The sequence below is a fragment of the Pezoporus occidentalis genome, unplaced genomic scaffold (assembly GCF_034315485.1).
Source record: "Pezoporus occidentalis ecotype Australia unplaced genomic scaffold, CSIRO_AGI_Poc_V1 ctg214, whole genome shotgun sequence".
Taxonomy (NCBI): domain Eukaryota; kingdom Metazoa; phylum Chordata; class Aves; order Psittaciformes; family Psittacidae; genus Pezoporus; species Pezoporus occidentalis.
In genome coordinates, this window is record NW_026914007.1 from 840,001 (window position 1) to 946,888 (window position 106,888).

The 106,888-nt window shown below is 43.1% G+C and overlaps 1 protein-coding gene and 2 long non-coding RNA genes across 9 annotated transcripts in view; 2 read left to right on the top strand and 1 right to left on the bottom strand.

Annotated features, from left to right (window-relative positions):
• Nucleotides 1-3,371, top strand: part of LOC134164267 (uncharacterized) — a 15,649-nt gene extending 12,278 nt beyond the window's left edge. For both annotated transcript variants that reach the window (XR_009965081.1, XR_009965082.1), the window contains exon 5: nt 2,134-3,371. This is a non-coding gene — a long non-coding RNA (uncharacterized LOC134164267). The remainder of the gene's footprint in view (nt 1-2,133) is intronic.
• Nucleotides 3,372-6,454: 3,083 nt separating this feature from the next.
• On the bottom strand, nt 6,455-8,908 carry LOC134164270 (uncharacterized). The gene is made up of 2 exons (XR_009965083.1): nt 7,988-8,908; nt 6,455-6,810 (listed from the first exon to the last, which is right to left on the bottom strand). It is a non-coding gene; the product is annotated as an uncharacterized LOC134164270 (long non-coding RNA).
• A 2,881-nt stretch (nt 8,909-11,789) lies between these two features.
• LMO1 (LIM domain only 1) lies at nt 11,790-76,189 on the top strand. 6 transcript variants are annotated; one of them, XM_062619843.1, is made up of 5 exons: nt 17,095-17,380; nt 17,784-17,885; nt 58,123-58,336; nt 70,159-70,284; nt 75,770-76,189. In XM_062619843.1, exons 2-5 carry the CDS (start codon nt 17,861-17,863, stop codon nt 75,873-75,875), a joined length of 471 nt encoding a protein of 156 aa, XP_062475827.1. In that variant the 5' UTR covers nt 17,095-17,380; nt 17,784-17,860; the 3' UTR covers nt 75,876-76,189. The 6 variants fall into 6 exon arrangements, with proteins under 6 accessions (XP_062475829.1, XP_062475823.1, XP_062475827.1 ...); XM_062619845.1 differs by lacking the exons at nt 17,095-17,380; nt 17,784-17,885 and adding an exon at nt 11,790-12,460; XM_062619839.1 differs by lacking the exons at nt 17,095-17,380; nt 17,784-17,885 and adding an exon at nt 14,751-14,844.
• The last annotated feature ends 30,699 nt before the right edge of the window (nt 76,190-106,888 follow it).

Here is a 106,888-nt window from a genome sequence, read left to right on the forward strand (position 1 = left end):
GATTGAAACGTGCAGTTGCATCTTTTATACAAAGAATATGTAATGCAGCAGAGTGGAATAATTTATCCCCAGTAGCAAGAGTAAGGCCCTGTGATTCATGAAAGCTACAATAAGTATTCAGAGCTTAACCTTATGAGTAGACTGAGTGAAATGTTCTACTCCTTCCATTTGAGGAATTATACATATACCTTATGTATATAAATATATATTTCTGCATATTACATTTCTGCAGATATTTCTTGTTTGTAATTGACTATATTAAACAAAGGCAACATAAAAAATGAAGAGAGAATCAGCACTGTATATTGAAGAAAATGCTTGCTGATGTTAAGCAATTTAAAAATAAAAACAGTAGCATAGGTTTATGAGACAACTTAATGGTGTTCTCTAATGAGAAAACTAAGCAAGTGTTAGTGCATAAAAGTAAGGTGAAAGACAGACTTCTGTCAGAAAAGCAAAGGACTAAGAATCAAACTCTATGCTTGGCATTGGCACATATTTATGGTCCTGAGCAAGTCACTTTGTCTTCCTCGTGCCATGCATCAGTGGGCAGAGTACTTATGCAAGCAGGGTGGGACCTGTGGGCTAGTCCCTTCTTCTGAGCTACCCAAATCTACATCTCCAAGGAGAGACCCTCCTCCCTATTCTATTAAGCATCCTAGGAGGAAGGACTTTCTCCATTCTTCTGAATGGAGCTTTCCCGTTTCAAATGGCCATGGATGCAAACATAGAGAAGCGGAAAAAAGATCTTGTTTTCTAGTCATCTGAGGGTGACATGGGGCTGAATCCCTATGCCAGTGGTGACAGATTAGCCAAAGACTGTTTAATGTAAAACACAAAGAGAATCTGCAAAGCAGGGAGTGGAAACCAGGATGAGTAACCTATTCCATCACCTGGAGTAATGCTTTATCCTCCAGCCCAATGTTTTATTAATGATTACACATAAATTAAACAGGAGAATTTGCAGGAGCACACCCTAAGATAGAAGAGACTATTTGGTTAGTTAGTTGGTCCAGGTGACATCTCAAGCACATGAAAGAATTATACCAGCTCTCCCATCTCCTAGGGAATGATCTCAGGGGTCACGATGGTGTATTTTGTTATAAGAAGAGAAGTCAGGCTATTTGCCCATATTATGAAGAAAGATGTCACCACTGTACCATTTTGTGTCAAGTGTATGTCTGCTTGTAGCGTGGGGTACACAGACATGAGGACCTACACACAGGACACAGGTGTTCAGCAGAGCCAGCCCATTCGTTCTCTTTCCCTTCAATATTCTAAGTGCTGTCCTTGAAGTTGCGTTCTAGTTATTGGACCATTCCTTAGCCCCAGTCACTGACATAATCTATGTAAATAGATACATAAATAAATAATAATAGCAACAACAACAATCCTTCCAAAAGACAGCATGGGGATGGGTGGCCAGGGTTGGGTTAGCCTAGGATTATGCTCATAGGTCATCTATTTAGCCATCTAGCCACTAGTTTTCTAAATAAATCATAGAGTGCTTCTTTTGATGCAGCCCAGGATATGGTTAGCTTTCTGGGCTGTAAGTGCACACTGCTGGGTAGTGTTGAACTTCTCATCGACCAACACCCCCACAAATGCTTCTGCCAAGAGCACCTAAACATTTATGAAGAATTTCATCAGTCTGACTTTTGCTCTGGTGCCTAAGAGATTTTGTATGAAAGTTGCATGGAAAACATATACCAGACTGGAATAAATGCCAAGTCTCCCTAATTCCAGTCCAGTGTTTTAGCTGCAAGACCTCCTGCCTCATTCCCAAAAGCTTTATTATATCCCATTCTCCCTAGAATTTGTCAAAGTCATATATGCTTGAGAAAAGCATTCATCAAAGAAAGGGCATGTGAATCACTACATCATGTTATTACATGTGGCAAATTAACTTGTCGCATGTTGGAGAAAGAAAAATCTGGATTTTATTGCTTTTGCCTGAAAATGAACCAACTCACTTAATGTCCTTGTGCAGACTGAGACTTCTCTTGACTGAGACCCCCTCATGTGATGCCACCTGCATCATTTGGGGCTTAATTGCAACACTTTTGTTGTTGTTGTTTGCAACTATTTGCTCTTGAGTATGCCAAATTTCCCTTGTGTGCTTTCTTTTTTCAGACTTCTGCAGTGCTCCTGAAGCCATCTTAACAGAGACTGTTCCACTAAAAGTTTTCTCAAATCATTCTTAAATTACGATGCATAATCTCTTGAAATTAGTTAACAGCAAAATTAAGATGCAAGTTTAATTTGGCAACTTCCATTTACCTGATTCCTAGTGTATAAAACATGCCTCAGTTAAAGTACTTAAGATTACATTTAATTGGTCCTGAGCATCATACTACTCTGTGTAAAAATCTCTGTACTCTTTAAATACTTTAATCACTGTCTTTCAGGCAGAGTAGACTTCTTAGGTATATAAAAGCTCTAAAGTGGGACTGACCAAGAAATTTGTTCCAAACTACACAGCCGTCAGTGCTTCTTTGTACCTCTTGCTAAATCTTAGTTGGAAAGAATTTGAAAAAATATCAGGGATGGTTGTTGCAGATGTTTTTTTAGCTCTAATTACATGAGGGTAGGGAAGCTCCAGTAAATAAGCTGCTGGAGGAAATAAGGAATTATCCTTGCTTCTGAGGAGACCTTTTTTAAATGTGCAACTGTTTTAGCAGACTCTTTGCTGCTTTATGCTTATCCTGCACAGTTACAGCTCACTAGGCTGAAACTGGAGTACCAGACAAAGAAGTGGAAAGTTACCCAAAATTGCTTGCTTTTTTAAAAGTAATATATACATTATTGTTAGTCATTCCATGGCATTAGATCTTACAGCTACATTTCAGTTAAGTGTTCTTCTATGGGTGCGTTCTCTCTCTGTTTGTTGGCAGTAGTACTCTTTTCTAGCAGTATTTTAGTGCTTAGGATTGATGGCAAGCTATATTTTATCCATGTAATGTTTAATTTAATAAGGCAAAATGTGATTATTTAAATTAATTAGAGTGTGTAAGAACTCTGTGTGTAATGTACTTTTGATCCTCACTTTTAAATGTGTGCTTATATCTATTGATTTATAAATATTTGAGGTATATTTATGCAAATTTTATATACTAGCAATACAGGGTATTATAGATCATCTGCAAGACTGTTGTAGTGTGAATTCGCATTTAAGCAGTGAGTGCTGTTCATTAAATGCCTATGATTCAGCTGTGTGTTTGCATGGTGGTATTTTTTATTTTAAGGCTTAGCTATTAAATCCATTGTAAAATACTGCAAAGTTGTATCTCTGCCTTTTAAAGTGATCGCTTGACTCCAATGACTGTTTGGTATGGAAGATGTAGTTAAAGTATGTCTATTTAAAACAGATGTAGTTATTAGCAAGCCCTCTAAAGTGTGCTTCTCAGCTTCTTCTAAGTCAAACCATCTCCTAAGCAGGTTAGGAGACAGATGATTATCACTGCATGTCACACTGCCATCTGTGAAGTGTAGCCACACTGCTGCAGTGGCAAGGGGCTATCTAGTGCAGTAGAAATAGGACTCATTTAGTTAACAGACAACTTTGCTGCCACCCATGCTCCTCATTCTGCCTCCTTGATGCCATTTAAAATTGAAGCTAAAAATTAATATTGCTGCTTGCTTATCAATAGGCATGGTATGGAATTTTACTCCTCTGAATGCTACCCAGGGTTAGCTTTGGTTGGCTATTTGTTGCATCACGTTGCAACACTATGGACTGCTACAGGGAAGAAAGATCCTTTGGGTGACTGTGATCCTGGAGAAGCTGAATGTCAGTGCCTAGGGTGAAATTAACCATAGCATGATGAGCAGGAGGAGTAGGCTGAAATAATCTGCTGTGAGAGAGAGGAAAAGCAGAGCCTGGGCAAGGCCTTGCCAGTAACAGAAAACAAACAAGATTGTTTTCCAGACTGCCCTAACCGTGACCTTAGGATAGGGATTTCTGACTGACCCTGAGCCATGAAGCATTAAAACCACAACAAATGATCCACTGGGCTCTCACTTCTTGACCTCCCTGCAAGCAGAGCTTTTCTAGCTCTCACTCGGAGAATGAAACCATTTCAGTAGCTATCTTTATAGCTTTCAGACTGAGTTTCTCACCTGCTTAAGGAGAACTGTGGCAACCACTACCATTTCACTCCAGTTGCTTACTTGTCTTAGGATAGCAGGTCTTACACTTCTGTCATTTGCTGATGGACCAGAAGAATGTGAATCTGCCCATCTGATTTCAGTAGTGTTTTCCTAATTTTTTTAAGGTAATTTGTCATTTTTTTAAGATGTCCAACACAACTCCACTAGAGGAGTTGCCACCATTGCATCCAGGGAGTAGGCATAAAAAGGGATAATTTTTCATGGGGAATGGACAAGGGCAGAAGTCTTTCAGTCTCTCTGCTGTGGCTCTGTTATAGCAGTCACATGCACACCCTTCCTCAGTGGATAGTATCACAATAGAATAAAGGCAGTTGCGGTGGGTTTACATAGGTCTGGATAGAGGAGTTGGCTGCTCTTCCCAAAGCGTCTGTGTAGGTAATGCCCTGCATGATACTAACAGGTGTTGCCACCTACAAATGAGTGTATAGGTATGTTACAAGTTTGTTGCTGGTGTTACTGATTTGGGTCTGATATGCATCCTCCGTCACCAAGTTAAGCAGATGCTGAAACCAAACATACCACTGCAGCAGAGTTTCAGTGGTATTCTCTTTGGGTTGTACCCACGTATATGAAGCTAGAGTTTGTCAGTATCACTCTGCTGGGCTCCCTGCTGCCTGGTATATTATGATTATTCTGCTGTAGTATAGGCCATTGTAATTAGCCTCTGGATGCTCCTAAATTAAAGCAGATCATCTTTCACTCCTAAGAAACCTCCAGAACCCAGTTGCAGCCATAAAGGTGCTATCAAATGCAAGCTGGCTGCAGTTCAGAATTGGGGCAAATATTTTTAACAGCATGAAATTTTGTTGTGGGCCGTCTGGAAGGATTCTGTATATGAAACATTGACCTGGAGCAAAATCAAAACTGAAGTCCTCTGTGTGGAAAAACAGGTGAAGAAAATCTTGGCTATGTTTGAGAAGAGAGATGCATCCCTCGTAATACAGATAGTGTCTGATAACATTAATGTGGAATAAGTTGTATCTTTCTTTACTGTTGGCTTGACTTAACAATGGCATGACCTCTTGTCTGAGCTGGCATCTAGTAAAACATACTGGCCATATTAATCTTATCAACATAATCAGAAAATAACTTGATATTTTATGTTAGGAATTAAATCATAAACTCTACTCACTCTGTATAGGCCTGTCCTTCTACATGTACACCCATAGTGTCATTGGTGAATTTTTCTTGCATTACAGCAACCTGAGGGTAAACGCAAGGCAAGATCCAAGATAGGAAGGCAAATTGTTTTGCAAACACGGTAGAGAAAGTGTGTGAAATCAAATGCCAATATTAATGCATGACATCTGCTCCCTGTTCCAGTTCTGAGTAAAGTAATCCAGTCCTAATTACACACTGCTGTGTCCCCTACCAGCTAAGGAGAATGGTGCAGCCATTCTTAGTAACAGTATATACATTTCTTTCTGGATCTGATAGATACATTAGATGCAGGGCAGGCTTTTCATTTTTTGGCTGTCAGTTGCTTTGGGTAGCACAAAGAGAGGGGAGGAGAAAGGTTGCAGCAGGAAAAGATCAAAATCTTCCACAGAGAACTCTGCTCCTAGAATAAAATTTTTTCCTAGAGAACTTTCCCTGCAGACCTCAATCAATATTATTCTCATCTGAGTGCACATATTATTCATTAAGAAATGTTGGCAAGATGTGCACTGTAGTGTATGCGTTCATTAGAGCCTCCACCTTCCTGCTTTTATCAGAAGATCTTCAGTGACTTTCATCTTCATTGAACTTGTTTCTGTCTTTGGATTTGGAAAGAAACCTTGTAATTTCACAGCACGGGTTTACTTAAAAAATGTAAAATATTAATCTCTGGTTTGTGGATGTGTTTTCTCCTCTCACAAATTAATGGAAGAAGATTATCACTATTAGATTCAGACTGAACTGCATGCTGATGAAATCATGTGCAAAAGATAGTCCAGTGCAACAGACCCTCACTGGATGTGTGATATGGGAGTAGCTGAAATTCCTCCACTGTGGGTTCAGCAACCATGACATATCCCTTTCGTGCACCTACTGCTATTGTGTCAGCAGCCATTTTCCTACAGAATCAACATTTTTAGATGATATGTTGTTAGAATGATGTTATGAAGACCTGGCAAATGTCACCCATTCCAAGTAGAGTCAGCGGGAGCCACAAAACATGGGGAACACTGGCAGCATCCCAGCATATTGTCATCACAAAGCAGTATGAGCCTGATATTTCAGTTTATCTTTTCAGTTCATGTATCTCCACCTCAGACTATTAATTCTGCCTGGTCTCTTCAGCAGCAAGACAGTGAATAAAGTATCATGTTGAAGAAAGGCACTGAGATTTTTGGACAATATGCTATGGTCTAGTTCCATGATTGGGACCCCTGTGTGCTGCTGCAGTACAAAGAAGATCAATAGTAACAGATTATGAAGAGCCAGCTCCATGACTCTGCCTCTGTTCACCCATCTCACATTTGATTAGTCTCTGCTTGACATCAGGCTGGGAGCAATAATCTCTGATCGTAACAGTGGATGTGGCAACAAGCCCGAGAGCTCCATGTGTCACTCCAGAACCAGGCGCTGTCTCACTGGATTCCTCCATAAAACAACTGAAGCAGATGTCTGGATGCCAGATTTGTTTTTCAGGTGTACCTACTGCACCCACCAAGGTACGAAATAACAGGCAGGACTACCTGTAGGAAAACATTGCAGTAGCAATGAACTTTAGAGAAGGACGTACAGAAAAGTCACAACTAATAAAGTTTAGGGTGGGTTTGAAGGGTTTTGGAGGGTGGTGGAGGTGGTGGTGTAAGGCTTCTTTTCCGCTTACTTGAAAGGACTCTGGGAACTCTGCATGGATACTGCTGTGTGAAGAGGTGGCAGAGTCACAGTCCATGTGTTGACCTACTCAGAGAGGTTGGGCTAGAGGTGCAGTCCTGAACTTTTGCTCAACTTCAGTATGAACTGAAATTTTACATCACTGTTGAGAAAGATTGGCCATACAAGTGGAAGAACACATCTCACTTGATCCTGGGAAAGTTTTGAGAAGTAGAAAGGAGGCTTCTCCTAGAAAAGGTGTACACTTTCCCTGGAGGGTCATAGATTCCTCTGCCTTAGACCTGCCCTTCTCCCTAGCTGTATTGGTACTGGAAGATGCTGATGGATCTGCAGTGTGTCAGATCCAACCTGATCCTCCAGTAGTTTATACTTACTCAAAAGACCTTTCTCATGCCAGCTGAGCTGTTCTGGTGGGGCAGAGTCTGCCCATTAAACTTCTTATGAAACAAGAAGCAGACCAAGAATTTAGGTCTAAATACTTGTATTAAAAAAAAAAAATAATTCTTTTTAACTCTGTACTATGGAAAGCAGCAGCAAAACTTCTGAATAACTAACTTATCTGCTGTAAATTTCTCTAAAAGGTCATTACAGATTGTAAAGCCTAATGGCTTAAAGTGCCAGCCTTATATCACGGTGAAAAGGGACTCACTCTCTAGAGGTATTATTTTTGAAGTTTCACCATTTCTATTCTATTAAAAGAAATACTGTATTTTAACACACTATTTTCTTTTTTAAAAAACAGCCTGTATTTATGAAAATATTTAACATTCATTTCACGCAAAACACAGTAATAGAATTGAGTGATTTATTCTTACAATGTATAGGCAGAGAAGTTAAGTATATCAATCCGGAGTTTAGAAATAATTGAGGTCTGTAGATCTTGGGTATGTATTAAAGTGGTCTTTTGAACTGCAGCCCATGTTCTGTGTGAACATAACTTTTTACAGCACTTGTTATTTTCCTCCTTTACAAGACTGCCGAATTGCGGTACAAGATCAGGCCCATAGTCACTCTCTTCTAACACTAGCAAGGTAGGCGCAAGTGATTCTGAAATGGTTAATAACGTAGAGATCTTTTGTAGCTAATCTAGTATAGAGCTGTCTTGGTTATTTGTGTGAATTCAAGGAATAAAACCCATGTGTCTAAACTGGCAGACAAAAGTCTCATCTGCTCAGAAATCTGACTTTGGAAATAGCTGCTAAATCCACCATGTGCAGCAGTGGTCTTTGGTATGTCCTGATACTGCCTTCACTGTGGGATTCTGACTGGCACATGACTTAATCGCCTTCTCTTTTTTGTTTTGATTTTTTTTTTCTCCTGTCAGCTGAAAGATAAAATAAAAAACATATTAACCTCCCTGATGAAGCTTTATAATTCCCAGCACTGAAACATTAACCAAGTCCTTAATTAAGAGAGACTGAAAGTAGAAGAATGCTTTTATGTCATTAGCTGGTTTTTGCTCCAGTCATCTGCCTCATTCAAGCATAGGATAATATGAAACCTCACGGGTCTGCTAAAGGCTTGACTTAGGTATATTGCAGACTTCCTTTGCAATTTAATAAGAACAGCATATTGTTCTTAAGAAACTTCATTTTTTCATGCTTGTGCACAAGGCTAGCAAAAGAAAAATAAGAAGAGCTAGTGAACAAGCACCTCAAGTTAGACCCAGAGGCCTGAGCCCTAGCCCTTACAGCAGCACTTAGATGTTTTTATTCCTGTGTGCCTCTTCCCTCTTGCACGAGGAATATCAGGAATTAGTTTGAGACCAGAAGCTTTCCTGGGCAGAGCATAGCTGTTCTCTTTTATCTGTAGTTTCTGCAGTATTGAGCATGATCACTTATCAGAACTGCCTAGACAGGGTGAGTGTATGGTACCATAACTGAATGAATAACAGCACACATTAATGAATCACTGGGACAGGTTGCCCAGGGGGGTTGTGGACTCTCCTATGTTGGAGTTATTCAAGGCCCGCCTGGACAAGTTCCTGTGTGATGTACTCTAGGTTACCCTGCTCTTGCAGGGGGGTTGGACTAGATGATCTTTTGAGGTCCCTTCCAACCCTTAGGATTCTGTGATTCTGTGATAAACTGGCACCTCAGTGACCGTGCTGTCTCGTCCTCCTTTAAGCTCCTGCTTTAGAGCTTTGTTCCAGAGAACGGAAGGTCAGGGAACTGAGGCTTACTCCCAGTTCTGCCACTGATCTATGTCAAGTTTTCCCAGTCACTCATTATGGCGCCCACTACCTATGTAAGCGCTTTTTGAAGGAGTGATCTAGCTCTTCCTCTCGAGTGTCAAGGTACTAAAATATAAGCGTGGTAAAATCCTTTGTATGAGATTTCTAATCTACTGGGTGAAGGAGGCTCAAAAATTACTGAAACTTGCTCACTTCTCTGACATTACTCGCTGAGCAGATATAATTGAAAACCATGCAGAACAATGCTTCACCACACTGTAAAAAAGTCATTTACTTAAAGTGGGGACCTTTACATGGGGGTTCATTCCTTCATCTTATTAAAGCTGTAAACCTAAAAATCCCTACGACTGTAACTGTAGGATTAGAGCAGACTGTTCAAACTGCAGGATGTATGTTTGGGAGTGAAATAATTTGGGGCTTGTACTTTTTTGCATTATTTTCTCCCCTGTGTGACTCTCCCTCACGTGCATGCACATGTGCAAATTACTCTCTTGCCTTTTACTCTCCACCTCTTTCTTTTTCATCTGCAGTGGCCATATCTCTCTCAGCTCAAGTGTGAGCATCACTTCATAAGAACAATACCAAAGTCAACATCTGTTTCCTCAGTTTCTTCCTCTTCTACTCTTGGCATCCCAACAGTGACCTTGCATGGAGAGAAACACCTGTTACTTGGTGAGTGTATGTTGAGATGAAACTGCATCACCCCTGTAGCAAACTCAGAATTAAGGCTCAAGAGTTGTATACTAAGGTCCTGAGATTCTGGCTTTGCACCCAGAAGTCTCCATGGCCACAGTGAGAAAAGGAATGGGCTCAAGGACCAAAAGTACTCTCACAAATGAGTCGATGCATGATGTTCTCCAGGGTCAGTATCTTTCGAGTGCTGCTGTGTTCTTTCAGGAGAAGAAAAAAAAAGGCAGAACCGAAAAAAGATTCATTGAGTTAGATGGACCAAGTTCCTGTGGGTGCAGTATGTGCCATGCAGTGGAAATTAAAGACCAGAGAATTAACAGGGTTTGTTGTGTAACAAAGCTGAAGGCATTTTATCCTTATATACGTGTACTTGCAGGAAACCACACTGCACTAATGAAACACAAGTTTATGTTCCCTGTCGTATTTATGCTTGCAAAGAATGAACGTAGCCCAGTAAGTTTGTTGCCAAGCAAGCTTAGCTATAGGGTGTTGGTGAAGGAGCAAAGGAGGTGTTTGTTTTTCCTCCCCCTTGGCTTTAAGTGATGTGACAAGGTGTGCTTTAAGGTGTGGGTATTGTTGCCAAACAAGCAAGTTTAATCACGGTTGTCTTGACATGGGTGAATGTGAAGATGGGGAACTGGGGAGGGGACACTTCCCATGAGATGATCTGCAGCATTTTCTCCCTTGAAATCTATCGAAAACTATCAGTCTCCCCTCAAGGGGAACAAGCCTGAACAAAAGTCCAAAAAAAGGCTACATGGGGGGACCTAAATAAAAGCTAATAGATGAGCTGAGCTAATATTAGTTTCCTGATATATAAAGCCAAATGGATTAATGGATCAGCTCATGCATTGCCTAAGGAAACAAAAAGAAAATCTTCAATACTCCGTGCGCATTGAGGACATGAACAATAAAGGTCTTTAGAAAGTAAAAACCTAATTTGGGGGAATCAATTACTACTTCTTTTTTCTTACCCTTTTTCTATTTAAAGGAGGTTCACACAGAGGTAACATTTGGGTAACATGCAAGCCAGAAGTCATGCGTCTCAGATACTATAGTGATGGTCGATCTCAGTTTGCATCAGTCTTGCCTAGGCTCTTTTTAGCATTCCAGCTTCAGCTAATGGAAATCAAGCCCATTATGGTAAATGTAGGAAGCAAGTACATTAATAGTGGGCACTGACATTAATTCAAATGGTAAACAATTCAGAACTGTTCCCAGTACATACTAGATCATGTATCATCTTACTTGCTGCTTCAGAGGGCCGCTTCTTTCACAGGTTTTTAAAGTACAGGAGATTGTCTGAGGGAGTTTTCTGCTTTGGTAAACAAAAACTATTTTCAAATTCTGCTTCGCTCCCGTTCAGTCCTACATACTTTTTACTCTTTGGATTTGGTTGCAAGCACTTTCACTCCAGAACTGTCACCACTAGCAACTGCAATGCCCATCTGTTCTTTACTTAAAAGAAAAAAAAAAGGGGGGGGTGCAGCTGGGGCAAGTTTAGTGAAGGGGAGATGTGGGGAATAATCTGAAGCAAAGGTAGAAAGAAAATTGAGTTTATTTATACAGTAACACGTGTGTTAGAGTAATGCTCCCTTCCTCAGCTATACGCTCCCCCATTTTCTCTCTCACACACGTATATACACACACACTTTAACTGTGCTTTTGTGTTTTGTCAAAATTAATGAGAAAAGTTCCCTTGCCCTAGGGGTAATTAGTGTCCTTGGAGTTAAATAAGCTAATACTTAGACACCTCTGGCACAGGCAATTATGTTTGTGTATTGAATAATTGATTCAAAGAGGGGGGGAAGGGGCTGCTAATCAGATCTGAGCATAATGAATTGATTTAATTAACAGGGGAATCTGAGGGTCCCTGGGAAATGTGTGCATTTATTCAGCAGCAGGAGAGAGTGCAAAGCACATAAATTGAGAGAGAGAGCGAGTGAGCGAGGCAGGCGGCAAGTGCTTTTGCTTTCAGTGATAGGTTCACATCTTTCCTCCCTCCCACCCCCCCTTCCTTTGAATATAATTTTAGATTTAGAGTGAAATCAAGAGAAAAGCACTTTAGAAGCCTGGAAAGCTCTTGCAGTAGCAACAGCGAAGGGGGGGGAGAGGTTGTGAGCGATCACACGCGATTACATTAAGACAATTTTTGACAGCGCAGGTTGGGAAAGGACGGAGCTGGGGAGCCCGCCCTGGGTTTTGTTCCTCCCCCCCCCCCCCCCCCACCTTCCTCCTATTTTAATAACTAAACTGGCACCTCAGCTGCAGCGGCGGGGCCGGGGGCGAGTCGGCTGGTGCACCAGCCCCGCTCCAGCTCTCCGGCGCACAGCGCGACCGTAACCCGCCGCAGCCCCGCTCCGAACTCGCGTCCCGGGGCAGCGCCGGGGCGGCCGCGCTGCTGCCCTCCGCCTCGGCAGCGCCCCGCTCCCCGGCCCGGCCCGGCCCGGCCCGGCTCAGCGCGGCGCCTCGCCTCCCCGGGAGCCGCGCGGCGGCGGCTGGAGGGGGAGCGCCCCAAGGAGCCGGAGCGGCGGCGGCCGCCCTCGGCGCCCGGGACAATGGTGCTGGACAAGGAGGACGGTAGGTGGGAGCGCGGGCGCGCGGCCGGTTCCACCCGGGCGCCCTGGGCGCGGGAGGCGGCGGGCGGGGACGGAGGGACGGAGGGAGCTGCCCCGCGCAGGGGGCGCCCGAGCAGGGCGCTGCTGCCCGGCCTGTCCCGCACCTTCCCGCCGGTGCCGGGTGCAGCTCAGCCCCCCTACCCGTGTGCTGCCTCACAAAGGGGGGCTGGGGCCCGCGGGCGCTCTCGGGACGGCGCCTCCTCTCTGCCCGGGGGTGGCTCCCTCGAGGGCCGCCGCCGCTTTTCAAGGCCGGGTGGTGCGGAGTCTCTGAGCCCGGGCGTGCCTGGCAAGCGCCGTGCGGCGGTGACCGCGCTGGGGACACGGGCGGCGCCCGCGGCTTGCCCCGGCGAGCGGCGCGGCCAGCAAGGAAGTGCCTGACGCCGGCAGCTCTGTCACCGGGCCCTCCATCAGCTCTAGTGGCCTTAGCGGGTGTCGCCACCGGGCCAACTTCGGTTTCATCCGAGGCCGTGGAAATGCCGCCGCGCACTTTCGTTGCAGTCAGTGCTGCCTTGCGTGACTGCGTGAATTGCCATAAAATCTCCCTGTGTCGGACTGGTGTAGGCTTTAACTCGGAAAAGTGGATACCAGGTTAAAGAGACGAGGGGGAGATGCTTTCCTTGCCTGTTTTTTCCCCTCTCTGCCTCTTTTCCCTCCACCCTCCCCTTCTCTTTTGATCTGGAGTTTCTGCTTTAGAAAGGTGAGAGTCCACCTGCCACGACCCTGCCGAGTCAGTTGGGGCACGAAGAGAAAGCAAAGCTCGCTTGTGCGATCCAGCAGTGTGGGAGGGGGCCACAGCGCTGACAACTAGAAGGTTAAATGCTTACTGCCCCAGAGAGGTGCGTGGGGAGAGAGCTCACTGCAAGCTCTTCTCATGCCTCTGAGTCGAGAGCCCCTCTCCCGGCGTCTTGTCTTTCCTCCAGTTTCTTGAAGCTCTCTGAAGTAAACCGATGTAGTGTTATTAATGGGGTTTGCAATGCTGCAGTCGAAAGCCCGCGTGTTGGAGAAGAGGGAATAAACTTAGCTGACTGGTCAGCAAGACATAACAGTAGAAACTCATTCCTCGCCTCCTGTGTGCAAAGGTAAAAGGCTTAAGTAGTAACAGAAAATCTAAGTGAGGGTAATGTCTTACTGGCATGCAGAACAAGGCTTGTGTTTCTCTCTGACCTCATTTTCGGGGGTGACCTGTGTTGCAAGGGTCCCCTGAATTTTGCTTGACTACTGGACAATGAGGGAGGAAGAGCCTTTAGCACCTCCATTAATGCCCTTTAGTAGTAACAATAACTGGGTGATGTCTTAATCTCAGTGACTGTCAGAGGGTGCCTGCCAACCTATATCCGTATCAATCTGATTGACGAACTAACAGCAAGATGCTGCCTCAGTCACAGAAGTGAGAGGCACAGGTAAACTGAGAGGAAAAACTGAGATCTGAGGAGGGTTTCCTAATAGGGGTGTTTGTGTTCTTTTAAGTATCACAGACATACTCGTTAAACACAAGGAGCTCAGGGCCCGCATGATGGTGGTGTAAGGAAATGAAACTAGAACCATTGATTATTCAGACAGTTCCAAATAACCTCCTTCCAGGAGATCTCATGAGTGGCTGTATAAAAGGGAATGATGGTGATGATGGTAGAGGTAAAAAGGAAATTAGTGAGGGGTGCACTTTAAAAGGAGTAAAGCACGAAACAAACCCTTGATGAGAGGGGTGTGGAGATCAGAGGAACAAACTGCAGTAACACCTGGGAATCTCCTGTGCTGTTGATGGAATAGTTGTGCTTGACAAGAAATTATGCTCACTTTTAGAAGTGTGTTGGGGAAATTGTGGACAGTAGGTGCAATTGAGAGAAGAATTTATGAAGAGGTTGTTTTACCTTTGTATGTTTCTTTCTGTCTGGTTCAAATGGGTGCCACTTGCCTCCTCTGTGAATGTTAAAAGAGGATGCTGGACCTGCACAGACCTTACAAACAGACAGAAATGGAAACTTTTGCTAACTAAACCAATTCCTTTTGAAATCAAGCTTGAATGAACCTGCTAATAAAACTGGGTCTGCTTTACTCCCATAAATGGCTGTCTTTTTAGGTCGTGTCCCCCCCCCCCCCCCTTCCCTGAGACTGGTCTGATTTCGACCATCTGAAAGTCCTGGCATTGCGGCTAGTATCCAGTTCTCCCCTTGATTTCAAAGGGCTTTGCCATGCAGGGCGTGGGGGTTGAAGGTTTTTCTTCTTTTGATGTCTCAGGCTGCAGTGGGGGTATTCATAGCTATTACCGCATGGAGAAGGCAGGATTTCAGAAAGATGTCCCCCTGGCCAGTAGCCCTGCTGTATCACAAGGAGGACACTTGCTGCCTGGTAGGTAGAGGTTGCAATGTGCTCCTTGATTTTGCATCCCTGAAGGCTACTTGGCAAGCCAGACCATGGCCATGGCCTCAGAGGGAGCTGCCCACTCTTCTGGCCCAGGGCTGAGGCTGTGCTAGTGCCTTGGGGGTGCATGCTAGCCTTAGTATGATACCAGTATCACCCGTGAAGTCTGATACGGCTTTGCGAGTGAAAAGCTTCCTTGGCAAGCACGCTCTGTGGTGCCGAGAGTAGTACAGATGCGATAATACTTTTCTGTGGTTTTTATAGGTATCACTGAGGATGAAGGGGCAAACTGAGAAGTAACAATAATAATGTTTTTGACTTGATGTGTTGCGGCATCACGTCAAGTTATGGCAGGGAGGTAAAATCATTTTGTATGTTTGAAGTGATATGATATAACTTGACTGATGCAACATGATTTGATATTAGAAAATACCATTTAACAGTGGGGCTTTGGCAAATATTTTCCTAAAAAAAGTTTTAGGAGCTAAGAGATGGGGGTAGGGAAGAGAAAGGTTGAGAGTGAAAAACTTCAAGGCTTGCATTTTAGTCAATTCCACTGCGTAAATCACTGCTGAGTTTGCTGTGGGCAAGCCAACCTACGCACCGTGCAGCGCATTTATAAATTTCAAGATAATGAGAGTTAAGATATTTGTCAAACACATAAATGTTTTGATTGCAAAGACCAGACTTCTGCTTAAAAAAGTAAACTGCCATCAGGTACCATGATTAATTCCAACAGATTGTGTTAATTGTAGTTGACTTTAATTGCTGTACAAATGCGTTGGGGGTTAGAAAACTCTTTTTATTGTTGGTATGTGGAATAAGTAATCAGATAAAGTGTTTCAAAATATTCGTTTGCAAAGGGAGTAATCTGGCCTCTCTGACATGATGAAGAAGTAAAGGAATGAAACATACATTGATCTGGTACTTCATATATTTTTACAAGCACGTTATGTCTGCTAGTTTGCTCTGCTATGGAAGTCAGGTGCAATAGACAATGTCCAACTTCATTTTTATCAAAAACCTGCCTTTCTTGCAGTTACCAAGTAGCGTTAGTTTAAACGTACCATATATTTTGGGGTAAGGTTGTCCTTTTTGAGGGTAATAGGGTTGAAAAGTATACAAACAGAAAGACGGAACATTTTTTGAGTTCACTGTTTTCTAATGAAGGCCAGTAGTATATTAGAAGTATAAAAATACCTCCAATTTAGAAAAGCCTGTATTTCTGTTAGTTTTTTGCACTGATGATTTAACTATTAGACTTTAATCTTTAGGAGAAAGTCCTCTTCCTTTTTAGCTTGTGATACTTCTTAAAAGAAAATAATTATTTACGGTGGTTGCACTTTTCTGCTAAAATACGTATTCGACACTTGCAAACTAGTATCACTAGGAAACAGGAGTTGTTGGAAGTACTAGATGAAAACGGTTCAATGTAAAATGATACATCTAACATCAAATATGCTCAAGGACTGTTAGGATTAAGTATTCGGAATGAAAGGGGAAGGAAAAACCACTTCAGCTGGGGATAAGGAATCTAATTAAAAATAGGTATTAAGGATATATAACTTGAGCCTGTTATCGTGCTTTTTAGAGTACCATTGTATCAGTTGTAAAGGGAAGGAAGAAGTATCATTAAAGCAGGAAGGAAATGTTTTCTCGGATTAAAAGACAGAGATGAGTGAAATGGTGCTGTTGATCTTGGTAGCGAAGCGCCTGATCCTGCCATCCTTCAGAGACAACAGATGACATGTCTGAATAAAGGTTGTGAATTGCAAGAAGAAGGATAAAAGATGTGGGCCCCAAACTTGCCAATTTACATTTGGGAATCGATGGCATTTCTGAAAAGTGAGCAAACCTGTAAGGGTCTGTACTGCATTTGATAAATTCATTTTAGTATCAACTTAGTGAAAGTGGAGCTATATTCTCTAGAGCATTCCCTGAAACTAGTATGTAGGTGTAAAAACAAACCAAAAATGTTTGTACAGAAAATTAGTATCAAGTTTTAGGTCACAACAGAGGTGTGAAATCTAGCTCTGAGTAGCAGGGCTGGTGTAAGGCAGCATCAAGTCGCTGGCATCAGCTGCAGGGAGTTTTGAGTCTCTGACCTGCCAGAAGCTACTGGCTGGTTTCGAACAAAATCCCCGTTCTTACGGGAGCAAATCTGGAATAAACGCTCTGGACCGAGGCATTTATAAAGGGAGAGGGAGCAGGGCTGATTTCAGAAGCAGGCTGCGAGGCTCCGCTTTGGGGCTCTCCCCACCGCGCTGCAGCTCCGTCCCCAGGAGCAGGGTACCGGGCCCGCCGTTACCTGCGGGTGCGGTTGCAGATCCGGGTCCCGGTCCGGATGCGGGCGGCGACTCCGGGCTGCAGGTGGTGCTGCCGAGCTGGGAAGGCTGCTGCTTGCCAGGAAACCCTAACGGGAGAATGAGAGGAGAGGGGTCCCTGGGAAATACGTTCGTTTATTCAATAGCAAGTGTGCAAAGCTCGCAAATTGAGAGACGGAGGCAGCAGTAGTCGGGCTTAGGTATTCCACCCTCTCTGAATATAATTTTGGATTTAGATTCAGCTTAAATCCAACGGGAAAAACACTTTATAAGGTTGAAAGCTGTGTAGTTGCAACAGCCAGGGTTATGAGCTATCAAATGCAATTACCTTAAAATAGATTATACTGTGTAAATTGAGCCATTTAGAAGGTGAGAACCAAAGAAACAGCTCTGATCTCCCTTCTCTCTAAATTGCAGTTTTAGTTCCTTGCAATTTTGAGGCACAAAAGTAGGTGAGACTGCATTTGTATCTGCAAAGTGCTTTATTTCTGAGTGTAATTCTAACTGAGTGCAATCTAGGTTAAAAGCTGGACAACTGGGTAATTAGAGCTCACTTGCTGCTAAAGGACGATCAGCTGTACCGTAGCTCATTTGTGTTCCCAGAGACTTGTTCTCTTCTCCCCTGAGCGGAGGCTGCTGGAGAAGAAGCATCTGTCCCCGGACTTTTCTTGATTGCAGAGATGATGGTGCTGGACAAGGAGGACGGTAGGTGGGCTGAGATTGTATAAGCCTGTGCTCGGTGTCTTCTGTGTGCTGCTAACGTGGAAATAAATAGTTTTGAAACAGATGCGCACTGTGCAAATCAGCGTGCTCTGCTTTCAGCTTCTGATATTTTTCTCTTGTGTTGGTAAAAGCATGCTTGCTCTTTTTTTTTTCTTTAATGTCTTCTCTGGCATGACAGAACCAGTGAAGAAGGGTTTACCCCAGGCTCTGTCTGCTGAAGGACAGCAGAAACAACTTGATTTTGGGTTGTTTTCTGGTTTGTTGGGGTTTCTTTTTGTTGTTTTTTTGTATTTTTTAATATTTATTTAGATTTTGCTTTCTACAAGTTACCTCATACATCCATTTTGCCCTGTTTATTTTAATAGCTTTTATTGTAAATCTAATTTTGAGAATTTCCTTCCTTTCCATTGCATGTCATTTGGGTATCTTTAATGTGTGCCTTTAATATCTATTTCTCACAGCTTTTCTTCATAGCTATAAACATAATGACAATAAGGTAATAAGCTGCTCTGGCAAAAAAAGCATTGGCTTATTCTAAGAATTTGCTCCCTTCAATAAATGGAGGAAGTGGAGGTTCATTTGGGAGGTAATTTAAGGAATGAAGCTGAAGGAGAGCTTGACTTATTTTAGGACTTCACATATACTTATTTTTTTAAAGCTGCCTATTTCTTATCAAGGATGACTAAAGGGTACAAATTGATGTAAAGAATGATAGTGTTAGTTAGTTAGTAATTTGAATGAACTGATGCCTTCTTTTGCACGTTGCCTACCAGGGCACGCAGCTTAACTGCGCGGTCACCAGTAGTTTCTAGGACAAATGTGGTAAGTTTAATCACAACTTTTTAATAATGTTTTCTAAGCCTGCTTTTGGCTTAGGTCTTCCCTCATAGCTTGGGCGCTGAAAGCAGAGACTAAAACTGAGGCAGTGCAGAATGCTTCTGTAGCCATCCAGATGGACTTCCGTTGACAGCGCTGCCTGTTGCCAAGGACCTCCAACTTGGCGGCACTTTGTGCATTGAAGGCGGGAACCATATCTTAACTTTTAATGCACATTTGTAGCTATTTTCCCATTGTTTTATTTCACCTTTATACATGGATGAAGTGTGCAGTATAATGGGCATGTTTCTGGATTCTCTGATCTTTAAAATTTCTTTTTTTCTTTTTTTTTTTCCTGAAATCTCTCTGCATTAAGTCATAGGCAGTTGTCATTTGGAAGTAGCAGAAATTACTGAGTATTTGCAAGACTGTATACAAGAAATACCTTTTCACGGGGAGCCAAAGAGCTTGGAGAAATTGGAAGCTGAGCATTTTGGCAGTAGCATTGATTTTACTTGAATATATGTATTGCTTTTTAAAATATTTATGAGACAGATAACCTGTAATTCAAAGTTCCTGTGTCAGACTGGTGCTAATCTTGTATTGTGAATAGCACTGAAAGCTGCCCAATGCTAACAGGTTGGAGCAATGTGATTTTTTTTGTTCCCCAACCCGTATATGTCTTCTGGTATTTTAAAACTGAATTAAGGCTGTACTGAAGAATAATTAGGAAAGAAAGCTTCACTATTGAAAATAGCGGGTGGATGCTCACTTTTAACCAGAGGTTTTCTACTGAAGTTTCTATTATTTTTCTCCCCTCCTCGACTTCAAAAAAGGGTGATGAGGGAGTACTACCCAGTATTTTGCATCTGACATTTTGATGCCTTTATCTCATTATAAGTTTGATTTCTAAAATTGCCAATCTGGTGTATTCATGTACAAGGAGTTTGAATCTAGATTCTGGAATGGGTTCTGAGGATTTGTTTCATTCTGATGAGAAGCATTTGGCAGAATGAAAAAATGTGAATGGACTTTTCATAAAGATTTCACACCTTCAAAATATGAGACCAAACAGAAAGGCATCAGGGCCCTCTTGTATGCAGATTCAATCCAATTTTGACTAAGAGTTGACGCAGTGTGGGGTCAGTGGCCATGTATAAGTTGTCTTGCCCTTTTGAATTAGTTGGCATCCTAAAACTGTGAAATAATCTTATTCAAGGAAAAAAAAGATAAATAATTCCTGGGCTTTATTTTTGTTGAGATTTCATCATAAATTTCTTTGTTAACACAGTAGAACTTAAAAAAAAAAAAAAAAAGAGACATGAAGCATCTGTTACACATCTTCTGGATCAGCTTTGGAGTTGACTGGACTGTAGATAAAAGACATGCTAAGTGGCTGAGTATTGCTTAAGCTGGGAAAACAAATGAAGCTAACAGGGTTTCAAAGGCTTTGAAGCAGTGTCGCTGTCAAAGGTGTTCAGTTGTTTTCTTTGGCAATAGAAGTTGAAGCAGCTAGTTTACTTTATTAGAGGTAAAAGGCTATTCTCGTAACCTTCCTCTGCCTAAGATGAATTTGGCTGACTGACTGATTTCTTTCTGGACCACATATGTTGTGCTGGGTTTGAGGTTTTTTTTTGTTGTTTTTTTTCTCCTCTTTAGGACTCATCTTTTTTAAAGGACAGCAGCATTTTCTGTATTCTGTTAAATCTTACTTTTCAGTTTGTGTTTCCCTATAGGACTATGTTCTGCTATGATGGAGCAATGCAAATCAAGTAGAATAGCCCAAATTAATTCTTCACATTGCCGGCAGTATGACTGCCTGCATGGAATCAATAATGCATCATGGAGGGATCAAATTTTGGAGTATAATGTGTGAATAATGCTTGACACAAAACAAAAATTCAGTCATCATAATAGCAATTAGCAAAGAGCTGCAGCTTATCCCAGCTGTAATCTCTGCTAACAATGAAGCACAGCCTGGTAATCAGCATGTATGGTATGAAATGCACTAACAGAAATCACGGCTCTTTGTTATGTGTGTATGGGGTGAAAGTTTCCTTTTAGCTAACTTGTACTGTGTTAACTAGACATAGTATCCTTCAACCAAATTACCGAGTATGTGTGCACTTGTAAGAACACTGATCAGCTGTGTGTTTGTCCTGATGTTTGCATAGGCAGTAGCACCCCAAATCACAGATCCTTTGTGTTTTCAAGCAGAATTCTGATTAAAGACATCACAAGAGTAAGCCAAGTAAATAACATATCGGAGGATTCCATTAAACCTGTACCCGTATATGAACCATGGGTTTTATTTTAAAACATTTATATAGTTTATTTAAAAATGAAAAGAAGAATCCAGATATTCTGTGATTGTGTGCATTGGGGTTGGAGAGTGGGTCTTAGGTTGATGGGAGGTATTTAGGGCAATGAATATTAGGTAATTTGAAACTGGATTAGTAGCTGCAGTTGGGTTCCCTGTTATGTAAGAGCACATCTTACCCTGCACAGAAGGAAAGAAAAGCAGCATTCGGAATTAGAAAAGGAGTGAAATTGATTGTATAATGGCAGTTACAGGAATGGTGCCACAGGGCCCTAGCCAGGACAGCAGAGCTGTGTATTGGCTTCACTAATGAGTATGCCAGCTGCCATATGGAAATACCTATGGACAGGTAGATGGATAGGGAGAGAGATCTACCTCCAGCAAGATAGGTCTTGATGATCCTTTTCCATTGATAAAAATTTTACACACAAAAATAAGGCACATACATGTTGTACACAGGCCTAATATATATAGTACCTTATAGGAAGAAGAGCCTTGCTATGAGCTGCTGGTAACTTGTGTTTTCTTTATAACATACCTCTCTTGGGTATATCTATTGAGGAATCACACAAAAAGAAAGGAGGCGAAGTGGCAGGGTGGAATTTTCCTCACATGATGTGGACTTTATTATTTTTTGTTGCCTAATATTCCCAAAGCTGCCTCTTTTGGGTGTTTTTTTGTTGTTTGTTTTTTTTTCTTCTTTTTTCTTGCTTCGTGTGTTCCTCTACCTTGGACCTTCTCCATGTTCCATCATTGTTTAACTTTCCATGTAAAATGAACCACTGCACATCTTTCCAGACATCAGCTTATTCAAAGAATGTTTGTTTCAGGTCACCATAGATCCTGTGTTTACCTATTTAGCTGGGTTACCTGTTGATTTTTTGAGGGCTTGATCTTGATACACTTGGTCTTGCTGTAATTTCAGAGGTTTGGTCTGGCATTAGTTCATGACACGGTGTCGTTTTGTGACTCAAATGTACAACAATGGATTAATATATTTATGAAGAGGAGATGGAAGGTTGTAAAAGCAAGAATCTGAATAAGACCTGAGCACATTTGGCAACAAAATAAACCATGGGACTTTGGTTGCACCAAAAATGACTAAAGAGTAAAGCTAGAGGTAGTCTTCCTAGAGATGCCTCTGCCTCTGGAAATGGCAAATACAAAAGCATGAGAAAACCACCAGATAGTAAAGTAATTGCCTAAACCTTTTCAAGAAATAGAAAGTAATGTAGTTGGAGCACTGATAAGCTAGATCTCTATTTAATGAAATCTCATCCTATGGGAAGTATATGAGTGAAAGGAATTAGCAGGCCTAATAGGAGCAAGCTATTTTGCATAGGAGTATTCCTGCCACACAGTCATAATAGTTCTTCGTGTTTGGTCAGACTCAATAGCTGAAGGATCTGAGTAGGTATCTGTATAAGATGTCATTGTTCTTCATTCCCAGATACTGGTGAGACGTGATAGTTGTCTCATTGACATAAGAAGCATTAAAACAGTGTAGGAACACTTCTCAGCTTAGTTAATGTGGCAAAAGAAGAAGCTGGTTCCTGGAAATTAGTTTGCTCTAATTTTGGTTTAATACAGTAGAAAGTATGCTTGATACCCTGGCAGTGGAACTTAATTTGTCTTCTTTGGAGTTAGTGTTAAATTTTATTATCTTTAATAGATACAATGTGAACATGTCAGCCTGTTTGTCATAGCCATTCCAGAAATGCTCTCTTATGGTAGAATCTTCAGAAAAATTCCTTTTAAGAGCAGTGCATTATTAATAAAGTAATCCATTAAGTCTGGTGATAAAGGGTCACAGCAGAGTCTGAAATAGGTTTCTTAAATGGTTAAGAAATTTATCATGGTTGGAGGATTAATTGATTTCATTTGGAGGCTTTCTTAAGGTTTTTAGGCTTTATGTGTAGAGATGGTTTTACTGTCTTTGGAAATGTGCTTGCTGCTCAAAATTTTGTGTTGCTGTCATTAGCATGAGCTATTACACTTCTGTTCTTTTAGCATTATGACTGATTGCATCTGTGAGGAGTCTTACTTAGGTAAAGAATATGAAAGTTTATGGCAAATAAGGTGTTTTACTTGAAATCAGTTCAAAATCAGAATAATGGTATCAAGCATTAAGTGTTGTGGTGTAAGAATAAAAAAGGCACTGCAGATGCTGCTGAATGCTGAACTATAAAACTCTAATGGGTCTATATCTTTTAAAAATTGGACAGAACTGTCATCATTTGGAATACACAGACATTGTTTTAAACCGTATAGAAATCACTGCCCCCAACTTCAATAATGTGCGTAACTGTTGCCAGGGAATGATTTATTCAGTGAATGTAGCTCCTATTCACTGAAGACTTGGGGGTGGAGGGAAGGGCGACTTAAAATGAAAGTTGCTCACTATTAGATTAGCATAATTAAACCTATAGATGGTCTGAGAACAATTCAGTGTAGCCACCATTATTTAATTCTCAGTGTTATGTGTGTTTTCTCTGTCCTCCAGCAGGATGCCTCCCGAGCCCAAGTTTTCAAGCTCGATGTTGGGTGCTATCTGTGCAAACAGATGCTCAGTTCTCCAATGAATGTTCTTGCAAACTCATTTCTTCACATATTGCGCACCAAGCAGATAATGAATGCTGTTTTCCAAATTTAGAGGGTTTTTTAATTTCATTGAACATTTCTGAATTCTTTATACCAGTGTTCAGAGTTCCTTGCATGCTAATCAAACTCTGAAAGGGTGATTTGAGCAGTGAAAGTATTATTTGCCTTATTTTTAAACTATTGATTTCAACAGTTATAGTTTCTCTTCAAGAAAAAGTGGATGATTGTTGCATATTCATGACTGAACTGCAGGGAACTTGGACCAGAATTAAACAATTAACCCTCTCGCCAATGTAAACATCCATTTGAGTAGAAGCCAGGGATGTTCCTACTTGGTTTACTATGGATGTCAGAAATAGAAATGTATTCCAGAGGACTGTGTTTCTAATAAATAAAAAGGCATAATCAGAACGTAACTGGGAAGGAAGACAAAAGCAGCCATGCTTTAAATTGTTAATGATGGTGCCAGTGGCTGCAGCTTTACCACAGCTGTTTAAATTGATCAGCTAGTGAAAATGTTTTGTTTTGGCATTTTCCCTGCATGTGCAACTCTTTCGAAGGGACTTCTGGAAGCTTTTCAAAGGAATCATGATTTTCTTTTTTTCTTTTTTTTTTTTTCTTTTTTCCTTTTAACCAAGCTTAGAACACCAGAGTTTCCAGTATCTTGGAATCCTGTATTTAAGGATACAGTTCAGTTTGTTTTTTTTTGTAAAGTTTTTGTCTGATAAGCCATCGCTTCCCCTACATTTTTTTCTTTCTCCCCTCCAAAAGTATTGCAAATTACTCACTGCCCTTAAGAAATGAGGCAATAGCACAGTTCTTAGCTGTCCTTTTTTCCTCATCTCCTCTATTTTCCTGGTGCTACTGAGCTTGATCAGAAAAGCAGAAAGGTGTGATGTCAATTTGTTATGCATCTTTTGGTCAAGCATCCAGTGTGAAATTGTTCTGTAAAATGTACTTTTTCAGAGGGAACTTGCCACTAATTTGTTTCCTGGTTGGCTCTACCTTGCAGCTGATGTGGGTTAACCAATACCTCTTTAATTCTTCTATCATTTTCTTCCGTTCCAGAGAGGTTGCTATACATTTCAAAACAACGCAGTCCCTTTGAGTCAAGTAGGCAGGGGAAAGTCAAACTTTCTGTATATTGACAAGTGACATGGTAGAGATGTATGGGTGGGTGGATGGCTGGATTGAGCCAGTGTGCTTGCTGGTTGAGCTGGTGAGCTTTGGTGTGTTTTGCAGAACACCTCCTGCTGTGGGCTCCCATCTGAAAGAGCTCATGAGAAGACATACCTGGGACCTTGTGTGAAGCCTCTTCCTGGCACTCTTGGTGTCAGGTGTCTTGTGAATACTCCAAGCCTTAGATAATGTTGAACAACCTGGTTTATGCCTAATGTACTTGCAGTGAGGGTGGGTATTGAACATTATTCAGAATCCATTATATATTTATCTTTATACTCCTTTGTGGAAAATGATTTCTGTAAGTAGCCTGTTATGGTTATGAAAGCCCAAACAAGCATCAGTCTCAAACCCTTTGACCTGTCTGTACAGAATGGAGATCTGTTTTGAAAAGGACTCCTTTATATCTGTTTTTACTCCATGCCCTTCCATTCATTTGCCTATACAAAGCAATAAAGGGTAAAAGTAAAGTAACATAAATTGGTCTGTCTTCCTGAATCCATGTCTCGCTAATGTACCCAGATTAACTCAACTGTAAATTGTCTCCTTTGGATGTCGTGTCTTGCTAAAAGTTTCCTATATGATTCATGATTTGGATTGCTTTTAACAGCTATTGGCTAAGCAATATGGTAAATGTACAAGGTGATGCAATTGGCATTAGTGAGAGGATGCACAGGAGCATGTAATGCAGTCAATACTACATTAACTACTGATGCCCAATTACAGAAACTGGAAGAGTGGCTTTTAGGAGCATTAGGACTTGCAGAAGAGCTGAGATCACCTGCCGCTCCTTGCCTAAAAGCTTCACCCTTTATGCGCTGGGATCAAAGCAAACATTTAGTTGTTATTTTGTCATTTATAACAACGAAGGTATTTTTCCCCCTTTTTTTCCAAAAAGTGTCACATTGATGCTTTTAGCACATGTAAAATTCTATCTCCATATTTCAAGGTTCTACTACTATCTCCTGGGGCAAGACTTTATTTGAATAAAAACTCTTTAACCGCCCCTGCACTTACTGTTTCTCTGAAGCTTACTACTTTAGCCATTTTTCTTTTAAAGAAATACAAAGTGCAATTTAGAGTGTCCTATTTCAGTTCGTCAGACAAGGCTTCCCTTCGCTCCCCCCAGCTCCTTCCGTTTTCCAATCTGTGTATGATTGTTTGTGACCTCTGCTGGCTTGAAGTCTCTAGAAAGAGTGTTTTAAAATACAACCAGATACCCCATAAACCAGGATATTTGAGTGTGTGACCTATCTGCAGTCCGCGTTCAGATTAAGCACACATTCTTTCCACTGTTGCTTTTAAAACCCATTTGCAGTAGACAGCAAAGGACCACATTACACTAAAAGACAGTGCATACTTCTAGATTGAGCTGAGTGTGATCACTGCTACTAAATCTATTTGATAAACAATGAGCAATGTCACTCCTACATGGCAAAACTAACAACCGACAAAGTTCCTCTGGACTTGGAGCAAGATGAGAAATTAAGCAGCTCTAAGAACACGGAAATATTTTGATATAAAAGACAGCTGGCAGGTGGTTTATTGCTCTTGTGGCAGCATTTGCCTTTACTTCTAGCTATGATACTTGGCACATTGCTGCTGCTTTTAATCCTCAAGGCATTTTGACAGTATTAAGGAATTTGTGCACCCCAAGTTAGCATTCCCTAAAGCTAGGGCCTGGGTATCTGAGGGGATGTGCCTCACCTCCCTGAGGGGTGAGCAGGTGCCTGTTCAAGTTGTTCCAGATTTGTTCTGGTCTGCTTTCTCTCTGCGCAGTCCTTGCTGCCCTGCCCAGTCAAAGAGCAGGGTGAGGTCTGCACTGCTGTCTCTTGCTGTGGCACAGTTCTGGGCCTGGGTCCCACTTTGCCTGCTCCCCCATGCTGTGTTTGGAGGTCAGAGCTCCACTGAAGAAGAGGAAAATAACTTGTGGATCTCATGTGAAAGGATGGAGCTCTACTGCAACAGTTGCTCTCGGAGTGTTCTGACTGCTCTTAAGGCAGCTGTGTTGATCCCCTCTCAATAGGCTTTTTTCTTTTTTGTTCGTCCTAACATATGTCGCTGAGGTTTAGTCCAAGGAATTGCACGTTTTTGAGGAAAGACTTTTGCTAGCCTATCTTCTTGCCATAATTATGAGCATAGTCACATTCCCCTCTGATTCCTGCTATGATTGTGTTGGTTGTGTTCCCCTCTGCCATTTCATGTGTGCAACAGAAGACTGTACTATAAAACATCCTGACAGTCTACAGATGCTTATTTGGCAATGCTGTTTTGGTAGATGGTGCCTTAACTTCTTAGCTTCTTAGCCAGCTGGTGTGCTGGTACTCCATGAGATTGTCCCATGGAGCTCAGCCCTGTTATCTACTGATTGTCTGGGTATCCAGCTGGTTCAGGGCTGTTTGCTGTGGCTGGAGGAAGGAGGGACTGGAAGGGAAGGGGCAGAGGCGGAGCACTGCTGTTTTTAAAGAGGACTGTTGCTTTCAGTTCCTGATCGATGCTCTTTTGAATGTCCGGCGGGAGGGAGCAGAAGGTAACCTGCTGGTTTTCTCCTTGCACTAATGTGTTTAAAAGGTGGCACCAGCAGTGGAGGCGTGGGGGAACTTGACTGAGCTCTGCCTTTAACACAGCTTCAATGCAGACAAGTATCCTGTGCTTGATGCACTTTCCAAGCTGTACAAACAATGCTTGAAATGTCTGAAGTACCCAGCAGGGCAAGTCAAAACGTCCTTGAGCAACTTTGTATTTAGACATGTTTTCTCTTTTTCTTTGATCAGGAGGGAACAGATGTGTCTCTTCTGCGTGTGTTTGCGCACACCCCTGATGCGCATGCATTCCCTGGCCTTGTGCAGGGGGTGCAGTATTTAGGGTAGGCTGTTATTCCTCTTTGTTCTTTCTTATTGCTGTTTTTTTTTTCCAGGGAATCTAACTTGGAATTTAGAGAGGTCAGCCTAAACAGGGTTTTAACTTACTCTCGTTCATCTCTTATCTCTCTTTAATTCAAATAGCATAAAAAAAGAACAAAGATGTAATAAGGCTCCTGTTAAAAAAAAATGTATGCATATGTATAATCGATTCATTGACTAGTCTTTTTGGGGGGTTTTAAGCATTCAGTCTAAGTGGGCTGCTCAGTGAAATTTGTACATTCATAAAATAGCTGATTGAAAAGCAATATTTCAGATAAATACAAGCCAGCGATCTATCAGCAGTTGTAATAAAAGCTGGGCTTCAGGCTGTGATTTTATTTTGAAATAATAAGAATTGCTTTATTCTTTTTACTTGAGTTACCATGGTAATTCTGTCGTGTAGCAGTGTTATATTGATTTAGAAAGTGGACAGTAATATTTCTTTTGTGTTATTCTGTTTCTAGGGGTTGATTTCTAATTTCCACTTGGAGATTACTTTTATAAATTTCTTAAGTCCTTCCACTTTTTTCTCTAGCAGTGTAATTTTCCTCTCACACATTGCTATTTTCTGAGCTTATTGGTTTGCTCTTATTTTAAATTAAACTTGCTGGTTTCAAATATTGAAATGACATCTTTGTCTGTGTCTGTACTTTGGTTTAGCAAAATATTACAGTCTGCTGTTTTATGCTTAATAATTTAAGGGAAGCTTTATGTCTGCCATCAGTGGTTGTTGGTAACTCATGACTAAACCAACACAGAGCTTAAATCTCTGACATTTTAATATTGTGTAATGGTGCTTCCACCCTGCACACTGTCTCTTTTTTTTTAATTTGCTCTGTGTGTGTATGCTAAAGAAAACAGCAATTAAATTCTGCAGAGATCAGGAGGAGTTTTCAGGTGGAGCTGGCTCTTTATATTACTGTTGCACTTGAGAGCACCACTGGGTTTGTCCATCCCGCAGGTACCGTTCCTGGTTACCCGTCTTCCTCGTGCAGTTAAGAAGGCTCAAGTTTTCTGTAAGCAAAACTTTGCCTTGTAGAAGTGCATGTACATAACCCACGGCTGACAAAAAACACGCTGCTTTAGCTCTTACAGGATTGTTATACCTAAGCTGTGGAGCACTGCCCTTAGATTGCTGCTGCTCTAAGACATGAGAGCATATGCAGGATGTGACTGTTCCTTGTGGCATCTCTTTCTTTTTTTGTGAATGAGAAATAATGCTCCTGTTCCAAACATGTGAGATGAGGGGAAATGAACCTCAAGCACCAGTTTTTTTTCAGAAGTGGTAGTTTAGTTCCTGAAACCAAAGCCATGAATTCTGCTTTCAAACAGAAGAGGGTCAGTTTACCTTTTAGTATAGTGGGTGGGAGAGCTACTTTGCGAGCACTAAGTAGAGATTTTCTGATCTCATGAAAACACCACTGAAAGGTTTTGCAGTGCAGGTAACTGATGGGAGGGGAACCGAAGTCTTGTTCTGTTGCCCTTTGGTTTCTTTCCCATGTGAAGCTCACAACCATAAGAAAATGAATCCAGGAGCCCCAGCTGGTCTCTGCTGGGATCATTGCTACAAGCAGGAATTGCCATTGGCTGGAAATGGCCAAAGAAGAGGGAAAGGGTGGCATGGACAGGTGGTGGTTCACCTCAAAGGGACTGAGGTATGAGGTAGCTAGAAAAAAGCAAATGCAATCCTGGAATGGACTGAACAATAAACTGCTGATAATGGTCACTGTTAATAATGCTAGAGAGGCACTGCTAGACCTTGTCTATCATGGGTAAAACACAGATTGCTCTTTCTCAGGGACAGTAAATCCATGTGGAAACAGGGGCAGAGGATGCTCATGAAAACTGAAGGGTCGACACTTTGTGTACCTTTGCAAAACAAAGGCTGACTGGTCTGCCCTGTACGAGGACAGTGGGAGGGGAAACACCAGCCAGGAAGCAAAACAGGCTTTTTACCCCAAAAGATTTTACTGTCATTAGAACAACTAGTTGGAAATGGCCAAGAATATTTCTAGGCTAACAATTTGGAAGATTCTGGGCTTCAGAATAGTTGTCTCTGTATCAGCTTTCCCCAAAGAATAGTGGAAGAATAAAGCTGGATCATTTCTCTGGGTTAGAGAAAGAGATGGTATGATAGCCTCTGGCTGCAGGAGGTGGGACTTGCTAGTCCTCCTCAGACGTCAGTCCGTGCTGAGGCATTTATGTCACAGTGTATGAAGCTCTGTCAGTGTTTCCATATAAAACCTATATTTTCATGAACATTCATTTATGGTGAAAGTCTACACATAAGATCCTGCCTGAGGATACCTTTTTCTTTCCTATTAAAATTTTATAAACCCGTCACTTGGCTGGGATTTTTAGTTCCCTGTGAAAGTAAAATAGAAAGGGGGCCCTGATGGGGAAGCATGAAGGATATAGTGTCATTTTCTTCTTCAATGCTCCCTTAAAAAAAAAGAGGTACAAGCTTATGGATGAACGTCGAGATGGGAAGGGCAAAAGCCATGTCTGTGGGTTCCAAACTTCTTTTAAGTGATGTGATTTGGTTTGATCTGAGTGTGAAAATGTGTGAGCAGCTGCTGTTCCCAGAAGTTTCCCCTACCTTTTCTGCATGCAGGTGTTGCTTGTGCTGTTTGGCTTGAAAGCAGTGATCCACAAACTTAAAAACCTTCAAATAGGTCTTGACCTGCAAGGTTGTAATGGCCCTTGGACCCTTTATGGCCCACTGGGTGATGTCTGTTACACATTAGTCTGTAATAGCTCCAGAATAAATAACTTGATTTTTTTTAAAGTCAGTAATTATATCTCTCCACAATGGAGCGCAATGGCTCTGCATGCTAAACTACAGTTTGAAAGTAATGCAACAAGAGACTCTTTAATGTCTCTGGCAGTCTCGGTGCTAAGCGCAAGTCCTCTGCTCTCTTTCTCCAGCATTTTCTTTGTCATTGCTTACTCATATTACAGCATATCCATGCTACTGGGAGCTGATATCACAGAGAATGTGGGGTGAGGTATGGCAAACAAATACATGATGCTATGGGTTTCCGCAAAATAATGCTTTGGTTTTTCCCCATCACACCTGCTTTTTAGAAAGAGCTTCAGCTGATAATTTGCAGTCATCTTAGTAGGGCGCTGTGCTCAAGAGAGCAATCCTGCCCTGGTAGGAGAAAGGACTAGATGATTTAATAGACTTTTTTTTATAAGCATTTCTCTCTGTAGATTCACAGGATACAGTGCTGCTTGCATCCTAAGTTGGGATTTGGGTTTGCTACCCCCTACCTAAAATATATTTTCTTTCCCTATGGTTCATTCAATTATAACTCTAGGATATATCTTCTGGGACTGAGTAATTGGCTAGGTCAGAAGTAATCTTTATTTTCACTAGAGAGATGTTTACAAACTGATGCTGTAGTATCTCTTTAAAACCCACTGAGAATCTGATTAAAGGCCTGAGGATCTTCTGCAAAGATTGCCTGCTCCCAGTTGACTTGAAAGGGTCAGCATGCTGTCACAGTTTCGACGACTAAGAATTAACTTAAGGCTGATTCAAATGCTACTCTCTGTGTACAGCATTGATTGGACTGCTTTCAGATGGCAAGAGGTAACTTTATACTGTAGCATGTGTGAACTCCATTTAGTTAAATAGAAAAGCTGAATGAATATGGTTTCTTGTGGCACAGGAGCTCAAAGGTGAATGTGTTATACCCCTTCTGCCCTGAATTAAATACTTTGGGGAAGGTGGGAGAGAAACATAATTCTCTCCCATAGGTAACATACTTGGGATACTGACTGCTGCAGCTGTTCTTCACCAAGTACAGCTCCTAAGTTTCACATAATCTTTTCTTCTTATCTTCTGCTATACATGGTGCACCCTGTAGGCTTGACCATAATGACATGGGCTTGCTTGTAGCGGTAACAGCAACAGAGTGCTCTTCTGAATGGTGGAAAAAAACGCAGACCGAATAAAATTGGTTTGATGCAGTATTATCACTGCTCCTTTTTCAGGAATTGGTAGTAGCACTGAGGTTTTTAACCTGCTTTCATGAGAGCATCAATGCTCAAAGGCATGGTGCATTGACTGGGAAACAGCTGGTTCTGGCTCGCTCAAAGCTGTGGGGTTTGTGGTGCCACACTTCCAGTTGTGAGCCTTGGAGTAGCTTTTATAAAGGCCTTGCTGACATAATGATGTGCTCTGTGGGAAGCAATGCCAGGCTGCATACTGGCGTATTTCAGCACTGTCAGCATGTGGACCAAAGCAGGCAGCACTTCTGCTCCTGCTGCAGCTGAGTCCATCATGTGGAAGTTCTGCTGAGCACCTTATGGAAAGAAAATGGTCTGAGCTGAAGTGCACTCCTGAGGGCCTACTTCTGCCTTCTTCTTCTTCTTGCTCCATCAAGCCAGTGGGTGTCTCTAGCTGATGGAGCTACCAGGGAAGGTGCCCCACCAGCATCAAACCTTCAGGGAGGATGCAGGGGCCAGCTGGTCAATGATCATCTTGCTGCTTCAAAGCAAAGATGGAGATTCCTGGTTTCTTTCCTCATGTGATGTATGGTCAGCTAAAGGCTCTTTTGGTAGTACTGTCACAGCATCTAGGCTTTTCTTGGGGTTTCATAGGTGCATCACTGCTGTCCATGAGTGAACAATCTCAAGGGTTTGGTGTGTCTATGTTAAAAGGGTTCAGATTTCCCTGGGTAATTTCTTGGGGATTCTTCCTAGTCCTGCAGTGAGTGTGGTGTAGCTGTAGGCTGAGATCTTAGGCTAACCTAAAGCCTTCGTGTGGGTTTTTGCTCTTTCTTGCCTTTTTTTTCTTTTGTCTTACAACTGTGTAGTAAGTCCAGGAGGAAGCGGTGCTGGAAATGATGACAGGCTCTCAGTTAGAGTAGCCAGAGAGGCCATGCTGCAGTAACATACTGCTCAGCTTTAATTGTGCCCAGTGCAATTTCTGCATCCTTGTTACTGCAGTTACTGTGCAGTGCTCCTGCATGGTGGCCACGCTTGCATCCAGAGTTTTAATTTGCCACTAGTCTCTCTCAAAAGAAAAATACGTGCTGGCAGGATCCTGAGAGAGCTGAAGGCAATAGAAACTGTGCCAGCCAAGGTGGACGCTTTTGACATCTCCTATTGGTGACCAGCCATGAAGCCAGGCAGTTTCTATGTACAAGACTTGAAAAATGACACCAAAGGCTGACAGTCTCGTCCCTTCACCCTTCCTAGGCTGAAGAAGCCGCTGCCTCATGGTCAAGGTAGTTTAGTTGTGGCATGTTTCACTGTACACAACTGGATTCATTTTCTGTACAGTAAACAAAGCTCTGATTGCTTTGGGGGACAAATATTTTTGACTGTCTTTTGCCATTATAAGCTTTTTATCAAATTAAACAGTGCATTGAATTAAAGAGCTATGGATGTGTCATGGTGGTCTCTGTGCTACACTTGATGGATACTCTCTTCGCTTTTTCTTCTTTTCATCCTGTCTCCTTTCTGCTCAGAATGGTCGGCTCTTTCCTCATCAGTGATGAAGCTCCATGTGTTTAAGTCTGAAATGATGACTTGTTTCCCACCCGCCTCCCATCCCAAGGAACTAGAGAAAAAACTGAGCTCAACAAAACCTTTGCCAAACACTGATCTATGCTTAGGGTTTCTCAGTGTGAGCTGCTCTCATTTAGCTTGTAAGCTTACAGCAGTGACGCTCCAAAGAACACTGCTTGGTAATATGTAGTCAAAGAAAGCAAATGTTTCTTGGTCTTGGCTTAAGTTTCCATTAGATCTACAGAGCAAGCCAGTTGTGAAGATTATTATGCTGCTTCCTGCTACAGGAGTCATGTGAGTTGTTACTACAGTACCAGCTGTGAAAAGTGTAACAAGTCTCATTTTGTTTCAATTAAATGAATACTCTTCAAATGGTATTAAACTAGTTAAAATGCTTATCAAAGCAAGATCTGTAAAGCAAGCTGGGTAGGTGTCTATTACTGTTTGAAGTTGTATGAGAATGCAGGAGGAGGAGTTGATTTTGAACTTTCCTCACACTGCATATCATGATCAAGTGCTTGAGGCAACTTTAACATCTGAATGAGTTTGTCATTAAAGGAGTAGTGTTGATAGGAGGGCTGTGTTTACTTAGCATTTCCCTGCAAGCTCTCAGAGCTCTCCTTCCACTTAAGTGTTTACCCTTGAGTTTAGCAGAGATGCCTACCTGGTGAAGGATGGGTCTTACACATCCTGTGGGTGCTGACCGACAGTATTTCCATGAAATAAATGCTGAAGATGCTTTTTATGTCTTGGAAGAAACCACTAAGAAATCACGTAGGAAAAAAAGCAACAGACCCACAGGACTTGACCCTGCATGTGTTTGTATTTGTTTGATACTGTGGTATGTAAGATAGAGTACACATGCAGAATAGCAATACATAATCTCTTTAAGTTTAAATGTTTGAATTAAGCATCCAAAAAAAGGTTGAAAATGGTAATATAAGTGAAGTAGCTTTACCAAAATAGCATTTTGGAATCTGTGGTGGGATGAAATTCTGGTCTCCACATCTCAGCCCTTAACACTATGTGCTGAATTGCAAAATAACATGTAAGTTCATGCCATTCTTGCTTCAGTACCATACCCAAGGGCAGATTAGTGTGGGTGCTGGCTGCCAGTCTGTTTCCAGTTTACTTTGAGAGTAAGATTTCATGTCAAATGCTAATCTGGCCAAGGATTTCTGTATCACTTATGCAATTTAATATGTCATCCTCACCTTTCCCCTTGCTGGATTTACGCTACTGTATAATACGTGTTATGGCGAAGTGGTTTTCCCCTGAAATAGAGAGAAACAATTTGGGAACAATGTGCAAACCAAATGAAACATGCTTTACTGGAAGGCTGGTTGACAGAGCTGTTTCAAAAATGTTAGCAAGGAGATACACTATAAGTATCTTTGGAAATGTTAAAGTAAACTCAGTCTTCATGTATGGGAGAAGTGTAGTCCCTTCATAAGGGAAGAGGAAGAGGAGGCCTGCATGATTTGGAAGCAGGACATATACTAGGGGTTTATTTGTGGGTATTACTGGCTCCAAGTCAGAAGAACTGATATAAAACAGTTCTATAAACAGAATTTGTGTGGAACCTGCCATTTTTTAAATGCACACAGAAAAATATTTCAAACTAGTTAAGGGTTTCTTAACCTTTAGTCTTTATTCTGCATGATGACTGATCAACCTGTCTTCTTGTGGGTCTTGGGTGGTTTTGTCCAGTTTTCCATAGGTTACCCCATAGGCACCGGATCCAAAGAGAGAAATGGGAGGTGGCAACTGATCCTCTTTGTGCTGCAGTCTTGTGGAGAAGGCTCAAAAGGGTGATTTCATGGCCAGCTCTGCTGTGGGGCAGCAGGGTGCTTGCAAGCACTCAGTGTCTTAGGCCCGTGGTAGCTGTTCTGTAGGACGCAACAGAAGGGAGCTGGTAGTACTTTCTAGCACAGAGCTGGAGATAGGACCTGTGTCTGCAAGCCATGGGCAACTGAAGAGCCACCATGGGCAGCCCCCAGCCAGCATTTCTTATACTCTGACCAGATCTATCTCACCTGAGGTGCTTGGCACAGAGGCTGTGTCTTCTTTAGGTGTGAGAATACATGGCTGAAAGGCATGGTTTGATGTGTGGTATGAAGAAAGGAAGAACAGAGACCTTCCGAAGTGCTGTGTCAGAGCCCTCCTCCTGTTTGCCCCTGTGCTGGTTGTGGTGCAAAGCTACCATCTGTGCTTCACCTGGAGGTGTAGCTGTATGCCTTCTTCATCTGCAGAGTGCATCCTGCTTTATGCCTCCATCTTCCTGATTTCTTTCAGGCATCCATGTGGCTCTGTACTCATCCTGCCTCTTAAAAAGATAGAAATCTTCATTTCTCCCTCCATTTCTGAAGAACTGAGATTCTTGAGTCCTTGAATCGTTTGACTTTCCCTCTGCTATGCTGCCTTTGCAGCATCCCTTTTATATAATCACCACTGCTCACAGTATTCTGTAATGCAGCCCCACTCTGCTCTCTAATAGACTGCAGTGATGTCCATGACTTACATCCCTGAATTTTCATTACTGCTACAAAGACTTTTATGCACTTTAAAGGGGAACAGATGGATTCTTCCCTATTTTGGAAGAGATCATTCGTGCCTGTCCACCTTCTCAAGTTCACCTATTTTCATTACATTAACTTAAAATGATTTGTGGAGCCTTCTGAGCTCTCAGAATTAACCTGGAGCCTGAATAAGATTTGAACCTAGGTTTTCCTCATCTAACCTGAAGTAGATGATCGCTTCAAGGGAAGACCTAGAGAACAGCTCATTTTGGGTATAGTTCAAAACAGTAGTCAGTCTGTTCTATCCCACTGTGCTCTTTCAGAGTTGCTCCAAGGAAGCTTACAAAGAGCCCTTCTGAGATTGAAGTGGGAACAAAGTGCTAATTGTTAAATTATCTTTTGTCCCCCCAAACCTAAGGAAAATCATCTGAAGGATGTTAGTTGCATACAGAGTATTTCTGTCTCCATCCAGTGTTAAGTAGTCTGTTTTAGAAAACCTTTATGTTTTGTCCTTTGCAGTTCTCAATAGGCTTTTGCACTCAAACAATATGGACTCTAGCAGGTGGCATTTTTGGCAAATGACCTCTTCTCAATACCAGGATGTTCAGAAGTTGGCCTTTCTCATCTCTTTCAGAGCTATTCAAATAGGAGGTGAAGGGCAAATGTACTACTAATAGGGTGAAGATGCACTAAGATCTTAGACCGGAAGAAAATCAAAATACCGGTTTCCAAAGAACTCAGTAACTGGTGAAGAGCATGGTCTAATAGCTGGGTACAGTAACCAGCAGCACTTCTCTCCAGAAATAAATGACGCAAGCTCACAGGAGCGGGTCTTCTGCTGTGCCAGAGGTTAATTATACAAGTGGTTCTGCAACTTGAAGGCTTTTTCTTCTGTGCTCTGCTTGCATTTGCCTTTCTGACGTGAACTGCAGTAATATGCACAATTTATATGTCTCTGTCTGATTTTGGTTAATTGTAGTAGTAATTACTAATTTTCAACCCTTGACCTGCTTTTTTAATCGCATTTTTTAAACGATCTTTTTGTGCCATTTTAAAATTTGGTGTTTGGTTTTTAATTTAGATGAATTACGCTAAAATGTTCTTGAGAGAGCTGCGCGCTAAGGTCAAAAGCTTTATCTGCACAGTGCCCATTTTCTTTAACCTATTTTAATAATCGTAGCTGCTTTCTTTAATGGGTTGCTTTTGTCTGAACTATGCTAAATCTGTCCTGTTTAGACCAGTCTGCTGATGTAGCAGTAAAACAAAGTGCTGCAGAGCAGCCCTGAGGCTCTGGGTTCACCGCCTGGGTCTGGGAGATTGGAGGCTGGGTTTCCCTCCCTTCCCCTGTCTCTCCAGCATAACCCCCCAGCCCCACAGCTCCCCTAACCTGCACCTCTACAAGGTGCCCAGAGATGGGCCATGGGCCTGTGGTGCTTGGCAGCCACCCCAGACTGTATCTTCAGTATCCCACCATCAGTTCAGCTGCACTTGCGCCTTGCCAACCTTGCTTGCAAGCCTTTCTCTCCCCTTTTGCCCGTAAGCTGTAGTCAAATGCCTGTTGCTGCCAGCATCAGCCAGGGTCCCTTTCTATGCCAACTGCACCATGAGGACATGTGAGCTGTGGGAGAGCTGTCTGGGATGGCCAGTAACATCAGCAGGCTGAACACCTGCCTGCCCCACAGACTGCTGCATCCTCTGAGCTGGGGGGGGGGTTAAGGGAAAGTGGTACTTCACCCCATAGTAGAGCCATGGCAGGATCTCATCATGGACAGCATTTGGCAGCCTTCTTGTGGGAGAGCTGTCAGTGTCTTTAGGAAGGACACCCTTTTAATCCCTCTGATGTACAAAAGGGTCTATGTGTTCACAAGTAGAGAGGCAGTTTGCTTTGGCTGTTTGTGGTAAAATAAACTCTGCTAGATTTTGCACAGACCAGTTTTCCTACCTTTCTTTCCTCCTCCTTTTGCTTTCAATGGGAAAAGTTTAACAAGGTGTGAAGTTTTCAAATTTGGAAACAGGTATTAAAGAGCAATTAGCTGGCCAGCCTCCCTGGATAGAACAGAGAAAGCTTGCCAAAGATGATCTTGTCTTTAAACATTTGTACAAATCTTTTGTCAAACATAGAAGTAATTGCCTTTTCCCTCCTTTCTTTTTTTGCTCTCTCCTCAACCACTTTCAGTGCCGTATCTGGTTTAATATAATGGGTGTTTGCATGAATGGCTTAGTTAGCCAGGGTGGTAATAAAACACTTTAAATTTATTGTGACATTTGGATTTAATTAAAAAGTACACACTTAGAAGAGTAAAATATAATGTGTAGAGGGAGTCAGGAAGGTTTTTCTCCTTTTCTTCCAAAAAGCTAATTAGAGTTGTATTTTAAATTGTTTATGTGCTGCTAATCATTACAATAAATCATTTATACTGAGAAAGACACACTCTAATGTGCTTGTGTAACTGTTTATGCTCTCAAGTTTCTATCATGAACAAATTGATCTGGAAGTGAATTTATTAACCACTAGGGAAGGGATCATTAGTGCTTTCTCTAAATATTCCCCCGGTACGCTTTTATTATAGTAGTTTACCGTTTTAACTAAAAGTAACGTTACAAGGCCTTGGTTGTAATTATGATGCAAATTGACTTTCCATCATTTAAAGGGAGGGAAAACTGCTTTTTTGTGGTAATATATATCTATGTTGTGTATTCCAGAGCGCCTCACAGGTTCCAAAGGGGTTTTCCTGAAAAGAAAATGTAAACTCCTGTCTTCAGAGGAACTAATTGTGGGGACTTTATGGAAGTTTAAAAATAATCCAGTGGAAAGTTTAATCTCTTAAGTCTACCTATCTGCCTGGCCTTTGCTAAAGAATCTTAGCACAAGGTAAGCATAGCCTGTCACATTAAATCTTTTGCATCTGGCAGCACACTTAAACTTGTACAGCAACACGGTGCTTTCAGAGTGCTGGGAACCATAGAATCATAGAATAGTTAGGGTTGGAAAGGACCTTAAGATCATCTAGTTCCAACCACCCTGCCATGGGCAGGGACACCTCTCACTAAACCATGTCACTCAAGGCTCTGTCCAGCCTGGCCTTGAACACCACCAGGGATGGAGCATTCACAACTTCCTTGGGCAACCCGTTCCAGTGCCTCATCACCCTCACGGTAAAGAATTTCCTCCTTATATCTAACCTCTACTTCCCCTGTTTAAGTTTTAACCCATTACCCCTTGTCCTGTCACTACAGTCCCTCCCCAGCATCCTTGTAGGCCCCCTTCAGATATTGGAAGGCTGCTATGAGGTGTCCGCACAGCCACTTGAAACCTCTTAGAGATAACTGGCTTGTATGGTTCCCTGCCACCAGTGAAGACACCAATGCAGAGATTTTCACATGGAAAATCAATAGCAGAACTGCAGTTCTAATCTGAGATTTTCTAGTTCATGGTGAAGTTCTTCATCCAAACTAGGGAGCTGCTGGCATCAACCCTTGGGTTTTTGAGGTGAGCTTGTCCTGTGACTCTGGAGGTGGTCATGGAGCTGTGTGTGAGGGTGTAGGGAGCTGTGTGTGAGGGTGTAGGGAGTTGCAGTCCATGAGGATTTGCAGCCTGTCGGCTGAGGCTGCGGAATAGCTTTTATATCTGGAGGTGCTGCTGAACTAGTTTTCAACACGCATACTTCCCCCTTGGTAGTAAATTGCATTTCCCACCCTGCCCAAGAAACCCAGTCTGACCATTGAAACTCCAGTTAATGCTAGTAGGTTTTGTGGGTGCTTTTTAAATTTAGTTGCTATTATTTGAGTACTGAATTATTTATTTACAGGTCTAGCATCAGGCCACCAGGCAGGAATACCCACAACATGTAGATTTATGTAGCTCAATAGGTGGTTAGGCATTTTTATTTGAACTCCTTAAACTACAGTGTAACTTGACAGGGAGGTTTCATTGTCTATGGAATATTCTTAGTTAAACAAACAAGAAAAAAATCACCAACAACCAACCAACCCAACCAACAACCATCCCACAAAACTAACCAGTGTTTCAATTTCTGCTAAAGCAAACAGTCTGCAGCTCTTTCCAGCAAAGAAAAGAGAGAAATACGAGTAAAATTGTTCTTGTTAATACATATATTACTTGGAGGAGGTGACTTAAAAAGGAGAGCCAGGAAGATGCATTTGAAGTCCATGAGACGCAGCTGCAGAATGCAGTGGCACCAGGAGAGGAACAGAGAAGTGAGCTGGAACCAGAAACCAGAGCTGCTTCCATCTTCACACAAGAGCTTTCCAAAATCACTTGCTGTAGAAGCTGCAAACCACCATGCTGAATTGCATCTGGGATTTCAGCTTGGGCTACATGTGCGCTCCCACCCTTCTCATTTAAAGGTTTTGTTGGTCCAGGTGAGCTGTCTCTGTGCTAGGTGGAGATGTATTGACTTGCTTAACAGTTCACATCAGCATTTCCATGGATGAGAGTATTTAAAGGGTTTGATGACTATGTGTGAGTGCAGGTATGCGAGAAAGACTTCCTGTTGCCTTGGGGAGTTAGGCACTGGAATAGCTTTGGGCATTAAGTGTCTGCAATTTTATTTTTAATTACTTGTTTTTAAACATGGTCCTTAGCTTCTCACGTTTGGGTTAATGTCATTTTTCCACTTTAGCCTTAGGGGGGTTTAAAAGTGACAAACACGTAACAGTCATGGCCATATGCATGCAATGCCACCAGCAACCTGTGGGCATGGGTGTGTGTATGCATGAAGAATTTATTGGTGCTTCAATTACAAAAGCGTCACTGAAGTGGTTTCCATTTCTATATTTTCCCCCAGACAGTCTTCTTTCACGAGATCAAGATGTTCATTCTTTGTCTGCTTTCAGACAGTACTTCTGACGTGTTGGTTTAAAATCCAGAAACAATATGCATATTTTGTTTGCAAAGTGTGAATTTTTTTGAGACTTCTAGCTGTTCATTTTTTTCCAGAAGCCTACAATACAGTGTTCTGCTACATTAAGTTTCCCTAATAATCCATGGGAGGATGTGATGAAGATCTATTACTGCCTCTCGATGTGGAAGTCACTGAATTCTGTGAAGGAGCTGTAGTGGCAATTCACTTTGCTGTTTGCAGGCATTTAAATCTGTATTTGGAAAGCCTTGTTGTACTAACCAGGCTTCAGAACTGTAAAGAATATCAAAGGACGTCTTGTGTCTTCTGGAAAATGTAGGGTTTTTTTTATTTCGTAGTCTTTAGATCCTTTTATGGCGATTTTCAGAGGTCTTCAGTCATTTTGTATTCTGCTGAATCTGACACTTAGAAATGTAAACGTGTCTATCAGAATGCCATTAATTGAGAATAATAAATGTCCCTTTATATGCAAAGTCTTTATATAGAGGTGACTCCTGCTGCGATTCCTGAATGCATTTTTCCTTCAAAGCACAAATATATCAGCACTTAAAGCAGCATTTGATATCCTCTTGCCGTTGCTGTGGCTGCTGTGGCTTATTTTTCTTCTCTCGACACTTTACAAGGTGCGCCGGATCGAAATTTGGACCTTCCCTGAAGAAGTGTCCATGAATTAATGGAACACAAAAATAGCCAGTGGCAGTTTTACCGAGAGGCACAGAATTCAGAACTGGCTTGTTCTTTGGCAAAGAGAGGGAAAGGGGCCAGCACAGCCATGTAATGATTATAGTTAGAGGAACAAAGTTGGTGCCCATTTACCCCAATGGAGCTGATGAGGGCAAGTTGTTCTCTGCCACCACTTGCTGTGTAGGTACACCTTTTGTCTGCAATTTGTCTATGCAGCCTTGTGGGTTTGTGTAAAAGTGTTAAAGCATCTTGAATGAGACAAACTCTATCTTAAAGCTACTTAAATACATAGCCTTGGAGAACCAGGTGTGTAGGTTTTTAAGTAGAGCTCTGTTGCAATTTCAGACTTTCCTAATAGCCTTGGCACATAGTGGCCTTGTAAGATTTAATACCGCCTGTGTAAGCTTCCCTTTGTCTCCTTGTTAAAAATTCTTGAAGCTGGGCAAGAAATTACTGAGGTTGACCCTTCTACATGTAAGACTTTTAAGATGCTGGCATCCTGAAACAGGGGGACAGTGGCTCTTGTGTGACATGGCAGGAGCTTCTCCTGGGTGTGTAGGAGTGGTTCTGGATTGCAGAAGCACCAGGGGAAATTGGTACTTCACAGTTCAAGATGAAAATGAGTTAAACCCTGTTCATTATGAGTAAGAGAGTAATGATTTTGATAAATTAAGGCTGTGTAAAATGTGGGGGGATAGGGTTGCTCCAATTTTATCATGTGGAATGGGTCCATTGGTTTAACTGTTTGCCACCCTCAAAAGAGGGTAATGTGCAGGTATCTGCTGATCCAGACCTTAAAAGGGTGATATGTTGTGTTGCAATGTATTGGTTCAAGTAAACCCACCAAATTAAACTGTGATGAAGCCATCCGTGAACTGCATATCAAAGACAGATCGTTCTCTGGTGTTGATAATTCAGAGCATCTGTCTTAAATGCTAACTTCCAAAATATTTCTCTGTGTGCTGATAATGTGATGCTAACTGTGGGATGCAGCTTTACTATTTTTCATGCTCTGTAACAAAAATAATGAGCTCAGGAGTATATTAGTATGATCATACATTAACATAAAGTACAACTTCTTCCTGCAAAAATAGGCATTCTTCCACCACAACTGAAGAGCAGAGAGGATGTTGTCTGTGGAGGTTTGCATATTGTACTGCAAGTGTATTTTGACACTAGAAACTGAAGAAATGGGAAACTAGATATGTCTGGGGAGTAACTACTAATCTAAGTGTCAGGTTTGATACTGTCAGACTCTGTGGAACCAGTAGGTCAGATCCCCAGAGGGATGGCAGAGCCCTTGACCTTCGTAGCAGCAGATGAACTGTTGTTATTGCTGAGGGTTGATCTTGGAGAGAGGGATGGGCAAATCTTAAGCATGTAAGTGGTGCCGGTTTCGTGTACATACAGGATGTCTCAGAGCACTAATACATAGGAAGGGTTTTCCTTGATTTTCTTGGCTGCTTAAACAGAGCTGCCTGCATGCTCTCTGTTGGCTTCACTTCCCTCTGGAGATGGCTTTGTTTCACCCCTCTGGTTGTCCATGGTTGCAGGATGGAAGTCTCCAGGCAAAAGACATGAAGTGTCAGCACTGGAAGCATATTCTTAAAAAATCAAATTTTCTGATTGCCCATGCTGTAGAAATAGTTTGTGATGAAGCTCATTAAAAAAAAAAAAAAAAAGAAAAAAAAAAAAGAAAAAGTATTTTGGAGGTGTCTCATTTGTATCGGTGGTGATATGTACAAGTGACAAGCTTTTGCTTCCCAGAGGTGAGCGTGTCAATTGTGAAATCAGGTGTAGGCCTTTGAACACACAAAGGTAAGTGTTCATCGCTTGAAGTTGGGCAGCTGTTCTACTGGTAGACTAGAGAGAGCCTAGCAAGTCCAGTGTCAGCGCAGCACCATCTTAGTGGCAGTACATACAGGGAAAGGCTCAAGGAACTGAGTTTTCCAGCCTGGAGGGGAGAAGGCCACAGGGAATTGTTATCACCTGGGGTTTGAGAGATAACTGAGCCAAATTTTTCTCAGGGGGGAATAGAGGCTCTCACCTAGGAGACAAATTCACACCAGGCACTTCCATGGGAGAGTAATCCACTGGATACAGTGGTGGTCTTGCTACAATGCTGGGAGGAGAAACAAGCTGTCAGCTTCCTGGGCTGCACTGGCTTTCAGCACAGATCTGCCACTCTTGTGTTGCCTGATGGACCTGTTTGGGACTGGGGCCAGATTTCAGCTGTGGTAGGTTTGGGAATAAAGTGAAAATAAGGCTGAACCTACATAAAAAGTGAGAAGTCTCTGGAGAAGTCTTCTGCTGTTTAATTCTGCAGAAACAGAGTGGCAATTGCACACCTGGCAGTTGCTGTGAAAATGCTGCTACGGATAACTAAAAATGGGATAGTTTCTTTTGCTTGAACTTTGGGGTGCCTGAAATGTAGATATCTATTCTTTTTCACCCAGTTCTTGTTTGTGAGCAGGTCAGTTAAGGACTCAAGTGAATCTTGGGTTTTGCAAATACTCATTCGCACACTTCTATTACGTAGATCTGGAACAGATGTTGGTTTTCCTCATCAGATTTTCGTTCACTGTGAATTGGGAATAAGTACGATAGTGGTATATAAGGATGAAGCAGAATTAAATTAAGATTTCTATGTGCACGTTACCACTTCCAATACTGTTGGCACTCAAAAAAAGAAAAAGAAAAAAGACCTCCTAGCACTTGAAGTAACAAATTACTCATCTTACACTTTGCTGTGGCGGATCATGGGTTGCTTTAAAGTAACATTCTTTTTTCCTGAGCTTAGATAATTTAGACACTCCTCGGAAAAGAGGTACCACATGGAGTGCAGTACAGTTGAGGTAGATTGGAGAAAAGGATTGTATTTTGCATGTGTAAGCAATGAATGTAAGCTGTAGATAAACAACATGGGTTAGAGCAATCACTGCTGCTACAGCTTGTTATTTTTCTCAGGGACAGGTGCTGGCTCTCTCCTTCCTTTGAAGAGCTACTGTACTTGTGTCTACACCATATTTTATATAACGTTCATGCTGACTTCTGTTCTTCCACTTCCTGTCTGCTTCCCTTTCTCACCCAAAAATAGGATGCTGTGATCCTGTTTGAGTTTTCAGCAGTGGCAACAAGCTGCTACAGCAGGTTATGGCACCCTATAGCCTATGGAAATACCCATAGTATGTACTTCAAGCATATAAAAGCATCTGTTCCAGAGCTTTAAGTATTAGGGTTACAGGGAAACTGATGTGGTCTTGGGAGCAATCAGGGGTAGGAATGACATAGGGGTTGTTTAGATGTGCTTTAGGTTAATAGGGAAATGTTTGTACCTCTTTCTTCGCTGAAAGGTATGCTAAGAGTGAGCTGGAATTGTTCCCTTGACCTGTGCAGCAGAGGAGGTCATGGCAGATCTGGAGATGTGTACTGGGAAACCAGAGCTTGTTTTTTTTGTGTCCCAACTAGATGTCTAAACACATTTCTCAAATGCTGCATTCTAGGAAAAGGTGAGCCAGGGAAAGAAGTCATCTAACATGATTTGGAAGTAATAAGGTGGACTTTGTAGCAGCCCTGCCCTTAATGACTTTTATTCTCACAAACCTGGTTTACAGATATTTATAGTACGTGAACTTTTTCTTGAAATATCAAAATATTTGTAGCTATTTTCCTTTTTTCTTTTGAACGGAATAAATTACCTGGTGTCATTTGACATTGGTGGATATGTTTGTTTCTTTGATAAAGAACAAATTTTCTTTAGATTCAGTTTCTTGAGCTCATAGGAAAATTGTATAGGTTGAAATGTTAAGATTAATCTAAATAGCCAGTGTGAGGTGAAAACCCTGCCTCTGCTTTAATTGGTGTGGCCTGGTGAAAGCCAGCTCTTCGGCTTCCTCCCTCGTGAACTGCCCAGCGTGGTGGCAGATTGACATAATTCCCCCATCCCTGCAGAGCCATCATAGAGCACTCCCTGAAGTGCTCAAAATCCTGAAGGAATATAAGGACCTTTTTTTTTCTTTTTTTCATTTTTTCTTTTTTTTTTAATGGGGTCTCTGAAGTGCTTGTGTTCATCCAAAGCACTGTGGCTGTTAAATAGAGGGGGTTTTAAAGGTTTTTCTAATTGCCACACTTCCTCCCTCTCCCCCTTTTTAAGTGTCTTTGGACAGTTGCAGAACTTTGATTTAAATTTGTCTAATCTCTTGAGATATCTGGGTAGGGAAAACTATTGTAACTGAAAATGCCTCTGATTTTTTTTTTCCTTTCTTCTATTTTAATAGATATGTTTAGTCTACTTTAAAAGCTTTCTGGAGAACCTTTTATAAATGGCTAATTTAAGCTTGTCAGGTTTTAATTATAATCTCTCTACACACAAGTTAAAATGCTTAATGCTAGTGATGAAAAGTTCTGAATACAAAGCAAACCTGTGTCAAGTTGCAGAGCACTCTTACCCATCTTAATTGCTTCTGGTCTGAACTTTAACCTTAACTCTCCCATCTGTCTTACAGATTCCCTTCTCTCATCACAACCACTTTCTTTCTGTAGAGTGCTGAGGATCTGTCTTAATTCTGCAGGATTTTTAGTCCAGCAAAAAAGTGCCATCAGGCTGTGGGTGTTCAGTTCCTTCCTTATCGCACTGCAGCATGATACATGGTCCTGGAATGCAGCCCTACTGCCCTGGGTAGCTAAGAGCATGCTCTTACCCCTGCCACAGTGGTACTGTTTGTGGAAGATGGAGGACCTCAGCTATAGAAGTGCCTTGGATCCCAAATGTTGTGACAACTTCTGGTCTCATTTAAAAATCTCTTCCCAACAGCATCCCCAGATGCTGCTTTTTGTTTGCAGTTTTACAGGGATTTTTTTTTTTTAGGTAGTTTATTCCCTCTTAGGACTGTTGTCTGTCTAACTTTCTAGCTATGACCCATTCTTTGTGGCAAAGGTTAGTTGCATTTTTTTCTTAGACAAGAATGAGTTTCATTCAAGCTTAGAAAATTAGCCTTGAAAATACTCAGTCAGTGCAGATTTTTTCTGGAGAGTGCATTTAAAAGTTTGAATCCAAAATTGATTTGGAAGTACTCTAATCTAAAATAACCCTGATGTTAGCATTGCTGTCTGCAACTCCTGCTAGCCCTGGTGTTCCGGTTCAGTGCACTGGCACACAGTTCCCTGATGCTATGAAATTGAGACTCATCTGGAGATACAGACTTTTCTAAAAAGGATTGCAAGGCACTTAAGACACCTTATGTCATTAGTTCAGTAAAGGAGTTCTTTTCAGTGGTCAGGAATCTGATGATGAGGTGGACAAAACCTGAGCAAATCAAGCCATAGAGACTCCCATGGAAAAGCTGCTCGGTAAGTTTGTTGGCCGAGAAGTGTAGGATTTTTGGAACTGAAGGTTACTGGTTTAGAATTTCTTTTTAGTCTGAGGTTTCAGGCAAAGCATTAGTAGATACATATCCAGGCCAGGCTTCAGGAGGTGCATTTCAGGAGCCTTTCAGGTCTGCGCACTGGGGTAGGTCATATGATTATTTTTTTTCCCATTGTTTTTAACCAAGTGCAGCAGCCATCAGCATCTTCACGTATGTTGGTGAGAATTAAATGGAGCATGAATAACTGAGTTGAAGAGCAGACTTCCACTTTAAGGGGGTTGGTTGCTGCACAAAGCAGTGGTAATGATCCAGAGGTGCAGGACGCATCGAGGAAGAGAGTAAAGTGTGAGTACAATCCAAAGTGCAGGCAGCAGGTCATAAATTCTTGTAGTGGTAGTGGTCTGAAATTCAAGGAATAGGATTAGAGAGCTACTGTAGGTTAATGAAAACAGCTCCCTTAGGATCAGCTTGAATTCAACTCAGTGGTCAACCATAAGAAGAGGAATGTCGTGTGCAATTCCAACTTCTCATCCATATTCTGAATACTGCATTGCTCCTGAATGCTTAATAGAGTAGAATATGCTCTGTTACAGTATATTTCATATGACTTCCAAGACGCTTTAATGCAAACTAAATGTCATGGTAACTTGCCCCAGACCCTTAGTGCTCACTTTATTCTGGAATATATGGTGAATTGCAGCAGAGTTTTCAAAGCCTTCTGAGGCATTTCACAGAAAAAAAGAAATAAAAGGGAAAAAACAAAAGTGTTGCAATTTTACTGGGGTCTTTCCTGTTGTCCAGGGTAATAGTGCTCAAATCCTGCCTCTATACGTCACCTCAAAGGAAGTCATTATAGAATGACTATACAACAGCTAATGCCAAGAAACCACTTTTAAGTCTTATCAGCATAGTTTCTTGTAAAGAGGGGTAGCATTAATAGCCAGCTGTGGCTTGTGAGCCCTGATTTAATCAGTTGTGGATGGCGAAAATTAGTTTGAGGCATATAGTTCCTAGCCAACTGCAGCTATAACAAATGTTTAATGAACAGTGTTGTGCTGGGGCTGTATGCCTTTCCCTGTGAATGAAAGGGGAAATGGCCAAGAGCAGGACTTTCTCTGTTCTAATTGTGCTACTGAATTGTAGAGTAAAATCTGGCTGTGGAAGCAAACTGTGGCAAAGTAAGGCTTAAGCTAGAACCCAGTAAACAGAACAGAAACAATGAAAGTATTTAGTGTCTGTTTTCTCTGTCTTCTCTGACTTTGTGGTATTGAGAAAACAGCAACTTTGGTTGATATTATTTTCAAGATGCAGCAAGTTCTATCTGATAGACTTCACCCTATCCTTTTTCTAGTCTTGAAATACTAAGCTGCCTTTGCCAGAGTAGTTGAGTGAGAAGGGTGCTGTGCTTTCTAGGGTCAGCAGTGGTATGGGAAGGATTGTTCCAACTGTTAGTGGGCTATACCGTATATAAGCATCTAGGGTCTTTGTTAAACTGCACATCAAGCCAGGATAGCCAGAAACCTCCTATAGTCTGAGCATCCGCATTACAGAAGCCATGGGCTTTTGTCTGGTCATTCTCAGACAGGAGCAGAAACTGAGCAGAGCACACTCTTGTCCCCTTTCTGCTAGAAAAGGCAAAACAGTGGTGGCTTACTGTCAAGCTCAGACTGTCCTCTGCCTCCTAATCACCTCTGGGTGTGCAGGAGTTTGGAAGGGAACAAAGCAAAACCTTAGGAGCTGGTAGCAGAACTTTCAAGGTAATTTCAGACCCCTGAAACTTTGCTAAGCATTGCTGTGTTGACTGCACTTGTGGTCCAGATAAATCCAGTGAAGTTGCACTAGATGTGAACTATTTTTGACACCTCTTCTGCAAGTTGCTCATGTACAGTCAAAGCTTACCAAAGCAACTCCACAAATTGCATGGCTTATGTTGCCAGCTGTTCAGGAGGTTCCATGCTGTCATTCAAAACTTCGGGGCTTTCAAAAGGTTAGGTTATTATATATATCCACAATGATACAAATTCCGCTTCCTAAATCAGTAATTATTTATCGGTTACTTGTGCAGTGATCACCAGTACAAAACTGAAATTGAGAGTGTCCACACCCAGAGACTTAATGTAGACACTTGGAACTGTGACCACTTCAGGCCCCCTCTTATGCAACAGGAAAGACATACCACTTTGAAATACTGGGCAGGAGGGGTGATGGGATGCTCTCTTAACCTTGGTTTTTCTTCACTACTTTCATGAGACAAAATTCCAGTCTGCTTTATTTTTTAAGTTAGCAAACCGATTATATATTGTAAAAGATCAGTGTTTTCATGGGTGAGTAGTAATTACTGAGTAATGGCTTAAAACATTTCCTGAAGGAACATAAAGCTGTTTTTAAAAGTCAAGAGTACATTAAAAGGATTACCATGTAGATTTGATTTTTAGATAACACTAAAATGGATCCCAAATGGACTTATGAAAAGGGATGCTATCTCTTTAATGGAAAGTGCATGGTCTGACAGCTCAGCATGCAAATGGTCCTGCAAAAGGCTGTCTGTTGTGTTTTTTCCTTTCAATAGGAAGAGAAGGAAATAGCTCCCCTTGCCCTTCTTCTTTCAACTTTTAATAGCACATGGGTTAGTCTGGTTTTGCTAGGGAAGGGAAAAGAGGCTAGGTTTGGGGAATAACTGCATCTTTCTGAATCACTCAGGAGGTGTATTTCACGACTTCTAGAAGGTCAGCAGCAATTGTATCTCTTACATGGATTACATTAAGTAGATAGAGTGCTTCTGAATTCTCTCTAAAGGTGCATCTTTACTTGTCTCTTGGAAATGAAAAAATATGCAAATAAACTACAGTCCTTGTATATTTATTGTATTTATCTTGTGCAGGGCATAAGCATCAATGCTTGGCTTTGCAGCAAATTTGGAGGGCAGCAGGAGAGGCTGTTATTTTCATACTACAACAACTTGCAATCACTATAGTGTTTGCTATTTCAGAGTTGCCAGCACAACTTTCTGGTGATTGATGGTGTGAAATATGCTTTTGGCCTGAGTAGGATTTCTTCTAGAAACATTTAAAAGAGTATATTCATATTTCATTAAATACAGAGCACTAGGATTCCAAATTCTTTTGTGGTATTGCACCAATTATTATAGGCTCCAAAAGTCTTGAGAAATTTCTATAAGCCTGTGAAAGCTTTAGATTGGATAGTCATCATTGCCTGCATTAAGGCTTGTGACAGATTGCTTCATCAGTGTACACAGAGCAGAACATCAAATGGCCATTTGGCAGTGGGCACTGAAATTCTATTAAGGTTGCCGAAAGCTTAGGTTGACATTGTATATGTCTGCAAAGAGGCAGAAGAAAAGATGATGATTATGAGCGTGCAATGATATAGTTCTATTCTCCTTTAAATATTCACATATATAGCAGAACAAATCCGTCAGGGTGATGTTAATGTTTCACTGCTAAACCTGAGCTCTGCTACATCGCACATCTTTGGCTATGTCTTGAATACTCAGTAGTAATATGTTAAACAGTGCATTTTAACTGGAAGATGAGAATTGTGTAGTATTACAGGTGTACCTGGAAAGAATTTACTTGAGTTTTTACTTCCTAACACTCTTTGGCATTTTAAACTTGACACAGGGTCTTTCTGTTTTATTTTCTTTCCTTTTTGGAAAAGGGAGGGATGGAAAACTCCCTGTAATTTAAAATCAGAAAATAACTTATTCTTAAATGAGCTGAAAAGTAAGGGATGAGTTCTTACCTTTGTGATCATTTGACTCAGAGACTATTTTCCCATTGGTTTGCTTTGACACCCAAACCCCCTGAACATAAATCTTTTGAGCTTAGTGTCTTTTCAGTGGTCACCTGCAAGTTGGTGGAATATTGAGGAATATGGGGCTAATTCCAGGCTACTCATCCATAATAATGGTTTTCCTCATCTATGATGTTCTTATACTACTGGAAAGGTGGTTTGAGGGTAGTCTCTCCATTGTGAGATGTTTTTGTAGTACAGCCACTGGAGGAGAGAACTGGCCACCTAAATTCAGAACCTTTGCTAGGCTATAGGGTGCTAAATTGTGACTGGTTGAGAAAACTTGATCAGAATGTTCTCAGACTAGGTTGAAGGTGGAAGAAATACTGTGTCTTTTTACTGTTCCCAGGGCTTCAAACAGTAAAAATGGATTTTACTGAAACACTGCATGTGCTAAGAATAAGCTTTGGACATACGCCAATTATGAGCAATTAAAGCTCAAACAAGCATATTTTATGAGCACAGGGAAAATGCTGCTTACCAGAATGATTTGTAGAAACTGTTTTGCAGCAACAATTATTATGGTTTGTGTTTAGTCCTGCTGCCATGTGTTCCTTTATAGCTACAGGTTGTCCTCTGGTAAAAGCAACTCTGTAATAGAGAAAGTCTTAAAGCAGGTAATGGCAGACTCAAAACTTTTGGGAAATTAAAATCTAGATTCTAACTCTAAACCTTATGTGCTGAATCAGGACCTATGTTACTACAGATTCAAATGATGTGAATGATTATTTTTTGCTATCTTGGTTTATCTGAGCAAATGCCTCGAAAACAGTCTCTGCATGTGAGATTGGAGGGTGTTTTAAGCCACTCATTAAGCTTTGGGTCACTTTTAGGCAGCTGAAACTGCCAGGGGACACAAGACTCTAAAACGTGTTTCTCTAAAGCTTGTTCTGAACTGTAGGGTAAAAATATTGCTGTGTTACTGGGAGCAGGACTGTAGCATAGTTGAAATAGAAGTACTGATCAAAATGATGTTTCTCCTACTAACTGCCCTCTCCAACCACTTTTTTTGTCACGCTTGGGAAATCTGTTCAGTAATGATTCAGAAGAGAGAATACCACAAATAAATTACTAGAGCCACTGTAAAGATCACCTGCTGTATATTGCAGCATGAAACTGAAAAATGAGAAGATTGTTGTGACCCATTGAATAATTCTGATGAATGATCTAAGTCTTGTTCATAAGCTTTTAGCAGCAAGTACTCGGTGTTCTAAATGTAATGTTTTAATTGGATATACAGATGATACGATGAGTTTTCACCCTGCTGGCTGTAATTCTTCAGATGAAATTCTTGGTGAGGATGCCCGAGACAGTGTACTCTCAGTTCAGTGGAAGTGCATGGTTTAACTTGTTTCACAGGGTGTAATATTCATAGAAGGTGAGTAATAGAATACTGGGAAAGCAAAGTGAGTTTCTTTTTAAGGGAATAAAATTCACTGCATCTCTTTGGCAATGACTGTCTGCATTTACTTAAATGGGTGATGCAGGACTGTAATGCTTTTAAATGATATCAGATCCTCTGATGAAAGACATAAGACTGCAGCTTATTTATTGTGATGAGACAGGAGTTAATAAGATTACTCCTACTCTTCAGTTACTTTTTCATCTTTTACAGCCAAATGCTGGGGATTTTGTTAGCAGGCAAAAGGAGGTCAGCTCATTTTAAAGAGTGTTGATGCTAGAAATAAACATTTTTTTCCCTCAAGTGGAACTCTGAAACCTATGCTCACTTTCCCAACTGCCAAAAATCAGTCTTCACACCGGAACTGCTTCTAGCGCTGGAATGGTGCATCCCTACAATAATCACTTACATAAATTAAGAAAATGAAGTGTAATAATTGGGGTTTTTGGCAGAGAGGCTGTTCAAGACATAGGTAGGAAACAATTTGTGGTAGAGAATAAAAACATTATTCCAGTACTATGTTGTGAAAGGTGCCATACAACTGCACAGGGAGCACAGTACTGGAGTTGTTGTCACAAACCTTTCAGAGAGTAGATGCATTTTGTGTGTGTGCAGTTATTTGCTTTGTTGTTGAGCAAGCTTTTATGGTGAAAGTACCTAATCTGAGGAAAAAGTTTTTTTTTTTAAAACAACAAAAAAGCAATCCAGAAAACCCCATTGAAAAACTTGCAGAGGGAAAGAGTTAAAGCCATCTGCCTGAAAGCATTGTGTAAAACATACACACAATGTTGGGGAAATAAACCAATTATGTGTGCTTCACAGGAGGTGGGGGACTGACCTTTGTGTATAATTAGTTCTTTTATTTAAAGCAAAGATTTTGAATAGAATAACTAATTAGCTGTCATAAATGGCAAATTGAAGATTTTGGCCAGATTCCTTGGGGAGTGTGGGAGGACGTCCCTCCTCCCAGCCCATGCTGTATGCTCTGGCTCTCCTCCTCATTAGGGTTGTTTTTAGTCCTCTGCAGTGGTAATGAGGAGTGCAGTGGCGGCACTTCTCAGGGCCCCCTTAACAAGGCATGAAATGCAGGTGGAGGAGAACCACCTTCAGCTCCTTCCACTCGCACTCTGCACGTGTGGATATAAGCAGAGGGCTTGGGTGGGAGAAAGGGAGGCCAAGGGGGGCCTGAAAAATCCGGGTGATATCACCTGTGTTTTCTGCTCTGGACTTGACTGTATAAAACACAGGCAAGCTGCAAAGCCTCGAGGCATGTATCATTAGCTAGCAGTCCCCCATTACTCTTTCAGACCAATTAACCTTTAGAGTTGCATTAAAGAAATTACGTGGTGAACTTCTATGCTTTCAGAGGGGTCCAGTAGCTCTCTTGCAGACCAGAGCACTGTGAAGCTGTACGCCATAGGACCACTGCAGATAACTGTTATTTAAAAGGTCTACCATTTATAAAAAGTTCCCAGGCTCTCTTGGAAACGAGGCTTTATGAACAGAGCCCTTAGAGGAACTGCAGCTGATTGCCATGTGAATAGAAATATCAGTAAAATGGCTTGGAAAAATGGAGAGGTGTACTTAGTGGACACTTGTGTTACAAAGCCAGCTGAATAATTTTACAGAAAGACCCTGACTGAGAAGATACAGGCTGATTAAAGCTTGTTTGTCTGACTGTGAATAGAGGTAAAGTTTAGATTACTCACTACAATAACAGCCTCTTTAGACACAGCCATAAATTTCAGTATGTCCAGAGGTGGTGTCTATAATTTTTTAATGTGCATTGGAGCTCCGAGCACTCAGAACAGGTTTTGTTTTGTATTTACCAGCAGCAAGTCTATTAAGTTGTAAAGGGCAAAGAAGGAACTGTAGGTAGCCAAAAATAGCAAGGCTTCATCTACTGCTTCTAAGAAAAGCTAGCAATATGGATGGCTAGCAACAGAAGAGGAGAGAGCAACTTGATGGTACTTTCAAAATTTGGCAATCAAGTAGCATTGAGTACTGTGTTCAGCTCTGGGACCCCCAGCACAAGAAGTACATGGACCTGCTTTAGTGGATCCAGAGGAGGGCAACAAGGATGATCAGAGGACTGGAGCACCTCTGCTATGGAGACGGGCTTAGAGAGGTGGGCTTGTTCAGCCTGGAGAAGACAAGGTTCTGTGGAGACCTTAGAGCAGCTTCCAGTGCCTAAAGGGGGCCCGGAAGAAATCTGGAGAGGGACTTCTTACAAGGGCATATAGTGACAGATCAAGGGGTAATGGCTTTGAACTGAAAGAGGGGAGATTTATATAAGATATTAGGAAGAAAATCTTCCCTGTGAGAGTGGTGAGGTACTGGCACAGGTTTCCCAGGGAAGCTGTGTCCACCCCATCCCTGGAAGTGTTCAAGGCCAGGTTGGGCAAGGCTTTGCGCAACCTGGTCTAGTGGAAAGCATCCCTGCCCATGGCAGGGGGGCTGGGACTGGATGACCTTTAAGGTCCCTTCCAACCCAAACCATTCTGTGATTCTGTGATTCCCTTTGTGATCACATATTGAAACAGATGAGTGTTCAGATGTTACTTTTTCTACTTCTGCAACACTACTTCACATTTCCTAATCCTCACCCACGCAGCCCATACAGAATTTGCCAGTGGTGAGTCCTTTGTTTCTTGACAGCCTGCTTAGATATTATGTGCCTTTGATCAAATGGAACTAGGTACCTCAGCATTTTTTTGTAAGAACTGGGGAAAAATCTACATAGAGAAATGAAGCAGCATCCCAGTCTTATGGTCTTACAGTGTGGAAATTTCCCAACAGAAAGATCTTTCCAGGTGGTTGCTGCCTGCAAAGCCCAGGCAGAAACCACCTGGTTGGGGTTTGCTGGAAGCAAGGCAGGAGGAGGAAAGTAGGGTTTGGTGTTTGCTGTGTCCTCTTTGTGCAAGCCTCTCTCGATGGAAAGGGTTAAGCTTCTGTGATGCTGCTCTCTTGTTGCTTGGAAATGATGTGGCAGGCATTGGAGGAACCTTGCTGATCAAGTTTGGCAGTTTCTGAAATTTTGTTTCACGCCTTGCCTGCTGTGTCACCTCACCAGCTAATTGCAGCTGCAACTTTCTGTAGTGGCGTGTGTGCTCCGTGCAGACTGGTTGGTTGGGATGTCAGAGGGAAGCCTCACAGCCCAAAATGTAATTTCAAAACACTGAACCTGACCAGCAGAGGCTGACCTTGCTCGTTATTATCTGAGTGGGAATAGCAGCTTTGAACATTATATGATCTCTGAAATGGTACCTTTTTTTTCATTAGAAAGCCCCCTGCTGAACACTGACCAAATATATAGCTTTTTTCCTTGCTTAAGGTACTGTTTAAAAATATATGTATCTGTTCCTTTGCTAGTTATTAGAATAAAATCAAAGTGTTACATTCCCCTTATTCATGGAAGCCTCTCATAAAACAATGGTGTGCTTGCATTCATGAGGATCTGAGATGGCTGTGGTGAGCGAGGGCTTCCAGGGCCACAGATGGAACAAGAATCACTGCTACAGCCAGCCCACAGCTGTACAGGTCAGCTTGCCACCTCCACCTCAGCAGACCCTCCTGACCTGCCATCTTGCCCTTACTGATCACACCAACCTCTCCTAATGGTACTGCAAGGGTTTCATATCTAGGCAACTGCCCTTGTGCTTGACCATGCTGCTATTACAGTGGACCCCTCACTCCAGATGGGGGCAGCTGTAATTCTGGATGTGCACTGGTTTCAAAGGCACTCAAGGGTCTTGGGAAGTCCCATCCAGCTGAAGATCTTGTATTTCTGAATCACAGAGATAATCTCAAACCCCATCTATGCAGCAGTTCTCTTGAAAGGGGGTTTAAAGCGCTCTGGTTGTCTAGAATCTGCATTTTGAAATCCACAGCTGCTCCAGATGCAGGATCCTCAAGTTACCTAGCTGAACCTTGCAAAACCATTGTATGATGACCCTCCTAGTAAGAAATCCTCTTCTGCCTTTAAGGATACGCAGTTCACATTTAGAGAGGCTGTTTTGGGGGTGGGTAGTGATTCACTGGTGTCTAGTCCTATCTTAAAGTATAATTTGCACGTCAAGGTCTTAGTTTTCATAGGGGTGAACTATTTTCTTTCATCACTGATGCTGTATCTCACACAGTTTGCAAATGCAAATACATGCATTCACCCTTTCCTGCCTCAGAATAAGCCAGTATCTTCTCACGATGTGCTGTTTTCCTGGCATGGAGTTGGAGAGAGCACAGATTGAAGGCTTTAGGTTTTCTGAAAAAGATATCACTCAGAAAGTGAAGCTTCTCTTTGCTCCTGAAATGTACCTTAAATAAATAAATAAATAAATAGAGTGTTTCTGTGCCCAGAACCACAGAGTTACTTCCCTTGTTCTTATAAGAAACTGTCACGAGGATCACGGGACTTGTGCTGTCTGACCCCCAGCACCTTCAGTACATAACACTTGTGACACCTCCCTGTCTTTTCTCTCTTTGCAAATGTGTGGGTGTTTTTCTGTGGCCATGTATGTAGAATTTCTCTCAGAAGCGTTATGAGTTGCATATGTGACAGTCAAACAGAGATTTAAGTTTTCACTTAATTATCGCATATTTGTTGCTGGCATCAGAAGTTTGCTTGTATTGACTTTGCAAGTGGGTTTTGAGTGTGCCGCAGCAAAACGCAGGGGGCTCTTTAAGCCGCCAGAGTTTTTGAATGTTACTTGACCTGTCTCTGTGCTGCTGAGACCACTTTGATAAGAAATGGATCAATACCTCGCTGTTTGTGTAGAGGTGTCTTAAGTGCTATTGTCGTCTGCTTGAAGCTCTGACAAAGCAATTATTACTGTAGGAGTGGTGGGTTTTACATGTGCCACTGTCAGGTCACCCTGGCTTTTAAGAAAAGCAGCAAATGTCACTTATTACGGTGGCACTGACTCAGTCCTCTCTGGTTAAGGACTGTTAATAATTCCATTATCAAGCTGCTACTTTCCAGGACAACCAACGCTTCTTACAGAGATGGTGGCTTCACTTGTGCATAAGTATATAACCAGTAACACCTGCTACTATAGACAGTGTTCCCTCTCCTCTGTATTGGTTATGCCCACAGCATGCTTGTTACAGGCCCAGCATTGTCATTTTTAGTGATTGACACTAGTAAAATAAAAATCAAGGTTCTAGAGAAAATGGGATTCCGGCATTTCAGTGAGTTTGTGTATTCTTTCCTCATCTTCTGTCCCCTTCCTCCCTACAGTACATCCTTGTTAATTTTTCCACCTTCCCTGTTGATTCCATAAAATCCTTCCCTACCTCCCTCTTAAACTGATAAGGGCAAGAGTTCTCGCAGGCATGCAAGTGCTCACCATGGGAGGCACTACCTGCTTGGAGGAGAGGAAGTAGCTGGAGACAGCAGTGGACAGCAGGAAGGTGGGCACAGCAAGTCTGCTCCAGCCTGGTGACTTCAGCCCTGTCACCACCTCGCACCTAGCGCATGTTTGCTTTGCAGTCTTAGCAGGGGTTTCCAGGGAGGAAAAACCTGGCTTTTTACTACCTTCTCCAGTGGTACAAGAGAAGGTATTGTTTTGTTTAAGGAGCATGGCTTCACTAGTGGTAGTGGGGCACTAGCTGGGTTATTCTAAGCGATCCTCACGGGCTTTTGAATGCCATTTCTTTTAGAACAGCCTCTGGGCTGTTCTTGCTCTCACTGAGGCCTCTATGACCCTTAGATTTCACAAGAGAGGAAAAACAGTGGCATGCCACATCTTTTTATATCCACTCCTCTCCTTTCCCCATCAAGCTTGATCCATCCAAGATGCTGGACTGGGGGTACATACTGTGATAGCCCTTCTGATCTTCGTAATTGCCTGTGGCAGGTAATTAACCACACAAGGTACTGGTAATGAGGGAAAAAGCAAATGTTGAAATTGCACCTAGTTTATTCTCCTGCAAGATGCTAATTAAAAAAAAAAAAGTATGGTGCTTTGTGTCAGTCCTACCCTTAGGGGAAAAAAGGGCTGCGTTCCTGTTGTACTCCCACTTAACCTGCAACAGCATATGAAGTTTAAATTCCTTTGACTATCAGCTTCTTGTAGCGTGAACTCCTTGTAATGAAACCAACAGCAGTGTTTGCTCACAGATCTACCTATAGCTCACATAGCTACCTGAAATGCAGGCAACCTCTTCAACCTGTTTGGATATCTTCTAAAGAAATGCTTTGTTTGCATGCAGGTGTGCCAATGTTATCTGTACAACCCAAAGGGAAGCAGAAGGGCTGTGCTGGCTGCAACCGGAAGATCAAGGACCGGTACCTGCTGAAGGCTCTGGATAAGTATTGGCATGAAGATTGTCTAAAGTGCGCCTGCTGTGACTGTCGTCTTGGAGAGGTTGGATCAACTCTTTACACAAAAGCAAATCTCATTCTTTGCCGCAGAGATTACCTGAGGTAAACAGAGGAACGTACTGTGGGCTCTTCCCAAAGCCTCTGAGTGTGCTGCCAACTGTTTGTCTTTCTAAACCTCTACTATGAAAACACGTACTTGTGCATGGTCAGCCCTGTCCAGAAGTGGCTGGAGTTTCTTCCTCTGTCTAAGCAGGCTTCTTATTTGCACTTAATGTATTTTGTAGCCAGGGAGGTCGAATCCTATTTTTAGGATAAAGGTAAAAGGAAGAAGGCATGACTTAACTGTTTATTATTATTATGAACCAGAAAGAACAAACAATGCTTGCTGAAAAACTTAGGGAAAGACTGTTAATTCTTCTTGCATACCTTTGATGTTACACTTCTGTATATTGTCTGAGGCCTGACCAAACATTTACCTTTTCTATGATAGCTTTTAGATAGATTTCTAGTGCTTGTATTGAGTAAGGTTCCTCCCAAGGGGCTCTTGTCTCTTCACTAAGTAAGCAGAGCAAAAGACTCCAAAATTGCAGATCAACTTCAAAAATTTTTTTATACATGGGGAAGTCTGCAGAAACCATCACTTAACTTTGAGTTAGAACTGCCCTGTCAGTGTGTGTCTGCAATATGTAACAACACATGGCATTTTTTGCCTGGTGTGTGTGAGGTTTTGTACAAAATACTGCATATAAACGCAAATGGATTTTGATAATGGATTTTGGTTTTCCTTTGGAAGAATGTACTTAATTCCAGCTAATGTTCATATTTTCTTTTTTTTTTTTTTTTTTAACCTGAAGCACTGATAGCATTTCCTACGCAACCTCAGCCAGCAAACACACCTGAAGCAAAACAAAAAAAGCCCAGTTTAAAGACAGGGAGGTAAAATGTCATCTAACCTTGCAGTCCCAGTGATCAGATGCTTCAAGTGTTTCAATATAAAACACATCTCTGAATATATTTCATAAGTATTTTCTTAGTAAACTTGAACAAACAAGTTTATCCTTGTAAAGACGAGATATTCAGCACTGAGTCAAATAGAAGAAAAGTCTATTAGTGCCATGTGGGAGCTGCCACCTTGCCTTTCAGCCAGGCAGTGTACAAGAGCATCCTGCCCATGTGAGGGGTTTTGCTCCTGTTTGAGATGAAATTCTCCAGGGCAGACATGAAATGTCTCAGCTGAAATTCTGCCACACAGGCAGCAGTTGCCGTCCATACCTGCTTAGGTGGGATGCAAAACGTAAGTGAGGAGTAGCTTGGATAAGGGTGGAACAATTCTGAGGGCGAACAGAAAGGATAAGCAGTCTTTGGAAAGGTCGAAACAATGCAGTGAGGCGTTAACTATCTTCACTATCATGAAATAATTTTTGTACCTTGCTCAAGTCTGGGTATTTACTAATGCTACAGGTCACTTGCTGTAGAAGTATCCTTAACCCTGTCTGTGCTAAGCTGAAAACCCTGAGCTTCAGAAAGTTCTTCAACAACAGATTTCTAACCCTAAATTAGAATTTTGGTTCTTCACTGACCCTCCTTCAGTTCAGCTGTCCTCTTTTTGTGTTGTGGACATAATTCTGACGTGTCAATGAAGAATATAACAGTTCTTGATCTCTTGTGAAGGATTGCATAGTTTCTTTTCATCATAGTATCACAATTGGGCCATGCAAGGTTCTAATCACAAGGACCCCAAAATCTCTCAGATTTTCTTCCAGGAATAGTCTTTCTCCCAGAAAGCATAAGCTGCTTTAGTTTCTGGAGTGTTTCTTTATCTTGTTTGTACCTTTTTTTAATTTATCTTGTTTGCACCCAGCTTGCCAAGCAATCCAGGTCTCTCCATCAGTCATCGTCCTCTTCATTATTTATCACTTCTCTAAACTTGTCATTTGTGCACTTGATAAACAGTGTGGTGTTTGTTTGGGTTTGATGGTGTCCTGGGTTCAGCAGTAGCAGTCATTTTTCTCCTTCTTGGTAGCTGGTGCAGTGCAGTGTTTTGACTTTCGGCCTGGGAACAGAGCTGATAGCGATGTTTTGGTTTGGCCAAGGACATTGTGAGCCTCATGCTCTGCCAGGGAGGAGGGGCAGCCGGTAGGAAGCAGAGACAGGACACCTGACCCAAGCTAGCCAAAGAGGTATTCCATACCACAGCACGTCATGCCCAGGAGGTAACTGGGAGTTAGCCGGAAGGGCTGGGGGACTGCAGGGTTGGAGGAGGTATCGGTCAGAGCTTGGTCGGGCTGGGGTGGGGGGGGCGAGTTATCAATCGGCTGGTGCTGAGGTGTTGTATTCTCTTCCCTTGTTATTTCCTTTATCATTATTACTATTGGTAGTAGCAGTAGTGATTTGTGTTATACCTTAGTTACTAAACTGTTCTTATCTCAACCTGTGGGAGTTGCATTCTTTTTGATTCTCCTCTCTGTCCCTCTGGGAGTAGAGGGAGGGCAAGAAGGGGGGGAAGTGAGTGAACAAGCTGCCTGACTGGTTTTAAACCACGACAGATGGGATTTTGTTTAATCTGACCTGAAAGATAGATATTCAGTGTTATTCTGCATGTTACAGAGCCCTACTAGAAATACTAATCTGGGAAGTGATTCCCATTCACATTTGCTTTTTGGGACCTAAGAGCTACCCCTCATTTTGTCTGTTTAATAAGCACTGTATTGATTTTTGTTTGTTTTAGTTTCATAGCAAAAATAACGGGTGACATCAAATCAGACACTTTAAAGGGCCGAAGGAGAGCAGTATTGATGCTGTTAAACTTAGACAGAACTTTTTATTACTGCACTTGTAGAGCATTTCTTTCCTTGGTTTGTCCCGACAGTGCTGCTTTAAGGTAGGAAAGCTGAATCTGTGATCTTCTCACTGATCTCTAGGTGGCACGACTTTCTGGGCCACACCAGAACACCGTGCTAGAGATGGGAAAGAGGCCAGGAGTGATAGACCCCAGGAAACATTTGAGAAGAGAGAGCAACTCACAACATAAAACATGGAAGGCAATAGTTTGGGCTAGTGTTTGCCCATGTCCATACAGCTTCTGTCACAGCAAGCAGTTAAGCGTGGTCTCTGAAACAAACCTGTTCTAGCCCCTCTGCCTCCATTTGTTGGGTTAGAATAGTCCCTGGCTCACCAAGGGGGAAGTCTGTTGCTATTTGTGCAGCATGGTTAAATTGTGGAGGGAAGACTTATGTGGGCTTCAAATATTTGTTCTCTCTCTGAGTTTAGTCCATTATAGTAGCTTTGTCCACTAGAAATATTTCTTACTTGTTTTTGTTGGAAAGAACAATGTAACTTTACAGCTATGGCGTTTTGTGTTCTTGCTAATAAATAAATTTAGCTTTACAGTATGTTTGGGTGTGTTCTGCTAAACTCCTGGGTTCTGTTCTCCTGATGCTAAGGAACCCTTTCAGGTTAGGAGTAAGCGCATTGCTATGCAGTCCCATATTTTATGGAAGTATGGTTTTACTTTAAAGCATCTTCTGTTGCCTTCTACACATAATATTTCTTTCTCAATTTTAACTATTAATTCTATTAACAGAAGGAGTTAAAGTTGCCATTACCATTTCTCTACTTATTGTTCACTCCTGTTAATTTGAATTTTTCTTCTTGGAGACTTACACATTCTCATCATTATATAATCACTTAATACTTTTAGAGCCCCTATCCACATCTCTTTTTTTCCTTATTAAACAACTCATGGTATTTGTTCTAGTAGTCAAATTTTAGTAGAATTCATTCCTAAAAATAAGTTTTCATACTTCACACTTTACTTGCACCAGAAAGGGAGCACTTTACCTGGAGGATGGTCAAAGGAATTTATTGTTGGCCACTTCCTCTATAAGCATTTGAATAAGAACAGGGTTCATATCACACTAGTATTTAATAGGTCAGCCATTATGTGAAAATTGAAAAGCTAGACTGATTCTGCACCCATAACTGTAAATTTATGCATCTTTTATATCTGAAGCCCAAAAGGAATATTGCTGTGTAATGACCAGGAGAAAAAAAAATTGGTGTTTCATGATGTCTTTGTAAACTGATGTTTCTTTCAATTTGGCTGTGAGCTGATTGTGTCATTTGGGAATATGTGCTCCATTACCTGGTAAGATGTGCCTTCTCCCATCTAGCAGCCTATAGCAGGCCTGTTCCTGCCCACAGCTCCAAAGACCTAGCCATTACCACTCACCACCAGGCTCCACTTGCCTCATCATTGGGCAGGCAGCAATGTGTAGGTGCTTACCTATAGACAAAAAGGGCTCCTGGATTATTTTGGGCAGCTTAGAAATTCAGCTGAAGTTGTTGCCAATTTGCAGGTCTGGGATCCTCCTTGTGCCACCCCTCCTGCAGGTAGGTGCTGTTGGGCTGCAGCCACTGCAGGGACTGGGGACAGGGATGAACTTCTGGACTTCTATCATTGGCGTGGGGCAGAGTGCTGGGATGGGAGGGCGGCTGGCTCCTGCCCCGCTGTGCCGGTGTTGCTTTGGAGCCAGCTTTGTCTGCAGCACTGACAGCATGGTGGGCTGCTGGCCACATGCGCTGGTCCACGGTGGGTTTTTAGAAGAAGACTTTCAAGCGTGTTTCAGGAGCTGGTAGCAGACCATAGCCTGATCATTTGTTTCAAAAGATAAACTGTCGTCATTGCTTGTGAAGGAACATTTGTTAACCTTCACATTTCATAAAACACTTTCTTGCTCATTTTTTAATCATGAAAGATGAAATTGGATCTCGAGTTGTTATCCTTGCGGTATCACCTCAGTCTCCAGCTGTGTCTAGATGTATCTTTCGATACATTTCTTCTGAGCAAATAGATTTACCATTTGTTTCATAATCACAGTTCTAGCATTCCTACCTCTAATTATTTTTGATAAGCAAATGCTATTGAAGAAGCCGCTTCTGGGACTTAGCAGCTTAGCATGCAGCTTGGATGGCTCCTCGCAGCCCCCACGCAGCGCTATGTGTTTGTTCCTGGGCATAATTAAACATTCACCAAGCTCCGGTTCACAGGGACGGTTTGGGTGTTACATCAGGATTTCCCGTGAGGAGCTGACAACTTAAATTTCACTGCGGAGTGCTGATGACGAACATGATTTTTCCTTTTTACTCAGCATGGTGCCATAGCACAAGCAAAGGCAAGTCAGGATCTCTCTGACAGGAGCAGATCTGTCACTTCTGCATGCTTGATATGCTGGTGGTGTGAAGGTTTTTCATCATGTAAACTGATTAGGGCTTTAATTAGACTCCAAAGAAAACTCCAAACCTGTATTAAAAAATGATGGTGAATCAGTAAGAGAGAAGGGCTTCTTGGAGAGCCCTAATGCTGTTCACAATGGATTTCATGGAAATTCTTTTTATCCAACTTCCCACATTTTGATCAGTCCCATGACCTGAGTGCAGTGTTGGTGCCTCTGGTGGGTGGATTGATCAGCCCTGTGTACCTTGTCTGAGGGACAGAGAGGTCCCAGCAGGACTGCCATCCCCTGGCACCGGCACCCCTCAGTGCTGCTTGTATCACGAAGGCTTGAACTCCACCCGTAGCAGCTGCTATTCCAAATGAGTCACATGCCCGGTACTGAGCTTTCCAGTTGTTGGATACCTGTTGTTTTTTGCTCTGCCCCAGCAGGTTCATTCTGTTAGCCCTTCAGATGAAGTGTTCTGTGTCTGGCAGATGTGCAGGGTTTAGTTTTGGTGTGGGACATGAAAAGCAATCTTGCCCAAACACAGGCACCGTGCTCTCTGGCATATGAGGATGCAGGCAAATGCCCTCCTTCTGATGGGCTTCCCCAAGTCAGTAACAAAGGTCCTAAACCAAGGTATTAAATCACAGGTGGATGCGTAAGCACAAGTCTTCAGGAACTGAGAAGTGCATGCCACAGCTAGCAGAATTCAAGTTAATCTACCAGAGACATCACTAATACTCTTGAGTGTAGCTCTAGCTTGTGGAAGCTGGGATTCTTTTCCACCAGAGGAGAGTAGTGTGCGTGCATGCACCGAGAGCATGCCCTGCTTGCTTTTCAAGGGACATGTTTAGCATGGGCAGGAGAGGTATACATGCAGTGTAGCTGAACCAATGGTGTCTGCTCAGAGCCTAAAATGTTGCTAAATTGAAGTCCTGTTCTTGCATCACAACAGGGAGTGTCTTGCATGCTATGTAGGATACCCTCACTTCTACCTCACTTCTACATTTAGTATCTATACAGATTAAGGAGGATTAATTAGACTGAAAATACAGCGTGTCTTGGCAGAATTGCTGTGCTTTCTGATGTTAAAGTACAGATTATTTTTTCTTTTTGCATAGTAGCTGGTCCAGGAGTTTCTCATGGCGTATGCTTTTCAGGATAAACAAGCGATGTTTGGCTTGTTCATTTGCTTTTTCTAACCTCTTTTTCCTTCTCCACAACCTCCCAGTGAAGTAGAAAGCTTGTGGGGGGTAATTCAGCCTGGCTGTAGTATACTAGCATGCCTCTGGCACTTTCAAACTTTCAGTTTTATGACTGCTGCTTTTAAAGTACCCTAAGAGATTGTGGTTGTGTAGGTGTTCAGCAGGGCCAGAGACAGCCAAGTTGGGTTTTTAGGTCAGTGGCTTCAGTTGTACCTTAAGAAAGACTGGAACAGGGGAGGAAGACTTGGACTTCTCCCTCCTAAGAGTCCCAGCCCCACTGTACCTATCTACTGAAAATACGGAAGCAGAGACCAAACAAGTAAACCCAAGAGAACATTCACATGCATTCTTCAGCTGAAAACAGTTGCCCTTGAGGAACCTTGAAATTTATTCCCAGTGATCTCTGAACTAGTGTGGTCACCTGACCAGAGGGATTTTTCGTACCGCACTGGTTCAGCTCCTCCTGCTATGCTGTCTATGACTGCCAAACCCTTTGGCATGCAAGATGTAAATTCTTGGGATTGAACTTGAAGGCTTCATGGGAGGACAGCTTGACCAACTTCATTAGTATCAAAATGCGTTTTCTTTCCTTCAACTGACATGACTTCCCACTGCAGCGCTGACAAGGGATGGTATCCTGGGTAGGAGGGTGCACCAGCTAATATGCATATACTGTGTGATGAAACACCTGTCAGCTTTCTCTGAATATTACACAAAGGCTGATTACAGGGAATTTGGGAACCTCAAGTCTGAAGTTGCTTTTAAGCTTAGTCTTTTTATCTTTTTAAGTGATGTTCAGGCTTTCCCTCCAATTATTGGCATATTCAGTACTTTGGTCAAATCAGACTTTCAGTTCAGTTTATTTCTAATATCCACAGATGAGAAAGAATGACTGCAAGCTGTTAAGAGTCATCCTCACTCAAAGACTACTCCTTTCTTTGTTTGTTTCAAATAGTAGGGGCAAAACCCTTTCTTTTGGTGTAAGTTTCAGGTACGTAAAGCAAGTCTTGTCCTACAGCAGGTCCTGATGGTACTAGGAAATATATGCAGCAGGCATATAGGGAAGGTGTATGGGAAAGCCTATTTCATCTACTAGCTAGTGAGGATATGAGCATGAGGTTTGGTAGCTCTTCCAAAACTTGTATATCCAGATAATCTGGGTATACAAATACAGAGAGAAATATGTAGCTGTATACAATATGTGCAAATGTAGAATCATAGAATCACAGAACAGTTAGGGTTGCAAAGGACCTTAAGATCATCAAGTTCCAGCCCCCCTGCCATGGGCAGGGACACCTCCCACTAAACCATGCCACCCAAGGCTCTGTCCAACCTGGCCTTGATATTTATCTGTAGATAAGTGCCTACTCCTTTTTCAACTCACAGTTCTTACCCTTCAGTGTTGATGAAGCCTCTTGTTTGGGGGAATTGTCAATCTCAACTCAGCTGTTTAATTTTGAACTTACCTTGTTCTTGTGCTGTTTAAAAAAATGTGGTTGACACTCCTAACCTATCCTTTCTGTACCACTCATTATTTATATGTGCTTGTCCTGGTTCCTCTTTTTTTGTCTCTTGTGAAGTCAACAGCTCCAAAATTTTCACTCTTTCTGTGGATTTTCTCCCTCTTTCTTGATTGCAAGCTGCTAGCTAGTCAGACACCAGGATACGGAGAAAAAGAAATGGGGACTCTCTCCTTTGTAGGCACTGACGAAAACAGGCTGTTGTTTCTAGCGGTGACAGAAATAGGTAATTTGGTTCTCAGTTTAGCCACCCCGCACATTTTGGTTGGAGAAGGAGAAATCTGTTAAAAGGTGCTAAACTTAATGTGTTCACATGAGAAGTTTCTTACTGTCTTCCCTACAGTAAGGACCCTTAACAATTCCTTTTTCCAAAAAACGTCTGCAGGGTGCTGTGATTTTGCTATTGTTTGAGTTAACTTCAGGTGTATTCACAGAGCTGGTGATGTCTGGGCCATCGTGCAGAAAACTACCCTTTAGCCCAGACAAGAGTACAGAAAAAGCATCGTTCGACAGTTTCCTCCTGCTTCCAGGAGCGCTTCTTTCTTTTCCCATTAATTCATTTGCATTCACTGCTGCTTCTGTATGCCAATTAGCTTTAATTTTTACTATACACACTGACATCAATGGCCAATGAGAACAGTGCATAGCAGGGTTTTTAGTGTGCCTATAAACTACAGAAAATTGTCCTTGGACAAACTCCTGCTTTTAGACTGGCTGACAACAATAGGCATGGTTAAGTTCAGGCTAAGAGCCATTAAACATAATTACTACCACAGGGTAAAAGTTTAATTGTGCTGAATTTTAAATCTGCATAGTCTATGCCTATTTGCAAGCTGGCTAGGTCTTCCTGTTACATAAGGGGAAATAAATCTGTGCTTAAAAATTGTTGCCTTTTAACTTCAAAGGGAGATGAAAAAAAAGGGTTTTTAAGAAGCAGCAAAACAACTCTAAACTGAAACCTTTCTGTATTTCCAGCTTCTTTTATGCCAATGGCTTCAAGCTGGTAAGTAGATGCTGATAGATTTTTTGTAATGTGCTTCAACTTTGTGTGCGTGAATGTGCAAGAGAGTATTGCATCTGTTATGAAGGTGTCTGGGGGACAGAATGCAGATCAGTTTGTTCTTGTGGGGTTATTTTAAATTTAACCACAGATGGGGCTTGGGGTGGAATATTTTCCTTCTGCTTCTTGTTTTCTCTCCCTCCTCCAACAATGTTAAGCTCCCCACCAAAGAAAGTTTCAGCTCAAGTAACTTCTGGGTAAGTAGGTATCAGAGGAGGCAGGTTTTTTTACAAGCAAACAAGAAAAGGTAAAAGTCTGTGTTCATTTTGCTGTTTCTTCAGTAGACTAAAAAAGAAAATAAAATCATGTTCAGTGAGCTACAAGTTACAGCATAGTTTTAGAAGCAGAGTGAATATACAAGGCTCTAAATCACTCCCTGAAAAGCAGATTAAAATTAGGCAGTGCTAGAGCAAGTGTGAAATGTTCATCTGTTGGAAGAAGGATGGTATGGAGGACTGCAAAACTTGATAGAACAGAAAAAGATTAGCACGCTGACTAGCTGGAAGATACATTTATGTAGACATTAGAAGGCAACATGATTTCATCTGGACAGAACATAAGCTTCAGATCTTATGCAAACAGCCAAAGCTGTTTAACAATTGGTTTACCCCCAAAACCCCTGAAAGAAGACAGGTGAATATGGTACCAAATACATTTTTCATGTTTCTTAAGCTAACTGTTTAAATAGTTAAGTGAACATCTGTCCAAATTTCCCCATCATTTCCATTTAGAAAAGTCTCCTATTTGAAGGCTGAAGAAAAGCGCCTGCTTAACAATGCAAATGGTGCTGTCTGGGGCCCCTTTATTTTGTTTAATCTAGATTGAGCTCCACACTACTGTGATGCTAATGAATAATGGATATTTTATACTTGTGCATGTAGCAGTGCTGGGCACAGAGCAAATCTAGGATTAACCTCCCAGTTTCCCTGCCTAACGTATCGGACTCATTTTTTTTAGTTTACTGTGACTTGGGAACTCTAAAAGCAGATGCCTGATTTTATGGAAAATGGCAAAACCCTGGCAAAAGTTGTCAGGTTTTGCCATGCCCAAGTGAGGTACTGTAGGAGCGAGGAGCTGTGCTGGGGAAGGAAAGGAGGGATGTCTGTATTAATGACTCGATTTGTAAGCGGGTGCTGAATGAGAGCCAGGGCATTTTGGGGTGGAGACCTGTATGCTTTTCACTGCTGCATTTTTGCAGTCCAGTCTGTTGATGTTAGACAGCCAGGTACCCTGCTCAGCTGCCTCCCCTGCCTGCCTGTGGGAGCAGGAGCAAGCCCAAATCAGCTTGCAGGGAGAAATTGGTAGTGGGGCAGCCTCTTACATGGTCTGAGTTTGCTGTATAGCAAACTATATAGCTGGGATTTTCCTCTGCCTTTCAGCCCTCGTATGATGGAGTCGTGGGGGAAGAAATTCTGGTAGTCCCTTTGCAATTTTTCGCTCCTCCAGAGGCATTTCCTATTTGGTTTGCATTGTTTGGCTTTCAGAACAAGCGTAGTGCTGTTTCTCCATAGGAAGTCTTAGGCTTTTCCAGCCAGGCCTAATGAAAGACCACTGATACCACTTCTAATGAAAAATGATGGTAGCCTTTTTTCTAGCTGAAGAGCAAGCTGACTTCAGGAGCACGGCGCTGTGGGAGGGTGGGAGAATTGTGTGGAGGTTTCTATAACATTGCTGGGTGGTTTAATTCACAATTACTGGCCAGTAATAATTAGTATTGATTAGCTTGGCAAATTGCAGGTTTAGAAATTGGTTATAGATTTTCCTGATGCTTCTCATCTGTGTTGTGGAATCAGCCAGACCCAATGGCTTGAAACAAACCACGAGCCCAAATCTGTCTGCAGGCAGCGACGCATTGCATGCACAGAGCTAATGGTCAGCAGGAATTGTATGTCTTGAGGCTCATCCCCGAGCGAATACAATTTTTATCGTCTCCTAAGCAGAGTAACTAACCACATGTGTACTGACCACAGCCTTTGGTGAAACTTGGCTTTGTCGGCCTGTTGATCCATGCCCCAGCTGATTCGTGTGGCTTTAACATTGCAGTGGTGTGCTGCCCCTGGCGTGCACAGGGGTCTGCAGAGACATCTCGGGTAAGGTGCCTGGGGGAAGGATGCTGCAGTCTTGGTTGAGTCCCCTGGCGAGAGCTGTAACAGCAGCAGTCATCTGGGGAGACAGATAGTGAAAGCCAAGATGAAAATGGCAAAGCTTCCAGTGCTGAAGGGCTGTCCTCAAGGACCGGGGAGCTGAGGTGGAACGGCTGAGCATGCCGTTCAGGCCTCAGTGGAAGGGCTTAGATGGCTCCCAGGAGGGACATGGAAGTGGGAGGAGGGGGATGCAGCCATGGAGGAGGGCTTGCTCTCTGAGGTGCCTTGCAAAATGGTTGTGTATTCATTGCAAGAGAAAGTGTTTTTTCATTGTAAACAGCAGGTAAGTGAGGCTCTTCCTGAGCTGTATGGTAGCATTGCCTGCCAGGGTTGGCAAAGTTTGCAGGTCTTGTGTCTCGCTGTAAGAGGCTGCCAGACTATACCTCTGTTAGGTTTCAGCTGAGCTCAGATGGCACAAGCACCCATGGAGGAGGATGGGTGGCTCCGAGCACCTACCCCACTGCTGCAGAGGGGCAGATAGGTCTTGACTGAAATTTTGTGAGCCCCAGAATAGTGCTGTAAGTGTTTAATGCTTTTCTCCATTAGACAGCAAATTAGCCCTAGGCTCGCAAACCACATGAAGTTTCATCTCAACAATCAGAGCCTGCTCACCAGGCAGTTTTATCCCAAGTTCCTGCACACTGGTTGGTCAGCGAAATGGAGACTGCAACTTCTATTTATTGGTGCAATACAGTATTTGATACTGCTAATTACACTTAATTAGTCCTTCCACCATTTAATTAAAATGGCTTCTAATGATTGTGCTTCTTTGGCAGGCTCTTTGGTACCACCGGGAATTGTGCTGCCTGCAGTAAACTGATCCCTGCCTTTGAGATGGTGATGAGGGCCAGAGATAATGTTTACCATTTGGACTGCTTTGCCTGTCAGCTCTGCAACCAGCGGTAAGGACACAGTTATTATACACACAAACACAAACTAATTTATACCTGTGCCCGCAAAACAGGGAAAATGTCTGATTCATGCTACCTGTCTGGGGCTCACAGCCTGCTGGTGTGGCTCAGGCTGGTTTATTAGACTGACCTGGGTGATGTATGTAAGTACCTGTAGCTCCTTTACTGCAAATCCCCTTGGAGCTGGTGGGAGTTGGAAGGGTGAGGGGTAGCACACAGACTGCAGATCAGGCCACAGTTGTACACAGCACAGCTGCTGATGAATAAAAGAAACTGCTTCAGTGTCCTTTCAGGAAATACTCTCCTTGAAAAACAGACTGTGGAGAATGGACTTCCTCTGGCAAACTGATGTTATTTTGCTTAAATTAGGTTTTTCAGAGGCTCAAAACTGGGGATGGCAAAGAAGGAGAAAAAGAAGGGACAGGAAGGAGAAAAATACTCTAGATAAACCGTTTTCAGCACTAAGAACAAATGTTCATAATTAATACGGGATCTCAGTGGCTTAATATTTAATGGGGCTTGTGTATTTCTTCTGGGTTTTACCCAGTGGAAAATGCACATCAAGGGATATAATAAAGAGTCATTCACAAAGTTTCACTCAGGCTGTCTGTAGCCAGCTGAATTTGGGAAGGCTGTGAAAAATCTTCCCAGCCCCCAGAACCAGACATGACACAATTGCAGTCACTTCTGATGCATCTATTCATGTCCAAGACAGGTCTGAAGGTGCTTGTTGTTCTTACTGCTTGTTTAGTCAGGCAGTGACTGCCCAGGGCCCAAGGGCTGTGCTGGGGTATTCCAGTTCTTGACTTGTGGTTGTGTTTCCCAAATATGAAACTAGGAGGCAATGCTTCATTGCAGAATCACAGAATTCTTTAGATTGGAAGGGCCGTTAAAGACCACCCAGTTCCAACCCCCCTGCCACGGGCAGGAATACCTTCCACTGGAACAGGTTGCTCAAAGCCCCATCCAACCTAGCCCTGAACACTGCCAAGGATGGGCCAGTTGCAGCTTCTCTGAGCACCCTGTGCCAGTGCTTCACCACCCTCACAGGGAAGAACTTCTTCCCGTGTGAAGGAGTGAGAGAGATGACAAAACTCGTGGGAAAATGGAGAACCCTGTAAATACAAAGCTAAAAGTGGTTGATACGCCGGAGGGAAGGAATGCCATCCAGAGGGACCTCAACACGCTTGTGAGGTGGGCTGGTGCCAACCTTATGAAGTTTAACCATGCCAAGTGCAAGGTCCTACACCTGGGTTGGAGCAATCCCAGGCACAGCTACAGGTTGTGCTGAGAAGAGATTCAGAGCAGCCCTGCGGAGAAGGACTTGGGGGTGTTGGTCGATGAGAAACTGAACATGAGCCAGCTTCAGTGTGCGCTCGCAGCCCAGAAAGCCAACCACATCCTGGGCTGCATCAAAAGGAGCGTGACCAGCAGGTCGAAGGAGGTGATCCTGCCCCTCTACTCTGCTCTTGTGAGACCTCACCTGGAGTATTGTGTGCAGTTCTGGTGTCCTCAACATAAAAAGGACATGGAACTGTTGGAACAAGTCCAGAGGAGGGCCACAAGGATGATCAGGGGACTGGAGCACCTCCCGTATGAAGATAGGCTGAGGAAGTTGGGGCTGTTCAGCCTGGAGAAGAGAAGGCTGCATGGAGACCTCATAGCAGCCTTCCAGTATCTGAAGGGGGCCTATAGGGATGCTGGAGAGGGACTCTTCATTAGGGACTGCAGTGACAGGACAAGGGGTAACGGATTAAAACTTAAACAGGGGAAGTTTAGATTGGATATAAGGAGGAAATTCTTTCCTGTGAGGGTGGTGAGGCACTGGAATGGGTTGCCCAGGGAGGTTGTGAATGCTCCATCCCTGGCAGTGTTCAAGGCCAGGTTGGACGAAGCCTTGGGTGAGATGGTTTAGTGTGAGGTGTCCCTGCCCATGGCAGGGGGATTGGAACTTGATGATCTTAAGGTTCTTTCCAACCCTAACTATTCTGTGATTCTATGATTCTATGACTTAAAAACTCATTGCCCACCCTAGACCAAAAGACACAGTGGAATCTATAATGAAGCAGCTATGCACAGTGTGTGTTTGTGTGAATGCAAACTTGTGCCCCGTCTCCCACTAAACTTAAGAGACTGTGCAAACGGGAGTCTTAATTCTCCTCCCATGCTCTCTGACCGTGGCTCGGTTCACGGGGATGAATGGGGCTGGGGCGGGTTGGTGCCCCGGCATGGAGGAGGAGAGCCAGGCGAGCCGTTAGTAGCGGTGGCGGCTTTACTCAGTCCCGTTGCGGAGGGCCTTGGCGGTGTTCGCTGTCGGTGGGAAGCTGCGGTTGGCGCCGGCGGTAGCGCCGGCCCAGCAGTGACATCTAGTGGCTCCGGGCCTTGGTCTGCTTCCCGCAGTCCTGCTCGGGCTGGCGGCTGCCACTTCACTTCTGTTTTGCCGCTCTTAAACACGCTCCTGCAACAGCCGTAGCTCCCGATCTGCAGCAGCGTGTGACTGTCTGCAGAGCTGAAACCTTCCCTCCGCGGGATGGTCTTTCTCCACAACCCTGGAATTGCTAGTGCTTTGTGGCGTTTGTCTCCAGACTCGGAAGCACACCTGGATGCTGCCAGGATCAGCCCTTTGCCACAGCTTGCTTCAGCCTGCCCATGAAGGCCGGGCAGGAGAGGGATGCTCCCAAACTCCGCGTTGATACCAGAGCTAGAGCAACCCAAGTGTCCTTTGCAGGTGCAAGTCACGGCTCTGGGCTGCACAGGCAGGAGCGCTGGGTTGGCCCTGGAGTCTGTAGGATGAGTACTGGTCATCAACAGCGTAGCTATTGGTGCTAGCTTCTCTCATGGGAAAGCCTAGTTCTGCCTAGTTTTCGTTTTCAGGAATTTCTTTTAAATGTCACTCTTTATTACAAAGGTTCCAAAGCACCTCTTTTCCTCTCTTCCCTCTACAATTGCTAACACCGTTGCTGTGCTCAGTGCAAAGGGCCATTCTACTCTTCCTTTAAAATGATCTCCAGGCACTGTTGCTGCCTGTCTGGAAAGCACAGGTAATCTCTGTTCTGGCAGAGGTGCACTTTGATGCACAAGGGATTTGCCCAGTTTGGGAGCAGCTGAATTTTTCTGAAAGATGGACTGAGCAGACAGCATAGAGCTATGTGGGCATTGTGATTTCGGCATGAGACTAGAATGTACCCTCTTATCCTTGAATGAAAAGGGCAGAATGTAAGTTCTCCTGTTACAGACAATATCGGAAGCTGAACTGAGAACAGTGAGTTTAAGTAACCCTATCGTAAAAATTGCAGAGGTAGATGCCAGACCTAGTTCTGATTAGAAACACCACTTGAACCACTACCTTGTTCTTCAGCCATGAAAATATTTGATTATGAAAACCTTTCTATAGTTCTCTTCCAGCTTGTTTGTCCTTCCATAGCTAGACTCTGTGTAGAGGGTTAAATATCAGAGCAAAATCTCTTAATATTTTTACCACATGTGCGGTGTTTTCATTAGCTTCATTCTCTGAAACATCAGGTTTGCAGTAAGTCCTACAACGTTATTCAGCCTGCCATGTTTTAAACTGTTATGAAGTCAATGTTGCTTATCACAATACTGAATAAAGTTTTGTCACTGCTGTAACTGGCTAATAGGGTAGTATTACAAGGGTTGCAGGAAATTCAGCTGTTTGTGTTGCCATTATCTAAAATGTAGTTTAGCTCAGAAGAAAATTCACCCTGTAGAAATGGCAGGGTGTATTTTAGTTCCCATGTGCTCATATACACACAGACACCCCCAACTCCCTAGCTCTCCAGCTCTTCCTTGGGCTCCTTTAGACTCAAGCCAGGTTTGGCAAGAGAGAGCTGCCGATGATGCTGGTGGCAAGAGTAACATTTGCATTTCTCTTCCTAGAGATTTGTATTGTACTTAAAGTAGATATAAGTAGCAAAAAGCAAGCATCTGTGTTTATATATTTATAGTGAATAAACCTGCTGGTGGGGAAGGTGGTGTTAAGGAGAGTGTGCAGTACAGTTTTTAGCATAAAAGCTCTTAATTTAAATTGAGATGAATTTTTAGATTTTGAATATACAAAAAAGGTTGCGTTTCAGAACTACTGCAGCATGTGCCGCAGAGGGAAGATGATGGACAGTCTCCAGTGAAATCACAGAAAGTGAGAACCAATGCCCAGTTCTCTCTGTACCGACACGGCAAATTAATCAGCGTATTTGAAGATGTCTGGCTGGAGAAAATTTGTGGCCATGTTGGACCTATAAAGCTCTAAAATGATCAGTCCTGTTGTTGTAGCAGAAAATACTCAGTTTTATGGAGATGCTTTCCCTAAAGCTGCCCGAGTTACATATCTAGAAAGCATTTTAGACGAGGAGTAGGCAGTGTCCCTGCCAAACCTCTGCCAGGGAGCAGAGACCTGCTAAGGTCTGCTAAGTCTCCTGAGGATGGGGTCATCTCCACTGATCTTTCTTCAAAGCCCAGTAAATATTCGTCCTTACCAGAGGCTGGTGCCTACCTGTTCCCCTCTATTCAGAGCTGCCTTTTGGTGTGGTGGGTGGGGTGCCTCTCTGCTTTAGGGACCTGGCCTGAGTTAAGATTCAGTGCTTGGGGCAGGGAGACACAGCCTTGTGCTCTGGTTTGTCATTGCCCCAATAGTGAGGTGGATAGAAAAAAGACCTTGAATTGGGTGCAAAGAGCATTATTTGTTCTCTTAAGAAATAAAGATTAGCTTCTGATTCTTGAGCAAGCAGGAAGGGCAGAAAAAAGCTATTGGCTGTCAATTCGCACCTCTCAGATCTTATATCTGGAACTTTTTTGACCTTAATGGTCAAATAAAATTGTTAAATATCACAAGCTTCTCTGTCAACTTCAAGACAAACAGAACAATTTACATGGTATATAGAGAGCAGTGCCCTTCGCTCAATGAAGATAAAGGTTAGGAGTCCAGCCACCAGGAAATTTCTATTTATTGTTCAGCACTGTACACAAGGGGGTGAGGAAGGACTTAATAGCCAGTCCTTGCCTGAAAATTAGTGTAAATACTGCCTCACCTGAGGGAGCCATGGAAATGTGGATACCAGCAAAAAACTTCAAACAGTCTCTGTGTAATATTGCCTGTTTGATTTCCTGGTTGTAAGGCAGGGACCTCTCTTCTGTAGGGATAAATCCCTTAACTGTTCCTGGTCTCCTCCCGCTGTTGGCACAGGACCTGGCAGTGACCTGCTCCCCGAGCTGCTTTGTACAACCACGGCCTGGGAGCCAAGCACCACAGTGCCAGGAAAAGTGACAGCAAAACCCCATAGCATATGTAGGGAAGGAGAGAAGGAGGGGAAACATGATGGCTTTCCTGGGGTTCGCACCACTGGTGAAGCTGGAAATCAAACACCAGTCCCCAGAGTCACCTTCAGACCCAAATGGCCTCAAAGTCCCCTGTTCTAAGCTCTGTTCACACTTACACCCCTTAACTCTTTTTCTCTTCCAGATTCTGTGTGGGAGACAAATTCTTCCTGAAGAACAACATGATCTTGTGTCAGATGGACTATGAGGAAGGGCAGCTGAATGGGAGCTTCGAGTCCCAGGTTCAATAACAAGCCCTGCTTGGCGGAAGCACTGTGGGATGGGCGCTCAGCCGCCTGTCAGCTTGCCTGCAATATTTTTTTAATTCTCGGTCCAGAGAGGACTATATAATTGTAGTACTTGCCCCCAACACAAAGCAGTTACAATTTTAGATGTACAGTTGTGCCTGCTTAGCTGAGCACTGCATTGCCTGTATGTTTGTGAGTTTCCGGGGTCTGGGGGAGGGCTCTGTACAGTCCGTTTTCTGTATATAAACTGGAACATTTATTTTATGAAAAATGTAATGCAATTTTATTACTGGTGTGAATTAAAAATTATGAATGTTTCCTGGTCATCTTAGCTGTGGTTTGTTCCCCGTGTGGTGAAAGCCTGTATTTCATGTGCTTGATGTTGAGCAGACTATTAGAAATACATACACAGACCCCTGGCCTCTGCAGGAATAAAAGCAGAGCCAGGAGTGCACACACACAAACTGGGGGAGACATGCTGCTGCAGTTAGACCTCTCCAACTGAACCATGCAGAGACTTGTGTCAAAACCCCTGCTGCACATACTGTGGGAGGGAGTGAGCTGTGGGAGGGTGATGGCTGGGAATCACCAGTGTCAGTGACCAGGTCCCACCAAGGCTGCTGTGCATGCCTTGCCGGCTGAGAGGCATCTCACTTTCCACCTCTATGGATTTAGACAGAGCATCTCAACAGCCAGGAGTGCTTGTTGGCCAGCTGATCTGGTGTCTCCAGTCTAGGCTGTAAGAAACAGGCTCCCTCCAGCCCTGCCAACAGGTGCCCAGGCATTGATCAGAGCATTCATTTCAAGGCTTTGATGGGCACAGAGGTTTTCCTGTGGGTCATTGCTTCTCCAGGTCTCAGCTGCTGCGAGAGCTGATGTCAAGGCTCAAACGTGGCTTGGTGCTGATGCAGCATCACTTTTGCAGCCCTTTTTGCTTACTTTGTGCCAGGTGCTTTGACCTCCCACATTACAAAAGCGATCGGATTTGAAGTGTCTCCCACATAAAAGCTCTGAACTGTGTTCCTGCTGCGATGCTTTGTGCAATGATTTTCAAGGTTATGCAATTCATGTGCAACCCACTGGACTGTACCAAACACATTTCTTTGCATGGTGAGTGTCACTTTAATACAGTGCACCAGTAGCTGTAAAGGATGGCTGCAATTCTATTTATTTGTTTTCTTGCTTTTTCTCAGATTTACCTCTCTTTCCTCTAATAAACAGACACCGAGTACTTTTTCTGTGATGTGACTTAATCGGTTACTGGTCCTGGGTCATGTGCGTGTTTTCTGAATTGCAAATGCCAAATGCAGTGCAGCACCAGCTGCACTGCCTGTTGCATGAGATGCTTTTATGTACATCTGTGTTGAATAATGGCTAAACAGAAGCAAAACACCACTAGATGCTTAGCATGCTTCAAAACATTACCTGTCATCTGAAGCTACCTCAGACACATGAGTTAATTGAGTGGTTTTTGTTCATAAACAGATGTGTTGGGTTGGGAGACCCATTATAAAATACGTGACCTCATCTCCTTTTATTCCTGTAAAAATGGAATAGCCATTAAAAAGCCACCTATAGCCACCTATGGGTAAGTGATAATTGCTATTCCATTTCAGGGCCTGTTGAGGTTGGGGGGGGGTGTCTTTTGAGTTGGCATTCTTTTTGAAGAGGCTACTGCAGGCAGCCATGCTAGGGCTACTGAAGGAGCAGCTTGTTGTCTACACCTTTTGATTCCTTGCTTTGAAATGTGCTGTTGGGTGGTGGCTGGCTCTGCCTGTGCTCCATGGGGAAGGTCTAACCACCTGCCCATGGGGTTTTGAGGCAATGGCAGCATGAGGGTGTGTTGTCCCATGGTGAGGATAGGAGCTCACCAAACAAGCTGAGGGGGTTATTCAGATTTAGTTCAGATTCTTAAGGAGTGTTTTGGTACCAGTTTAAAAACTAAGTCCTTTGGAGAATGGTACTTAAACCTTCTGGAAACATGTTTTTCTTGGCTTAGGAGGTCTCCTTACTTCAGAAAGAAGGGGAGGAAGAAAGTGTAGCTTTTCAGAGCTGCTTGGATAATGCCAGCTAAAGGCTCTGCAGTTGCCAGATCACTCATACATCACGGGGAAAGCCACAGAAATGTCACCCCAGAGCAGGAGCATACTGTAGGAGAGGGTCGTTAGTGTGGGAAATCTGACTCTACTGTTGGATGACTGAAAATGGCACTTGGTTGGTATGAACCATGTCTTGCTGTGCACATGAGTCCCCACACTGGCTCTGCAGGGGAGGTGTATCTGAGCTGGGCTCATTTGGACGTGTCTTGGGATAGCAGTGGTTTGGTGAGGTTTTTTTGTTATGTGCAGCAGACTGAGCCAGCAGAATGATGGAGCAGAAGATAGCCTGGGAGACAGGGGACAGTCTTAGTGGGTGCCACCTATATGGTACTGGCAGCATGGTGGTGTGAAGGAAGCCAAGGATGAAACATTAGCAACATTACCTGGGAGCAGGTAGCACATGTGAGAGCAGGGAGGTCCAGCGATCACAGGGGATGTAGTCAGAACACGAGTCTCTCCTCCTGGGGAGGTAAACGTCAGGGTGGTGTATGACCAGAGACTGAACCCCTCCTGAAGAGCACCCCTGCCTTCAGGGCAAGGCAGGACCTGAGCCAGGGAGGTTCAGCCAGTACCAGCTGTGTGAACTGCAGGCAGTGCTCTCCCACCAGGGTGAAGGGGCTTCTGATAGGCAGCACCCTTGTTTTGTCACCACGGCTGTAGATCTGACTCCTGATACCTAACAAGGAACTTCGTGAAGCTGTTTCATGCAAAAGTCCCAGCTGATGGCTGGCTGGTTGGGAGGAAAGCCTGGGACAAGATACGGTTTCTGGCTGTTGAATAGAGTACGGCAAATGTTCAGTTGTCTTATCCTAAAAAAAAATACAAAGGAGAAATTGTGTAGCATCTGTATCCCTCTTTTCAGTGTCTGAACAGCAGACAAGGCCCACCTGCCCCAGCCCATGCCCCAGAGAGCACTGGAAGTGGGATTTCTTTAAAAATAAAAATCCCAGGAGGACAAGGCAATCAGGAATTTTTGTCTGAATGCTGCAAATTTGCTTAATAGAAACAAGTGCTGGAGTGCAGACCTGCTGTTGAATAATCACTTCCACTCTACAGAGCAGAGCATGAAAACCTTTTGATGGTGTTATAGTCATCACTTGGCATAAATATTCATTCAAGGAATCAGAGCAGAGTAAATGGCATTTTAGACTCTAATCATTTAGTATTAGCAGATAGCCTTTTTACTGCTAAAGATAACCACTGCTTAATCAGTTTAGTGACCACTGGCATATAGTATGACATTTAAGCTTGTGCCTAAGTCCCTGCATTGAGGACACGGCTGTCGGTGACCTCTCTGCCCTAGTCTCCATCGTTCCCAAAGTCAGCCCAGCCACTGCCAGCTGCTAACCACACGCAACTGGCTTTAACTTCTGAATTATCTGCCATTTGCCTCCTTATCTTAGATCAAAGCAATATTTTAAGTTCATAATAAAAATGCTAAAATCTAGGATCTCTTCTCTTTTTTTTTTGCAGTCAGGGCTAATGGCTGATCACAGTGCAGTCTGATTTTGAGATTAAAAACCAGCCAGTATTTAAAGGCAATCAAAATCTCAAGCTGCTTCTCCATTCATCTTTAATGCTGGTGTAATTGCTGCACAGATCCTGGCTCTTCCTCCAGTCTTAATTTCATTTTTTTCTAGTGCGTGCCTGTCTTTCAGAGGGATGTTATCCTTCCCTGAGCAGCATTAGCGCCATTGAGCACTCCGCTATCGACAATCCAGCTCACCCGATTTCATATCTTGCCAAACAAGTTAATCTAATATTAACAGCGGCTTGTTACTTCGCTGTTAGCTTAATTTACTTTACAAGAAGTGCGATATTTGCATTTCATCCCTCTGTCATTGGCTTGCAAACTATTCTTCCCAACGCCAAGAAGGGATGGCTCACATGGCTTTGCGTGAGCCTCTCGGTGTGGCATTGCCACATGGAGGAGGGGCCATCACCCCAACCAGGCACTTTTGCTAATTGGCCAGGGCAGACGTGGATTGGAAGGAGGATTTCAAATACCATAGAGCAGGTCCTGGAAATGCAATATTCAGAACAGCACAAATACCACTGCTGCTCTTCCAGTAATATAGCTGAGTCGTAGACAGTAGTTTTCCCTGGTGGCAAACGTATACAGTAAATGTCTTTAGGATGGAAATCAGCAGACATATGGGCACAGCAGCAGACATTTGCAACACCAACAGGTTCCTCAGGCTTTTAGGGGGTGCTGCCATGCCAGACCCTGTGGCACACCAGGGGCTTGTCGAGGTCTTCCTGCCAGCACGGCAGGGACCCTGCACCTCACTTCCAACTTGCTGCAATGGGGGAAATATGAACAAAGCCCTCCAAGCAATCTCTCAAAAGGCATTTCCCCAAACAGCCCAGCTCCAGGCCCTCTCAGATGGGAAGGCTGTTCTCCGGCAGTCATCCGGAGTCATGCTGGCTGAGGGCAGTGTGACAGGGCTGGGGATGTCCTGCGCTAGCAGTAGGTGACATTGGTGACTTGGTGCGTGGGCCTGGTACCCCCAGGTTAAGGGATGTGGTGCTGCTGGAGGTGGAGGTGGCTTTTGTGAGTTTTAGCTTCTGGCTTAATTCTTGATTAGCTTGCTATGTGTCACATTGTTAAACCCTGTCCCAGTTTATGGGGCACTGGCTTTCTCTCTGCTTTAGCAATCACCGCCTTCACCTGTAATAGCCAGCAAGCAGGAGGGTTGCCTGCACTGAGTTTGCGATATTATTTCCAAAAGGTAAGGGACAGCAGTGGGGTGATGCCACTCACCCTTGTCCCTTCACCCCCTGTGTCCCCATGTCCCAGACATCAGCTTCTCACACAAAAACAGACTTATAGTGGAGAAGGCAGCAAACATTTTGTTAGGGGGACCCTAGATTCAGAAGTGGGGCTCGTCCCTGGTCCTCAGTCCTACTGTGCCCCAACTCATCACATCACTCCAGCTTCTACTCCATTGGCACTTGTCTCTCCAGTTGAGCCACACTTGACTCAGTAAGGAGAAGTTGGGGTGCACATCCCCGTGCTCTCTGTAGGCTGTTGAGAACCAGCCCCCAGGGCAAGGTATCCCTTGCTGCACCCTTTGAGGCACCAGCTTCAGGGGAAGCCTCGGTTTACACTGCTTGATTTAGGTATCACAGCTTACAGGAACTGATTGACTCCATCTGTCTGTCCGTCTTGCTCTGGTTTTAATAGCAAAGCTCTGAAGGATGCCAAGGATGACTGGCCAGGCTGAGATGCCTGCAGGGGTGGCTGTTTCGTGATGCTGCAGAAGGGTTTTAGTGAAGATCTGAGAGAAAGTAGGGCTGGAGGAGGAGCAGCCGCTGGGAGCAGGGTTTGGTCCTGGAGAAGCAGCAGGAGCCAGAGAGGTGGATCGAAGCAGGGGATCAGCAGCTGACAAAGTAGTGAATGTTGGGAGATTATTGTGAGCAACTGGGGGGCATGTGCCAAAACAGAGATCAATTTTGCCTCAAAGCACTCTGAAACATCCCAGAATTAATGTAATCATTAGTATAAGTGTAAGTATAAATAATATGGATATTAATATATTGCAGTGACCACCAGTGCTGGAACAGGCAGCACTGCCCACAAGGTGCTGCCTGCTGGCTGCCCGCAGGCGGGCAGATGGGACTTACTGCTCGTTTTAGCCTTTGCTGGTAGTACTCATGGAAAGAAATGTTGCTAATGCAATCCGAGCTTTTATGGGCAATTTTACTAAGAAAATGACCTTGGGAACAGCTTTGTTATTATTAAATAGAATCAGGTATTTACTTAAAGGTCTTGACATCCCTGTAGAAAGTGTAGGAAATTGTCGTTTTATTTAATGAAAACCTTGCTACTCAAACCCAATGTTTCAATCTTATCCATGGGGCTCACGCTGTGTCCCCATGTGCATCTGAGCAGTGGATGTCTATACACATGGCAGGAGCATCGAGGGAGGGAAAGCACCTATTCCAGCCAGTCTGCCTCTCTCTCTCCAGCTCACCTGGCTTTTTTCACCCTTAAAATGCTTCCATATGCCCTTTTCCATCCATGCCTACAGTAGTTACATGTAGCCTGTTGGTGGTAATAAGGCTGTGATCAGTAGTGCTCAGAAACATTCTGCCACCCTCCAAGGACAGCTTGGCAGCTGATGGGTCTCTCTTTTCCCCTTGGCTTCAGGTCCCATTACAGCTGTGACTCTTCCAGCCACAGTCTCCAGTCAGTGGCTCAAGGGCAATGGGTGGCCACAACACCATCTGCAGCGTCCCTGTCCTTTGGCAGCAGCTGTATAAAGAGGAGCACTGGCCCTGCTCATACCTCGCTGATGGGGTTGAGGACAGGCGTATGGCCATGCTGCAACACCACAGTGCATTTGGGCACACATGCCAGCCACAGAGACCATGGCACTGTTATCACTAGTCTTTGAGAATGGCTTTCCAGTAAGTCTATTATTCAAGCTAAGTAACCCATGTAACGTTCAATGCTCAGGTTTGTAGGCGGAGAAGCTTTTTGCAGTTTGTTTTCCTGAAAAGAGCATATCTTTGTCATAATTTAGGGGGTTTTAATTATTATTTCTAAAATTCTTGCCAAACACATCCCAGAGATGCAGCGAAGTGTCTTGCCTCAGTAGCAGATGGGGTTGCAGTAACAGGAGCCCTGGGGTGCTGAAGGCAATGCCCTCCCTTCTGCCTGACGCAGAGGAGGGGGAAAAGTGTCCCAAAGGTCACAATGGGAACACAAAGGCTCAGGACACAACATCCTCTAGAGCAGGATGTCTTGCCTCTGAGCCCCAGGGAAGGCTTTGGGAAACCCCAGCCTTTGGCAAGAAAGAAAACATCAACTGATTAATTCTCATCTGTGGCCAAACCGGCAGGCCCAGGTGCTTCTGCTGACCTCGCCACACCACGTCCCCTCACCCTGGTGGCGAGAAGCAGCATCATCATAAATAATTCCTCAATGTAATGGCAATGTTGTAAAACACGAATATTTAGTGCATGTGTAACAGTTGTTTATTCATACTTAAATGTCAGCTGGGGAAAACATATTTAAAAAGCTCCCTTCTTGGGGTAACACAAGCCACCGGAGGAGATGGGTTGCAAAGGCAGCCCTGACAAGTTACACTGCTTCTTGCCACACCGAGGCCCAAGGCTGCAGTGATGGACCCCTGCACTTTCCGGCTACATCATATTCCTGCTCCCTGGGGACCGTTCTGCTTTCAGCAGGTCCATCTCCCATCAACAAAGGGGTTTGCACTTGTGCCAGAGCAAAATTTGGCTAAAACTGTGCTGATTCTCTTGGTCAGCTTGTGCAACCCACACAACCAAGCCACGGGGATGCCAGTGGGGTGGGCTGGGGGTGTGTGCACTATGGGGAGGCCAACACTTTGCTGGGCAGGGCTGCTGTGATGGTGGGTGTGGGGATGCAGCCGAGGGCGCAGGCAGTGAGAGGTAGGACAGCCTGCCTGCCGCCTGCCCACTCGTGCTCACTGGTGCAAACCTACAACACTTGGGAAGGGGGGGGGAAGAGAGAGTGAGAGAAACAAATTATCAGTAAAGTAACACAAACTTATGAAGGACATTTTTTTTTTGCTGTCAATATGCACAAAGAGGCAAAAATTGGAAGCTTTTGAGGAAAAGAAATGCGTCTGAACTTCTGAGCAAGCGAGAAAGTACTGAAAAGCCCCGCGTTGCCGAGCTCCTCTGAGGTAAATTCTGTGCTTGGAAAGAATATTTCAGAAGACATTTTATTCTTTAGAAGATGCCAAAAACGCAAGACTTGGCACTTTAACAAAACAGAAAAAGGAAAACACATAATCTTCTTAACTAGTAAGTCTTTGAGCCCAGGATCACATTGTTGCCATATAATAAAAAGGGATGTTATGCAGTAAATTGGGCAGTTAAGAATTCTGTGCATACTCAAAATCATGACATTTCAAGGACAATAAAGTTGGCTGGCTCATGGCCATTGGCCATACGAAGAGAAAACAAAAAATGGATTGTCAGCTGGTTATTCATACCACATTACAAAACCAGCCTCCCAACAGGCAAACGCTTTTTATTGCTTGTGCTTTTGCTCCAGAAATATATTTTTTTAATTAAAAAAAAACAGCTCTCGCAGCATCCATCTTACAAATGTTAACCCCTTAAAAGACAATTCTGACATACTTTGCCGCTGGCTTTTCCACTTTATAAATGTTCTACAGACAAGGAGAAAATCAGAAAGAAAAATTTATTTCTCACATAGCACATAGCTGTCTGTTTCTTTTGGGGGGAAAAGAAGGGAATCTAGACATTCAAGACAGCTTTTATGTTATTAATCATATGGTGTGCAATTAATCATGTGGGATGTTTTGATTTTTGGGGTGTCTGGCTTGATATAATGCCTGTGGAGTCATTTTCCAGATAAAACATGTGAAATCCGTGAGTGTGTGACAATGGTTCTCCCATCCTTGCAGCCAGGGCTGAAGGCAGTCCCAGTTTTGGGACAGTGGCACAACGGGGGTCAGCTCCTACTTATTCAGAGCTGATGTCTGGGCAAAGCACAGCAGGGAAGGGCACCCACCATGATGTAGTGTTATTTTGGTTTATGGCTGTGTAATGTCACTTTACCATGACCTGCGGGGTCATTCAGGCTCCCCTGCTGCTGTATTGTTACTACAGTATGTGCTCATGCAAAAATGATAACTTTTTTACAGATGCTTTAAGCACTCTTTTTCTTTTACAGATGCTTCATGCACTGGCAGACAATGCCGCCTGCCTGTGCCTGCTTTCCAGAGGCCCTGCTTTGTTGAATTTAGCCAGTAGACGAGAAAGGCAAGCTCTGAGCCCACACTGCTTAACCCCACATTTGTATCCATTCATGGCTCTTTACTTCCATGATTTAATTTCTCCCCAAAGAACTTTATTCTGGTTTTTAAATAAAGAATGAGCTTCCTAATAATTTCTCTCCTTGCAGCATCACTGTTCTTTTTAGAAACAGCTGAAGCTCCACAAATATTACATTGCTGGGTAAAATTGTGAAGCATGAAATCCTGAAAACCTACCTCGAGCTTGATCAAAACCCTGACTACCCCTCTGTGAGACTCACGGATACACCAGTGAGGGTGGAGACCTTCCCCAGCGCACATGGGTATGTGCTGCAGCATGCTCAGAGCCACGGCACAAAGGTGAGATGCTGCTCTATTGGTGTGACAGCCTATGTGCTCCCAGTCACTGGTGGGTCTCATTAGCAAGCATTTATAAAAATAAGAGCTATCAGCAGTGCAGCTCACCCTGATGATCCTTGAACTGTATTCATTCTTTTACTTTTAGAGAGGCAGGCATTCCAGTGAAATGAAAGAGAAGCCTTCCTTGCTGATGGGGGGAAAAAGCAGTAAGCAGGTTTCTGACAAACTGCTTCCCAGAGAGGGTTATTCTGTCTCCTTAATTGTCCTAAGGGGCTATGCTGGAACAGCTGTAGGTTGTTTGCAGCAAGATAGTCAGGACTACTTACTCTGCAGTGGTGGGGAGTTGCTGGCTTGGAGATTGATGCTAGGAGCACTCTGTTGGGGTAGGTATGGCAGTGGGACAGTCTAGGCTTTTGTTTAGGCTGAAGAAAGTGCAGATGTCTCCAGTGTTCCTGGAGAATGGGGTGATCTTTGTGAGGAGGGAGGTGGTGGGCATGTGGAATGTAAAGGTGTCATGTAATTCTGCCCTCTTGGTAAGAGCTGCAATGGTATTTTTGGGAAAGAAATGCCAAATCACTGGTTAAAGCTAATCCCCTTAGTCAAAGGATAAATCTTTTCTGTCCCAAGCTCTTCCCTGAATTTCCAGGCCCTCTATCATTTTTACCACTTTTAACTGTGGGCAGTGGCAGATGATGGTGCTGAGCCCTCTTGGCTGTGCTCATCACTGTGCCAAGCCTCCCTGCAGCTCTGGTGAACTGGGCTGAGCCCTCTTCACCTGCCTTGCACTGTGCAGCAAGGAGTGGCACCCTGTTTGGTTGTGGGGCTCCCTCCTCTCCTCCTGAGCGCAGGGGCTGTGGCAAAGAGACTGAGCCTTACTGCTGTCGTGGGAGCTCCCCCTGTTGTTTAAGTAAGTCTTTCCTGACCACAGCTTGGCCAGCAAGCTTTTGTAAGTGCTTTTTTGGGAATTGCTTGTCGTTTGTTTGTTGAAATGTAGCAGGGTAGATCCTCAACTGATGTGAATAGGCTTATCTCTCATCAAATCACTATTTTTCTCATCCTCTGAGACTTGGGTTGGCTCCCTGCTCCTCTGTACTAGCTCCCATTCTGTATGCTGTTGGTTTCCACCCACTGTCATGCTCACTCATTGCATTTCTCTGTCTCTTCCCAAGTTCTCGAGCGTCTTTATTGTCAGTGTGATCTGCTCAACTTTTACGTTGTGTTTTATTTCACATCAGTCTCCTTCCTGACTCTTCCTCTGTACCTATTGTTGCCCATATTTACCTTGCTTTGATTGCACATTCTCTGCAACAAAGTGCAGTAATGCTATATTGTGGATAATTAAATCTTCCTGGTTGCCGTCCAGCCAGCAGGATAACCTGTGCCGCATCATGCAGGAGGGTATAAACTGCCTGAATCTGCTTGCAGAGTCTGTCATCTGCTGTGGATCATTTTGGGATGCTTTTGCATGAGTGAAGCTTTTTAAAAATAAATTGTATTGTATTAGACTAATGGAAGACAATAAATTCCACTGGTCTTTTAGCTTAAAATCCCTCAATGTCTGGGGCTGGAATGGGGGAAGGAGCCAGAGGACATTGAGCCTCTGGGCAATTAATGGCCAGAAGCTCAGCACTTGCCAGGCTGCTGCAAAGTCTGGCTGTGTCACAGTGCTCTGACAGCATGAGGACAGTGCGAGCATTAAACTCCTCTTAAAAAGGCAAAAACTACAAAAGAAAGCCCCTTTTTAAAACATCAGTTAATAAGATATCACTTAATCAAAGTCTGCTCAAAGTGGCACTGCGCAAAGGGATTATTGCAAGATCAAACCCCTTTGAATTACTGAAGCCTTTCAATCCTGATGGCATTTTCTGTCCCTTCCTTGTCCCCTGTGCTACTGGTTTTGGGGTGTGTAATTTCCCCAAGACCAGAATGTATTGGCTCCCTCCTGATTTTGGCCAGCTGTGTGGGAGAGGAATTGAAGAATCAAGCCCAAAGCTTATGCAAACTTTCACTGGGTGGTTTTCACAGCATACAAGGCCAGACAGTGCTGCCTTGCAGGGCTTGTCCTGCAGCCCCATCCTGGTGGTGAGGGTACCACAGGGTGTCCTGGGGTCAGCAGTAGCAGTCATTTTTCTCTTTCTTAGTAGCTGGTGCAGTGCTGTGTTTTTGACTTTCGGCCTGGGAACAGCGCTGATAACACCGATGTTTTTAGTTGGTGCTCAGTAATGTTTACTTTGACCAAGGACTTTCTGAGTCTCACGCTCTGCCAGGGAGGAGAGGAAGCTGGGAGGAAGCAGAGACAGGACACCTGACCCAAACTAGCCAAAGAGGTATTCCATACCACAGCACTTCATGCCCAGGATGTAGAACTGGGGGCAGTTACCTGGAAGGGCTAGGTTGCTGCTTGGGTCAGGCTGGGTATTGGTCGGCGGGTTGTGAGCGGTTGTGTTCTCTTCCCTTGTTATTTCCCTTATCATCATTATTATTATTGGTGGTAGCAAACTGCTGCCCTGTCCCCTCATATTCCCCTGGTATATGCTCCCTTTGGTTTCCCACTGTTTAATGCTGCAGACAGACTGTGGCACCAGCTGGTTCCAGCATTCCTCCAGGAGAACATCCCTGTGGCATGATAGTCCTTCAATGCTAAGCCAGGGCTGCAGCAGAGGCTCCTTCTTGCTTGCATTAATTTCTGGGGTTTTCCCCTCAGCCCCCGTATATGGGTGATGCCTCCTTATCTCAGCACTGTTGTAAATTTTGGGTGATTCTGGTAATACCTGCAAGGCAAGGCATAACTGATACCCATGTATGCGCAAGGAGAGGTGAGAGCGAGATATGGAGGGAAAGCAGCTTATTAGTAGAGCAAATAACTCACAGTTAATAATTACTTTATCAAGCGCAGCTCCTGCTTTGAATGCCTGAGAAGGGGCTGTGCTGTTCCCAAATCTGTTTGAGTCCAGAATTAATGTATTTTGCTTTTTTCTGCCTGGCTTGGGATAGGTGAGAGTGTGCTGGCTGTGCTTGGGCTATCCTGGTGAGCTGTGACAGCTCACATCAGTTGCCATTCTGGTACCTCATCTGGGTACCCTGGCATTCTCCCTCTGCCCAGCCACATCAAAGGTCCTAGAAACATCCCATTTCCCCCAAAATACAACAAATGCAGGGGCTTGTGTGGACAGGCAGAATGTTCACCTAACACGAAAGGCCGTGTAGGCAAGCCTTGCTCGTTGATGGAAGATGAAGACAAAAGCCATCTAAGCAGGGTTGCTGTATCCTCGTGTTTAAACTCACCTAAGTGTTTGAGAAAATGCCCTGGCTACATTTGCCCCTTAGTTTCTAATTTTGTATGTTTGACCCAATACAACTGGTAGTCATCTTCTGCATCTTCAGTGCAGGGCAGAAGGAGGCAGAGAAGGAAGCCAAGAATGTAATTTATCGGAGGAAAAGCTGCAAGAATCATACAGTTTTGCCCTGTGTAAAGTACTCCTGCCACTTAAGTGCCCACTTGTTGAATGGCACTTTCAGTTGATGTCATTTACAGGCTTCATGAGCCGCTGCTTCCAAAAGCCTGCTTTGAGGAAAAGTGTATTTTAAGAACATGTATGTATATGATCTGGTGTTTGCTGTTACAAGTGATGAGGCTTAAGGTCCTGGAAACTCCACTCCCTTACTGCTGGTAATGTGAGTGAGCTGCATTCCTGAAACCTGCCTCCCTCAGACCCCCAAAATGTTGCATTTACAGCAGGAAATATGGTCCATGGGTAGGATAAAGGCTGTGAGAAAGTTGCAGGTACAAATATGCTGTGCTTTGAACTGTTGTCTTTCCTCACGTACAGATCACTGGTGATGCTGATCTGGCCAAAGTTAACCCTGCCCATTGGTGTCTACCCTATCCCAAACAAGGATCCCAACTTGGGCAGATGCTTATTCAGCAGGAAGGTGTGATGTGCAACACCTACCTGTGTATATGGTGATGGCCAGCTACACTGAGTTGGTAAAAGAAGCTCAGATTTCATCCCCATTAGCAATAGCTCAAACCAGCAGCTTCCCTGTGGCCAGTGATGGGCTGACACAGGAGTGAGCTCTGGAGCTGCCTGCCTGCTGCAGCTGCCAAGAGGGGAGATTTGGGATTAAGGTCTTGTCCCCCCAGCATCCTGCTCAGAGCCTGCTTCCCCTCACGTCACCTCTGCTATGGGTTTTGCAGGGCTTTTTTTGCAGAGTCATTCCTGGTGACTTCTCTGTTGTAGAGCAACACTCAGTAGTGTGGCTGCCCCTCACCAGTGCCGTGGTGGCTCTCCCAGTGTAGCGTGGAGGCCGTACCCAGGGGTTGTGCTCAGTGTGGTGCAGCAGAAAAACGTGTACCTGCAGAGACACAGGGAGAAGCCCAAGAATCACTGCCCTTGTGATTCCTTGTGCCCTTGAACTTCTGCTGCTCAGAAGTTCAGTAGATTAACTTCCTAGTCATCCCAGGTCTTTTAAAGGGCTCTTCTTTTTTTTTTTTTTCTTTATTATTATCCAATTAACTGTACATGTTAATAAGATTTTTTTTTAATGTAAAAATAAGTAAACCTTTTTCTCTGCCTGGAGTGACATAAATAGACCTTTTCACATATAGCTTCAGTGTCCTGGGACTGATTTATGGATATATATTGCTGCTTAGAAAGGCTGTAATTTACAGGCGATTGTTTGGAGGACTTCAAATTACTACCACTTATATGTATGGATATATAAATTAAAAATGAAGCTTCTTGGGACATTCTGCATAAACAATTTTCTTGGTAAGAAAAGGTTCCTCAATAAGAAAAAGCCCACAACCAATGGATTTTTTTATATCAATGCCACTGCAAAAAGTATGAGTAGAATATTTCAGTCCTTCATTTCTATTTCAGCATTTCTGGACCATTTCCTCTAACATTTTATCATTTTTAGTTCCATCACATAAATCCTCCTATATTCAACTCCCAAAGGAACAGGCAGGTTTGGGGTCTGTCTGCCCATGCTGCCTCAGAGAAGAATAAGGCTGGGAAGGATTAGTTCTGGCTAGTCTAATGAAATATCACTTCAGCTCCTGTCTCTCTCACAGAAAAATACGCACATGCACAAAGAGCAATTCTTCTGGAAGATACTTCTGATTTTATTGCCTTGCTGCTGGGGAAGCCCAGCTGGCAACAGCTCACAGGCACCTCTGATGCTGGGAGCTGCTGACAGCGCCTGCTCCCAGGAAACAGGCTTTCGGTTAGAGCTGTATTCCCTAAGTCACTATTTCACTTTGGAAGATATTTATACAAAGTTTGTTGGCTTTCCTACCCCATGATAGAGCCATGGTTCACCCAAAACAGGACTGCAGCAGCAGCTGAGGGCATGTTTGTAATGCAGCCTTGCAGCAGTGCCAGGCAAGTGCCCAGGGCTGTGCATGTCCTCATGATGTTTCTCCAGTCTCCAGTGTCTGCTTCAGGGGCAGCTGTAAGGGAGAGTTGTGTCTTAGCCCTTGAGGGACCTTTTCTGCCATACATTTGTCCAGGCATCTGCAACACCCATTCCATGGGTTTCTGAATTTTTTTTTTTTTTTTGCAAAGTTATAAACAGGATAATGCAAATTTATATGACTTTATGTGACCTGAAAGTGGACCAGTCAGTGATAGTTAATGATCCTTCTCGCCCAACAGAAAACAAGTCATTTCTAGTCCTTTTATTAAAGCTAGCAGCAAAATCTGCCTTCAGCTGCCACTGTGCATTTCCAGTAGAATTAAGGTGTTTAAAAATATGCATGACTTGCGTGGAGGAAAAGGGATCTCTATGTAAAAAGGATATGTTTTTAATTGAGATTAGTTGATCCATATTCCACTAACAAATCTTGACCTGTGGACACTGTCCCCATGCATCTGGGTGGGATTCATTGGCCTTGGCACTCTCAGGCTCCCTTGTGCTGCTGCTCTCCCAGGGAGCCACAAGAGGAGCTAGGACTGGACGGGCTGCTGTATATCACCCATCTCTTGGTCACCAAATGATGATTCAGATTCACACAGAGATCTATAAAAGTCAGTGGTTTATTGCTGTCTTGTATTTCTGTATTAACCACCTCATTATCATCCCAAATGGAGTATAAATCCAAGGGTATCCAGTTGCTGAAGCCTGTGCACTTGTGCTCCCCCGCCTCCTGCCATATAAATCTTGGCTCTGGTAACAGGAGGGATCCTGCGGTTTCCCAGCTCTGGAGCAGGCAGTGTTTATAAAGGATGAGTTTCCTCTGCATGGGGGCAGCCCAGGCAGCGCTCTATACTTCTGACCATGTGCCTCTGCTCCCACAGCTGAGAGTGTTCCCTAGGGAACCTGTGGGCACAAAGCTGTGTTTGCTGCAGAGCCACGTGTCTTGCCCCTATATGTTTGGGAGATATGCTGGTCCCTTGGAGAATGGTCTGTCTTTGGGGTCTTGGTTTTTTGCGGTGGTGGTTTTGCTGAGCCCTGTAGTTACTGATTCAAGACCAGTTGCCAAGTGGTTGGGAACCAGCTGGGGCAAGTCCACGTACTCTGGCCTCACACCATCTTGCTCTTGTGGTGGAGAAAGCCTGAAATAATTAATTAGGTTGGAGAAGGCTGGGTTAGATCATGTCACAGGCAGCTGCTGCTAGCTAGGAACAGGGAGCTCTCCAGGATGCCCCGAGGTGCACAGGGGATTTGCTGCTTTGGAAAGCCCTGAGGATGGCCAGTCAACCCTGCCCCAATACATTAAAAAGAGCTTTTATGCCAGGTCCATAGTTCACTGTGTGTCAGAGTCAGAAATAATTGCCAGAAGAGGTGCATGATCTTTTGAGCTTTGCTGTGATCATGAGGTCTCATCCCTGGCAGCACGTGCCATTAGCAGGAGACAACTTTTCCTGTACTTCAAGGCTAATAACGTGCTCTTAAGCATCAGTGAGGAATGTTACTGTTAAGGAGGTATAATTTCCCTAAAATAAATCAAGAAAATAATTAAACCTTTGGACCAAGATGTCCCAAAGGCAGCAGCTCTGTTGGCCTAAATAGGGTGACATGAATGTGCATCAGCCAGGACTCTTGTTCTGCAAATGAGAGCTCATGCATTTATTGCTCAGCTATAAACTTTTTGAGGACAGGCCAGCTTACACCATTATGAATTGGGGCAGCTCAGATGGAGTTCATGCAATCTGGCATCACTGCTTTGTATTTCATTGTCTGATGTCAAAGCAGCAATTCCACACATTTTAATAAATGAATCCTTTTTCTCTGTCTGGTTTTCATTATGAAATAACAAACAAATTGTTTAACCTCTCCAAAGCAGTCCCAGTGAGCTACCACAAACCTGGTACAATACTTAAAACATTACTTCTTAAGTGTTCCCTCTCTTCCCAATGAGGTGTGTGGCCTTTCCATTCAGGTTAGTGTTACTTATGGAAAAGCTCACATCTGCGCAGGAGCTTCATTCGCTGTCCCTCCTTCAGCCCAGCTACTTGATGTTTGCATCGTTACAACCTGATGTGATGGAAACTACAAGCAGAGCGTAAGACTAAAGGCTGAAGTTGCTGGCATAAAAACTACATAAATCTATATGATACTGTAGGTAAATAGTGGGTCAAAGTGTGTTGCCTTTCTTTGTTGTTTGTCTAGTTCATTTAGTGGGAAGGGACCAAATGAATGATGGGGAAAGCAAAATTAGTTTTAAAATTAATTCATTTTTCTGTGTAACACAGGGCACTTTCTGAGCAGCTGCATCTTTTAAAACACACACATCAGCACTGGCTGATTTTGCTGCAAGTTCCTGTCCAACGCAACATGAAGAGCGTCACAGAGTTTGATAAATTACACCCCTCCATCCCAAATTATTCTCCTTCAGTCTTATACCACCTCTGCTCCTGACACATGTGTTGGAGAGGGTGACAAGCTTTTAAAGCTCATTTTATGCTCATACCCAGAGCTGCAGTTTTCTGGGTTTCTCAGAGGTCTGGTGCACTTCCCACACTCTGCATGCATGCCCTTTTTTTAATTATTATTATTTTAATCTTCATGCTGCTGCTCCTGAGCTGATTCATGCACCCAGGTCATGCATACTCTAAAGGAAAGCTTTTGGAGGGGCAAAAATGTCAGGGACAGATACATTAGGGACATAATGAAGAGCTTGTTTGATGCTATGCCCAATGTTGAGGCTGCCATGAGGAGATGCAGCTTTTCTTCTCTTCATTCTCCTCCTCCATGAGCTGCTGAATGCCCCTTGTTGCCTTCCCTATAGCACCTGGTTACCCTTCCTCATCTCTTCATCGTTGGGCGCTGAAACATCACTCAGCTGCACAGGCGGTTCGTTCTGTGCCTCTCTTTTACCCCTTTTGAATCTCTTTCCCTCACAGAAACAGTCGTTTCTCTTGTTTGGCGTGTTCTGGGCTGTCGGCTTCAGGCAGGTTTTCCCTCATTAACACCCTTTGAAGATACATTGGTAAAATGTCAGTGTCATACTTCATCATATGATGAGCACTATTAAGTGCACATTGTTATTCCTGGATTCATACCTACACCATCTCTCTTTGTCTCTCTGGGAGCTTCATGTAAAGATCAATTATGATGTTACAGATGATGGTTAAAGTGAGCAATGCTCTTCCCCCTCCTGCTCCTATTCCATTTTATTTTATTTTTTTTTTTAATATCATTCCCTCCATCCAGTGGATTTTTTTCCCCATCTTCATTATACCAAAAGCAACAGGGACACTGGCTGTGTGGTCCTTTGTGGGGATGTAATGGGGGAATTAAAGTGCTGGTAGAGCAGTGGGTGGTTGTGGCCATCCATGTGTTGTTTTGGGAGCTGGGCTGCTGGGAGGGCTGTGAGGCTGTCCTGGTGCCTGCACACCAGCATGGGGAGAGGCGCAGCTGGAATCCATGTATAGCAGCTTTTCAGATCTGAAGCTGGGGTCTGTAGCACTGACCCTGCACGTCTGTATCACATGAAGCAGCTTTAAGGCATTATTGTACATCACCTGCTCAGGTTTGCATTTAACAGTGTAAACTGCTCTTGTGGTGGCTGGGATTGCTCATGGTTTGGGTCACACTTATTGGTAGCTGCCAGCTGGGCCTTTGTGTGGGGAGGACAGATAATCCTGGCTCTGAGCCTCCTGAAGAAACCTCTGCATTGTCCTTCTGCAGAATGTAACCTTCAATTTGGTTTTTATCTGCAGAGCTCTGTGCCCTTCAAGAGAACTGTGCCCCATTGCCTTTCTTTGCTTCCAGAATTGCTGAGTAGCCTGTGGGTCTGTCAGAGTTGGGATCTACTTTCTTGTTTGCTGCAAAATGGACTGTTCAGGAGTGTCCACAGCCCTGAATCTGAGAGAGGATCCTATGGGAGGATCCTGTTAGCTTGCACTCATCCCATGCAGTCTGCAGGGGAAAAAGACTGAGATGGTAAATACAGGTGGGCTTTGCTCTTCTCATAGTAAGAAAAGTATTTAGTCAGAGAAGGCCAGCCAGCCTTGGCAAGAAAAGCTTCTGCAATGTATGTGCTTGACAAGAGTGCATGCTGCTACTGCACTCCTGTGGACAGATGATCACATGTGTGACAGCACTCTATCCTGGAAATGCAGGGGAAGGAAGTGAGGGGGTGCACTGACCCGTGGGAATTTGGAGTTTAAGCAGGAGATATTACGTGACAGAGTTCTTTGCAAACTCATCCTCACAGGTACAATAGCATACTTTTCAAAGCCCTGGTCTGGCTGCTGTAATGTAATTTTAGGCTTTTGAAGGCAAGTCAACACCAGGAGAGGATTAGAAGAAAGGAATTTAATCAGAAATGAACGTTTCCCCAAGCCTTCCTTCATTTTTAGGCTATACATTTGCTGGAGTGTCCCACCAGCATGCTCAGCCTGGCTCGGGTCACTGCAGACTCCTTCAGATGAAGGCAACTTACCCTGATTTTGGAACTGTCACAAATGGAAGACACTTAACAAATGTTTCTGAAATGAGAAAACCCCTGCACTCCTCTCCTCGTCATTCATTTTCGATTGGTAAGTTAAATACCGTACTCCAGCATAAACATTTCTCAGGGACAAAGTATAAACATTTCTAGTGGAGTGCACTTAATACAATTTTGTTTGCCAAGTGGCGCTGTCTCCTCCCAAGCTATGACTATGAGAAGGTTTTATTTAAATGGCGATATAAATTAATTGCACTCAGCACAGCCTCTCTTCCCAGCTCTTTCCTACATCCATACCCTTGGACTCTGGGAAGGAAATGGCAGGTGGGAACTGCTGCAGCACAGCCTTGCTGAAACGCTGGCAGCACATGGCCGCAGCCATTCCTCTGCCAGCTGCTTTTCCAGTCTTCCCTAGATACTTCTATTTCCATTAGAAGAGACATGGCAGGATTTGCTTTAGTCAGACAGATGCAGACTCAATTCCATAAAAGAACTCATTCCCAAAGAGAGGGTTAATGCAATGTTTTGTGACCTGGCCATACAGTGATGGGCTACACCAAGTCTTAGACAGGTGGATTAGACTGATACATTAGATATTTTAAGGTTTCATTCAAGATAAGAAAGCCTAATTTTAGACTTTGATTGAAAGCCCGTCCTGGTAATAGCACGGCTAATTTCCTTCCCAAATTGGCAAAATTTAAGTTTTGACAATGTCTTAAACTGGGCCCAGCTACTAACTGAGCTTTCTGACCTGTCCATCTGTCTGTCCTTTCTCTACCCAAATTCCCGCTTAGGGGCAAATTATGCAGAAACTGGTGAAATTTCACTCTCCTCAGATTCCTACTCATCTATATGTTTTGCTCATCCCTGAAATACTTTGAAGAAAGTGAGGAAAAGTGCCTCCTTGTGAATGGAAATCAATTTGGTGCTCCGGGACAAAATTTCCATGTTTTACAAAGAACTGCTCTGGGCCAAAATTTCCATGTTTTACAAAGAACTACACTCTACCTCAGCTGCAGCCTGGTGTAGTGAGCTCTGCAAAGCCCCTCTGCCTCCAAAAAGGCACCCCCAAAAGAAGGCAGGTAGTTGTGAGCTTATTCACTGGTTTGGGGGTTGTTTTGTTTTCTGTGAGGTGCTGGAATTCCTACATGGAGTATTTCAAAAAAGAGGTTTCATTCACAGCAATCTGATCTGCTCATTACGAAAGCCAAGGGGAAGCTTGGGGCTGGGGATGGAGGTTTTGGCTCAAGCTCTGGAGGGTCCCATGGACGCCAGCCTGCTTGAGGGCCCTCTGAAGCTCTGGCCAAACCAGCCCTGTTTGTAGGGAAGAGCAAGGCTGAGCAATCTGTCGAGTCTGTAGAAACAAACTTGTTCTTATAAAACACACAGCAGTAATTTTATGATACACAAGGTACAGCCAGGGTCTTGCTGCTCATGAGAAAAAAATGGCAGCTACCTTTTGTATGACTACTGCTTTCTTTCACTTTTTGGTTTTTGTCTTTAAGATTAAAAACCTCCCAAAGAAGGCTTACAAGGTTTATGGCAGAGGTATACAAGAAGCGAATTAAAATTCCATAAATATATTTGCTGGCTAAAATTTATATGTCCTGTATTCCTCAGGTATCTAATTAGACCCAAGAAGAAAATAGCCCTGCAAGGGATAGGCATTTTGTTCAAATAATTTTTAAAAATTGAGCTAAATAATGGCCATTTTATACTGCATACAATATAATTGTTCTTCTTGTATTGGGGAGGAGTTATAAATTATCTGGTATCCCATTCAGTCTCGTTGCCACGCCGAGTACCAAACAATTGTGACTGCAGTTACTGGGCATGTTAATTCACGGCTTTCTGACAGCTATACCGTTATTGCTGCTGCTAACTAACCTTCTGCATAAAAAATGCAATCCCTAGGAAAGAAGGAGCATTTATCTAAGTGCTGACATTGAAACATTCTGAATAACTCTTTGAATCATTTGTACGATTATGGGTAGAAAATGCAATTATTGTAATCAGCCTTGAGTCTGAGGCCATGTTGTTTAAAAAAAAAAAAAAAAAGAGGGGAGAGGAGAGAGAGGGGAAACCAGATCTGAACAACGAAAATAAACCTTGATAATGGAGCAGCCTTGAATTCCACTTCATTTATCACACTAATGGATGTCAAGATGACCTCAATCAAACATTTTGTTTTCCAGTTTTAAGCAATGTAAAATGCTTTCTTTTTCTTTTTTTTTTTTCCTAAGGAAAAAGAAGAAAGTTATTTAAATTGTTCCGAGTAATTACATTAGAGTAGAAGGTCAAAGTCAATATGAAATAATATCCACCAACCTTTTGATGAGTCTAGTCCAGGCTCTTTACTGGCACAGTTCACGTATCTCTGTAATCCTTGTGCAAGCTTTGTGTTTCTCCTTCCCTGTTCCTTACGGTTTTATACTTAAGTAGAAATCGCATTTCTTAGTGTTTTTATTAGTTTCCATTTGGGGCCCCAGTAGTATTTCATATGATATTTTAAGAAAATGATCATGTGGTTTAAACACTACCTCCCTGACTAGCATATTTCAAGATAGGTTATAGCTGTAAAACAGGCAGAGAGATCTAAATAAAAAGTAGCTTATGACAGCAGCACTTCGTTAAAATGTCTTGATTCACCTAGGCCAATCTTGTGAAGAACATCGCACCGGACCTGAAGTAGGTCTGTGTGATGACCAAAATCAGCCAGATACCAGCACTTCTGCTCCCCATGACGGGTAAAACTGATGGCTGGATCCAAATTAAGCCAGGGCACAAAGCTGGCTATGATGGCTTGTCTTCTTCTGGGTTGTACAACATAGCTGTGGGCATTGAGTGAAAGCGTCTGTCTACCCCTCAGAAATGGGGTGATAAGCTGGCTTTTCTAGGTCACTGCAAGCATAGTCCATAATCTGCACCAGTGTCACCTTTAATGGTCAAAGAGATACTTGATAGATGTATTTTTGACTCACTTAATTTGGCAGATCAGCATTTCTATGCATTTGCAAAATGTCCTGTGAGCTGTAGAAATGTAAACAGCTTAGAAGCTATGAATGATTTTTTTTTCTTTGAACACTGGTAGATTTATTTTTTAAAAAAAGCAACAAAAAAAAACAACAAAACCAAACAAGCAAAAAAAAACACAAGCAAAATGAAAACAAACAAACAAACAAACAAAAAAAAAACACCCAGAAAAATCATTAGTTTGAGGAGGAAACTGAGGAGGAGCTATCCGTGAGCATTCATCATCTTTGGACCCACCTGTAGCTGTGGCAGCTACAACCTTGTCCCTCTTGTAGACTCTGCTGTCCATTGGGGATGAGGTAAATGCGTTTTCACTTCTGTTGGTGCCAAAGTTTTCACAGCCCTCTGCAAGAGGTCTCTTTTCATAATTTTTAACCTTATTTTTAACACGTAGCTGTCTTGGTGCGTTTACATGATACTGGGAGAAGGAGGATATATGCCCTATAAGAAGACAATGTTAGGAGATCCAGGTCTCAGTTTTGAGCCATGCTTCCTACAGCAGATTATGCAAATCCCAGATTTGGCACAAGAAGTAGCGCTAAACCCAGGTGTATGGATTTAAGAGATCTGCATGCTCTTTTGCACCATATAAATTGCATGTTTTCTGTTCTCTAATGCAAGATTATTTCTGTCTTCTCTATTTTTAATGGGATAATGATGGTTCTCTGTTGACATTTTCCACTACAGCCTGTAACATTATAAGAATATCTTGATTTTTTTTTAATCGTGGAACTTTAAAGAGTGCTTACATCTGTGTCTTTGGACAGCATTCACAAAAATACCATGGTTTATTTAAGAGACAGCCTGCTTCTTTAGGAAAAGAGATGATGCAGTAAATGATTTGTAAGAAATCTGCAACAAACCCTTGGCCACAGTAACAGCATCGTGCGACAGATCACCGCGGGGCCTTGCTTACTTAAGTGTGAAGCTCTTGGAGCAGTCTGTGCCAAGTAAACTTCTTTGAAACTGTCAGCAATCATATGGTGAAAAACCATCTTGCCTCTCTTTACCGATAATTCAGTCTTCAGAAAAAAACCTGCAAAAAAATGTGAACTATGCAACTCTGTGAACTACTGCAACTGCAAAAAAATGTGAACTACCCTCCTGTAGAAGAGCAGAGACTGGCTCACTCGAGTCCCCTGTCCTCTCAAAATGGGCAGAAAGTAGTTGCACAGCAGAAAAGAGCAGGAGCAAACAGGTTTCTGTTGAGGAAAGATGCATACTGCTTAAAAGGCTGTATAAAGAGAGTCAGGGCACAGACCTCAGGGTCGTTCCTGGGAATAATAGTGCATTGTGTAGTAACCTCAGGCTAAAAGATAGACCAGTGAACCATAAGGGGGGGGGGGGAAGAAGTGTTGACATTTTTAAGTTAAGCTTTTAAGAACAAATAAATCTGTAGAATGCAACATAAATCAGCTGCCTCTTTCTCCCTCCCTTCCACCCCCACCCCCAAACACTCACTAAAGCGATTGGAAACATTTGGGCCTGAAAAAAAAGGGAAAGCTATAAGTGCTTTTTCTTTCTTTTTTTTTTGCCAAATCATGCAGAAGATGCTGGCAGCTGCAAAGATTCAATTATACACAATGCAAAAAATAATTTAAAAAAATAATGGCACTTGAAAAAAAAATGCCTCTCCAGAAATTGCGTGGAACAATAAATCTGTTAATTAGCTAATTAATATTCAATTGGGGTCAGTGGGCTTAATAGAACCTTCTTCTGAGACCCAAGAAATTTTCCAATCACAATGTTAAGTCTGCCCACTTTCATTATCATCTAAGCACAGGCAGCCCTTATCTGGCCGCCAGGCGCCCGGGAACAATGCAGCACCATTATCAGTGCAGCGCAGTGGGTGCGGGTACCACCGTCGGATGTTGCAGGCTGTGATGTAAAAATGCTTGAGCATTTAGGGTAATTGATATATGGGTTCTGCCGTATTGTTTAGGGCTGTGTGTTTGCTCCACCGGTATTTAAGGCAGCAGAGCATCAGAAGATTGATTTTCATTGGTTGTCATTTTTTATTTTTTTTAAGGAAGTCAATGACAAGTTGGCAGTGCAGGACCCTGACCAATAGCATCCGGCAAGTCCTCCCCATATGCAAGAGGTGCTGTTGGCTGGGTGCTTATGAAGGTGCCAGGGCAGTGCATTCCCTATACCTTCTGCTGGACCTTGTTTGGCAGATACCCTGCGGGAGTGCTCACCTCTAATGGGACACGCATTTAAACCAGTATCACTATAAAAAAAAAGGACATGTTTAAACCAGTATCACTATAAAAAAGGAAGCGTTGAAACCAGTATCATTATAAACAAAGACAAATGCAAGATCTATGTTATTAAGTGGTAGCTGTTTTTATTTATTTTTCCAAGAGGTTGTAGTTTTCTGCTGCAAGACCTGCTATCCATTTCTTCCCTTGATAGCAAAACATGGAAGTGGGTCTGTTGGGTTTAGGTCTCTCCACTGCCTCCCAGGTTAAGAGAATGCTGTAGATTACAGCTCTTGGAGTTCAGCGGACTGAGTACTGTTGTTTATGGTATTCCACAACATTTCATAAAACAGTGTGTGACCGAAATTACATTTGTTGTTTAGCTGGTAGTAAATCCTCCAGGTTAGCTCAGAAAGGCCATCTAGGTCCAAGCAGTTTGACATAAACTCCTTAAATCACTGTGCCAGACCCCTGGCGTGTACCATACTCTTCTGACGATTAGGTTATAAATGAAAAATATGGTTGGCATTAACTCTACAGAATGGGGACTTGATCTACAGGACCCACCTTCCCCTCCGTTTCTTCACCAAACTTCATCTCCATGTGCTATTGCAAGTGACACCAAAGAGGCTAAAAGTTGCCTTGTTACTTTGCAGATGTCTAATACAACTCTAAAGTTTCCCCAAAAACTTCTCCATCAAGAAGCAATTCTGCTTTCCCCCCCAGCTCTGCACTGCTCCCTCATAGGCTGTCTAGGAGATACTCTTGGAAAGCTGAAGAAGGGAGAAAGGTTTTTCACCGGGAATTTGGAAACTGGGAAATCCTTTTTGTTTCCTTCTTTTCCCTTTCCATTTCTAGGATCCCTGTTGCTGGTATTCAGGGGAAAATATAATTACTTGAAAAGAAATAGTAAGAGAATTTTGCAATTATTTCCCACGTGATGTGCCCATTGGTTATTTGTGTACTTAAGTTGAAATTAGAGATCCTGGTTAAGGATAGCTTACCCCTGAATCTGCTGGAAAAGAACATTTCAGGCAATTTCTTGCCAGCAAAGCTATAGGTTAAATGATTTACAGGTGCTGGCCTTTTGGAGTGGTGTCTCCTCTGCCTGGTGCACCCTGAAGAATTTTCCTCCTGAAGCTGTCTGGAGGATGCAGTGTTTGTTGGACAGGGAGGTTTTGGGAGGAGACAGGAAGGTGCTGTACGTGGTGAGCACTGGTAGCCCTTCCAAGCCATCAGCCAGGTGCTTGTGTTTTCACTTCTGTGTTTTTTCCAGTTGGCTTTTTCAGCCTGACTTCACAGGGCTCACATGCTTTGTTTTAGGGACACAGGCTGGGGAGGGGGAAATAAATTTTCTTCTTTCTCCTTCAAGTTTCTTGCAAGTCACTGGACTTTTATACTTATTTCCTGGGTAGCCTATGTGCAATTACTCTGATTAGATCCCGCTCGCCACTCTTCCGCTATAGCGCACGCATACCCTAAACCTTAAAAGGAAAATAAAAGCTGCTATTTCCTATTTTCATAAATGAAAAGATGTTTCAAGTATTGGGAGACACTGAAAGAAATTCTGCAGTTTGAAGATACTTCAACTTAACTACTAATTGCAGAGGACCAGTGGGCGTAATTTTGGCACTATATTAGCTTTGCCACTCCATGAATAATTTGCATACAAAATGCTTTATTTTGGCAATCTATTAAAGAGCTATACAGTATTTGTGGCTTATCGCATTCACGCAGGAAGCAGGATCCTTGGCCATCTCGTTAAATTCTGTTGATGCATAACAATTTAAAGCATGGCACAAGCTGGTATGACATTTAAAGATGCCTTCACTTAATTATATTACACAAATATTGGGTTGTTTATCCTTGGGAATAAAGTCTTTTTGAAGTCAAAGTTGGCATGCGTATAAAGGAGTAAATTTTAACTGATCCCTCAAGTGGGCCTCCTAGCTGCAAATTGGGGTTCTTGCATTTTTTAAATTATTTCTGATAAGAAGCATTACACTTTGAATACAGCCACTGGAGTTTGTTTGGTACTTCCCTCCTGCTTCTTCTCCTCTAAAGCAAAATATGCTGTTTAGCAGTAACTCATCACATGAAACCAGGGGTTAAGTGTAGGCTGGGGTGAGAAACGGGACAAACAGTGGCGGTTGTAACAGTTTGTGTCTGCAAAAAGTCCTCACTTTTGTCTTCAACAGAAGGAAAAAGTCTTGTAACAGTGTCTAGAGACTGTTTGCATCAAAGCAACAGGGTAATTGGGGTAAAGGAAAAATTGGTGCTTGTTTTTTTTTACCCCCAGACATAATTGTCATGAAGTGAACACTGGAGCCTGGGTAAATTGAAAGGCTGAAATCTAGAATTCCCATTGTTCGCTTTAGTGATATGATCACATTTGCTTCGGTGGTAGAAGCCGAAGGGAAAAAGACTGGAAATGGGCTGGGCTGAGGGGTCTCCAGCCTGGTAAAAAGCACATATGTGGAGAACCTACATGAGGAAAATTACACCGTTTGCCAGTGTTGGGAAGAAACTGTGATCATTTTGCTCTGTGAATGTTGTTAATAGAGAATAGATCAAATTTTGTCTGACTGGACAGTAAAATGGAAGATTGCTATGTGATTAAAAACCCTGGAATGGAGCTTTCCTTCATTTCCTGCCCCATTTTGACCAGAAAACAAAACAACCCCCCCCCCCCCCAAACTAGGGAATGGTCTTACTCAACCTTACTTGTAAGTAAAGATGACCTTCATATGCAGAGAGACCATCACTTCGAGAGGAACTGCACATCAGCTGAGCTACATAAAATGGCTTTCTGTCTGTTTCTAGACTTCTTTCAGAAGCAAAATGTGGTGGCTTGAAATGATTTTATGTTGGTGGGGTAATAAGAAACATTTAGTTCACCCAATTCTTTCATAATCTAGGAAAAATATATGGTATTTCACTCTCACCAAAAAGTCATACAGAAGGCATTCCCTAAACACAGCTTAGAGTGCTTGTTTGGGTAACTAATATTTTTCTCCTTTGGTTTATCTGAGATATCCACCCATGGAGAAATAAAATTTATATGCCATTTCTCAGTATACTCATTAGCTACTTAAAAGTGTTGGTTTGTTTTTTTTTAAATGGTGTACATACATTAATCTTAACTCTGCAGTTATTCAGGCACAGCTCTTCCTGATGCAGCTCTGAACTGCGGTTCACCTGGGAACTTCCTTGCCCCTAAAGATAAAGTCTCAAAAAGCTGAAAAGAAGGGCTTGTCCTAGTGGCATGTCCTCATCTCCTTCTCAGTGGTACTTTGCAAGCTACATTGCTCTGGATAAGTATCTTGAAAAATGTGCAGGCCAGTGGGAATTAGCACCACTGCACCAATGGCAGAGATATCCTTTCACTGAAGAAGTTTACATCCTCAATCTACTTTTGGCTTTGTTGTGTGTCCTCTATCATTAATTAACTAATGATCTGATATGAAGTAATTTTATATATCATGGACTATTGATAAAATCAGTGTTCAGTATATTAGCAATTAAGAAACTAAGAGGATGTTAGGAATCCTTATGTTCAATTAAGTACTATGATTTAAATTACTGTCCTCCCATTATCCTCTATTTCAATCTATAAACTGTCCCTTATTGATGATGGATGTGTACAGATGCACTCCTGGAGCAGCTATACCACGTCTTGGAGTATCTGCCAGTGCAGCGGGATGGATCCATGCAAAGGCACTATGTTACGAGCCTCAACAAGCTGGTCAGCCAGACCACAGGCCTCCTTTAGCCTAAATCCCATTGATTTTTTGCAAGATTTAGTTTGTCCTTAGATCACCATAGCTTTGTAAGCACTGGCATGTCTGCTTAGTGGCAGTGCCCATGGCCAAAAACACAGGGAAGCACTCCCAAAATAGGCAGACATGGAGCACAGTCAGAGTCCTGCCGGTGTCCCTGAGTGGTACAGCCCCACGGAGGTGGCCTGAAAACCAGCACAGGACTGCCCTGTGGTGCTCTGTAAATCAGCTAGGTGCATCAATAGCTTTTAGAATATGGCATTAAGGTTTAGGTCCTCAAAGTGTTGTGGCACCTGCCTTTAACTCGTTACAGCATTTCCAGTGACTGGAGCATGGGTGAGCAACTCCCAATTTTTTACTGGAGTTGGACATTACCTCACTTTAAGGATGTGCACTAAAGCACTATCTCAGGTTACTGTCTGAAAGTAAAACTATCAGAGGACTAACCTGTTACTAAAAGGAAAAGGTACCAACTTTGAGTCCTTCTAAGAAAAAAAAAAAAGTAATTTCTGCACAGAAACATTCTGAATTATCACAGAGGAAAGCTTAATGCTATGCTTTGGAGCAATGTAATGAGGTCTCCTCCTGCAACTACTTCTGACACAAATTAAACAGCCTTCCTATCTACCCTGGTAAATAGCATATTCTTTACTGTTTCTACTAAGTGCAGCTATAATATTTATCTCATACTTTCTATTCATCGTGAGATTTGGTTGGATAAATTTTAGCTTCATAATAAACATCCCTCATAGTTAATGGACCAGCAAAGAGCTGCTGAGCTCCAAGCAGCACCAGCAAGGCCAGTGACTCAGGGAATTGCTTGCAGGTGCAGGTACTTGGCAATGCCCAGAGCTTGCCAAATGAAGGCAGTAATGACTGGCATCAAATGTTTGGCTGGTGTGTTAGTTGGACTGGGCACACTGCAAAGCCATGGCTTGCAGAGCTCCTGCTCACAGCTCAGCAGCGGTTCCACCAGATATCTGCTTGCAATCAGGAGAGGCACCTCATCGCTGTAGTTGTACCACCCAGAAAAGCAGTCTGCGGCACAACGCAGCAGTCTGCTGCACAGCCCAAGGACATAACAGGCATGACTGGGGAAAGTAAGGAAAACCTGCAGCATCATCAGCTCAATACTCCTTAATAACTCTTTGGGTTTTTTCCTTTCCCTGTTTCTTTTCCCCATTTCCTTTAGTTTCCTTTTTTTTTCCTTAATCAAATTAAGAGCACTGGATTGTGTAGCTACATCAGTTTTTAGTCATAAGAAGTTAGAAAACACAAGATACACATGCTCACATTTGTCATTGAGGTGTGAATCTATAATACCAGCCTTCACAGCCATACTTAGCCACAAGAGCAGTCATTTAAGGCAGACCCATGCCATGGTGGCGCAGGCCTTGGTCCTCATAGATCAGCTAACTGCCTTTCATCTATGCATTTTTCAAAGCATAACTGCACATGTGACCAGAACTTCAAGCCTGATAGTCTGCTGTCACAGAGGCTGGATCAGAGCAGCACCAGAGCAGCAGGACTGGACAGGCAGGAGGTGCTGAGCAGAAGACTAAGTAGAGAAGACAAGCACAGAGTGACTGCCAGGCCATACAGCTGGGCTGATCTTGTGCTCTTATGGGGATTTTTAATTTCAGGGCATGATGCCTGATTTGTAGGTAGAATTTGAGCCTTTGGGCTAATTTTACTTAATCTTACAAGATCTCCTGAGAGATTTTTAATGGGAATTCAGAATTAACTGTCCCTACAGCTGCACATCCAAAGATTATTTAAACTTGAATGCCTTCTCAGCCCTTATCACTGAAAATCATGAGCTATTATTTCTACCCTTTTTCCTAAGCCCTTGATTCTTCCTTCAACCCTGTGCTGTTGCAGATATAGTGTCTTCATTTTGAGGCTGTCTCCTCATCTTCCAGCTTCTCAGAGTGGGACTTTCTACAATAAGATGTACTCATGTCATTCTTCCTTTCCTCATTTGTGGGAATTGTCTGCAGTAGCAGTGCTGTTGTGCTCAGAGGCTTCAGCCAAGCTCTAACATATAAAATGGGGACCATAGCTGAAGTCCTGGCAGCCATTGGAGGAGCCCTACCAAGCAGAAGGAAAAAGGCACAGAAAGGTTGAATGACTTACGTAAAGACACATGGAAATAACAAGTCCCCTGTGACCTTGGTTAATGTTCTGCTCTTTGATCTACCTGTCGTCTGGTGACTAGTCCTACCTGGTGCTGCAGAGGGATGGATGCGTGCATTGGGCTGTCCATGCATTTCTTGTATGAGAAGAATGGCATTTGAGTCACACCCCAAAGTAATCTGCACTTGAGCTTGGCACTTGTGCAAATTACCTTGCTGATAACAAACAAAAGTGACTACAAACACCCTATATCAATCTTATACTTTGAGGAGAGTTCCCCCAGGATCTGGTAGGAGTTTTATGTTCTGTGCACATGTGTACTCTCACATATGTGCATGAGAAGTGTTTTACCCCTGATACTTGGCTGTCTCTCATGTGTGACAAAAACTTGCTGTGCCTTTTTTTTGCTAGTTCTGATGCCTCACACTCCACATGCACCTGGCCTGTTTAGTTATTGCACTGAAATGTGCTCTAGTATTAGCTCATTGTTGTTCATATGTACAGAGTAACACCTCTGAACAATCTGGTTCATGACACGTATGTTGGCATGCTTGCATTAAATGACAGCATTTCATACAAGTGCCAAATTAAATCCTGAGTGGATATAAAACAAGATGGCTTTCTACTAACTTGCAGTTTTCAAGTCTTACTTACCTTGTAGTCACAGGATGTGACACTTACCTGCAGAGTCACAGGATGAACTTCACAAGGCTGGCTGGAGTGCTGCT

Coding starts and splice junctions, on each gene's coding strand:
- LMO1 (XM_062619840.1), top strand. CDS start 18,075: ATGACAGAACCAGTGAAGAAGGGTTTACCCCAGGCTCTGTCTGCTGAA. Junction 18,160..58,122: donor TGATTTTGGGTTGTTTTCTG/GTTTGTTGGGGT, acceptor GTTTGCATGCAG/GTGTGCCAATGTTATCTGTA. Junction 70,285..75,769: donor TGTCAGCTCTGCAACCAGCG/GTAAGGACACAG, acceptor TTTCTCTTCCAG/ATTCTGTGTGGGAGACAAAT.